This window comes from Natator depressus, chromosome 1 (genome assembly GCF_965152275.1).
Source record: "Natator depressus isolate rNatDep1 chromosome 1, rNatDep2.hap1, whole genome shotgun sequence".
Taxonomy (NCBI): Eukaryota; Metazoa; Chordata; order Testudines; family Cheloniidae; genus Natator; species Natator depressus.
Window position 1 is genome coordinate 212,562,462 of NC_134234.1, and position 144,179 is coordinate 212,706,640.

General features: G+C 47.0%; 2 protein-coding genes and 1 long non-coding RNA gene across 4 annotated transcripts; 1 reads left to right on the forward strand and 2 right to left on the reverse strand.

Annotated features, from left to right (window-relative positions):
• Positions 1-5,559: 5,559 nt before the first annotated feature.
• On the reverse strand, positions 5,560-74,983 carry LOC141974895 (antigen WC1.1-like). The gene is made up of 17 exons (XM_074934940.1): positions 74,885-74,983; positions 71,110-71,424; positions 51,365-51,679; positions 35,526-35,840; positions 34,761-35,072; positions 28,805-29,122; positions 24,000-24,314; positions 22,702-23,016; positions 20,454-20,516; positions 20,053-20,367; positions 19,624-19,659; positions 17,845-17,982; positions 10,244-10,339; positions 9,182-9,253; positions 8,024-8,113; positions 6,637-6,789; positions 5,560-5,684 (listed from the first exon to the last, which is right to left on the reverse strand). The coding sequence occupies exons 1-17, from the start codon at positions 74,943-74,945 to the stop codon at positions 5,560-5,562; spliced, it is 3,354 nt and encodes a 1,117-aa protein (XP_074791041.1). The 5' UTR covers positions 74,946-74,983.
• A 28,155-nt stretch (positions 74,984-103,138) lies between these two features.
• Positions 103,139-123,450, reverse strand: LOC141974971 (tapasin-related protein-like). Its single transcript, XM_074935059.1, has 7 exons — positions 120,916-123,450; positions 119,879-120,118; positions 108,670-108,945; positions 107,364-107,705; positions 106,820-107,149; positions 106,101-106,196; positions 103,139-105,042 (listed from the first exon to the last, which is right to left on the reverse strand). The coding sequence occupies exons 1-7, from the start codon at positions 120,962-120,964 to the stop codon at positions 105,002-105,004; spliced, it is 1,374 nt and encodes a 457-aa protein (XP_074791160.1). The 5' UTR covers positions 120,965-123,450; the 3' UTR covers positions 103,139-105,001.
• A 133-nt stretch (positions 123,451-123,583) lies between these two features.
• LOC141975091 (uncharacterized) lies at positions 123,584-137,810 on the forward strand. Of its 2 annotated transcripts, none has more exons than XR_012635854.1 (4): positions 123,584-123,769; positions 131,264-131,755; positions 135,408-135,526; positions 137,561-137,810. It is a non-coding gene; the product is annotated as an uncharacterized LOC141975091 (long non-coding RNA). The 2 variants fall into 2 exon arrangements; XR_012635852.1 differs by having other exon boundaries at positions 131,264-131,678; positions 137,561-137,805.
• The last annotated feature ends 6,369 nt before the right edge of the window (positions 137,811-144,179 follow it).

Here is a 144,179-nt window from a genome sequence, read left to right on the forward strand (position 1 = left end):
CAGGGGGATGGGAGCAACCCCATGACCCCAGCCCACCCTCCCAGCCCCCTGACCGCTGTCCTGACTCCTGCACCCCCCTCACACACCTTCAGCCCCCTTGCCCTGACTCCTACACCCTACTCACACCTCCCCAGCCTCCTTCCCTGACTCCTGCACCCCCCTCAAACCCCGCCAGCCCTGACTCCTGAACCCCCCTAACAAACCCTCTACTCTGACTCCTGCACCCCACACACATCCAGCCCTGACATCTGCACCCCACACACCTACCCAGCCCCCCCAACCCCCTGCCCTGTCTCCTGCACACACCCCCACAGATACTCTGCCCTGATTCCTGCACCCCCCACACATCCCCACCCCCACCCTGAGCACCAACCTGGAGATCCTGCACCCTCCCCGCCACATACCCACCTGCACCCCTCTCACCAAATGGAAGCTGCCCCAGGTAAGCGCTCCACACCCCAACCTCCTGCCCCAACCCTGAGCCCCCTCCCTTATTCTAGCTCCTGTTCAGAACCTGCACCCCAACCCCCAGCCTTCTCCTATACTCTATCTCCCAGATCCTGCACCCCCAGCCCTGTGCTCAGTGCACCCCCACCCTCAGCTTGGTGCAGAGCGAGATGAAGAGAATGGGCTAGAACCAGGGTGAAGGTAGGTACCCACTCTGTGCAGTTTACCCCTGGCCCTCTCTAGCTCCAAGGACCAACCCTAGCTCCCGTCCCACTGTGCTTTTACCCTCAGCCCCTGCTTTCCTCCAGTCAACAGGGACTAATCCTCCCCACATGCCCCGCTGTGCTCATCTTGCCCTGGCCCCTGCCTTGCTCCATCTGGGGACCAATCCTTCCCCCCGACACACCATGCCCAACTCTCAGGGTGGATAAAAATCAATGACTTTAAAAAAAAAATCAAATAATCAGATTTTTTAAATTTAAAGTGGATTTTTGAGGGAAAAATATCTAAAGATAGTTTTAATTAAGGTACATTACATCTCATCATGGAATAGGGATTATAAATTTTAATTAATAGAATCATAGACTATCAGGGTTGGAAAGGACCTCAGGAGGTCATCTAGTCCAACCCGCTCCTCAAAGCAGCACCAATCCCCAATTTTTGCCCAAGATCCCTGAATGGCCTTCTCAAGGACTGAACTCACAACCCTGGGTTTAGCAGGCTAATGCTCAAACCACTGAGCTATCTCCCCCCACCCCCATAATTCTATAGTATGAGACAATATATTCATGTAATGTTTAAGAAAAGTTTTGTAAATGAGTTCTAATAGTTCATGGATTAGGGACCCAATCTTATGGGGTTCCACAGGCTTCTGTATAGATTATTTAGGTTAATTTTTCTATCTACTCAATGGGACTCAGTGCTCAGCCTAGAAGATACCATCAGAGATGCTTAGTTTTGCACTTCTCAAACTGTGGATTTGTGTCTCCAGAGGTAACATGCTTGTTAACAGCAAAAATGTTTTAAATAAATAATATATAGAGGTGAGAAATAACAGACCTCAACTCTATTGTCTTTCTGCAAATTTGTGTACACAGGGTCAACCCCTTACCTCTCTCTAAAAGTGAAAAGTTTCAAAAAGTTCAATGAATAGAAGATTGTTGGGGGCGGAATAGATCTGGACAAGGAAAAGAAGTCTGAAGATAAAGATGAGAAGTGAGGGACATCTGCCTTTTTGTTAAACTATTATGTTTCTTGTTGAAGAAAAATATCCAGATTACTTAACAACGTTGTTGTTTTAGTTAAATGAAACAATTTAAATATCTGTCTGGTGATGTTCTCCTCCTAATAAAGCCTGGCAAGAAAATCCTCCAAATATTAATGATTCACCTGTTGAATTGGAGATAGTTCACCTCCCAATAACTTCATAAATATCTGCTTCAGTTACCTTTGGGAAATGAAATAACCAAACACTCATTCATTTTGTAATATAGCTGTAAAACTAATCTGAAAAGTTTTCAAAATAAATCACAGTTTAAAAATGTATAGTGTGTACCTTCTAAAAATGAAACCTACATCTATCTCTGAGTTGTGAAGAATATGTACTAAGGTTATAACAACCAACAAGAATGCACTTTTATGTAGAAAACCATGATTAAATTGAGTCTTGCTGACCAGTGATTTAAATCAAATCCACCCTCCCCGCTGTGCTCTTGCCCCTGGCCTCTTCATTCCCCAAGGGGGCCCACAAATATGTTTGGTGCCGGGCCCACAAAAAGTTAATCCGGTCCTGGGTCAGTTGCTAGATATTGTAGAACTCAGCCAGGATGCTTATTTACCTCTGTATGTTTTTGCTTCCAGTACATCCCCTTTCTGTTACCCTCAGGGAGTGGACATGATCATAATGTAACCAACACCCAGTAGGGCTGTTTTAATCTCCTGCAGACTTCTGCCATTTGCTTGCTCTTTCATGAGTGACACTGCTACAGTTGTCTGACTATTTTGGTGGAAGGGTGTTGTACGGTTCCCTGGATTGTTGGAAGTGGGTGGATCTGGCTATGTTATCTCACATCAGAGAGTCATATTTGACTTTCACAGCTTAGAAGGGACCATTATGATCATCTCATCTGACCTCCTGAATAACACAGATTTCACACAGGAATTCCTACATCAAGCCCATAGTTTTGGTTGACCTAAAGCGTATCTTTTCGAAAGAGAACCAGGACAGATAGTTGCATATTTTCCTATTGGAATATTTTTCCATCAGAAAATGCTGATTCCACAAAATCATAACATTCTGTAGGAAGTATAGATTTCCTGAACATTTCTGAGAGGAAATTATTAAAAAGTTTCATTTTGACTTTATCTTTTTGACTTTTAAATTGTACCATAGCACCCACACATCACATCCACAGTCACATCCACATGCCCAATACAATCCTTTACCACACATCATTCACACCCCACCCAGCACATATACAACATACAACTCCAACGCGTCACTCCCCCACATAATATACACACCATCACATGCAACACCCAACCACCACACACTCTGTACAAATCACATAACACACCACCACCACGTGGATACCATCACACACTGCCACCATGTGCCCCACCCACAATGCACCATGCAACATAAGAGTCAAAATGGTACAAAGATGCCTTCTTTAAACAAAGGTGAGCAAATCTAACCTTATCGAAACAAAGCATTTCAACCTTCTCTTAGAAAATCATGTTTCATGGAAAGTCTCAGTCCTTATCTTCAAGCCACTTAGGCCCAGATCTGTAGAGGTATTTAAGCTCCATTGAAATCAATGGACATTAGGGGGTTTAAATGCCTCTGAGGATCTGAGCCTTTAGCATTTGGGCCTTTGACAAATGAAAGATTCCTTCCCATTCCAGGACTGCATTGATCAGCACTGTCCCTCAGGCACGGTGGAGCTGTCGCCAGCCAGGGGAAGCTCATTTGTTCAGGAGACAGTTTTCCTGGTGGTTGATCTGAGACTCTGGACCCAACTCCCACAGGATCACAAAATCACCTGAACCCTCTTTCTGTTCCACTTGAAAGTGAGCTTCTGAAATCTGCCTTCAGTAGCATAAGCTCGTAGCATGTCATAAAATAAACCTCCATAAGAATCCACATGCACTTTTTCCCTAGGGGGAAGGATGGAGAACAACCCACATGGGATGAAAGAAAATCATGTCACTTCATGCATCTCTATACGATGCTCTGATGACACAGTGAAGGGCATAGTATCAGAATTTGTAGGGCAGAGAAGAGATTAGGGGCCTCTTGTCACTATTTAATCGTGTGTGTGTGTGCTCATTAAGACACCTGTAAATAACCTCCCATTTATCCTCCTGGATTTCAGAGGAAAGTCTGGAGTCTGGATTGGGGGTTAGGGCCCTCTCTGGAGTTAGGAATATTTTGTTGCTGGGTTTCTCACTGTTACCGCAAACCTGATAGAGCATTCACTTTCAGTGCAGTGCCCCATCCTGGAGCCTGCGATATCTGAGAAGTGATATTTTAGCATTACTACTTTTTGGTGATTCAGTTGTGAAGTTGCACTCCATAACGTTTTATGGAAATATGCTTATGAGTTTAAATATAATGTAACTGGAATATGCGTTATGCAAAAGGTCTCTTGTAAAGTATCATTACAAAGCTATATAAAATATATTCATCCAATTTGTATGCATGTATCATCATTGTATCTGAAACTAGAAATATGAAGTATAACTCTGAGGTCCTATTGTAACTAGGCAAAGTGTGGGCCATTAATGATGGCTTAGAATCTTGATGGCTCCCACTGACAAGGACAATTGGTTGTAAAAGGTTTATTTACCTGCAAGTGTTCCTGGGAGCCAGCCAAGGAAGAATGGAGGCTGGGGTCTCACAGGACATGTGAGCATGTCACCTGACACTCGAATCCATCTTAAATCTGGTATTTTTTCATTTAGAAGGAGGGGTGGGGACCCAGAGAGACAAAAGATTCCAGCCTTGTGCCAAAGCTATAAAAGGGGCTGGAACAAAACAAAGGAGGCTGCCAGTCATGAGAACACCCCTGCTTTCCACCTAAGATGTCTGCTGGAACTAACAAGTCTGTACCAAGGGAAAGGATTGGGCCCAGACTAGGAAGGCGTCTAGTTTGTGAAAGAAGCTTATTAGCATATCTGTGAGGGTGAGATTTTATCTGTAATCAGTTTCCTAATGTATTAGGCTTGGACTTGTGTGTTTTTGCTTTATTGTGCTTGGTAACTTACTTTGTTCTGTCTGTCATTACTTGAAACCACTGAAATCCTCTTTTTGTTCTTAATAAAATCCCTTTTCTTTATTATTGAACCCAGAGTAAGTGATTAATACCTGGAGGAACAAACAACTGTGCATATCTCTCTATTAATGATATAGAGGGTGAACAATTTATGAGTTTACCCTGTATAAGCTTTATACAGAGTAACATGGATTTATTTGGGGTTTGGATCCCATTGGAAGCTGGGTGTCTGGGTGCTGGAGATAGGTGACCTGCTGAGCAGTTTTTGGTTAAAGTCTGCAGCTTTGGGGGCGTGGACCAGACCTGAGTCTGTATTGTAGCAGGCTAGCATATCTGGCTCAACAAGGCAGGGTTCTGGAGTCCCAAACTGGCAGGGAAAACGGGCTCAGAGGTAGTCTCAGCACATCAGGTGACAGTCCCAAGCGGGTCTCTGTGACCGAACCCATCACTTCAGTCTCCATCTCTCTCCCTGCTGGTCCACATGGAGCCACCCAACACACCTCATGAGAGAAACATCAGCCCAGGAACAGATCTTCAAAAAGGTTTTAATAAGAAAAAGCAAAAATTCACAATGAAGAAGTGTTAGGGACAAAAAAGCAGGGAAGTTCCATACTGTCTGATCAATGGGAAATTAGAGGGGAAATCACAGCCCCTGTCTCAGTCAGACTTATTTCTTGCATTTAAATAAAACTGAAATCAAAAAGCTAATTGAAGTAGTTCCCAGGCAGGGATTGTCTCCAATACCCCGTTGGGTCAATGAGCATTTGGGACAGAAAGAGTCTAACCATACAGCGTTTACATCCTCACAGGATATTTGATCTGAACCCAGCCATTCTTATATTGATGTCCCAGAGATGCCATCATCAACATCATCATAACCTGGGTCATGAGGAGGTGGGGACAGGGCTTCCCTCTCAGCCCCAGAGGCCCCTTCACTTCTTAGCGAGTGCAGACTCCAGCCTGAAAATAGCAAGCAAGTCACATTACAGTCAACGTATTCATTCTCCACGCATGTGCACTCACATAATGGATGGGCAACATACAGCATGGGCCGTGAATCAGCCCCCACCCACAGTTCCTCTTAGTGGGGCTCTGACATGTTTAAACCATTATCTCTCTGTCTGTTCTTCAAAGAAAACATGTGGGGGAGGATTCTCTCTCTTCTGAGACCTCCCTGGTGCAGGAGAAATGTGGGGATGACAGTGAGCTGGTGACGACTCCCTGATAGGCCACTGGGAGCTGCTGTAACTCCTGACAGCTGATATAGTCCCTAAGGGACCACACACCAGCAGACACCTGGTGGCTGGAGCAGGGTAGGGACCATAGCCCATGGGACTTGCCTGGACATCACAGATCTCACCCACCCACACAATGCTCATTCACACGTTATTCCCATCAAGACCAAAGAAATGCACATTTCATCCCAACCCAGTCTCCCCTGAGATGCAAAGTGGGAGCTCAGTCCTGGGTCCCAGCTCTGATCCTGTGCTAATGGGGACATTTACATATTGAAGAGAGTGATTTCAAAGCCAGGCTGCTAACTAACCCCACCCCAGGGACCTGCTCTTCCCATTAGCATCCAGGGCACTGACACCTGGTTTGGGGAAGGGCACTTTGGCCCTGATCCTGCCAATGGACCCATGTAACTTTGATGATTTGGACAGTCCCACTGAAGTCAGAGAGAGTATTCATGTGAGTAGACTGACAGATGGGATCTAGTATTTGTAGGATCAGGGACCTTACCTAGGAAACCTTCTCTCTTTCTTGATTTCAATCCATTTAACTCTGTTTAGCAGAGGTCAGGGAGGGGACACAGCTGGGAGTTTACCAATAACTGTATTTCAGTGCAGTCACAGTGACCCCTAGTGGCCAGTAAAGGCTCTTCCAGGTGAGTTGTGTACACTCCACTCACCTGTCCGTGAATCTCTGTTCCTGACACTTTCCCCATGGGCCAGCGTGACTTCCTGGGCACTCGGTCCAGAACCAGGGTCATCTTCAGGGTCAGAAATTTCTCTGGCATCATCATAACCGTCCCCTGGGTCATCTCCAGGCAGGGCAGGGACCTCTGAAATAATGATGGGAATTAATGGTAATGAGAAGAGGCTTTCCACTGAATAGAGAAATAAGCTACATGCCAGGTGTGGCAAAGCAGGGACTTATGTGTATTATTTCTTATGAATGCCACATACACCTCAGTTTAGCTGTTTGATATTATCCTGCCAGATTGCACAGGGATAATCAAAGGAGGCCATTGGAGGGGAAGCAAACAGGAAACATAAAAATAACAAAGATGTGGCTCCTAAAGGCAACAATGAGGGGAGTTGTTAATTGTGGAATTCCCTTGTCATAAATTTAAAGGGAAGGGTAATCACCTTTCTGTATTCAGTGCTATAAAATCCCTCCCGGACAGAGGCAAAGTCCTTTTACCTGTAAAGGGTTAAGAAGCTCAGGTAACCTGGCTGGCACCTGACCGAAAATGACCTCTGAGGGGACAAGATACTTTCAAATCTGGAGTGGGGGAAAGGCTTTTGTCTGTCTGTGTCATACCTTTGCCGGGAACAGATCAAGGATGCAAGCCCTCCAACTCCTGTAAAGTTAGTAAGCAATCTAGCGAGAAAATGTGTTGGGTTTTCTTTGTTTTGGCTTGTGAAATTCGCTGTGCTGGAGGAAATGTGTATTCCTGTTTTTGTGTCTTTTTGTAACTTAAGGTTTTGCCAAGAGGGATTCTCTATGTTTTGAATCTGACTGCCTGTAAGATTATCTTCCACTCTGATCTTACAGAGTTGTTCTCTTATCTTTTTTTGTTCTTCTAATAAAGTTCTGGTTTTTGTTTTAAGAATCTGATTGGGGTTTTGGGGTCTTAAAAATCCAAGGCTGGTTTGTGCTCATCTTGTTTATTCTCAAGCCTCCCCAGGAAAGGGGGTGTAAGGGCTTGGAGGGATATTTTGGGAAAAAGGAACTCCAAGTGGTCCTTTCCCTGGTCTTTGTCTAAATCACTTGGTGGTGGCAGCATACTATTCAAGGACAAGATGGAATTGGTGCCTTGGGAAAGCTTTTAACCTAAGCTGGTAAAAATAAGCTTCGGGGGTCTTTCATGCGGGTCCCCATATCTGTACCCGTGAGTTCAGAGTGGGGAGGGAACCCTGACAGCCCTTCCCTGGGTCCAGCCAGGCTAGTTTGGGTTAATTCTTCCCAGCCCTGAGCTCAGGATCAAAGGGCAGACTAGGGAATGAAGGGGGTGGAGCAGCAGTAGCCAAGGGGTAATGTGGCTTCCAGGAGGCAGATTCATCATTGCTCACCTCGGCTGTCTGGAGTCTGGAGGACGTTCCTCAAGGCAGGCTCCTCCACATTATTGTAATCCAACTGAGACCCCCCTGGGGAAGCTCCCTCTGGAACAGCAAACGTCACGGTCAGCTTCCCCTGAACACACCCATTTCCCCAGCAGGTTTTAGTTCCCCATTAAAGGCCTGTTGTTTTCGAGTTTGGGCTTTTCATCATAGAGTCTGCAGGGGAAGTCACAGGGTGACCCAGGGGAAAAGGGAGAGTCATGGACATTCTGTTAAACAATAATTGTGCCACCTTTATTTCCTCAAAAATAACTAAGGTCCAGCCCTGCCCCACAGCATCCAATACCAACTTTGTCATGCCCTTCAATGAGATCAGGATCTATGCTGGTATTGAGCTAACCCTGGACCTGCTTCATAGATTCATTGATATAAAGGTCAGAAGGGACCATTATGATCATCTAGTCCGACCTCCTTCACAATGCAGGCCACAGAATCTCACCCACCCGCTCCTGCTATAAACCTCTCACCTATGTCTGAGCTACTGAAGTCCTCAAATCATGGTTTAAAGACTTCAAGGAGCACAGAATCCTCCAGCAAGTGACCAGTGCCCCATGCTACAGAGGAAGGCGAAAAACCTCCAGGGCCTCTTCCAATCTGCCCTGGAGGAAAATTCCTTCCCAACCCCAAATATGGCGATCAGCTGAACCCTGAGCATATGGACAAGATTCACCAGTCAGATACCCAGGAAAGAATTCTCTGTAGTAACTCAGATCCCACCCCATCTAACATCCCATCACAGGCTGCTGGGAGATAGTAGCTGCCACACCAGAGCTGATCATTGTGAATTCAACTGAACTCTATAAAGACATGGTTTAAAGTCCTTACATTATATGGGCTGGATCGTGAATTTGGTTATATGTTCCTGTCGAGGAGGCAAGGGGCTAAGATCATGGGGGACAGATCAGGGGTTGTACAGTGACACGTGTCAGCTGTGGAAGTCAGATTCTTTTTTACAGTGTGAATATTTCTCTGCCCGGTTCCCTGCAGCTCCTCCCCTGGGAGAGAGCACAGTCAACCACACACAGAAAGGGTCAGGATTTGTTCACATTTCCATCAAGAGCTGGACAGAAATCTTTTGTGTGTCTCTGTGTCCACCCCCATCCTTGTTACCTTGCTCTGATCCAGGATCATTTTCCCCCTCGCTGTCCCTGGTGTAATACTGCAGCTTTGTCACTGAGTCATCTGAATAGGAAATTGGAGAAAGGGTAAATGGGATGTTATCACAGTGAGAGCAGTGAAACTGGCTGATGGACAATGCATCTGGGTCCTGGAGCAAGATTTATGGTCTCACTATATTGCTTCTTCAAGAGAAGATGCTGAATTCACAGCGACTGAGTGGTGAGAGGCTGACACAGACTTTCTAAGCTAAATATCAGTTTTTTTGTAGTAAATGTGGCTTTGGGGTGGATAATTCCGACTGGGAAGATGCTGGGAACAGCCATATTGACCTCATGAGGTGAGGCAGGAACTGAGTGAGCCTTTTACCATGGCATCCCCTCCTGCAGGTTTCATTCAAATCCTTCTCATGAACTGGGGAGCCTGTTTTGAGTCACACTCAGGGTGTAAGAATCTCTTTAGAGAGGAATGTGTATCTTCTCCTCCTGAATGTTGCTGCTTCATGGCCTGATCCAGCAGAAAATTATGGCTGAGGCTGCTGGTCCAGATCTCCTCAGCCACGGACATGACTCCCATTTTGTTCTGGAAGATACTCCCCCTCCCCCGCCTTTTTGCCAGATAAGGCCACACCCCTCCCATGATCAGAGTCTGTGACCAACCCCCACCATTAGCAGAGAGGAGAATGTGCATCTCAGAAGTAGCCTCAGGGAGAAGCACTGACCATGCTCAGAGTGCCCCACAATGTGGTAAACTGAGAGCTGCATCTTCCCCCCTGATTGACATTCAGTCAAAATGACGAGAACAGTCACTTTCCTGACCCATAACTAATTACCCCCTACGGCTGCAGGATGTACTGATGGGCCCGACTATCTTCAGAATGGGGCTAGCAGAGTCTGCTAGGGAGGAAACTCATTCATCTCAGTCCAGTAACTGGCTGGTCTCTTCACAGACCCAGAATCTACAGCCATCCAGGACTCACAGGCTTGAAGGCTGCAGAGATTTAGCTCTAAGTCAGAGCTTTAGATTTTCTCCCTGTTAGGAATGACACACACAGACCTGAGGGATCAAACATTTCCTGCTTCTTTCTCATCAGGTTATAATCGATCTCCTCGTACACGGCCTCAGAGAAAGGGTCCAAGGGTCTTCTGGAGCCTGAAAACAAAGGGCAGGGTTGCACAGGGTCAGAGAAGCTAGGGATGGGAAACCCTATGAGATCATCCAGCCCCTGCCCCCGACTCCAGTGCAGGACTGGTTCCTACAGCACATTCCCACTGCTCTCTCCAGTTTAGATTTCAGCATCCCAGGTGACAGGGACCATGTCCCTGTCATGTTTGTTCTATTGGCTATTTCCCTGTCATTAAGTTTATCTTGATATTCAACCTTAATGGTCCCTTCATAAATGTATCCTATTACTCCTACTACCACCCAAAATCATTCCTCTCCTATCCTGGTGCTCACACCTAAGGGCAAAATAGTACTTGTATATGTATTGCCTAGAGATTGTGTGGGGAATAATTAGCTAATATTTGTGCAGTACTTTAAAAATGGAAAGTACTATCTACCTATCTTTTTAGGTGACGAATTTGAGGAACTGTCCCAGATTGAGGTGTCATGAGAGGAAGTTCTGGAACAAATTGATGAACTATACAGTAATAACAGGTTTCAGAGTAACAGCCGTGTTAGTCTGTATTCGCAAAAAGAAAAGGAGTACTTGTGGCACCTTAGAGACTAACCAATTTATTTGAAAATAAGCTTTCGTGAGCTACAGCTCACTTCATCGGATGCATACTGTGGAAAGTGTAGAAGATCTTTTTATACACACAAAGCATGAAAAAATACCTCCTCCCACCCCACTCTCCTGCTGGTAATAGCTTATCTAAAGTGATCACTCTCCTTACAATGTGTATGATAATCAAGTTGGGCCATTACCAGCAGGAGAGTGTGTTTGTGTATGTGTGGGGGTGGTGGTGAGAAAACCTGGATTTGTGCTGGAAATGGCCCAACTTGATTATCATACACATTGTAAGGAGAGTGATCACTTTAGATAAGCTATTACCAGCAGGAGAGTGGGGTGGGAGGAGGTATTTTTTCATGCTTTGTGTGTATAAAAAGATCTTCTACACTTTCCACAGTATGCATCTGATGAAGTGAGCTGTAGCTCACGAAAGCTTATGCTCAAATAAATTGGTTAGTCTCTAAGGTGCCACAAGTACTCCTTTTCTTTAAACAGTAATAAGTCACCAGAACCAGATGGTATTCACCCAAGAGCTCTGAAGGAACTCAAATGTGAAATTGCAGAACTACTAACTGTAGTCTGTAACCTATCATTTAAATCAATTTCTGTACCAGAAGACTGGAGGATAGCTAATGTGATGCAAATTTTTTAAAAAGGCTCAAGAAGCAATCCCAGCAATTACAGGCCAGTAACCCAAACTACAGAACCAGGCAAATTCGTTTAAACTACAGTAAAAAACAGAATGATCAGACACATAGATGAACATGATTTGTTGGGGAAGAGTCAACATGGTTGTTGTCAAGGGAAATCGTGCCTCACCAATCCTTTTGGATTCTCTGAGGGGGTCAACAAGCATGTGGACGAGGGGGATCCAGTCGATATAATGTACTTAGATTTTCAGAAAACCTTTGACAAGGTCCCTCACCAAAGGCTCTTAAGAAAAATAATCTGTCATGGGATAAGGGGGAAGGTCCTCTCATGGATCAGTGACTGAGTAAAAGATAGGGAAAAAAGGGGAAGAAATAAAGGGTCAGTTTTCAGAACAGAGAGAGGTAAATAGTCGTGACTCCCAGGGGTCTGTACTGGGACCAGTGCTGATCAACATATTCATAAATGCTCTGGAAAAAGGGGTAAACAGGGAGGTGGCAAAATTTGCCGATGATACAAAACTAGTCAAGATAGTTAAGTCCAAAGCAGACTGCGAAAAATACACAGGGGTCTCACAAAACTGCGTGACTGGGCAACACAGTGGCAGAAGAAATTCAATATTGATAAACGCAAAGTAATGCACGTCGGAAAACATAATCCCAACTATAGATATAAAATGATGGGGTCTAAATTGGCTGTTACCACTCAAGAAAGATCTTGGAGTCATTGTGGATAGTTCTCTGAAAACACCCACTCAATGTGCAGTGGCAGTCAAAAAAGCTAACAGAATTTTGTTAATCATTTGGAAAGGGATAAATAATAAGACAGAAAATATCATGTTGCCTGGATCTAAATCCATGGTACGCCTACATCTTGAGTACTGCGTGTAGATGTGGTCACCCCATCTCAAAAAATATATATTGAAATTGGAAAAGGTTCAGAAAAGGGCAACAAAAATGGTTAGGGGTATGGAACAGCTGCCATATGAGGAGAGATTAATAAAACTGGGACTTTTCAGCTTGGAAAAGAGATGATTAAGGGGTGATATGAAACTATAAAATCGTGACTGGTGTGGAGAAAGTAAATAAGGAAGTGTTATTTACTCCTTCTCATAACACAAGAACTCGGGGTCACCAAATGAAATTAATAGGCAGCAGGGTTAAAACAAACAAAAGGAAGTATTTCTTCACACAACACACAGTCAATGCCTGTGGAACTCTTTCCCAGAGGATGTTGTGAAGGACAAGAGTATAACAGGGTTCAAAAAAGAACTAGATAAATTCATGGAGGATAGGTCCATCAATGGCTATTAGCCAGGACGGGCAGGGATGGTGTCCTTAGCCTCTGTTTGCCAGAAGCTGGGAATGGGCAACAGTGGATGGATCACTTGATGATTACCTGTTCTGTTCATTCCTTCTGAAGCGCCTGGCATTGGCCACTGTCGGAAGACAGGATACTGGGCTAGATGGACTTTTGGTCTGACCCACTATGGCTGTTTTTATGTTCTTATATAAGGGTAAATCTACACGGCAATCTGGAGGAGTGATTGCAGCACGCATAAACACATCTGAGCTGGCTTTGATCGAGCTAGCCACGTGGCTGTGTCAGCACACACAGCAGCACAGGCTAACCTGCCGTGTACAGCCTCGCCTGGGAGCCTGGGTGCACGCTCCAGTGGCTAGCCCACGTCACAGCCACGCTGACGCAACTACACTGCTGTTGTTATGCCAGCGAGCTTCCACCGAGCTAGGTAAAAGCTGGCTTGGGTATTTCTACATGTGCTGCAATCACACCTCTCACTGCAGTGTAGATATGCCCTAAATGCCTAGTAGAACTGTCTGATCTCTTTGGCCATTATCACCCAAGCTCTTTTGCAGCATTTCTCCTTCCTCGTACCCTCCCTCCTGCTGTATCTCTCTATTCCGGATCTTTCCCACACATGGATTTTCTTGTACCTTTCTAAATGGAATCTCAACATGTTATTTTTCTAAGAATACTTGAAATCTCTTTGTATTATTTTCTCCAGTGAGGCGGAGTGGCCTCCCTCCCCACTTTAGAGTGAGGGACCACTACATTACCTCCGGTGGGCAGAGCCAAACCTGCCCTGCCCCCGTCGCCGGAATTACCAGGGCAGGACAGGAAGTATAAAGGGAGGGCCTTGCATCTCATTGGAGTGGGAGCTAGGGAAGGAGACAGAAGTCTCCAGCCTGCTGCAGAATTCTGGAGCTGGACCTGCACCAGGCAGCATCCTGTCCCCGACCCTGGAGAGAAATTGCCGGCACTGCCATCGGCCAAGTACCCCGACGAGACCAAGGACCCGGGCACTATGGAACCCCTCACCCAGACGCTGGTAGGAAGTAGACCAAGGAAACTGGACTTTGGTCCCATTACACTGTCAAAACCCGAGTCAACATGTTTTAGCTGGATCCCTGCTAACCCAGTGGCGGAACAGTCCGCCACTGTTAGGGCCCCGGGCTGGGACGCAGTGGAGTAGGGTGCGCCAAGGTCCCCTCATCCCCTGCTGCCAATCCCATCCCTGGGGTGGCAGCCTCCCCACATTAGGCCAAGAGGTCTGCTGTCGGCCAGAGCCAGGTCATCAAAACTGTCTGTTTGGTGCTCCCTGCTCTTCCCCACCCAAAGAGCCAGAGCCCCAGACTGTGTCTTTGCTGGCTGCCTTAGCCAAGAGGCTTAGGCAAAGCCTGCTTCCCACTCTGCGCTGCCCAGAGGGCCAGAGCTTCCCTTATCAACCATGAACTGCTGGCTGTCCCAGCCAGGATGCTGTGGACTAAAGACTGTTTTATACTCCACCCCGCCTAGAACGCCAGGGCTCTAGACTCTTGATTAGCGGCAGCTCTGACAGGAGGCTGCGAACTCTAGACTTCTTACAGATCGGCCCAGCAAGTGGGACCCGAGCCTGAGTGCTGCTGCCTGACACAGTGAGAGGCTGCGGCCTCCCTCTCCACTTGAGAGCAAGGGACCACTGCATTTCCCCTTTGTATTATTTCTCTGTCATCCCCACTAGTTCCAGCTCCTCCCAATGTAGTGTCATCTGCAAGTGTCACTGCTGTGCTGTTCATTTCCATGGCCAGATCATAGCTGAAGATATTAGATATGACAGGACTTAAGATGGTCCCTGGATCCCGCACAAAGCTCTCCCTGACATGTACACCTTGTGCAGGTTACAGGGCTGCTACTAGCAGGCCAGACTTCTGTACCAGACATGCACTGGCTACAGAGCTTCCGTGCAAGAGAGGTACACACCAGATGTGTTCACCATAAGATACCTTAATACTCCGACAGGTATGGCTGAAGTTAGTTTAAACAAGGTATGTTACACACAGTGTCACCTAGTGGCTGAATAGTATAATACAGTTTAACCTTCCATCACGTCTCCCCCTTTGCGTTCTACATTCCTACCATTTACAACATTTACTTTATCATGCTATCTTTATAGTTGAGCACAGATCAGTCTATTAAGTGTCTCTTGTTAGTATATAGGTCTGTCTCTTAGCCTAGGATAAAATTTTGGGTTTGACTTTTGATACTTTTATATCCTCCTTACGAATATGTATGAACAAAGAATGAAAACACTGTGTGTTGCTTCCAGATGGGGTTTATAGCACAATGAAAAGAAATAAGGAAAAGAGTTAAAGTGTTGCTGGGAATGGTGGGAGTTTAATATACAAGCGTATACTTGAAGACTGCCTGAACCCTTATCTCAAGGCAAGGTCAAGCAACCAGACGGGAGGGGCGGGCGGGAGGGTGGGCAAACATAAGAAACACTAAAAAGCCAGAGAAAAGGTGACCCTGGCTGAAATATAACCTTACTCCTTACCCCACCCGTAGGGTACAAAAGAGGTGGTACCAAAGTCCCCATACTACGATCCTCCAAAACGGAACATAACCATAAATTGTAAGGGGTGGGACCAAGGGATATAATTAAACCTGCTAAGAAAAAGAAGGTGGGAAAAAGGACAGGGAAAACTCTGTGGCATACAGAGCTATGGATATGCTTGCCTGATTAACCCCACTAAACATTGCATTGCCTGCACTTGGACTATGGTCTTCTGCTTTCTGATTGCATGATAAGAACCAAGAGAGGGGTGAGGGAAAAAGCCCTAACATCGCTCAGTGGTACTAGTTTTCTAATTACCCAACCCAAACACGTAACAACTTGGTCATCTGGCTTTCCATCAGTAGCAATGACTGCCTGAGGCCTGTTTGGAATCTCTGAGTTTTCTTCCTCTTGTTCTGCATCTGCCATCTGTAGAGTTTGCTCTGTTGATTGTTCTTTCTGAGGTACACTGCATGCTCCAGCATTTTATCTTGAGTTTATTTGTACTGGGTCTCCTTTCAAATATCCATCTTTCTAGTTCTTCCGCTATTCTCATGAGGCCCATCATGGCTGCCACACTGAGGTGGAGAACGCTGTTGGTCTTTGATCACATGCACTCTGAATGAGAAGTTTTTCTCTTTGAAAGAGATTTCTGTGGTGAACTGTCCCATGCAATTCAGAATGCCTCCAGTGTTAGTCAGAGCTGTGGCAGGTAACTTCATCTCTGGGAGGGGTTGAAGGTGATTGTTAGGCCCTTCTGAGATGACTGTTACATCTGCTCCTAAGTCCATTTTAAAGTCCATAGTGTTTCTCTGAATGATCAGTTTCACTCTCCAGGCAGGCTCTGTATCTTCACACAGGATAGACCCAAGAAACAATAGCTCTTGATTGTCTGTCTGGAATATGAATCAATTCCCTGACTGTGTTCATGTGGCAAACAACTGCAAAAAGTCCATGTTTCGTGCATTTAATATATCCTGAATGTTTGAGTGGAATTTGTTCCTCTTAGCCAGGGAGTTCTCCCTCTTTACCTCACCAGTTTTATGGTATTAACTTGTTTCATTCAGGCTGTGTTTGTTAACAGCTTCTAATCCATTTGAACAGCAGTGTGTAGGGTGAAGTCTGTTTTGAATTGTAGCTCCTGTGAAGGATTTTTATCTGTTAACCCAATAACCAGCCTCTCTCTGATGTTTTCATGTTTGCTGTTCCTGAATCACAGTTTTCAGCCAAGGCATGCAGAGCTCTTATAAACTATTCAACATTTTCCCCTAGTCCTTAAATTCTCTGGTGAAAACATGCCCTTTCATAAACCACATTTCTCTGAGGGTACAGTAGAACCTCAGAATTACAAACACCTTGGAATAGAGGTTGTTCATAACTCTGAAACATTCATAACTCGGAACAAAATGTTACGGTTGTTCTTTCAAAAGTTTACAACTGCACATTGACTTAATACAGCTTTGACACTTTACTATGCAGAAGAAAAATGTTGCTTTTAACCATCTTAGTTTAAATGAAACAAACACAGAAACAGTTTCTTTACCTTGTCAAATCTTTTTTTAACCTTTCCCTTTAATGTTTTTAGTCGTTTACATTTAAGACACTACTGTACTGTATTTCCTTTTTTTTTCTTTCTTTCTTTTTTTGGTGTCTGGTGCTGCCTGGTTGCATACTTCCAGTTCCAAATGAGGTGTGTGGTTCACTGGTCAGTTCTGTAACTTTGAGGTTCCAGTGTATAAAGTACGCATCAAACAAAGCCAGAACCCTTTCATAGTCATCTTTGTGCCTGTCTTCAGGAAAATCAAAGGTTGAAAGAAATGCTCTGCTTGCTTCCAAATAGCACAAAGTGAACACCATACCTGTAGAGCTTCAGTTTCCTTATGGAGTTTTGTAGCAATCTGAAATCTTGCAAAATGCTGCTTCTAGTCTGTCAGTTGTGAAGGTTTGTCAAAGCTGAAGTTCTCTGGTCAATGAAGAGGGAGATGTTGATGAAATCCTGCAACCTGTGTTGCTTTTTTTTCCTGTCTCCATCCTTCATTGCTCCTCCTTCTGTCTGCAACTTCTGTTGCTCTCTTCCTTCTGTTTTTCTTCTCCTCTGGCACTGCTTAACTTCGGACACCATGTCACATACACCTTGGACATGGTAGGTGGCAAGGCTGCTATAAGCAGGTCAGGCTTCTGTACCAGACATGGACTGGCTACAGAGCTTCCTTTCTGGAGAGATATTCAACAGATGTATTCACAATAAGACCCCTTAATACTCAGCCAGGCATGGCTGAGGTTAGCGAATGTAAGTTGTTACATGCAACACCACTTTGTGGCTGAACAGTATAATACAATTTAACCTTCCACTACACTGCCAACGCCCCACCCCCCTTAGGCACAGCTCCACCTGCTATTTCAGAGGCATTTCACACAGTGACACCAAGCAGGACCCACCTCTGCGCTCTGCCCTGGCACTTCGCACCTGCGCCCCCAGAATGATTAAGACCAGGCAGAGCAGGGCTCCCAGGATAATGCAGATGACCATGGGCACCGTGACTCTTCCACTGTCGGTCGGAGGGCGGCGCGGGGGAGCTGGATGGAAATGAACATGGAAGAGGGAGAGATTATCCTGTGGGAGTCCGGGGGGCCCAGGGATCTCCCCAGTCACTCATTGCACAGCCCAGGACAGCAGAGTAACGGGCTGGGACACAGTCTGTGTGCCATGGGGGCAGCTTACAGGCTGCTGTTTAAATCATGGGCTCTGCCCTGTCAGCTGGAGCCAGCAGGCAGGAATTCTCTGGCTCAGCACGGCCTGCAGCTCCCACCCAGGTGTCATTCGCCCCTAGATTTCACAGGCCATGTGTAAGGGGACTGTTGGCCCCTTACTAAAACTCGGTGAGGGTGTTTTGGTTGGCTAGCTCCCAGGACCAGAAGGAAGGGGAAGGGTTGATAGGAAAGCAGGACCCTGAGACTGACAGTCCCCAGGAACAATGGGGAGAGGCCAATGCCCATGCCCCAAGTCAGCCTGATTGACAGGGCGGACAGGCTAATCAGGGAGTCAGGAGGACAAGGTGGGTCCTGTCCTGCCTGTGAGCTGGATTGCCTGGGTCAGACAGAGTGGGGCCGAGCTACGGAGAGAGCAGGGGCCTGAGCTGAGCTGCGGAGCAGAGCCGCACCGGATCCAGAGAGAACAAGAGCAGCAGCCCGGGGGAGCAGGTCAGTGCTGGGAGCAGAGTCACAGGAGACCTGTGCTGGGAGCAGAGCTGCAGCAACCAGATCCGGAGGGGCCGGAAAAAGCAGCCCAGGGAGCTGGAGGCAGAGCAGCAGCAGCGCTGAGGCAGGGTGGAGCAGGAGCAGGAGCAGGAGCAGGAGCTGGGGCTGGGGCTGGGGCTGGAGCAGTCTGAAGCCAGGGGCGGTGAGGAGCTGAGGAGAGCGAGGGGGACCCTGGGCAGCGGGCCCAGAGCAGGGAGACGCCCCCAGCCAAGAGGCCTGGCAGGCCAGACTTGGAGGGGGATCATAATCCCGACTGGGCGGGGGCGATGCTGGGAAGAAGGGTCCTGCCACGTTCAGCCTGAAGGCCTGTGACCACCCCCAGAGCAAGTGTCCGACGCGCAGTATCCCTGCAGCACAGCCAGGGCCTGGGCAGGAGGCCTGGGACGTGTGAGGAACAGACTGAACTTCCCTTACAGTCCAGAGACGCTGGTTGTGACGTCCCCGTGCCACAGAGCAGGGTGACGTGTTTTCCTATAACCTTTCCCACTTTTTCCTTATTTTTTTAAATCAATTGCTGTTTAATACACTGTATTTCCTTTGAACTGCATATAACGATCAGTGGGTCAGGGAAGCATCCAGTGCAGAGAGCGCACCTGGGAGTGGGGACACCTTAGCCCCTGCCCTAAGTGACCACAGTAAGGTTGGGGGTCGACCCCCAGGAATCCTGGGCCCAGCCTTGTCGGGGTTACGAGGACTCTGCCAGACAGGAGCGTGGAAGGGGAGCCCTTGAGGTCAGGCAGGCCTCTGGGTAAAGGAAGGGGGAGCGAGGACTGAGATCCTTCGCTAGCCCATTTCACTGGGGTAGTGTATAAGCCAGGAAAGTTCCCCACAATAGCGGGACCATTCCCCTGCTTACTCATGGCAAGGAGCTCCTGTCCTTAGGCTACAGCTTGCAGCTCATCCTCTGTGACCCAGCACCAGGTAAATTTTAACTCTTGATGGGAGCGGGGGATGTTTTACCTGTTCTACTCAATGATGCTGTCGTCTCTGTCACACCTGCAAAGGGAAAGGGAGGAGAGTTGGAGTCTGGAGCGAGGGGGAGGTGAAGTGCTTGTCACTGGGTAGCGTCCCCCTCAGATCTACAGACATCACTTCTACAAACTCCCTCAGAGCAGCACAGGGTCTGTATGTTAGTGATTTAGGGCCCACGTCCCCCTATGCTGACTAGTAACAAACCAGCACACTGGGGTCTGTGATGGATGCAGGGGTTATGTGGGCTGATGTCTGAGCCAATATGGTCCCACAAAGCTTCCACCCCACAGCATCCATGATGCTTCTGCACACAGGAGATGGGAGGGCCTGGCCTGTGACCAAGGGAGGGCGGGTAATTGGACCCATCCTCATTCCAGAAAATTACAGCATGTAGCAGAAACATCTCCTGTCACTCACCTGAGCAATTCACTACAACATCTTCCTTGTGTCCACAGTTGCTCTCACCCCAGGGCTTGGCAGGACAGTCCCAGAGAGATGACTCTGTCCCTCTGCAATTCAACGTTTCTACCCAGATGGGACCAGTCCCCTCACCGAATGCAGCCTCGCCTGGGACTGGTACAGCAGATCCACAGCCCAGTTGTTTACACACAACGTTAGCATCCGCCATATCCCAGGATTCATCACAGACTGTTCCCCAGAAGCCACGGTACCAAACCTCCACTCTCCCCGAGCATCTGTCCTCTCCTCCCATGACACGTAACTTCTCCTGATCTGGAAATGCAGAAACCTCACATGTTAGTGGGACAGCTGGGAAACTCCTTCGGGACCAAAAGTGAGACAGTGAGAAGCAGAAATACCTGTGCAGCTTGTCGAGTTCGGGCATTCGGCAAACAGGGTCTGAGATGGTTTCTCTTTTTCTCCTGTGCAGAGAAAATGATTAAGTGAACGGACCGAGAAGAGTGTATGATGTAGGAGAGAGTAGGGCTTATCTGTATATTAAACCCGTAAATTTCAGCAATTTTATAAACTTAAATCTAAAATCTATTTTGTTTCATAGCTAATGGATTCGTTCCTCAGTGGATTCTCTGGATGTTGAAATCTTTATTCAGCTCGCTGCTGGTGTGTGCGCGTTTGAGGGTATCTGAGTCTGTTCCATCCACCCTGTGTACAGCTGCTCTTGACCCTGTTTGAAGGTAAACAGATCTGTCAGCTGAAACACACCCACATTGTTGTGAGGATCCAGAGACAAGAATTATTATAATTTGGTATTATAATGGTGGTATTATAATTGAGGACTGTATCTATTGGGTAGTGGGAAGTGGGCACCTGCTCCAGCCTTGAAGGGGTTGGAAAAGCCCTGCAGAGGGCTGGGGCTGGGGAAGGAAGTAAAACCCCAGCTGACTGGGGGAAGTGGTGGCAGCTGGGGGCCACGCCCCAATCAGGGCCCAGCTGGCTCTATAAAGGCTGTGAGCCAGAAGCCAAGAGAGACCACTCTCTAGGTTCCTCTAGCTCTGAGATGGAGGGACCTGGCTGCAAAGACCTGAATAGAGGACCTAGTTTAGAGCAGGATTGGGGAAAGGCCAAGGGAGCTGGGGAGCTCCAGCCAAGGAAAGCCCCAGGCAGCAGGCCTGGTAAGGTCTGTTAGGTATGGGGGTTGCAGGGGCAGCCACGGGTAGGCAGCAGGTCCAAACCCAACCTTGCCGGTGATGAGTGGCTCATACTGCAGTCTGCCCCAGGGTGCAGGGGCTAGCTGGTGAGTAGCAGGATCCTATGACTGAGGTGAGGTAGGGATAGTGGGTGAGGGGGCTCCCCTGGGCTGGGGAGACCCAGAACTGTGGGGTATGGCCAGGGGGCAGCACCCAGTGAAAGGGGCAGCAGGGTCCTGGAAGGGACACGGGAGCCAGCAGCAAGGCGAGACACTGGCCTGAAGAGGGCTCTCTGGCGGCTGGAACACTGAATCCCAAGGACAACCAGCAGCAGGCGCCGCTGGTGAGTCTGCGCCCCGGTTACAAGGACTAAATGAGACTTTAGATCTGAAACAAACTCTCACCTACATGCACAGACCCACTTTTTGGGAATTCTGATCCTGACCCAGATTTCACAGCCTGGGTGTCAGGAAGCAGGGGCTGCAGCAGAGCTAGTCTCCAGGCAACTTAACGAGCGCAGCTGGACTGTATTAGGCTGCCTGACTGGTCATACTGCCTGATTGGTCAGCAGTCCAGCAGCCACACCAGCATTCAGCAACTGCTCAGAGCATTTCCCACAGCTAAGATACCTCATTTTCCTGTCTTGTTCACAGTCTTGCTGTTGCCTTGACCCCAGACTTACCCCTTGCCTTGCTCCAGGTAACCTGGTCCTGACCCTAAGCTCCGATTTCTGCCTTTGGCTCTGGCCTCTGGCTCTGACCCTTGGCTCCAATTTCTGGCTACCAGCTCCTGCTCTAACCACTGGATATGACTCCTGCTCCAACCACTCAGCATGACCACTCACGTCCTGGTCACTGACCTTGGGCCCATCTCTGATTGTTCATCCCAAAAGTACAGCCACAGAGATTCCCAAATGATGCTCGCTAAGGGGAGGCATTTGCAGTGGTGCTGGAACAATTTTTACAGTTGGGGTGCTGAAAGTCAGTGGTTCCCAAACTTTTTACCTTGCCCCTTCTTACCCTGTCTGTGCTCCCTCTCCCCCGAGTTGAGGCCAGGACTGGGCTGTGGATCGGGGTAAGGTGACTCAGGCTGGGACCACACCTTGCGGGGCTAGTAGCGGGACCCCGTGTCTGGGACCAGCGGTGGAGCGCGGGGCCGGCAGCCGGGACCCCACGCAAACTGATTAACCCCTTGCACCCCAAGTTCCCGTGCCTACGGGCATTTCTGGGTTCTCACTAGGTGATTGCACCGTGTAACACACAGCTTGTATGAATAACTCCCATGTTTGTTTTCCAGGCGCTATATTGAGAATTGACAATGAAAATATGTCTGTCACTACTGTGACTGGAAAACAGTCTCTACTGAAAAGTAAATACATTCAAAATTTCTATCACACCCTTTCAATGAGTAAACGATGGAGTGGGTGTGTGCATGTCTGTGCACAGAGTTTCAGAATTACCACTGCAAGAAATATGGGTCTCTTCTGCTCGGTTATCACAGGACTGCTGTTTCCATATGCCTGATGGGCACTGCCAAAGGGACCTGTGCTGCTCACTGCATGCAACATGGTCCAGCCACATGGGACCAGAACCTGCTCCATATGCCAAGTCTCTTGCAACCTGCCCTCTATCCCCACAGTTCAGCTGTTTGCAGACAATTGCTGGGGTGACTCCAGACATCTGATTGGAGCAAACACTGCCCCATGTCCCATTGTAGAAAACCTCCAGCCGCCCAGCACAATCACGGTTGCTCACCAGCCTCAAATCCGTGAATTCTAGAAGGAAGTGCACAAAAAGGGAATTTAAGTCATCTGATTCTGAAATGAACTGGTGTGAAGAGTGAAATCCCAGCGATTGCTCATCCCAAAAGTATAGCCACATCATTCTGGAGGAGCAACTGTCAGAGAGAATCACTCTAAGACTGAGAGACTCTCCTGGACACCATGGGCCTATTAGAAGTACAATGGTCACCTCTGAAAAGTCACCAGTTCACAGCAGTTACACACACAGACACCTCCAATACAGCAGTGACTGCCCTGCCAACACTAGAGAAATGCTGCGATATCTCCAATACTCCTGGGTGGGAACCGATGGGAAATGGTGACTTTCTAATCACGACCCCAGTTGGTAGGTAGAAGAGTAGCGTGACCATATTTTCTCAAACGGAAAATAGAACACCCCACGGGGGGCCCAACCCCAAAACCTCCCTTCCTCTCCCCCCTGACACGTGGGGCCAGCCTGAACGCACCCTACCTCCCACCTACACAGGGACAGCCTGAGGTTCCCCTATCCCCTCAGCACGTGGGCCAGCCTGAGCCCCCCTGCCACCCACCCGTGCGGGGTCAGCGCGAGGCCCCGTTCTTCCATCCCACGCGCACAGCGGCCAAAGACCCCTGCTGTCCTCCCGCGTTGGGCTAGCGTTGCCACTGCCCCTCCTCCCCCCACATGTTCCTCAGCACTCCACTAGGGGGCGCATCCCACTTTTTTGGCAAAACTGTGCATGTTTCCAATTTGCTCTTCCCAACTCGTGATCCGTTGGCAAGAGGAAATGAGAGAAATGCCCAGTTTTGCCAAAACAGTCGGGATGGCCAGGGCAGGCTTAAAAAAGAGAGTGTCCTGGCCAAAACGCTCTATATGGGCACCCTATAGAAAAGACAGTGAGGGAGAGGCTTTATCCTTCTCAACTCTCTCCTCAAATGTCTGCCCCCTCCATTAAATCCCTGGTAACCAGGCTCACGTGAGCATTCCCGGACCAGACCTGAGCAGAGAACTCCTGCGTCCTCTTTGTGTCTGCAGTTGTGCTGGCCCCAGCCCCTGGAAATACAGTCCCAAAGATCGGATTCATTCCCAGAGCAGTTCACATCATCCAGCCAGATCTGCCCGGATCCTTCCCCGTAATGAGCAGAGACAGTTGCATTTATGGCGCGTCCACATCCCAGTTGTTTGCAAACCACATTGGAGTCTGACAGATCCCAGGAATCATCACAGACTGTCCCCCAGATGCCATTGTAATAAATCTCCACTCTCCCAGCACAGCGACCTGCCCCATTCACCAGTCTGATCCGCCTGCTTCCTGTAGGGATAGATCCCAGCTGTTAATATGCAATATGATGATTATTAAATAGCTTCCATGCAAATCAATGATGATGCTACAATGGCTGAGAGATTGAAATGCTTTTTAAAATCTGTCTTTAACAAGAAACACAGAAAAGGAGAAAAGCTGAGTAAGGAAATGAGGAATACTTTTTACAGAGCACTATTGATAAACAGCATGTGAGTGTAAGGGCCTAATTCTGAATTCCTTATTCATTGGAGTAATCCTTAAGGGACTTGTCATATGGGTCAGAGCTATTTGTGAGACTAAGGGTTAGCGGAAACAGCCCCTACTCAAAATCTTGAATATTCTCAAACAACTCTTAAATGATAAGCATCAAGATGTTCAAGGAATTATTAGGCAATTAATTTACCCAAAACCAAATATTCTTTTCAATTGTTACAGAATGGGGAGGGGGTGACACTGGCTGACCAGGTCATGCTAGAGTGTAGTTAGATCCGTTCACTTGTGTTCATTAAAGTAATGGTTAGATGTATGCGTGTGTATTCAGATGTTTAAACTTTATGAAAACTAGTGGAACGTTCTGGGTATTGTTTTTGCGTGTCTATTCCTGTCATAATGTAATGCCAAACATTTACATGGGAAATACACGTGTAGCTAAATAACACATCAAATAAATTTTGTGAAATGCGGAGGATTTAAGGACTTTAACAGAAAATGCTAATTTCAAAGGAAATAGCCATTATGAATAAGGTCTGAGGTCAAAAATCTAAGTGCATTTCTCACTCCCTGTCATCAAAGGAAAAGCCCACCTGGGTAGATTGTCAGCTTGTTTTCTGTGAGCTTGTTTTCTTATGTTCTTATGTGAGAAGAAGATATAAATATGGATTCAAAGAAAGATCCTGTATCTGTGGACTGTTTGGATTCTAACAGAGAAGAATAACTGAATGAGAAGACAGAGATCCCCAGAGTTATTCTGGGTAGCCCTGTGTGATGGGGTGAGCTCCCCACACTAGCCCTGTAAGAGCTGGGTTGGGCCAGGTGGGCCCAATCAGCTAATTATGTTGCAAACGGTGGAGGTTTAGGCCGGAATCAGCTGGTTAGAGAGAGTCTCACCTGTTCAGGAAGAGGTGGGACCTATAAAGCCAGGAAGGTGGCTCCGGTTGGGGCTGTTGGGAAAGACTGCAGTAAGGCAGACAGCAGTCATGCCCTGGGAAGAGGGAGGAGTGTTTGGGGGGCTGCAGGGAGATAATCTGTAGTTATTCTCTGGGAGGAGGATTCTTGGGGCTAGCACACCCAGAGTGAGGAGGGGAACCAGAGTATAGGAAGCAGTCATACAATCATAGAAGATTAGGGTTGGAGGCCATCTAGTCCAACACCCTGCTCAAAGCAGGACCAACCCCAACTAAATCAGTCCAGGGAAGGAGCAGTGTGGGCAGAGGGAGGAAGCCCAGAACTGCTGAGCTGTCCCTGGACTGGATCCCAGAAAAGAGGGCAGGCCTGGGTTCCCCTACTAGCCACTGAGAGAGTGACACCAGGGCAGTGAATGGGAAGACGGCCTAGGACTGTTGATGGACTGAATCCCGTCAGGGGGAACGCTGAGTGACCTAGCTGGAGGGCTAAGTGACAAAGAGGATGCTGCGGGTCCTGGAGCAAGAGGCGCTGCAGACCAGAGTGAGAGTGATGGTGTGCAAACTGTGGATGGGGCGTTGGCCTCGAGAGCTAATCCCCAGAGTGACCAGGAGGAGATGCCAGACCGGCAGTGAGTGGAGTACCTCATGACACCCTGTAAAAGACTTTGGGGAAACTGACAGTTTATTACATCACTGCCACCATTTGGAGTTACAAACTGATTTACCTGTTGTTATATTTTACCTGCTATAGCCTCTCAATAACCCTCATTCTTTCTTCTTAGCTAATAAACCTTTAGTTATTTACTATAGAACTGGCTGCCAGCGTTCTCTTTGGAGGAAGTTCTGGGTGACTGACTGGTCCCTTGGGACTGGGAGGAACCTGGTGTGGTGTGATGTTAGGATTAAGTGACATTTTATCACAACTTTCAGTTTGTCTGGGTGGCAGGTTAGGCGGTCTGTGACTCCACAGTGAGACTTGTATAGTGATCCAGGAGTTCACGTTTGTGACTGGCTTGGTGAAATCTAATGATAGAACACGCCACCAGTTTGGGGTGTCTGCCCTTGTTTTTTGAGTCTGCCCTGAGTTAGTCACTTACAGTGGTGAGCCACTCCAGACAGCATGACAGCAGGTACCACAACATTAGAGAAAAGTAGACTTGGTACCACTTTATTTTACCAATAAAGGGAAAGACAGGCAAATTGGATCTGTGTGTGTACAATCAAGTCCCAGACACTTAGGGCCTAATTCTACCCTGCTGAAATCAACTGTGAAGCTCCCACTGACACAATGGGAACAGAAATGGGCCCTTCATGTGCTGTAGTTACCCTGCAGTTGGAATGGGCATGAAAAATATCAGTGCAGTAACATACAGTGCATGCTATAGGGACATAGTTAAAATATCTGTTACTTGTTTACTTTGACTGTTGGACCTGAATGTAAATATATACCAGCAAAAAGAACAATAGAATTATCTTGTACAATAGTCATGTACAACCAAGAACAATGAAAAAAATCCCATCACAGATTTTTTTTTCGTTTTTGTTTTTTTTTAACCTTTAAATGAAGGAAAATTGCACAGTTATAGGATTAGGACTTAACAAGGTCACATTATAAAAGCAACTTTGATGTATTTCCTAAGTGACAGAGGGTTAGATCCACAAAGGTATGTAGCTACTTAACTGCCTCTTTATAAATACATAATATATAAATCATTATGTATTTATTGAAGCAGGGACTTGACTCTCCCATATCCCAGGTGAGTGCCCTGGCCACCAGTTGGAATCAATCTCTAGCTTTTTTTCGGATTTCAGTGACTGATTATTTGTACAAAGTGGAACATTTCCAGCAGGAGAGACCCACCCCAGCACAGTCTAGAGTGACTAGGGCACTCACCTGTGTTCACGTCCCTGCTCCAAATCAGGCACAGCAGGGATTGAATGTGGATTTCTCACCTCCCAGTTGAGTGCTTTAACCACTAGGTCCTGTGTAAAATGGGGAGATGAGAGAGCTGACCTGGCTTACGTGCCTAGCTCCAGGAGTGGGTTCATGGCTGAGGTCCCTGAGCAGAGATAGGTGCCTACCTCTACCTATGTGTCAGGGGGCTGAGGCTTCGATCAATGGCAGGTTGGCAACGAAATAACTTTGTGTATCTAGGCCCTACTCCCTTCCTTGGCATTTCACTGCTGGCAAATGTAGGTTTCACAGCTTTCTGGCTTCTGGTGCCTAACTCTCCCCATGCATTGTACAGGGAGCTGGGCGCGTGACTCATGGCTGAGGATCCCATTCGATGGCAAGGCACCTAGGAGTCAGGCCTTGCAACACCCAAGGCCCTTGGGGGATCTAGCCCAGAGCTACTATCCATGGCAGCCTTGGTCAAAACAGGTTGCATATGACTTCCTTTTCTTACTATTGTTTTCTGATTCAAGACAGCATGTTTTTTTAAGACTTTAACATAAAGAAGCCACTAGATACACTAGAGCTGCTTGGAAATTCATCCTTTTCCCCACAAAATATGAATGACCGTGAATATTTTTAATGTTCCACAAATAAATTTGGGATTTTCATAGATCTGTCAAGTGATTAAAAAAAAATTAACCGTGATTAATTGTGCTGTTAATAGTAGAATACCATTTATTTAAATATTTTGGATGTTTTCTACAGTTTCAAATATACTGATTTCAATTACAAAACACAATAGAAAGTGTACAGTGCTCACTTTATATTTTTTTATTCCAAATATTTGAAGTGTAAAAAATGAAAGAAATAGTATTTTTCAATTCAGCTAATACAAGTATTGTAGTGCAATCTCTTTACCATGGAAGCTGAACTTACAAATGTAGATTTATGTACAAAAAATAACTGCATTCAGAAATAAAACAATACATTTCAATTGGTATTCTGTTGTTTAACAGTGCAATTAAAACTGCGATTAATCATGATTTTTTTAAATATTAATTTTTTTAGTTAAATGCGTGAGTTAACTGTGGTTAACTGACAGCCCAAGTTTTTCAACAAAAATCTGAACATTTTCAATGAAAACAAACTATTTGAGAAAATTTGTAATCTTATTGTGAAGATTTTTCACAGGAAAAAAGTTTTGATGAATTTTTTTTGAACAGCTCTAATCCATAAAAATATGAGAGAGAGACACAGAGAGAGGTTGCTATAGTGCACTAACCCTATACCATGGCTATGCTTTGTTCTGTATATAATATATTTTTACTATAAATCGGTCCCAGTTTGAACATCAGATCCACATCATTTCAAGGACTGCTGTGATCACAGCACAAGGTGAGGTGGAGGCAGGCCCTGGGGTGGGTCATGTTCCCACTGAACAAGGACAGGATATTGATAAGATTTTCACACTAAGTCACCTGAGCAAACGACACCAACGTCCTCAGCAATTCCTGCCTGGGTTGTCTCAGGCGGGGAGATGTCACAGAGAGTCAGACGAGTCTCATTTCCTCCACATCGGACATTTTTCAGCCCCACGGGGCCCCTTCCTCGCTCAGACTTAGGGGGGTTATAAGCTTTCTCAGCGACTCCGCACTGGAGCTGCCTGCACACCACACTGGCATCGTCCATATCCCACTGGTCATCCAGGACTCTGCCCCACACACCACGGAGGGAAATCTCAACTCTCCCATCGCACCGGCTCTCTCCATTCAACAGTCTGAGCGCCTCAGAACGACCTGGGCTCACAGAGACAAAAAATACGCTCAATAACACTCCCTGCTGGTACTGCATTAGAAATAATACACAGGTGTGATGTGAAACATAGGTTTCTGTGCTGAGTGGAAGATAACTCTCACCGCTGTGCAGTGATACAGGGAACAGCCTCTTTCAAGGGTTTCATTTGTCTGTCTACTCAGAAATGCAGGAGGTGATGGAAGGAAAGAATTCCCCAGCTCTGAGATCAGATCTTGCACGATGTGGAGCGCTCTCACCTCCCTAAGGAGTCAATGTGAGTGGAGAGTGCTCAGGAACACCTGGCAGATCAGGCCCCTGGTTTCCAAAATGGTCTTTGCAAAAGTGCTCAGTGCTCACCCCGCACATTGATAGCGTCAGCACTGTGAGGTAGCTGTGATTTACAACAGGAGTCTAGGGATTGGCCTGCAATGAGCTCACCAAGTGCCCCACTTCCCTGCTGCAATTCCCAGATCCAGACTGCCAGGACACATGGCTCCTTTAAAGAAAACCCTGCCCTGTTTGTCCCCGTTCAATGTAAATTGGTGGCCTGCGATCACGGCGTCAGCTCCAAACCCATAAGGAGCTAACACAATAAAGGCTTTTCTGCACTCAGCAAGGATTTTCCAGGCCAGGTCTGCAACTGTGGACGCTTGAGTTCCCTTTCTCGCAAAGTCTAGCTATTGGCTTGGCTGGAGATGATGCTGGAGAAGAGAGTGACCTCTGGGCAATGGGGGAGAAGATCCCATTTTTTTCTAAACATATATATTTTTCATTTTAAAACTTTGTTCACTGTGAGCACATAAAGATGTTGAAGTTCCTTGTGGGAGAAGCGAAGACCCTTTCTGGTGATTAGGTCATTGGAGATTTATACAGTGTATGCGGCACCTTACATTTCAAAGGATCCAAAGTGCTCCCAAAATGTGATCTGTAAACCTGTCAAATCTTCCTAAATATATAAACAGTTATAAGAATATACATACAGAGGACAGTAGTGACTCCATATTTAAAGATGAGATTAGTATTACACTTAAGACAGGTATTTAAACTACTCTGTTTTTTATTAAAGTTGTGTATGGTCTGAATCTCACATTAAGACTCCTATACTCTGAGCAGGTGTAAATGAGCCCTTAGGGTTAGTAAGAATTAGGCCCAGTGTCATCTCCCCTTACTTCCCGCACAGAATCTCTGTGTCAGTGTGACCCACATTCCTTGTATTGCACCATTTGACTTCATTTCTCTGACAGGAAGCGAAAGATGCCGTGGGGAGGGGACATAGGTTTTATCTGGATACTCTGGGCCTCTGTTACGTTATGGGCAACCCCACACCCTAGTCACCCTCTGAGGGCAGAGCTAGAGTGCAGGGTCGGGGCGGGGGGTGCGGGGGAAGGTTATAAATACAGGAGTTGAAGGGCTTTTATACACTTGAAAGGCTACAAGGGCACAGCTGCAGCGCTGCAGCTGCACCTCTGTAGCCCTTTAGTGTAGACCCTACCTATGTCGACCGGAGGGGTTCTCCCATTCCTATAGTTCATCCACCTCCCTGAGAGGTGGTAGCGAGCTTGACAGAAGAATTCTTCTGTTTACCTAGTGCTGTCTATACTGCGGGGGTGGGGGGGGCGTGTAGATTGGCTTAATGTGTCACTCAGGGGTGAGGATTTTTCATATCCCTGAGTGATTTAGCTGGGTCAACCCAGCTTTTTAATGTATACCGTGGCGAAGACAGCCCTGTGGACTCAGTGGCTAAGAGATGTATCTGCTATGAGGGCTGATCCCAACCCCTGTACCACCGTGGATACAGGGCAGTGCTATGCCAGCTTTATTTTCTAAGGAAGCCCTCCATTGGGATAATGTTTGGTGCACCATGGTGTGGTCTATGGACGTAGAGGGAGAGCTGGGGCAGTATTTGTTGCTGTGGAGACCACAGAGACTATGGAATTTACATTTAGCTATCAGCTGACTGCTCTAAACTTGGATTCTGTCTCAGTTAAAGAGAGAGAACGGGGCAGCACTTGGTGAGGTGAGGATTTGTGAATTCTTGCCTGATTTAGCTGGGTTTATGGGGAGAAGACAGTGCTCTATGGAGTGAGAGCCTTACAGAGATCCAGAGACAGATATTGTAGAGGCTGCTTCCAATCCTGGTACCACATTGAATACAGGCTACAGATTTCTGTTTCACCAGCAACCGAGAGACCCAGTCAACTCTTAACCCAAGCCTAGGGCTGGAGCGCTGCTAGCTGCTAAGATCCCCAGACTGTTTTGTTGCTCACCGACTTCTGAAGTGTTTGAAACGGCTGAGATGCTGCCATTTCTCAAGCTCTGAAGACCCACTACATGTTACAACCACACTGCAAAGCCTGAGAAATCATCTCTAAGAGAAGATCAGTGGGGAATGTGTTTGGATATTTGTGCTGAAGTATAGAACACGTTAAGTTGTAAGAGAAACAAATGGAGGAAGGTCTGTATAAGGAGAACCCATAGATTTACTTTCTTATAGCTTTTCTTTAAGTGGCAAAGAGTCCTGTGGCACCTTATAGACTAACAGACATTTTGGAGCATAAGCTTTCATGGGTGAATACCCACTTTGTCGGATGCATGTAGTGGAAATTTCCAGAGGGAGGCATAAATATGCAAGCAAGAATCAGGCTAGGGATAACGAGGTTAGTTCAATCAGGGAGGATGAGGCCCTCTTCTTGCAGCTGAGGTGTGAACACCAAGGGAGGAGAAACTGCTTTTGTAGTTGGCTAGCCATTCACAGTCTTTGTTTAATCGCCAGCTGATGGTTTCAAATTTGCAAATGAACTGAAGCTCAACAGTTTCTCTTTGAAGTCTGGGCCTGAAGTTTTTTTGCTGCAGGATGGCTACCTTTAAATCTGCTATTGTGTGTCCAGCGAGGTTGAAGTGTTCTCCTACAGGTTTTTGTATATAGCCATTCCTAATATCCGATTTGTGTCCATTTATCCTTTTACTTAGGGACTGTCCAGTTTGGCCGATGTACATAGCAGAGGGGCATTGCTGGCACATGATGGCGTATATTATCATAGAATCATAGAATATCAGGATTGGAAGGGACCTCAGGAGGTCATCTAGTCCAACCCCCTGCTCAAAGCAGGAGCAATCCCCAACTAAATCATCCCAGCCAGGGCTTTGTCAAGCCTGACCTTAAAAACTTCTAAGGAAGGAGATTCCACCACCTCTCCAGGTAACCCATTCCAGTGCTTCACCACCCTCCCAGTGAAAAAGTTTTTCCTAATATCCAACCTAAACCTCCCCCACTGCAACTTGATGACATTGGTGGATGTGCAGGTGAATGAACCGGTGTTGGTGTGGCTGATCTGGTTCGGTCCTGTGATGGTGTCGCTGGTGTAGATATGTGGGCAGAGTTGGCACTGAGGTTTGTTGCACGGATTGGTTCCTGAATTAGAGTTACTATGGTGCAGTGTGTAGTTGCTGGTGAGAATATGCTTCAGGTTGGCAGGTTGTCTGTGGGTGAGGCCTGGCCTGCCTCCCAAGGCCTGTAAAATTGAGGGATTGTTGTCCAGGATGGGTTGTAGATCACTGATGATGCGTTGGAGAGATTTTAGCTGAGGACTGTATGTGATGGCCAGTGGAATTCTGTTGGTTTCTTTCTTGGGCTTGTCTTGCAGCAGAAGGCTTCTGGGTACACGTCTGGCTCTGTTGATCTGTTTCCTTATTTCCTCGTGTGGGTATCGTAGTTTTGAGAATGCTTGGTGAAGATCTTGTAGGTGTTGGTCTCTGTCTGGGGGGTTGGAGCAAATGCGATTGTACCTCAGCACTTGGCTGTAGACAATGTAGTAAAGTTCGGGATGGAAGCTGGAGGCATGAAGGTAGGCATAACGGTCGGTGGGTTTTCAGTATAGCGTGGTGTTAATGTGACCGTCACTTATTTGCACCGTGGTGTCTAGGAAGTGGACCTCCCGTGTACATTGGTCCAGGCTGAGATTGATGGTGGGGTGGATGCTGTTGAAATCGTGGTGGAATTCTTCCAGAGTTTCCTTCCCATGGGTCCAGAGGATGAAGATGTCATCAATGTAATGTAGGTAGAGAAGGGGCGTGAGTGGACGAGAGCTGAGGAAGCGTTGTTCGAGGTCAGCCATAAAAATGTTGGCATATTGTGGGGCCATGCGGGTGCCCATAGCGGTGCCACTGGTCTGGAGGTGTATATTGTCACCAAATTTGAACTAATTGTGCATGAGGGTAAAGTTACAGAGCTCAGCAACCAGTTGTTCTGTGGCATCATCAGGGATACTGTTCCTGACAGCTTGTGTTCCATCTATGTGTGGGATGTTTGTGTAGAGAGCCTCTACATCCATGGTGGTTGGATGGTGTTTTCTGGAAGATCACCAATGCACTGTAGTTTTCTCAGGAAATCAGTGGTGTCACGGAGATACCTGGGAGTGCTTATTCATAGTTATTACAATGTTTTCTGTGTGCTTTAAATGTTTGGTTTACTAAGGCCATGTCTACACTGTGGGTGCTACAGTGACACGGAACTTCACTACAGCTATGCCGCTGTAGTGTGGATGCTTCCTTCAGTGACAGAAGGGGTTTTACTATTGCTGTGGGTAATCCATCTTTCCAAGTGGTGGTAGCTAGATCAATGGAAGAATTCTTCTATTGTTGTCTACAGTGGGGGTGAGGCTGGCATAGTTATGTCACTCAGGGATGTGACTCCTATTGATCTCATTGATGAAGGCTGCGAAGTGCCTAAATCCTTACTGAAAATGAAACGTAGGCTCTTAAACCAGTTAGGCATTGCCATGCTGAATGGAGCAACAGCGAAACAGCTGTAAAAATCTGGGCCTAGCCACTATGGATAGCCATCAGACGACTTGCCATCAGTCAGCTATGGCAGTTCTTTGGTGTGGCATGGGGAAGCTGATGAAGATCTTTGGAGAAGCCTGCAGGAAAAAGGACCCCTGCAGTATTTGTGTTGCATTGTAGAGGAGGATCTTCATCAAAGCGCCAGCTGCTCTCACTAAGAGCAGGATCTTTGTGAAAGTTCCCAGATGGCTCAGAAGCCAAGCTCTGAAGCCATTTGAATGCTTTCCTGAAAACTGGGATCTTTGGCAAAGAAATGACTATTTCTATGAAGTGCTGTGGGGAATTAATGATCTACAAACCTACACACCCACTGAGCAAGTTCTGTAGGTGAGGGCTGCAGCCCACCAGCACACAACCCAGGATGGGCAACGGGGGAAGCATTTTGGCCAGGAACACCAGGGCAAACACCTACTTTTCCAGAGAGTGAAATGGGATTGTAATGGCCCCACAGCATGGATGAGATCTCTGCGTATAGGTTGCTTCTGCAACACCAACTTCAACCTGATGAAGGGCTGAGTCAGCCCTGCTGGGACTGAGGGAATCTGTGAATCACAAACCCCAGGTTTATAGCACAGAGCCATTCTCTCCGGTTCACTCTAGCGTAGTGCTAGGATCCACCTCGCCACCCCTCCCTGCACCTGGAGGTGTCTCTGATCTGGGGAACCTAAACAAAGAGAGCAACACTCTGATACCCCTACTTACCTTGAGTACTGTAGTCAATGGGACTACTCATGATGATCCTAAGCTGGCCTATAAACTGCACTATAACTAATACACACACATATATGTTAAACTTACCTGAGCAAATAACAGTGGCCGTGTCTCTGGGGGAGCAGGCTGGGTTGCCCAGGGCCATGCGAAAACAATCCCACAGACAGGGTTCAGTCCCTTCACAATGAAAAGTGTCGCTCCATACGGTTCCGCTCCCTTCCCCAAAATGGGCTCCTCCCAGGATCGACTCGGCGTATCCACAGTTCAGCTGATGGCAGAGGACGTTGGCATCTTGCAAATCCCAGTGGGAGGCACAGAGGCTTCCCCATGTGTCTCCATGTCGGATCTCCACTCTCCCGGAGCACTCGGTGCCGTTCACTAACCTGCCGCCCAGGCACCCTGAGCACAAGGGAAAGTGAGTGTCGAGGTGGCTCAGTGATCAGTGTTAATGGCCACGGCAGGGAGGGGAGTGGGGAACAGGAAGGGATTGTTGCTCATGATCAATGCTGGCAGTTACCCTGTGGGGGCTGTGGGACTATTCCACACCTGCACATTCACAAACTGATACTCGATCCACGTCAGTTAGTGCGAAGGGAGGACCAGGGACCAGAATTTGGTTTCTTTGATACATTCCATACTCAAGGCACCATAAGCATTTCACTGAGGGATCAGTTCCAGCAGAGTTGGCTGGTGCAGGGACAGGGGGCCAAATTATGGGCCAGTCCCCACCTGGTGTAAATCGGCATAGCCTCCCTGAGCCCAGTGGAGCTTGGCTGATTGACACACTGTGAAGATCTGGCTGAGGATGTTTCCCAATCCCCAATCCTTTTCTTTCCCCCTGCAGCTGCTCACCTGAACACACCACGCTGGCTTCACTCCCAGGGGGACACTCAGTTGTGCCCAGCGCAGTAACAGGACAGTCCCTCAGGCGGGATTCATTCCTCTCACAGCCAAACTTGCCGTTCCAGACAGGCCCATCTCCTGTGCCAAAGAGCTGCCCTGCTGGAATCGACAGGGCGAATCCACAGTCAAACTGCTGGCACAGGCTGTGGGCAGCCTGTAAATCCCACTGGGAGTCACAGAGGGTTCCCCAGGAGCCTCCGTGGCGAAGCTCCACTCTCCCCGAACACCCTGTGCTGCCATTTGCCAGCCTGTACCCGCCGTACCCTGAGAAGAAGGAGAACGGAGATCAGAAGGACATTTCTCTTGAACAATTGTATCCAAAGATGTGACGAAGGAGCCCCAGTGACCTGGGATAATTAACTAAGAATTATTTCCCAGTTTACTGGGCACTTTGTAAATGAGGATGTTCAGATGTGATTATCAGGTTCTTTCAGTGCAGGCGTTATTGCTCATATCTGCCCTTTGTGGGAAGTCACACAGCACCCACCAAACTTCGCCCTGGCATGTACTGCTCTGGGGTCAGGGTCATGCCTGGGACAGATTGTCTTTGGCTGAGGCCAGTCTCTGCTTTGGTGGTTCCAGAGTGCTGGTCAGGAGTCTGGAGCGGCTGCCCCTAAGTTATCACACAAATGCCATGTGAAGAAACTGGGGTTCTCAAGGGTGCTGAGTCCTAGGTTATTGGAAGCTTATTGAATCAGAACAGTTGCACTCAGGGGTCTGACTGGGAATAAAATACACAGTGGTGATATTCTAGCTCAGTGACAGCTCTGCAACAGTTAAGATTGAGACCAGCTTTCCTTCAAAGCTAATTTTTTCGAAGTGCTCTAATATCTGCCTGATTGATTGGATTGGATTAAAATACAGTATTTCACATAGGAGCACAGGGTTGTATTAGTAATCCAAATGTGGGGCCATTTCACCAAGGGGTTTCCGAGATACAGCTCCCAGGAGGAAAAAAAAACAGCTTATATTAAAGTTGACAGATTCTGGCATTTTATTTTTGCACACACGTAGAGATCAAACCAAGGCTCAGATCATTGCACCAGGGTCTCAGACACTTGAAGGTTACCCCCAACAGAGGATATGGCATCCACCAGCCTTTGGGGGAAATCAAATTCAAATGTTATTTCAAAACGAGCCTGCTTCTCCAGTTAGGTGCTTGCCAAGGCTTGTGCGCCTACACACACATCTAATGGACTACACTGAGCATGTGCAGTGAGAGAGGATAGCTATCTGGAAACCTGACAATCCAGCATGAGATGTGGGTGGCTTTGAGGGTAAATTGTGGCCTTTACAGCTAGACACCCCCACCCCTGGCAGTGTGATCGCAACTCCAGCCCAGAAAAGAAACATGATGTTAAAAAAGCAGGTTTATTGCTCCAATTGGTCTCTCTCATGGGGGGTTTTGTTTGGTGTAAATATAATCTGAGTGCAGCAACATATTCAGAATGTGCTGAAATTGCTTTTGAAAAGAAAACAACTTCCAAATGTGAATGCTGACTGGGAAGGGGAGGGGTGATCAGGGGTGCAAGAGTAGGTGGTAACAGGGGGAAATGTTTGGGTTTTCAGCCAGGGATGTGTTTATTATGGGGAGAGAGACAAATGGGAATCGGTGGTAGGGGAGAGAAGAAGTTGCGGGGTGGGCTCAGGGAAGGGGGAGAGTGTGAGGATTGGGAGAGGAGGAAGGGAAAACACAGGAGGGGTTGCAAACTAGGAAGGGTAGCAGAAAAAGCTGGGGGGTTGAAGTAAGGCACATCAGCCATGAATTCTCCCCTTCCGTGTGTGTGCTGCAATCTACGGGAGCCCTACCCCTTTGCAGGCCCCGGGAGCAACTATACAACCACCATTATCCCCATTCCATTCTAACAAAATGTACAGGACAGGGAGGAGCACTGAGGAATCACACAGCAACCTTGTGGCCGAGTGGAAAAACCACTGGACTGGGACTATCCCCAGCTTTGCCACTGGCTTGCTGGCTGACCTTGGGCAAGTCTGAGGTTCTGAACCCCAGAAGGTGGTGAGAGGCAGACCAGCTGAAAGTCTCTGGGCAAAGATAAAAGCCGGGGAAAAAAGTGGTGATGTAATGGTAGGGGTCTACTATAGACCACCCAATCAGGAGAAGGAATGGATGAGGCATTTCTACAACAAACATAAATATTCAAAACACAAGACCTGACAGTAATAGGGGAGTTTATCTACCCAGACATCTGTTGGAAAAGTAATAAGGCAAAACACTAAATGTTCAATCAGTTCTTGGAATGTGTTGGGGAAAACTTTTTGTTCCATAAAAGTAGAGGAAGTAACCAGGAGGACCGACATTTGAGACTAGATTCTGACCCAGAGGGAGGAATTGTTAGTGAATCTGAAGGTGGAAGGCAACTTGGGTGAAAGTGACCATGAAACGATAGTTGTCATGATTCTAAGGAAAGGAAGGAGTGAAAGAAGCAGAATAAGGAAAAAGGACTTCAAAAACTCCAGACTTTAACAAACATAGTGAACTGATAGCTAAGTTCCCATGGGAAGAAAATCTTAGGGAAAAAGGGGGTCAGGAGACCTGACAATTTCTCAATATTAAAGACACAACTGCAAAGTATCCTGATGTGAAGGAAAAACAGAAAGAATCGTAAGAGAACATTATGGCTCCACAGGAGCTCTTTAAGGACTGAAAATCAAAAAGGAATCGTACAGAAAGTGGAAATGTGAAGCACTTGCTAAGGATGAGCACAAAACCACAGCACCAGCATGTTGGGACTAAATCAGAGAGGCTAAAGCACAATACGAGTTACACCCAGCAAGGGACATAAAAAGATAATACTAATAAGAAGTTCTCTAAATACATTAGGGGGTAAGAGAAAGATGAAGTAAAGTCAGGTCCTCTACTTAGTTAAAAGAAGAGCTAATAAGGGATGATATCAAGAAGGCCTCAGCCTTTTTGTTTAATTTCTATTTCTATTTTTAATTTCTATTTTGCTTTAATCTTTATTAAATAGGTTAATGGTGAGCAGATACTCAACACAATTAATATTAGCAATGAGGGGGAAGGAATGCAAACCTCACAGAAATTAAGTCGACTGTCCCCAAAGATACACTACACACACACTAGCCTGTTAGCCTGTAGCCCTGTATTTGACATTCCTGCATGTACCCCACAATTGGACAGCACTGGAGTCAGTCATTTTGTATGTTCAACCACTGCCAGCTGAAACCCAAACATCACAGAGCTAACAATAGTTTAATGACCCTGAGAGGCAAGGCCAAATAGCTCCATGCTTGCAGTTTTTCTAATCAAAATGGGAGAATAAAATAAAAAATAAACGTACTGTAAAAATAGAAAAAAATGTTTGGGCAACCGACCTTGGTTTTAGGTTCCTCTAAGATGTAAGCTTTATCATTGTTATAACCAGGAATATTTTGCTAATAAAAATAATGAATTGTTATTGGCTGTTGCTGGGGAAATTATTAGCCCATTAGAGGCTATTATGAGCTGTGTGCTTTATCCAAAGAAAATTTACAAAAAAATTATTTAGAAAATGTGCTTTGGAGCAGTCTGGGGAAGCTTTCCTTTTGGCAAGGATTTTACACCTAAGTTCCCCAATAGTCAGATGGAAGAAGGGGGCCCCTGGTAGCCTGGCCGTTAATTTCTTGACACTGTTTCAGACTTTTTAGGTAACTGTAAATATTTGGAATGCTCTGCATCCTACTGCTACAGCATACATAGTGTGCACACGCTTGAAACCTAATAAAGTAGTTTTAGGTAAAGCACCCTGGTTTGTATCAATCCTTTATCAGACAGAGGAGTTATGGCCATATTAATTTTTTCTTGAAGAAAACCAGTTAAATTACCACTGATTTGGGTTCTAAAACCGCTGGGTAACAAGCCCAGCTGAGGACACACTCTTTACCTTAACACACAGCATGGAGCTGATTTATGGTAAAACCACAAATAAGTTTATTAATAAAGAACATAGATTTAAATGATACTAAGCAGAGATAACAGAAGCAGAAAATGCTTACAAAGAAAACAAAATACAACACTTTCTAGTGTCTAAGACTTTACTTTAGCAAACTATGATCTTTGCCTCAACAGCTTTCTCACATCAAACTGCTAGCATCTCCAAGCCTTCCGGCAGGAGGATCCAACATTCACGGAATTGGAGGGTGCTGTCCTCTTTGCCCACTAAAGGATGGGTAACTAACGAGTTTTCTCCCCTTCTTTGTATACTCTAGTAACCTTTTGAAATGTGTTTGTCTAAAGTGCCTCCCCAGATAAATTTCTTCTCCTTTGCTATTTGACTCTTCCTAGTGACTTCCCATCATCCTCTTGGCTCATATGTAACATAATTTCCACTGTCTCTGGCCTCATCTTGCTCAGTTTACATTGGAGACACAGGCAAACAGGCAAAACAACATCCCTTTGTCTAGGACAAACTTGTTTCTCAAGTCTGTCCCCAAAACATATTTTAGGAACATCTTTCCATCACACAGACATAACTCTACTCGCCATCTGTACATACGTCACACAATGATATCCATAACCAGCATGTCTCCAGTTTTTATATGATATCTTACCCAAGTGAGCTGTAGCTCACGAAAGCTTATGCTCAAATAAATTTGTTAGTCTCTAAGGTGCCACAAGTCCTCCTTTTCTTTTTACCCAGTACACTGTTATAGTACAATAATACTGTATACAAGCAGTTGTTTCAACTGCTTATTCTTTGGGTTTCAGGCCCCTTGTTCTCCCCTTGGGTGTCTGGACCCTGATTGTCACACAAAGATACTTAAGGATCTAGCTGAAGCACTGGTGGAACCGTCAGCCATGATACACAGACAGCTGCCGCGGCACAGGAGCCAGCAAACAGAGGGGTAAACAGGGGAGTGTGAAAGGGGAGTTTGTCTTGTGGTGCTTGTTCGGGGTTTGTTTTTGCTGTGGGGGGTGGTGTTTTGGTGTGGTTTGTGTTTCCCAGATTAACAGGACTTAGGTGGGAAGGCTATGACCGATACAGAGGCAGGAGTGGGAGTGACCCATGTCGTGGAAGACACAATGAAGATGACTGGATGTGGAAGCTGCGGTATGTACATGATCCTGGAGGGGGTACCTGGTAAGAGTTTTGTCAGCATGAAACGCCCTCTGATAGAGCTGATGGAGGAAAAGATCCGAGGTTTGGAGATGCAGGTGGAAAGTCTGGTTGAGTTTAGGAAGGGGTTTGAGCAGATTATGGGGCCAAGACATGAGGTATCTGAAGGGAAAAGCTCAGACTTGCAGATGGAAGCAGGACTGAGGAATTCTGAGGGGAGACTGCTGGGTGAGGAAAGTGGTCAGTGGAAGCATGTGACTAAAAGAACCAGGCAGAGGAAAAGACGGGCTAGTGAAGGAGAAATAGAGCTCAAGAATAGGTTTGTGGAGTTGGAAAATGAAGAAGGGGCTCAGCAGGTGGTCACTGAAGGTGAGAGGGCAAGGAAAAAGAGAAGAGTGGCTAGTCCTATAGGAAACGGGGAAGAGTCAATGGAGACTACACCAACTATGAGCCCCAGGAGGATACGGGATAGATTGCAGAGGATTGCAAGGGAGAATAGGAATGGAAAGAACTTGCAGCCACAGGGAACAGGGGATAGACTGGAGAATAGCACTGTCACCAGGAAAAGGCAGCTCTATGTGATCGGGGACTTTTTACTGAGAAGAATAGACAGGCCTGTAAACAGACCTGATCCAGAGAATAGAAGGGTGTGCTGTCTTCCAGGTGCTAAGATACGGCATGTAGACCTGAGGCTGAAAAGGATCCTAAAGGGAGTGGGAAAGAATCCCCTAATTATCCTTCATTTGGGAACAAATGATACGGCTACATTCTCGCTGGAAAGTATTAAGGGAGACTATGCTAGGCTGGGGAAGACGCTGAAGGAAATTGAGGCTCAGGTGATCTTTAGTGGGATTCTGCCTGTTCCTACAGAAGGGCAACAAAGGTGTGACAAGATTGTGACTATCAACAGATGGCTTAGGCAGTGGTGCTATAAGGAGGGCTTTGGGATGTGTGGCCAGTGGGAGGCATTCATGGACAGAGGAGAGTTCTCTCGGGATGGACTTCATCTGAGTAGGGAAGGAAATAGAATTCTAGGATGGAGGCTGGCACAACTGATTAAGAGAGCTTTAAACTAGGAATTTGGGGGAGATGGTTGGGAGATGTCCAGGTAATCTCCAAACTGGATTTTAGCATTGAGAGGGAAGAAAACGAAGTAAGAAAGGATACAGCCATGGGTAGGAGAATGGATATAAGGAGGAAGGGCAGTGTAGATACCAGTCTAATAGGTTATACTGGCTGTAGAATGACCGTGCCTAATCAGGTATAGAATGTGAGCGAGGCCAAACAGCAAAAATTAAGATGTTTGTACACAAATGAGAGGAGCCTAGGTAACAAAATGGAGGAACTAGAGCTACTGGTGCAGGAAGTGAAACCAGATATTATAGGGTAACAGAAACATGGTGAAACAGTAGTCATGACTGGACTACGGGTATTGAAGGGTATGTGCTGTTTAGGAAAGACAGAAATAAAGGCAAAGGTGGTGGAGTAGCATTGTATATCAATGATGAGGTAGAATGTAAAGAAATAAGAAGCGATGGAATGGAGAAGACAGAGTCCATCTGGGCAAAAATTACATTGGGGAAGAAAACTACTGGAGCCTCCCCTGTGATAGTGCTTGGGGTGTGCTATAGACCGCCGGGATCTAATTTGGATATGGATAGAGCCCTCTTTAATGTTTTTAATGAAGTAAATACTGATGGAAACTGCGTGATCATGGAAGACTTTAACTTCCCAGATATAGACTGGAGGACAAGTGCTAGTAATAATAATAGGGCTCAGATTTTCCTTGATGCGATAGCTGATGGATTCCTTCATCACGTAGTTGCTGCACCGACTAGAGGTGATGCCATTTTAGATTTGGTTTTGGTGAGTTGTGAGGACCTCATAGAAGAAATGGTTGTAGGGGACAATCTTGGTTCAAGTGATCATGAGCTAATTCAGTTCAAACTGAATGGAAGGATTAACAAAAATAAATCTGCAACCAGGGTTTTTGATTTCAAAAGGGATGACTTTCAAAAATTAAGGAAATTAGTTAGGGAAGTGGATTGGACTGAAGAACGTATGGATCTAAAGGCGGAGGATGCCTGGAATTACTTCAAGTCAAGGTTGCAGAAACTATCAGAAGCCTGCATCCCAACAAAGGGGAAAAAATTCACAGGCAGGACTTGTAGACCAAGCTGGATGAGCAAGCATCTCAGAGACGTGATTAAGAAAAAGCAGAAAGCATACAAGGAGTGGAAGATGGGAGGGATCAGCAAGGAAAGCTACCTTATTGAGGTCAGAACATGTCGGGATAAAGTGAGAAAGGCGAAAAGTCAAGTAGAGTTGGACCTTGCAAAGGGAATTAAAACCAACAGTAAAAGGTTCTATAGCCATATAAATAAGAAGACAACAAAGAAAGAAGAAGTGGGCCTGCTAAACACTGAGGATGGAGTGGAGGTTAAGGATAATCTAGGCACGGGCCAATAACTAAACAAATACTTTGCCTCAGTCTTTAATAAGGCTAAAGAGGATCTTTGGGATAATGGTAGCATGACAAATGGGAATGAGGACATGGAGGTAGATATTACCATATCTGAGGTCGAAGCAAAACTCGAACAGCTTAATAGGACTAAATCGGAGGGCCCAGATAATCTGCATCCAAGAATATTAAAGGATCTGGCACATGAAATTGCAAGCCCATTAGCAAGAATGTTTAATGAATCTGTAAACTCAGGGGTTGTACCGCATGACTGGAGAATTGCTAACATAGTTTCTATTTTTAACAAAGGGAAAAAAGGTGATCCAGGTAACTACAGGCTTGTTATATTGACATCTGTAGTATGCAAGGTCTTGGAAAAAAATTTGAAGGAGAAAGTAGTTAAGGACATTGAGGTCAATGGTAAATGGGACAAAATACAACATGGTTTTACAAAAGGTAGATCATGCCAAACCAACCTGATCTCCTTCTTTGAGAAAGTAACAGATTTTTTAGACAAAGGAAACACAGTGGATCTAATTTACTTACATTTCAGTAAGGCGTTTGATACCGTGCCACGTGGGGAATTATTAGTTAAATTGTGGATCAATATGACAATTGAAAGGTGGGTAAGGAAATGGTTAACAGGGGGACTACAGCAGGTCCTACTGAAAGGTGAACTGTCAGGCTGGAGGGAGGTTACCAGTGGAGTTCCTCAGGGATCAGTTTTGGGACCAATCTTATTTAATCTTTTTATTACTGACCTCGGCACAAAAAGTGTGTACAAAAAGAGTGTACTAATAAAGTTTACGGATGATACAAAGCTGAGAGGTATTATCAATTTAGAGAGAGACTGGGATATCATACAGGAAGATTTGGATGACCTTGTAAATTGGAGTAATAGTAATAGGATGAAATTTAACAGTGAGAAGTGTAAGGTTATGCATTTAGGGATTAATAACAAGAATTTTAGTTATAAGCTGGGGACGCATCAATTAGAAGTAATGGAGGAGGAGAAGGACCTTGGAGTGTTGGTTTACCACAGGATGACTATGAGCCGCCAATGTGATACGGCCATGAAAAAAGCTAATGCGGTCTTGGGATGCATCAGGCGAGGTATTTCCAGTAGAGATAAGGAGGTGTTAGTACCGTTATACAAGGCAGTGGTGAGACCTCACCTGGAATACTGTGTGCAGTTCTGGTCTCCCATGTTTAAGAAGGATGAATTCAAACTGGAACAGGTACAGAGAAGGGCTACTAGGATGATCCGAGGAATGGAAAACCTGTCCTGTGAAAGGAGACTCAAGGAGCTTGGCTTTTTTAGCCTAACTAAAAGAAGGTTGAGGGGAGATATGATTGCTGTCTATAAATATATCAGAGGGATAAATACCGGAGAGAGAGATGAATTATTTAAGCTCAGTAGCAATGTGGACACAAGAACAAATGGATATAAACTGGTCATCGGGAAGTTTATATTTGAAATTAGATGAAAGTTTCTAACCATCAGAGGAGTGAAGTTTTGGAATAGCCTTCCAAGGGAAGCAGTGGGGAGAAAAGACCTATCTGGCTTTAAGATTAAACTCGATAAGTTTGTGCAGGAGATGGTATGATGGAATAACATGATTTTGGCAATTAATTGACCTTTAAATATTCATGGTAAATAGGCCCATTGGCCTGTGATGGGATGTTAGATGGGGTGGGATCTGAGTTACTACAGAGAATTCTTTCCTGGGTATCTGGCTGGTGAATCTTCCCCATATGCTCAGGGTTCAGCTGATCGCCATATTTGGGGTCAGGAAGGAATTTTCCTCCAGAGCAGATTGGAAGAGGCCCTGGAGGTTTTTCGCCTTCCTCTCTAGCATGGGGCATGGGTCACTTGCTGGAAGATTCTCTGCTCCTTGAAGTCTTTAAACCACAATTTGAGGACTTGAATAGCTCAGACATAGGTGAGAGGTTTATTGCAGGAGTGGGTGGGTGAGATTCTGTGGCCTGCGTTGTGCAGGAGGTCAGACTAGATGATCATAATGGTCCCTTCTGACCTTAATATCTATGAATCTATGAATCTTTGAGAACTCATCGAGGACAGGTGATGTCCCAGAGGACTGGAGATTGGCAAGTACCTATCTATAAAGACTGGAATAAAGAGGACCCTGTCAGTTTAACTTCAATACCCAAAAGATACTGGAACAAATTATTAAACAATCAATTTATAAGCACCTACAGTATAATAGAGTTGTAAGGAAGAGCCAGCATGGATTTGTCTAAAACAAATCATGCCATACCAACCTAATTTCCTTCTTTCACGGGATTACTGGCCTCCTGGGTAGGGCTGAAGTAGTAGACGGGAGATATCTTGATTTTAGTTAGGCTTCTGATATAGTGGCACACAGCATTCTCATAAATTCGAGAAATGTGGTCTAGATGAAATTACTATAAGGTGGGTGCACAACTGGTTGAATAACTGTACTCAAACAGTAGTCATCAGTGGTTTGCTGTCAAACTGGGAATGTGTATCTAGTGGGGTGCCATGGGGTAAGTCCTGGGTCTGGTACTATTCAATATTTTTATTAATGACTTGGATAATGGAATGGAAAGAATGCTTATAAAATGTGCAGGTGACCCAAGCTGGGAGGGATCAAAAGCACTTGGAGGACAGGATTAGAATTCAATATGACCTTGACAAGTTGCAGAGCAGGTTTGAAAACAAGATGAAATTCAATAAAGAAACGGGCAAAGTACTACACTTAGGAATGGAAAGTCAAATGCACAACTTCAAAAGGGGGAATAACTGTACTTGGTGGTAGTACTGCTGAAAAAGATCTGGGGTAACTGTAGATCACAAATTGAATACGATTTAACAATTGGATGCAATTTTGGAAATGCTAATATCATTCTGGTGTGTATTAACAGGAATGTCATATGTAAGACAGAGGATGTAACTGTCCTGATCTAGGGGGCACTGGTGAGGCCTCAGCTGGAGTACTGTGTCCAATTCTGCGTGCCACACTCTAGAAACGATATTGAAAAAAATTGGAGATGGTCCAGAGGAGAGCAACAAAAATGATAAAAGGTTTAGAAAACCTGACCTATGAGGAGAAGTTAAAAAAACTTGGCATGTTTAGTCTTCAGAAAAGAAGACTTGGGGGGACATGATATCAGTCTTCAAATATACTAAGTGCTGTTATACAGAGAACCAGGCTGACTTTTTCTTCCTGTCCACTGAAGGTAGGACAAAAAGTAATGGTCTCAACCTGCAGCAAGGGAGATTTATGTTAGATATTAGGAGAAACATCCTAACTAGAAGGGTAGTTTACGTTCGTTCTAGAATAGGCTGCCAAGGGAGGTTGTAGAATCCACATCACTGGAGGTTTTTAAGAACAGGATGGATAAACTTCTGTCTAGATTTAACTTGTCCTGGCACAGTGCAGGGGGCTGAACTTGATAACCTCTGAAGGTTTCTTCCAGCCCCACATTTCTATGATTCTTTGAAGATACTTCACTCTTCTCTGCCTCAGTTTCCCATCTGTGAAATGTGGATTATGATGTAAGTACTTTGAGAGCTACTCAAAAACTCAAACTCAAAAACTCTATAGAAAAACTAGGTCTTTAGATTATTAGTCATAGCTGCAAACCTAGGTGAGAACTACAACTGTTTAGAAAAACCATTGACTCCTACCAACAAACATTTCTCTTTCAGTTTAAAAACCTAGGAAATTAAATGGCAAAAATCTTTGTTAATGCAGAGTTAATGCACACACACTCCCACTCTGACTGTTCACTGTAATAGCCAGGCACTATCTGCACTTTCCCTATGCTCAAACACTGAGCCTGTCCCTGAGAGCATACCACGCTTGCAAAATATAACAACCACCCTTTTACCGCCCATTTACACATCAACACAAGATATCACCTAAACATATACTTTCTCCCACCCATCATTAAATCCACACACAGCTCTCATGTCCCAACTCACTACTGACAGTACCCATGGCAAGATGAACCCAGTGCCCTGCTCCTGACACAGCCTACACAAATGATGCCGACTGCAACCTCAAGGTCCATATACACATCTTTCTTTTGATAACACACAAGCGATCACTCAAGCCCAGATCTCCTCGTATCACATTCACAGCTCTCTGATGCTCCTCAAACTAATCCCCAGATCTCCTCATATTGCACCCACAGCTCTCCAAGCTGCTCCAGTGTATTCCTCCACCATTCAGTACAGCCACACCTAATGCAGTGACTGCAGCTGGAGAGCAGATACGCTCCGTGGTTATTGCCAGCTCCAGGAGGATCCCTTGGTGAAGAGCTGCTTGGGGCTTCAATTGGTGGCACTGAAACAGAAACTCTAAGAATTGTGAACTGCCTCAGTCAACTCAACAGTGCTCTATCTGGGGCTTTCTGATGACAATTAAAAAAGCAAACATTGGTGACTATCTCCCTGCCCAAAGTTGTAGAGCTGTTCTGAGATCGTGGGTAAAATTGGGGATTCAGAGCAGACTTTGAGTAGAATAAAATGGTAAAAAACCATCATTAATGCAGAGTTAAGGTTGCCCAATGATACCCTGGGTGCCTTCAGAATGTTGATCTCAGCAGGGGAGGGTCCCCCAAGTACAGGACACAATGTCACAAGGTGTTGAGGGGATCCTGTGAGAGGCTGAGCACCCTCAGCTGCCACTCCTGGATCAGACCCAAAGTGAGTCAAACACACCAATGAAGGGATAAAGGAGGGAAGGGGCATGGAGAGGTGAAAGCTCTATTATCACTAGAAGCTCACACCAAGAAATTTGTAGGAATGAGCACCATGGGGCTGAGGTCTCCCTCTCTCCCCACCACCAGCCATATACTACCTGGCTGGTTCTTGAGTAGCCTGACTAGTTTTTCTTTAGGCTTGCCAGTAGCTGGTCCAACGGTGTTATTGGCTGGGGGATGGGGAGGGGTTGGTGTTGCCAGGATTTCTAAGCTGTGCACAAATGCGCCTGGGCATGCAGCGATCTCGGAACTCCAGCTATGCGTGTCACAACTGGTAACACACAATGGCCTCCCGGCTGGCACACTCATCCTGAGCTGCATGTGTGCAGTGTGCCAAGGCAGACACCAGTCAATGGGAGAGCAGTACCACACTCCCAACCACAAATCCCACCAAACCTGTCTTAACTTTCTGAGCAATGAGCCCCTCCCCATGTTTGCCCCCAACCCTGGGACTCGGTCCTGCCCACAGACCAGCCTCACCTCCGCTGGGACCTGGCCCTGTCCACAGACCAGCCACACCTCCCCTGGGATGTGGGCCTGCCCACAGACAGGCCAGTTTTTCTGTGCCTTAGAGGTGGCAACCCCACCCTATACAAAAAGGCAGCCCCTCTCCAATCCTGGCTTCTCTTCTCCAGGACTTCAAATTTAAGGAAAAAGACCTCTCTGTTTTCCATTTCCCCCAGCCCATCCTAACACCCAACCTGGCAGTATGACCACGGCCGGCGAGCCAGCCAGATCTCCTCATGGACACATGTACAGGCTATCCAGCTGGCTGCCGTGGACTGGGCTTTCGGCCAGTGGTGTGTTCCACAGGCACGCTAGCGGGCAGTGCAGATCCTTTCCAGACTCTGCTGTTAGCGGTGATGTTGGGAAAGGCACCTCGCTAGCTGGCCCTGCCCTGATTTTATCTCCTCCATTTAGGTTTGTGTCCTGACAAGACCCTGGCCCTGACAAGAAGGCGACCTTTGTTACCCATATAAGAAGACCCCAGGAATGTCACTCTGTCTGTTAGTCACTCTGAAGCCTAGGATGTGTGCTGAGTCAGCATGAAATGTTGGAACAAGCTACAAGCGTGGCTGAGAGCTCCTCTGCTTCAGAATATCACCAGGTTCAGTCATCACTGAGATTCATGGTCACTTACCATCCAACTTTTAAGTTATAAGATATTTTTAACTCTCAGAGTTTCCCTAATTCCAAATGGTGCCATCTCCTGTTGCTGTCACTGGGCCTGAAGCCAACGAGATGCCTCCATCTGCCTACAGTCGGTTGGCATGTGGGAGTGAGCCCACCCTGAGTAAAGTTGGCTGCCACCTTCCACTGTTTTCAATTAGACTGAAGCCCACAGGAAACATGGCTGCCCTTGTATGGTTGAGGGGGATGGACAGGGCCCAGGGGCAGTAGAGACCCTGTGAAAGGAGGGTGGGGAGAATGCGGGGAGCAGGGAACAGGGAGGGGAGGGGCAGGAGGCAGATTTAGGGGTTTCAACAGAATGGCATGGAGAAGGATGTGGGGCAGGAGAAAGGCTGGGGGGCAGAGGGACATGGGGTCGGGTCAGCTGGAGGTGGAGGTGGAAGGGAGGTTGAGAGGGACGTAGGGGGATGCAAAGTTCAGGGAGGCTGAGGGGGCTGCAGAAGACAGCAATGGGGTGAGAGATGAAGGGGATTAGGTGGCAGATCCCCAGCCTCGAGTTGGTGGTGGAGGTGGAGTGTCCCCTCCAAGCAGTCGGGGAAGGCAGTCTTGCCGTGTTTCCAGATCTCGCAAACTGATTGGGAGTCATGGGATTTTGCTGCCTACAAAAAATCAGAGGAGCTGCTGTGATGACACAAGAATCTCCTCTAATACGCCAGTTTTCAGGGCTGGACCAAGCTCTGTGCTTCAGGGCTGAGGACACAGACCTGCCATGCCACTTAGCCCTGCCTTCATGTATATCACTAGAGCAGAGAGAGGGTCCCGGGGCAGCAAGAGGCAAGGGAGGGTGAAGTTGGGAAACTGTTCCGGCTGGGAACCAGGCAGAAGACAAATCTGCTTGGCTCTGGAGGCGGGGGAGTGGGGAGTCAGGGAAGTGATGTAGCTGGGTCCCAGGTGATGTCCCAGGGCAGCAGGAGGTAGGGAAGTCTTGTGATGAGTGAAGAGGGAATGAAGGGCAGTTCCCCCATCTCAGGGGTGAGAAGAGGGCAAGTGCAGTCTCCAGCTGAGCAGCCAGGGAGAGGGGTGTTTTGCGTGTGCATTACAAGGTTGACTTTCCAACCTGAAATTATCACACACACACTGGCAGGGGAATAGAGGGCAGTTAAAAAGTCCAAAGACAGACCAAGGTGACAACTTACTTTAGCAATAAATACAGTATTGGTACAGTGATAGACTCAGCTTGGTGAAAGGCACCTTGGTAATAAGTAAGTCTCATTTTCAAATCAGAGAGAACTGTCAGGCGCTCAAGTTGTCAAGCATTTGTCTTTCAATTAATGTCTGCCTCAGAAAGAAAATTGCTGCATGCTTTCAACAAAAATGAAATGGGTGGTTCAAAATTCTGTGAAAACATTAACTGTCCTAAGTAATTTAAAAAACAACTGGGAGGGAGGTGGGTATATCTGAGACAGATGATAAGAGAAAAAGGAGTGACATGTGCGTACATTGCAATTTGACAATGTACATGTTTTGCATTCATATTCTTTCTCTGTTTTTTGCTTAATATTTTCTTCCAGCAGCCACTCTTGCTTCACAGGACTTTACGAATTACACCCATGCAATAGCGTGGGCTTCCAGCTAGTCTCTAATAATCAGATCTGCATGAATGGGTGGCACAAAGCCAACCCCTGTTGCAGGGCAATAACATAAAAGTGGCCACAACTGCTCCAATTCCATCAAGAAAGTTTTAAAATAATAACACCTGGCCCCTACATAGCACTATGTATTCAAGTGCCTGAAAGCACTTTGCAAACACAAATGAAGTTAAGCCTCACAGCCACTTGCTGAGGTAGGAAATTACCTGTTGTTTCACAAATGGGGAAACTGAGACACAAGGCATTATTGAATACAAAACCAGAACTGGAAATAAAACCCCTGTTTTCTGGTTTCTGGTTCTGTGCTCTGACCACTAGACCCTTCCCCTTACAGTTGTATCTGAGTCGGGAGGAGAGTGCTCAGCAGTGGAGAACATGCATCCCTAGTGGAGGATAAGGGAAATCAGAGCTCTTCTGGGACCCTATCCTTATATCAGGAGAAAGGTAAATAGAACTGTCCCCATTTACTGGAGACACTTGAAATAGAGAGGAATATGAGAGAGATAATGGGGTTTCCCACAATGTCTTCTTGGCTCCCCCTGGGTGGTGGGAAAGTGGAGCCATCCTTTGTAGCAGACAGGAATCCTTTGGAGCGACTTGGAAACACGCAAAGTTTTCTGGGATGTGGGTTCACGTGAGGCATATTGGATGTGGGAGAAAAGAGACTGAGTGGCTCAGCTGTAGGGTCCGTGTTAGTGGTTCACCAGTTTGAATTCTTACCTGAGCACAATACGCCGACATCATTTGTGTGGGAGCATGTGTGGTTGGGACGGGACATCCTGGGACATTTCTGAAGGAGAGACTCATTCCCCACACACTGAAACTCTTCCTTCCAGATCAGATCATGTCCTTCTCCGAAGTGAGCTGCTCCCAAGGTGGCTACAGCCTGTCCACACCCTAATTCATTGCAGATAACAGAAGCGGTGTTGAAATCCAAGTGTGAATCACAGACTGTCTCCCACATTTTTCCATGTTTGACTTCAACACGTCCTGAGCAGGCAGTGTCCCCTCCAATCAGACGGACCTCGATGAGACCTAGAGAGTCAATGCATCCATCAATCAGTGTTGGTTATTTTGACATCCCATAACCTTCCCCAGGCCTTCCTGGGGATGAAATGAAGGGAACCTTCTTCTCTCAACAGCAAAGACATTGTTAAATAAGTGGGAGCCCTTTACTCCATATGCCAGTTCCTGTTGTTACCAGTCAGCTCTGTGTTCTTGGGGAACCAGGGCGCAGTACCCAGCCTGTCTGACTCATGAAAGACCTTCCCCCGCAGCCTCTGCTTGAACCAAAACCAATCAGAAGAAAGACTTACAAAAAGCAATGAAAAGGCAGTGGGAGGCACACCTAAACCCCTGGGACAAGAGTGACAGGATTAAGGAAACTCCCCTAGCCTCATTTGCATGGAAGATGGGACAGGGAGGCATCTCTATTAGCATACAGAATGGAGAACAGAGATTCCAACGCAAGAGCCACACGGAACTCTGGGACCTGAAAAGCAGGGAAGCACGGCATGATGGGGGATCTCTGCTCCAGATGTTAATGAACCCACGCCTGCACACACCCAGCTCAGTAGTTATCAGACCTATTCTAATAATAAATCCGTTCTTGGTATCCAAAATACTGAAGTTCCCTAATTGCATTGTGAGCTCCCTCCAAGGAACACCGCCCACAGCCAGGAAAGAGCAGTTCCTACTGCCTAGCCTGAACACAACAACTTTGGTATATTCCCTTGAGCCATCAGTTTACCCATAAACAAATCTAGTGTTCTCCCTTGAACCATTGTTGTTTCCCTACAAAAACCCCTACCCATGCTCAAGTAAGTGTTCTGATGCCCGTATCCAACATCTGCATCAGTTCCTTTGGGACTTCATCTTCTCCTGACTGATCGTGCTGGGGGCTCTGCCTGTCTCCAGCAATCTGGACCCTCAGCTACTACCATCACTTGGGAACCCTGATCAATTCAAGCTTCATGGAATGGTGAGAACCCAGCTCTCTCTCTCTCGGGATAGCCTTCTGACCCTGACTTGTGTGATAAGTTATAGTTTTCTAAACCTGACTTTTATAATCAAATCTAAGTTAGATTTCATATGATCACTGGCTTGTTTGGCTCCCCTATGGTTATTACCAGGTGTGATACAGCATGGCCAGAGGGCAGCAGGAGAGTGGGGTTTTTTTTTGAAGCAAAAAAGGTATTTTTATTTGCATAACACACTTACAAAACAAAAACAACAGCATATGCAATGTGTAACACAGCAACCAGTCACAATTGTTTTCTCATTAGCTTCAGGGGAGGGAAGTGTTCAAGCTTGCCTGGGTCCAGAACGGGGGGCTTCCTCAACTCACATGGTCTTCCACCCTTCCGAGTTACCTGGTGGCCCAGAGCGAGGGGGCTTCATCGACTCTCAAGGTCTGCCACTCCCTTGAGTTACCTGGCGCCACGCCCAGTATCACCAACAATTCCCTCCTTTGAAAGCACCCAACAAGAGGGGCAGGCTGTGGGGTGGACAATCTGGGGGAGGGGGCACGTGCACCCACGTGTGAAAGGACCCCTCTAAGGTGGTGGTGTCCACAGCAGCAATGGCTGGGGCTGGGGTCCCTTACCCTCTCCCCTAATCAAAGGGTCAAACAAAGGGAACCAGATGGGGACACTGAGCAGAGAACCTCGGACAGTTCCCACCGCTCCTCAAAAGCATCAAGGGAGTCAGTGGACGCCGCCCAGAGGAACTCCGCCCGGATATGTGAACAGACCGAGGATCGGAAAATGGCCCCACAGTCACAGGAAACTCCATCAGCCAACCTCCTCTCTCTGGTTTTATAGACGGCCGTTTTAGCCAGGGCCAGGAGGAGGTTAACTAGGAGATTCCGCGACTTTGTGAGGCCACGGATGGGGAGTGCATAAATAAAAAGCTGAGGGGAAAAATGCAACCAAAAACATAATAGAAGATTTGTGAGGAGCCAGAACAGGGGCTGCAGCCTGGCGCACTCCAAATATACATGCGCCAGGGTTTCCCTCACACCGCAAAAGGGACAAGTATCTGGGATGGGGGTGAACCACGCCAAGTACGTGCCCGTGCTCACAACTCCATGAAGGAGCCGCCAACTGATGTCCCCGATGGGCCTTGGAACCAAGGTGGAATATAGGCTGGCCCACCGGGACTGCTCACCCTTTAAAGGTGGCAGAAGGTCTCGCCACGTTGTGTCGGGGCAGGACACTAGGGTGAGTGCGTGAAGGGTGTGGAGCACAGGCGTGTATAGATGTTTCCTTGGCGCGGTTTGGAAGCATAGCAGCTGAAGTTCATGCAGCCGGCTCGCAGTAAAGGGGTGAGGGGGTCGATTGGGTCTACGGGGCAGGGGTCCAATTAAAAGGTCCGGCGGGCCTGGGGTACAGGGTGGGCGGGGCGTGCTCTCGAGCAGGACCCGGTCGAGGTAAGCTCGAGCAGCGGGCGGCAAAGCAGCCTTCACCTCCTGAAGTACGCACCAGAAGGTATGAGGTCTGGAGAGCTCCATGCGCCGAGCAAGCGTCAGGTGATCCAGCCAGTCTCCCCGGTCGTAGTCCAGGAGGTCTCCGACTCTCGTGACTTCTGCCAGGATCAAGCTCTGGCGCATGGAGCGGGACTCCGCCACCTGCACACGGAGCTGGGGGTTGTGTAGCAGGGGCTCCGCGAGGAGATCTGCCCCCTCGGTGGCCGCCACGGACCTGGTCATTAAAAACAGTTTCCAAGTCCGGAGGAGGTCTTGGTAGAAGACCGGCAGCCCGGAGAGATCTCGCAGAAGACCTCCCGGACGGAGATAAAAGAGCTGCCGGTCATATCGGAGCCCTCGGATGCGGCGCAGGATGGCGTGCGCCAGTATGCTCCACGCCGAACTGCCTGCACCATAGAGGAGCTTCTGTAGGGCCTGGAAGCAAAAGACGCGGACCTGAGTGTGTAGACACTTCAGGCCCTGTCCTCCTTCCTTCAGGGGTAGATGAAGAACCCCTACAGGGGCCCAGTGCATTCCTGACCAAAAGAACCCCAGAATCGATGTCTGGAGGTTGGTCAGGAAACCCGGGGCCGGGACCAGGGTGTTGAGCCGGTACCAGAGCATGGACAGGACTAGTTGATTAAGCACCAGTGCTCTCCCTCGGAGGGAGAGACATCGGAGTAGTCCTGTCCATTTCTGGAGCCGCTCTATCACCCCACCCTCTAAATTTTCCCAGTTTTCCGGCGGAGAGGGATGCGTGGCAGAAAGGTAAATGCCGAGGTAGAGCAGCGGACCCGCGTTCCACCGGATGGTCTGAAGCGCAGGTGGGAGGGAGCTCGCCTGCCGCCAGTCTCCTACCGCCAAGCCAGAGCTCTTGACCCAGTTGACCCGGGCAGAGGAGGCTGCCGAATAGATGGCCTGGCAAGCCTCCACCCGCGCCAAGTCGCCCGGGTCCTGGACCACGAGGAGCACGTCATCAGCGTACGCTGACAGGACCAGCCGCAGCTCCGGCTCCTGCAGCACCAACCCTGTCAACCTCCTGAAGAGGAGACAGAGGAAGGGCTCGATCGCCAGAGCGTACAGCTGGCCCGAGAGGGGGCACCCCTGCTGTACTCCTTGCCGGTTCGGTCAGGGTCCAGTTGAGCTTAACCAGACACTCTGCGGAAGCGTACAGCACCCGGAGAAAACCCACAAACTGGGGTCCGAAGACAAACGCCTGCAGAGTGCTCAGGAGGTACCCGTAGTCCACCCTATCGAAAGCCTTCTCCTGAGCTAGGGACAGGAGGGCAAACGACAGACCATCTCTACGCCCGAGTTCCAAAAGGTCCCGAACCAGAAATAGGTTATCAAAGATACTCCGGTCCGGGACGGTGTAGGTCTGGTCTGGGTGGATCACGTCCGCCAGCACAGACCCTAGCCGCAGCGAGATTGCTTTCGCTACGATTTTGTAGTCCGTGCTGAGGAGCGAGACGGGACGCCAATTTCATAAATCGCGGAGGTCCCCCTTCTTTGGCAATAAAGTGAACACAGCTCGCCTGCACGAAAGAGGGAGGACCCCGCTCTGCAGAGACTCGGCCCAGACGGTGACTAGGTCTGGGCTGAGGACGTCCCAAAACACGCGGTAGAACTCCACGGTCAGCCTGTCCATGCCTGCAGACTTATTAGTGGGCATACAATGGAGGGCTTCCAAGAACTCGGCCAGAGTGAGAGGCAACTCTAGCCGGTCTCGGTCGCTCGCTCTGACCGTAGGGAGCTCCTCCCAAAGCACTCTGCAAGCGCTAGGGTCGATCGGATCCGGGGAGAAAAGACTTGCATAGAAGGCTCGGGCCCTCCCGCACATCTCCACCGGTTCCGTGAGGGGGGTGCCGTCTTCCGCCAGGAGGCATGTGGCGTGTTTCTTGGCCCCCCTCATTTTCTCCAGGGCATAGAAGAAGCGGGAGCCGCGATCCATCTCCCGAAGGAGGCGGATATGGGATCGAACAAAGGTGCCCCGGGCCCGATGGTCCTCGAGGGCCTGGAGCTCCTCCCGCTTCTCCCAGCACGCTCCGCAGAGGAGCGGGTCCTCGGGGCTGGCAGCCAGACGCCTCTCCAGCTCTAAGACCTCCCATTCCAACTGCTCTATCGCCGCATTTCTCCATCGGCTGGTGCCCCGCATGTAGTCACGGCAGAAAAGCCGGGCGCGCACCTTCCCTAGGTCCCACCATCGCCATGCCGAGGGAAAGGCATGCCGCTGCCTTCGCCAGGCCAGCCAGAATTCCCGGAAGGACGTCACGAAGCCCTCATCCTCCAACAGGCTGTTGTTAAAATGCCAATAGGCCGGCCCCGGCCTCTCCGCACAGAGGGAGGCTGTCACGGTGGCTAGGTGATGGTCAGAAAATGGGGCCAGCCGAATGCTGGAGGAGTGGGCTTGTGAGAGATGGAAGCGTGATAAATAAATGCGGTCCAACTGGGAGTGGCGCAACCTATGGGCCTCCACCCGGACAAAGGTGAACGTGGAAGTGTCATCTGGGTGGTGGTCACGCCAGATGTCCACTAGGGAGTGATGTTCGACTACCTCCCGGAGGGTGTTCGCGGCGGCCGGGCTCTGCTTAGTCCCCGAGTGGTCCCGCTCCTCGAGGGTGGTATTAAAATCCCCTCCCAGGACCAGGCACTCGTGAGAATCTAAGGTGCAGAGGAAGGCAGACATCCTCAGCTGGAATATTGTATTTCTGTCCCTTCATTATAGGAAGGCTATTGAAAAACTGGCAAAAGTTCAAAGAAAGGAAACTATTCAATGATGAAGCCTGGAGGCTTGAGAGACGCTCAATCTGTGAGACTGGGGAGTAAAGGAGAATAAGGGGCAAGGAATAGCAAGTGTCTCCGCAGGGCTGAGAACAAGTAGGGGAGGAGCTTCATAATTCATATTATCTGAAAATACTAAAATAATGGCTGAGAGTTCAGAAGGGAAAAGCAAAGGGCAGAGAGGAGGAATAATTCCCCAGCAGTGGAAGGAGTAGAGTGGGATAGACACAAAGGGGAAGTGACCGAGTCACTGTGGTTGAAGATAGTCTCGAACAGACTAGTGGGAAGAAAGCAGGGGAATGTTCTGCATGATGCCAGAGAACAGAGCTGCTCCAACTGCTTGGAATTAGGATCTCGTGTGTCGGCCTCACGCCAACAGAGCCTGACACATGGAAGGCCGGTTCCAGTGTGAAGCCCTTCTCAATTACCCTTATGGCTTGTCTACAGGGGATGTTACCTCATATTAACTTTAATTAGCTCACCTTAAATACCTTGTGTCCACATGAACCCTGTTCTCAGAGCAATTTATTTGGCATCTTAGGTTGCTGTAACTAATCCTCATGGGAGAAGAAGTGGCTCCACTTCACAATCAGTTTGTTCATTGTAAGATTCCTGTGAAATAATTCCTAATGCTAATGCTGCTGACTGTCCCTCAGCTAGTGTCCCATACTGCATTGCTTCATACCTGCATCAACCTGCTTTGCGCCTGTTTGCACTCCACAGCTCTGGGGTCATCTTGACCAGATTTACCCTCTCTGGTTAAATGCTGGCAGGCAGCCAGGAGCGCCTCTTTTCACTACCAGGTGAGTTCATATTCCCATAGCAACCAAGCCCTCCCCCCCCCCCCGCCCCTGCTTCCACATAGACCTCTGTAGAGGCCCAGGACTAGATTGGTCTGTCTGGAGACAAGCATGTCCAGTTCCCTCTGGATAAGAGTCACCAGAATGCAGACATCTACAGGGCACTGTCAGAGAAAATGAAAGTGAGGTGGCTCTGAATCTAGTACCGAGTCAGTGAACGAGCTCCAGCAGTTTAGTAACTGCACGTGAATCTCTGCAAGCTGTCCTGAGTACAGCTGAATGAATAACTGAAATTTCTCCCCGTCCCACCCAAAATGTGTTCCTTTTTTAATGTCTTTTCAAAATCATATTTCAAATCTTTCATTAGATCAGAAAGAATGTTTTTATGTTTTGTTTCTGCAAGAAAAAAACAAAAACATTCAGTTTTGGCTCTAAATGAATCAGTTCTTTTTTCAGATTTTTTGGTTTGGCCACTGAACTGAAAAAATCAAATTATTCACTCAGCTGTAGTCAGTAAAATCTGCAGAAGGGCACAAGGAGTCACTAACCTGCTCCTGCCACTCCTCCACCCACCCTAGAAAAGAAAATAGTCATCCATCCACCCCCCAATTGCTCCAAACCATACACATTTTAAAAATCTCGCCTACTTAAAGCCTGCCCCATCCTCCCCACACACGCATGTGCACCACTCAAATAAAGTACAGAAGGTCTGTAGAATGGGAAATAAATGGGGGCATATCTTACTATCACAAGGGAAAACATGGAGTTGAAAGAGAAGATGGGAATGTCATTCCGACATTATGGGAACAAGAACTTTTTATCATTGTTGGCATGGAGACTATGAGGAATGGGACCATAAAGGACTGTTTTTTCTTATTTCCCTGTGCACGTGTAACTGTGTGACGAGGGGAGTTGTAGTGTGCAGAGAGGCTGTCAGATCTCAGGAAAAAATAAGAAAAAGCTGTACATGATTTGTTCCATGGAGCATACAGTTAATCCCAATAGACAGCTCTGAAAGCAGCTGGAAAGGCTTCCTGGAGCACGCACAAAAGGTCAGAATGAAGCGCAAAACCCTTGGGAGGGACATGATGCAGAAAATGCAGAAGCAAACAACTGCGATAAAGCAGCTTTTACTGGAAAAGCCAAGCACTGTGCCCCAATGCTCCAATGTCCTGAAAACTATGGAGAATGCACCATACTGAGAGCACAATTCCAAACAACCTTAGCACAGATCCTTCCCACTGCATTCAATCCCACAGGAGATGGAGAAGGAGAATGCTTTCTGACGCATCACCATCAGGGGTGAATACTCCTTGGTGGGGCTCTCCCTCAATAGCCAAGTTTTTCAGTTTGCACCACATTCTATGGACTGGTCTACTCCTAAAACTTAGGTCGCCCTAGCTACATGGATCATGGCTCTGAAAAATTCACACCTCTAAGAGACACAGTTCCTTTTTTTGATAAATTCAAAAAATTCATTTCCATAGAATGATCCAAGTGTAGGACTGGAATGGACCTTGATAGGTCATCTAATCCATTCCTCTGCACCAAGGCAGGATTAAACCTATGTCTTCATTGGCATTTTTGTCAGTGAAACTTCTGTCGGACAGAGGTGTAAAAAAAACTACCCCCCGACTGACAAAAGCGCCGGTATGGACAGAGCTGTGCCGGCAGGAGACGCTCTCCCACTGACATAGCTAATGGTGCTTGTTAGGGCTCATTTAATTATGCTGGCAGGAGAGATCTCTCCCATCGGCATAGAGTGGCTACATGGGATGCCTTACAGCTGTGCCACTGTAAGGTCTGCAGTGAAAACATAGCATAAGTATTATCTAGACCACCCCTGACAGATGTTTGTTTGACCCTTTCTTAAAAATGTCCAATGACAGAGATTTCACAACCTCCCTAAGTAATTGGTTCCACTGCTTAACAAGTCTTACAGTTAGGAAGTTTTCCCCTATGTCTAATCTAAATCTCTCTTGCTTCAATTTAATCCTTTTACTTCTAGCCCCATCCTCAGTTGTTAAGGAGAAAAATTTAGTGCCCTCCTATTTATAGCAGCCTTTTATGTATTTGAAGAATGTCAGGATGTCCCCCCATCAGCCTTCTCTTCTCCAGACTAAACCAGCCCACTTTTTCCATCTTTCCTCGTAGTTGATGTTTTTCTAGGCCTTTAATCATTTTTGTTGCTCTCCTCTGTTAGCTACCATTTTGTCTGAAAAACTCAGAGCTCAGCCCATAAATGGCATAATACCTCCCATCCCATGCTATTAATTCAGAATGTAATCAAACCAAAACTCCTTTACTTGCTCACAATGTTCATTAACCACAAATTCCTGTGGCATCCTAGCAGAAGCACAAGACATCCTCACTCTCTTCCCTTAACCACTTGGACCATTTTGCAAGGGGCCCTCTCTGGCTGCCCATAATTTTGAGAAGTTTTATCCAGTTCCTGCCCCCATCCATCCTCCAGGATTTCAACCTGGGTCTCACAGATGTTGTGTAACATCCAATAGGCACTTATCACACCAGGCACATTAGTAGTAGTATCATAGCATCAGGGCTCCGTTGTACTAGGCGCTGTACAAACACAGAAGAGAAAGACAGTCTCTGCCCCAAAGAACTTAAAATCTAAGTAGAAGGCAAGAAACAACAGAGGGATACAAACAGACGGACGGGGAGTACATGGTCAGCATGACAGATTGTGCTCTCAGCACACCAACAGCTTAACCATTGTCTAGTTTTCACCTGGGTCAATTTTCAACTGTTGTCTTGTGTTTGTCTAGTGATGGATGGCAACTATGGTTTCTGTTCTTGCATATATCTTCCAAAGTTCAATGATCTTGTTTCCAGAGGCAGGATGACCTTAAGCTGTTTTTTCTTTCCTGTGGACTTCCCATTCCCCTGCTGATTTCTATGCAAATAGAGCTTCCCTTGTTTGGGGGGACCCTTTGCTTAATTTCACTGAGGGCAGGTAGATAGTTGCCTTCCATCCTGCCTGTGAGAAACCCTTTGTTTGGACACACACTTTAAACCCCAATATCACTGAGAATCCATAATTCTTAATATAGTTGTAATACAGAGATTTCATGATGATATTATGTGTGTCATAGGCTTTCATTGAGCATCTCACTCAGTAATATTGTACATAATATTGTATACAATCAGATGATTCAATTGCTTATTGCTTGAGGTTCAGCTCCCCTGTCTTTATAGCCCAGTAAACCTTTGCAATGTACTCTTTGAGAAGTAAAACTCAGACCAAGCTTCTCTCGCCTGCTGCATTTGATGCCAGGATGTCTCCTCCCCAACTTGGAGCTTCATAGTTTTACCTAATATGTAAATGGACCTTTTTCATCTCTACCTGTTGACCGGGCTGGTCAGAGAAGCAAACACATTCCTTTGGCAGACCTGTTTGCCAACTCCCCCTGACATGCCTGGTTTAAACACACTTTAGTCATTATTCCAGCCTGTACTCATAACTCCTTGTATACACTTCATACATACGATATGTAAGAATATCAATATCAGTGACTTATTAGTTTTCCAATATTATACATGCCACCTATCAGACACAGATTATGACATCAGTGAATTGGGGACACTGAATTGGCCCGGACATCTCAAACTCTTTACCTGATACCAGTGAGCCCCTCTGGCATTGAGACGTTGTGAGTGTCACACCCACCAACTCTGTCCACCTCCACACCCATACTAACTGTTAGGATATAGATATTCAGGCCTGTCTGCAAAAGCCTGTACTTTAAGAATTTAGGGGTATTCTTATCACTTGGCTAGTTCTAGAGGTATAAAAGAAAGAATCAAAATCACTGTCTGCTGGTGTAAGGGCCCTCTCTTACTGTGACTGTTTGAGGCCCTGTTCTTAGGCTAAGGCCTTTGGCTAAGCAGCAGAGGCAGCCATAAGCCAGGAAGCGAACAGTCACATCCTCACATTCCAAACTAGTCACATTGAAAGAAGGTGCTATTGGGCTGTTAGGAATACAATCCTGTCCTGAATACAATCCTGTCCTGATAATTCCTATCACCTCTAGAGAAAGGGAAGTGCCTAGAAAATGTAAAAGGAAACTTAGTTTGATAGCATCCTGTCTGGCAAGAACTCACTTATCAATAGCTGGGATGTGAAATCCTCACTTCTGTATTGTTTTGTCATTAGAGTTCCCACTTTGCTATTGTCTGTCTGCATAATCTCTGTCTGGTTCTGTGATTGTTTCTGTCTGCTGTATAATTAATTTTGCTGGGTGTAATCTAATTAAGGTGGTGGGATATAATTGGTTAGCTAATCATGTTACAATATGTTAGGATTGGTTAGTTAAATTTCAGTAGAATGATTGGTTAAGGTATAGCTAAGAATATTACTATATAAATTAGGGGCAAACAGGAAGTAAATTGGGATTCGAAAATAAGGAAAAAGGAACTTGTATTTAAGCTTGCTGGAAGTTCACCCCAATAAACATCGAATTGTTTGCACCTTCGGACTTCGGGTATTGTTGCTCTCTGTTCATGCGAGAAGGACCAGGGAAGTGGCAGAGTGAAGGAATAAGCTCTCTAACACTAACCACTGCTTCCAGTCCTCTCATGTCACCAGTCCTAGCTACAGCCAGGCCAGTAATTGTTGTTTTGGTTCAGACAGCAAACCGAAAAATCAGAAATAATATTTGATTCAGCCCTGAAACTGTTTGGAACTTGTCACAAATCAGAACAGTCCATTGTGGGTCATACAGAAACTGTGTGTGCTCCCTCTTATAACCTTTAGACAGTGATTAGGGCACTTGTCTGGGAGACACTGGTTTGAATCCCTACTCAGGAGCAGGAGCTTGAATTCAGGTACTCTATCCCTGATCCACAGGTGAGTGTGCTACTCACCAGGCCGTGAACTATTCCAGGCTGGAACGCTCTCAATGTCTCCTGTTGAAGCTGTTCCACTTTAAATGTTCCACCTCTGAAATTTAGGAAATGATTAGTGAAGGTACAGGTCACCAGTGGGTGTGTGCAGGGGGAGGCAGTTTGGAAGGGGTTGGACTGGATTGGCCTGGGGCATGGCTGGGGAAGGAGTCCCAGGTCGGTCAGGGGAATGGGGGCCCCAGCTCAATGTGCGGCTCAGGCTCCATAACCAAGGTAGGGTGCAGCCCTCCAGTGATCTGCTGCTGTGATATGTTTATGCAGCAGCATAGGGCAGGAGACAGCAAGGAACAACTTCTTACATGTTAATGGCTTCTAGAGTGCCAACTAATGGCTTACTGGGATAGGAAGGGGAGGGGGAGCTGGAAACATTGAAGAGGGCTAAATTTTACAGAGACTGGTGGGGCAGGGGGTGGAGAAGGAGAGAAAAATGGCAGTCTCCTCTCACACACTTAAAGTTACTGTAACAACCATGTGATAAAAGACTTTCAAGATTTTGGGACAGATGGATGGAATTTTTCTTACTGACCCTCTTAGCAAATACCCATTGCAAACATTTCAAAGCACAACCAGTATTCCCATTCCATTGTGACAACAGGTACAAAGGCAGGTAGCAGCACTAAGGAATCACCAAGCAACCATGTGGCCTAGTATAGAGACCCCTGGACTACGACTATTCCTAGCTCTGCCTCTGGACTTCTGAGTGTCCTTGAGCAAATCACTTCACCACTCTGTGCCTCAGTTTCCCATCTGTATAATGGGGATAGGGAGGTAAAGCTGTTTGTGATCTACTGATGAAAAGCGCTATATAAAATTTAGGCCTTTTTGTCATTACCTAGCTACAGTTTGTGTCAACTGCAAACCTAGGTGAGAACTACAACTGTCTAAATGATCACCAACTCTGACAACAAACACTTCTCTTTCTTTTAAAAAAAAACCTAGGAAATTCACTGACGGAAACCTTCATTAGTGCAGGGGTAAGGTTGCCCGGAGGTATCTTGTGCTCTTCCAGAATGCTGAGTTCAGGAAACTCAAACCCCTGAAAACATGTGTTAAGGTGCACACCCATGCAACATTAATTCTCCCCTCTTTGAGCCGTGATCCAATATAGTCATAGGACAAACATGCACACTTTGCCTTTGAAAATATCACTCAGGGAATAGGGCACATGACAAGAGTATCACTGAAGCAAATGCATATTCTTTGTTAAGATACAACTTGTTTTTAGGTGAACTGTACTGAACAGCCTATACTCGCAACCCTACATCTGTCCAACACTCAAATACTCAGTGTACCCCCAGAACGAACCACAAACCTGTTAAATTTGACAACCCTTTTTCACCCTTGTCACCCAATCATGCTTCCCCCCCAGCTCCAAAGAATGCACTGCCACACCCAGTCTTTTGGGAGAATGTTTATTTTCTTAACAGAAGTTAGAACATAAGAATGGCCATACTGGGTCAGACCAAAGGTCCATCAAGCCCAGTATCCTGTCCTCTGACAGTGGCCAATGGCAGGTGCCCCAAAGGGAATGAACAGACAGGTTATCATCAAGTGATCCATCCCCTGTCACCCAGTCCCAGCTTTTGGCAAACAGAAGCTAGGGACACCATACCTGCCCATACTGGCTAATAGCCATTGATGGACCTATCTTCCATGAATCTATCTAGCTCCTTTTTGAACCCCGTTATAGTATTGGCCTTCACAACACACTCTGGAAAGGAGTTCCAGAGGTTGACAGTGCACTGCATGAAAAAATACTTTCTTGTGTTTGTTTTAAACCTTCTACCAATTAATTTCATTTGGTGGCCCCTTGTTCTTGTATTATGAGAAGGGGTAAATAACACTTCCTTATTTACCTTCTCTATACCACTCATGATTTTATAGACCTCTATCATATCCCCCCTTAGTCGCCTCTTTTCCAAGCTGAAAAGTCCCAGTCTTATTAATCTCTCCCCATACAGAAGCCGTTCTATATCCCTAATCATTTTTGTTGCCCTTTTCTGAACCTTTTCCAATTCCAATATATCTTTTTTGAGATGGGAAGACCACATCTGCATGCAGTATTCAAGAAGGTGTGGGCGTATCATAGATTTATATAGAGGCAATATGATATTTTCTGTCTTATTATCTATCCCTTTCTTGATGATTCCCAACATTCTGTTCATTTTTTTGACTGCCGCTGCACATTGAGTGGGTGTTTTCAGAGAACTATCCACAATGACTCCAAGATCTCTTTCTTGCATAGTAACAGCTAATTTAGACCCCATCACGGCATGTGTAAAGTTAGGATTATGTTTTCCAATGTGCATTACTTTGCATTTATCAACATTAAATTTCATCTGCCATTTTGTTGCCCAGTCACCCAGTTTTGTGAGATTCTTCTATAGCTCTTCACAGTCTGCCTGGGACTTAACTATCTTGAGTAGTTTTGTGTCATTTGCCAATTTTGCCACCTCACTGTTTACCCCTTTTTCCAGATCATTTATGAATATGTTAAATAGAACTGGGCCCAGTACAGATCCCTGAGGGACACCATTTACCTCTCTCCATTCTGAAAACTGACCATTTATTCCTACCCTTTGTTTCATATCTTTTAACCAGTTACCAATCCCTGAGAGAACCTTCCCTCTTATCCCATGACTGCTTATTTTGCTTAAGAACCTTTGGTGAGGGACCTTGGCAAAAGCTTTCTGAAAATCTAAATACACTATATCCACTGGATCTCCTTTGTCCGCATGCTTGTTGACCCCCTCAAAGAATTCTAGTAGATTGGTGAGGCATGATTTCCCTTTACAAAAAACATGTTGACTCTTCCCCAACAAAATATATTCATCTATGTGTCTGACAATTTTGTCCTTTACGATAGTTTCAACTAATTTCCCTGGTACTGAAGTGAGGCTTACTGGCCTGTAGTTGCCAGGGTCACCTCTGAAGCCCCTTTTTAAAAATTGGCATCATATCCAGTCATTTGGTACAGAAGCTGATTTAAATGATAGGTTACAGATGGACAGTTAGTAGTCCTGCAATTTCACATTTGAGTTCCTTCAGAACTCTTGAGTGCATACCATCAGGTCCTGGAGACTTATTACTGTTTAGTTTATCAATTTATTCCAAAACCTCCTCTAATGACACCTCAATTTGGGACCGTTCCTCAGATCTGTCACCCAAAAAGAATGGCTCAGGTTTGGGAATCTCCCTCACATCTTCAACAGTGAAGACAGATGCAAAGGATTAATTTCGTTTCTCTGCAATGGCCTTATTGTCTTTGGGTGCTCTTTGAGCATCTCGATCGTCCAGTTAGCAAACCAACAGGAAATTTTTTTTTTCCTTCCTTGGTCTCAGGGCCACCCCATCCAGGGGTCTCTGGCACTGCTGCTCCTGGCAGTTTCCCAGTTTCAGTCACCTCTGCTCCCTTCTCAGACCCTAGCTGCTTCCACAAGCCCCTGGCCCCTTGTTGGCGGGATACACCACAGGAGCTAACTCCCCTCTGGTGTGTCTTCCCCTCCCCAGGCTGCAGCCTGTCTCAGTCTATCTTCCCAAACTGCCCACGAACAGCCCTTTACAGGCCCAGGTGTAGCTCAGCCCTCTTCAATTGGCTGGATTGGACTCACCTACTCTGGTCCAGGGAGCTGGCTTAGCCAATCCACAGGGACCAGCTACCCTGTGAAAATCCTCTTACAACCCATTCACCCTTATGTAGGACCCCCTGTCCACTCAATTACCTTTAGCACCAATCTCCTTATAGGTTTTGATGGATAGGCCTGGGCTCTTTTGAATCTCACCTCCAGCTCAGCAGGGTTCAACTTCCTTATATTCTTCCCATATGAATTTATTTGGCAGTGCCTCCACTCTCTTCGCTCCTTCCTAGTAGGGTTGTATGGAAGCTGAAAGGAAAATTCTAACCAGAGGGTAACCCCCACTTACTTGCCAGACAGCTGGAGACTCCCAAGAAATAACACAAACACATACAACATATTCAACACAGTAATTACATTTTACAGGAAGTAAATATAGCACAACATGGTAAAACACTGCTCTCAGGGCCACTGGTGCCCATGCTGATAGTACCCATTAGTTTCCCATGAATCTAAACTCCTCAGTCACTGCACAGGGGCTGATGATCGCTGCTCTCAGGCATCCTCTTCATGCAGGAGTCAGGCTGCTTCTGCTCCTGGGATTTCCCCTCATCACAAAGGGGTGCAGGGCTCAAGGTGCACATTGCAATAACATTACTAAAAATCCTAACTTTAGTCTCCTTCCCTAGTGCTCAGACACACTCATAGCAGTCAGGCAGCTTTGACTTGCAGTCAGAGCAAAGTTTGCCATGTGGTGGTGGATTTTACCTTAGTAGCTGAAGCACTAATTCAGCCTGGCTGGGTGGGGAATATTCCCAATAAAACTCTTTAACCGGGGAGTCACCTTGAAAACGGAAAGGCCCAGGCTGAGGGATGTTGCTGCCCAGGGGCCAGTTCTCAGGGGGACCCTGCATGAAGACCTGGGACTCACCACACAGCCAGTCCTGACCTTTCCATAGCTGGCTCCAGACTGCTCGAAATTGGCTTCTTGTCTCTCCAGTGCTGGGCATCTCATATCCTATTGGTCAGACTTGCTCGTGTTCCCAGGCTTTCTCTTGTCAGTCAGTTGATTCTGCCCCCCTCCTTTCTCTCAGACATGGCCCCTCCTCTGAGCAGCGGGCTGGTGGCCACCCAGACACAAATGCTATCCTCCCCTGACCTGACACGGCACCTATCACTGACACGGCACCTATCTCTCCGCTCTCTCTCTTGGTAGCCTCACACACTCTGGGTCTGCCCCCTGACTCCCAGGTACAGTGCTTCTCCCTGAGGTACTAGCATACAGAGCCCCAGGAACCTAGGTAAACCCATCATTAAACACACAGACTGCCTTCATCTCCCACCAGGTGCATTAATGAGGATTTTTGTTAGTGAATTTTAACTTAATTCCACAGTTACTGACATGCAAAGTTGTCTGTCCACAGGCAGTAAGGAGAGTCTGGCCTTCATCACAATGAATGAACAATGGCCTCCTGTCCCTGAGAGCACCACTGACAATAAATAGTGTGAGAAATGTTCAACTCTAGCAGTGACTGCAGGGCTATGTGCACACAGAGGTCTCTGTCCTCCATAGTGCTTTGTGTAGGCAGCTGCACCGGTATAACAGTGGTGTAAAGTGGGCCTTACACATCACCACTAGTCAACTGCACCCACTCGCCACCTCTAAGCTGATTGTTGCCTGTGAAAAGTAGATGTAGTTGAAGCAAGACCAGCTGGCTCTGTGAGACGAGAGGCATGCTCCAAAAGGGAGCTGTTAGCAAAATCCATACTGTGCTTATTTCCAGATGAGAGCCTGGATGTAAGTGGATGGTGTAAACTGGAGAAGCCACGAGGCTGCTCAAAAAAGAAGTGCAAAGCTGGTGGACAGGGATCCTATTCAATAGCAATATCTAACAATGCCATGCTGTGTGTTGGCCTCTCTGCTCGCCTCCTGTACTCCTGGTGTGTACAGGGTTGCTGCCTGGTGTGTAGATGAAGGGAAATGTGATGCATTTCCCTTGGTGCAATACAGGTAATTGGCCAGATAGGTTTTGTGTGGGTGCAGGGTGTGAAAGCCAGGGAGGGGCCATGCAGACATCAGAGGTGGGAGAGAGGGAAAGTGGCAAAGCCACTGAGCTGATTACTGACTGGTAAAATGGGGCCTTTCAACATCCAGCCAGTGCTCGTCAGGTGTGGGGAGGGTCATTGTGCAGACTAGTACATGTGAGCATTGCCCTAGCACAGACTCAGGGCAACTTTACAGCAGCTGTGTCTGGGGAGCAGAGCTCTCAATCTACCAAGGGCCAAATGTGGTGCCAATGTGTGATACAGACCCAAAATGAAGGACACACACTGAGCATTCATGCAGGGAACTTAAAATGCCAAAGAATCTTTTCCTTTAGTGTAGATGTCTCTTTCTGTAACCTCAGAGCAATGATTCTTTATTTCTGAGGTAAATTATTGTCAGTAATAACTGTGAGGGGACACTCAGTTCATTGGTCGCTTTGGTACCAAGATGAGTTACAGGAGGTACACTGGAGCAGGATGGATGGAGTTAGGGTTTCTCAGACAAGTAGGTTTCCATTTCATGTTTATTCAGCATCTACCTTGTAAATGCTTGTGCCTAATTCCCAGATAGCTGGTCGAGTTCCTTTGTACCCTCTGCATCCTCCCCAAATCCTCCAAGCAGCACCAATAGGCCCAGAAGGTCAGGGTTTACAAGCCCAGAGCTGCGGCTGCAGAGACAAGAACAGGCCCAGCAGGGAATGGGGGTGTGGCTGCCAGGCTCCCACTTTTGGCTCCTCCCATTAAGCAAAGGAGCTGCTCTCTGCACTTGTGCATTTCTGGTATAGAAACAGTGGAAATATGGGTGGTGCAGCTCAGGCAGGTACACCTCAGCTGAGACACTGCAGCTGCAGAGCTCACTGCACATGGGAAACCCAGAATGAAGCCCAGAGAGAGACTCTTCACCTCGGCCCCAGTAGATCCATGCACCTGTGCTGAGCCTGGCACAGAGACTGAGAGGGGAGCCAGTGCATCTCCATGTGCTGAGGGTTACTCCACTTTAGGCCCTGTTGAGAAGGCCCCCACTGTGCCCAGCATATTTCTGAAGGAAAGTTGGGGGGGCTTATGGTGACTGTGGCCCCTGTGTTCTGACACAGGGCCAAGAGGGCACAGGGGAGGGGTGACCTCCCCCATAGTTTCTGGGGATACTGTCACTGAGGATGTGTGGTGTTTAGATGCTGCTTGTAATTATTAGAACTGGGAGCACTGGCTGTTGGGAGTCTGAAAGGACAGGAAACAGGAAGGGGGGGGAGTTGAGGAGGCGGAGTGAGAGCTACCGAGGGTGCAGCAGCAGCTTGGTAAAGAGGTTTCCACTTTAAAAATAAAGTCCTGTTGAAGTTTTTAGTACCCTGCCTAGTTGCTACAACAGGATGGTAAGTGAGTGGCAGGGTGTGAGGGGGAGACACACAAAGCACTGACCCCAGTGATCAGACGTGACCTCACCATTAGCAGTGATCAGGGATTTGCAGAGAGATGCAAACTGAGCTAATCAGAACAAAGAGGTGTTGTCGCTGTTCAGCCAGCTGCAGCGACCAATGTCCTACACTGAGGGCAAGTCTACAGTACAAAATGTAGTTGACCAAAGTTATGTGAATGTATAGCTGCCACAGTAATTAAATCGCTTTTGCGTGTCCACACTACACTCCTTGTGTTGGTGGTGCGCATCCTAACCAGGGGCGCTTGCACCCATGGGCGGCACATGAGCCGCCCATTCGGGGAGCCGAGCCCCTAGCCCTGCCCCTTCTGCCTGAGGCCCTGCCCCTCCTCCGCCCTTTCTGCCCCCCATCCCCTGCCAGAACCTTGAGCCCCCGACCGTGGCCACTGCCCCCTGCCCCCGCCGCAGTGCCGGGCCACCCTGACCAGCCCACCCGAGCGCCCCCAGCCCCAGAGCACTGGGGGCCCCAACTATCCCAAGTCCCGGGGCCCCAGGCTGGCACGTGCTAGCCCCAGCCCCCTTGGGGAAGAGGAGCAGCCTGCCTGGGCTGAGACCAGGGGGAAGCAGCAGGAAGCCGGAAGGGGTTTGCGGTGGAGCGTGGGTGGGGCCATGCCTGGCTGTTTTGGGAGACAGCCTCCCCTGGCCTGCCATACCCACTGCCTATGCTTGCATCGATTTAACTGTCAGTGTGGAGCATTTTGAGATGACTTCAGAAAGGCAGCAACGGTCAATGTAAGCAATGCAGCATCTACACTGACACTGTGTTGACCGAACTACATCGACCTAAGTGCTACGCCTTTCATGAAGGTGGAGTTATTATGTCGGTGTAGTGGGCATGTTACATTGGCAGGAGCCAGGTGGGCTGCAGAACAAAGAGCTACGCACCATGTGGGAGTTTTCTGCCAGACCCTGCGGGGGGATTCGGGGAAGGAGGGCAGCCATGTGGAGAAGCGTAGCCAGTTTTTGCCCCCTGCACCTACCCCCAGCTGTTTTGGCCCCTCCCCTTTTCCACTGTCAAGCTCAGGGCTCCTCTCCTGCTGCCTCAGGGAACTCTGGGGAAATCTACACAGCAGTCGTCCCCCCCCCCCCCGCCCCGGCTCCCATCCCAGCTCCAGCAGCCACAGGCAGGGTCACATCTGCTGCTGCTGCCCTTGGGAGACACTGAGCTTCTATACATAGGCACCTACCAGCACAGACCTGCTAATGGAGCCGCCCCCTGCCCCACCCTTACTCCATGACAGCTGCCTGACCTGCCCAGAGGATGAAACAGCCTGCTCATCCCCAGTCTACCCAGGACAGCTCAGGGAGAGACTGGTCAGCTCCACACAGACCTCAGTGCAGGGCACCCTCCAGCTCTGAGTCACCAGGAATGTCACACATGGATTCAGTCCCTTCTCCCTCATGGGGAGTTTCCTACAGGGACAGGTTGGCAGAGTTCTTACCTGAGCAGATCACTCCGGTATCAGCAATATGAGAACAGTTGACTGCACCCCATCCCATATGTCTGCAGTCCCAGAGAGCTGACTCGTCACCATCACAATCAACTAGAATCAGCCAAGTTGGTCCAGATCCTTCTCCAAAATGAGCCCAGCCAGGGGCACTGACAGCAGATCCACATCCCAGCTGCTTACAAACCACCTCAGCATCTTCCATGTCCCAGGGATCATCACACACTGTCCCCCACAGATCGTGGTGTTTAACCTCCACTCTCCCGGCACAGGGGCTGCTTCCATTCACCAGCCTCAGCTCATCAGCACCTTCAAAGAGACACAGAGCAGGGTTGCAGACAGCGCAGAGCCCATCCCCTCTGGCTTGGACAGTATCACACAAGGGCCCTGGGCTTTACTCCCTGATCCCCCAGTCAGGCTTGTCACTGGGGAGGCAGCATGAGGTATCTCCTCCCCTCTGAGCTCTCTGGGCTGGTGAATGCTGAGCACCATCACTGCTGTGTGATTCACCACCCTCCCTCACCACCCCATCTCCTTCCTTCGACCCTCCTCCCCCATCACTCACTTGAAAACATGTTTCCCCGCCCCACCTCTCCCTGGCGCCAGCTCCTCCAACCATCTCCAACAACCTCTCCTGCCTGGAAAGGAGTGTTGTGCTGCCACTTTAAGAGTAAGAGGCTTCCTGGTCCTGTTTGCAGGCTCGGGACCAAGAGCTTTGTAAGGAAGTGGCAATCTGGGCCTTCAGCAGACAGACTGCAGAGAGCCCACCTAAACCTAGGTGGGGTAAGTTGTGCCTCTCTGACTTGTGAAGCACTCTGCTTTGTCTCTCTCTGTTTTGGGGTTCTTGTGTGTGAGGGTTCTGCATTCTAAGTAATAGAGTCACATTACGTTGCAACCTTCCAGAAATAGTATTTCATATGTTTATCTAACTTCTCTGTGTTTCTGCTGTGAACATAACATGGAGAGCCAGACATATCCCACTATCCTGCTCCCCCTCCCCTCAGACTTGCTGCTGCTCGGCCCATTCAGTGCCATGCCTCCACATGCAGCCCCCTGCCACTCACTGCTACTGGCCTTCCTCCACTGTCCGAGTCACTGCTCCTCTCAGAACTGTCCTCCTACACCCGCTTCAAATCTTTCTCATAAGGAATTAGAGAAAATGTTTTTCCACATCTGCATTTACCTGCTGGTTACAAAGTGTAACTGCAGATTTGTGTTATGCATATGTTATCCTCCGTTTTTATAAAGCACATTTCCTCTCCAGTAACAGGGGCTGTAACTCCATCCTGGGGGTGAGGGGACATCAGAAGCCTCAGAGCAGAGAGCTCCCCCTAGCTGCAATTACAGCTGTATAGTGATGGGGAGCCGTGTGTGTGTGGTGGGGGGGCACTGTTCCATATAATCTCATGGTGAAAACAAACCCCTTCCCCAGAGCACAGTGACTATTATGGGAAGTCCAGGAGCTCTGGACCCACCTCCATGTCCCCTCTTGTTGAGGGGATTCATTCTATGTCACTGAGTCCGATTAAGAAACTTGATGTCTCTTCCAACCCTTCCCAGCTCTGTGGGAACCCACATGTTGGGCTTGGGACAAAAGAGTTTACTTTGTTCATTTCAATTTATTTAAAGGTATTTTTCTGTCTGGTGAATTTTATCCCCACGTTATCTCTCCACCCTCAATCACACAGGTAGGTATTGTTCCCTTTTTCACAAAAAGGGAACCTGAGGCAGTGAGAAATGAAGTGAGATGCCCCAAGGTCACACACTAAATCTGTGGCAGAGACAAGAACAGACCCTAATCGCCAGATTCCCAGTGCAGGGTTTTCACCATAGAACCATCTGTAAGTTACACAGGGGGCAGAGACTGTGGACTCATGTATTCCATGGTGTCCTCGCCACAGCAGTGACTGGGGGTTAATTATTATTATTTCCTTTTAGTGCCGTTCCCAGAAGGGCATATCCACTGCAGCATGTTTGTGCTCTGGTTTGAGAAGCCACCATCATGTTACACCTGCCTCTTGATCTTTGTGGCCCTGAACCAGCAAAGGCTTTTAGTCACAGGGGACTAACTCATGTGCTTAATGTTAAGCTCGTATTTAAGTGTTTTGTTGGAAGGGAGCTTATAATGTACATTAGCTCCTATAGAGTGATGGGTTGATTTTAAGATGTCCCTGTTGTTTTTAAATCCCTTTGTGCTGTAGTCCCTGGCTGTATTTGAGTCCCCTCCTTCCTTGAGACTCTTTTTTATTTCAGTCCAGATTGTGGAACTCCCAGGAGTCGTCCCACTGACTACACTGGCCTCCCTGGGACTGCTCCTGTCACAGAGGGCTCAGCAATGGCAGGAAGAAAGATGGGCAACAATGTCACAAAACCATTTCTGTTCTGCTGCAATTTGTTTTGTTTTTCTAAAGTTTTGACAATCAAAGATGAAAACGTTAACCTGCTAGATTGTCGGTTTCACCACTGTGAAACTTTTGGGTGGAACCAGAATCCAGCCGTTTGGTAGGTGTCCATTTGTAGATTTGTAAAGTGCCCCGTTATTGAGGGAGGGTGGCAGGGAGTTCAGCACCTCTTCTAAGCTGCATTTAAATCCAGCTGATAAACATTCTCATGGACTGTTGGGTAATGAGCTTTTAACTAGACACAGGTGTGAGGGGGACATTCCTGTTCCACATGGAGTCAAATTTAAAGACAAGAAAAGGAAGGTTGAAACCAGCCTCTATTATTACTCTGACCAGACTGTTGATCAGTGGAGTCCAGGGCCACCTTCTCTCCCTGCAGGGTACGAGTTCCACCCATTGTAGGTAATGGGAGTCGCTCCACCCTGCTGGGAGAATAGGGCCTTCTGGTTTAACATGGCGCATACCATGGCAATTTGGTTACCCAGGAATCCCAGTGGAATTCTCTGCGTTTTCACTCTGGTAAAGGTCAGTTTTATCATGAGATCAATCTCAGCATCTTCTGTGGGAATTTCTTGGGAAGTTCAGGTAAAATCCCCCACTTCAGAAAATGTCCTTGCTCTGGAATCCTCAGCACCTACCCTCCGAGGCACAGAGACGTTGCAGAGCTATCTGTGATCTCTACATAGCAGCTGTGGTACCGCAGTTTGTCTCTAGCTAAATATTTGAGGTTTCTAAAATCTGACTTTCATCTTCAGCTTCACCTGTTCACACTGCAGCTACAGAACAGCAGCGTCTCAGACTGCAGCAACTCACAGAAACAGGCTGCTACTGAACAGTTCAGTATCCTGACAAGTGCATCATTCAAACCCTGCTGAAGTTGCCCAGCATGTTGGATGCACACAGGACAGCAGTGTTATTTTAAATGGTATGGAGTGTATATCAGGAATTATTCACAGGTTCCATACACAGGTAAAGAGCTGGACGGGAGATGAGGCTGGAGGTCACAATACAGAAGCTCACTTTCCTTTTCTTGTGGTTCGTTTGTTTAGCAGGAATTTCTAAGCACTGAAGCCATTAGTTCACTGAAACCAACTCTGGGCTCAGAGTGCTACAAGACTGGGGTATTTTATAAAGTACACACAGTCTGGGACTGGGTCAAATCTATGATTATTGCAAATATATAAACCTCCTCTCTCAGAATAACCAACAGGGAGATAATTACACATACACATTTACTTAAACCCAATTGCCTGCTTTCCCTTTGTTTCATTGATTTCTGGAATAAAACTCCATTTCTAGTGGATTCAAAACTCTCTTTCTAGTTCTTGTCTGCCCAACTCATCCAGTGAAATAAAGCAGGCACTTACCCATGGTGTCCTGAAGAAAGAGGAGAAACCAAAGCAGCTGAGTGGAGAGATGTCCCTTCATTGCCAGATGGACTTGCTGTCCCCTCCTGACACTGCACTGGCTGCACCTAAACACCTGCCAGGGCTCCTCTGTGTCTGACAAGTGACAACAAAGCAGTGGAAGGGAAATATATAGATTCAGAGGCTGGCATCAGCTGCCAGAAGGAACCAATAGAAACAATATTCACCTTTTTAGACATTATCAGAGGGTTTATCTAAATCTTTGTGCAGCTAAAACATCCAATACAATTCTAAAACTCTGGCTGTGACCATATATGAGTGACGAGTCCGCTTCTGATGTCATGTTCGCTTCAGTCTCAGATCATCATGTAACCACCCTCCTTGGCATAGGGCAGAACAGTGTGAAAAATGATTCTGTCTTTTTAGGCGAATAAAAGTGAGCCTTGAATGCTGTTCCTCTGATAAATTAATTAAGAAAACAAATGTAGGGAAAAAAGAAACCTCTAAAATTGAACCCCTCAGAGCTGTGCGTGTCCAATTGTAGCCAGGCCACTAAAACCACAGAGCTGGGATGTTACCACTGGGGTCAGCTGTATCCAAAGGAGAGGGGAACAACCCCTGCTACCTTTGTGGAACACAGACTGCTCGGGGCTTCCTGAATGGCAGTGGTATATTAGTGGTAGGAGTGTGTCATGGAGCTTCCTTTTTCAGATGTAACCATCAGTGGCAGCAGAGTCTCAGAGGGCTTCCTGTTCACCGTGTTAGAGCTTGTTCTTAACACTGACTGACTAGGTTCTGAGTGACCATCTCGCATACCGTAGTGTAGGTAGCAACCCGCTCCAGGACTCTCTGCCCAGGCCAGTGCTAGGACTGCCCTGTGTGGTAACTCTAGGCAGCACAGGCTGCGTTAGTCAGTCTGGGAGCTGGAGAGAATTGCAGAGTCCTGGCCATTTCCGTCCATCTGAATAGAGAATCTCCTTTATACTCAGTGTTGCTGAATCCCATCTCTTCTGTACAGTGAAGAGCAGCACATTGGCCATAAGACACAAGCTTCCCAGGAGACAGCAGCAAGTTAACCAGGAAAACAACATAGATGAAGTCCAGTGGAAAGTGGGTGGGAGAGGTCAATCAAAGGTAAAAACCAGCCTGAAGGAGCCGTGTGTAGGTGTGTGTTAGAACAGGCCTAACAGAGCCATTTAGAATGGAATTTGAAATCAGCCCATCGCAGCAATTGTGGTACCAAACAGAAAGGTGACCTTGTAGGAAACAGCTCTAACGCAGGCATCTCTGGCACTTTGCCACCCCTACCTCATGAAGGCCAAACTGCCACAGTGTGAGCTCCTTGGTAATGAACAACAGGGTGTTTGCCCAGCTAGACGCCATCTTATTGAGTGGCAAGAACTCTGACTCAGCACAGGAAGTTCTCTCTCACCCATCCAGAGAGCGGCAAAGACCAGGAACTATGCAGTAGCTACACCAGCTCTGTCTTAAATACAGTCCTTGTCAGTGGCTCACCATGCAAGGGCCAGTACAGCACAGTGCAGCCACTGACCCTGTATAAACAGAACAAAGATCAGAGAATTCGAGAACTGACTGATAATCAAAGATGTGTGCTGGCACAGACACAGTTCGTTAGAAAGTTCAGGTCTTATATGCATGAGGCCCTGGCACTGACAGTGGCATTCACACAGATAGGACGTGTTGAAGAACCACAGTTACTAGAAGTTAAATGACTGTTCTTTCTTGTGTGTGAGGCTGCTGCTTGTCCCTACCTCTGCTGTGTGAGGGCTCTGGCTTCATTAGAGTCTGTTGGGGTTTTAGACAAATATTGTCTCTCTGCATTCATTCAGATCCCCTGATGTCACAGTATTTATTGTTATTATTTTGGCTGTTCTTGTTGTTCACGCCAATGTCTGATCCTTTGTAGAATCCTCAGGATCCTTTACATCAAAGAGACACTCACAACTAGGAGCTGGATATTGCAATTCTTACTTGGAACACGGAAATCTGTCCCCTTAGTGGGAGCTGTGGTCCAAGGTCAGCCAGTCCTGTTCCAGTATGGCCAACCTCTGGAGATCAGAAATCATGAGTCAATCCCCGCAAAAGCACGAGCTTGATCCAAAAAATCATAAGATTAAAAAAAAAGACTATATTGTGTTATCTGTTTTTGACTGTTGAACTCCCTCTGCCCATCCCCAGTGTGGGTGAGAGACAATTACTGTTACCCACCTCCCAAATTTCTTAGGTAAGGTGATTTTGGCTCCTGCTCCAGGAGCTCTCACCCCCACATCTGCCCATCTCTGCCCCACCAACTAATTCTTCCTCCAACCTCCAAGTCAATCCTGTCCCTCCAGTCCCTGCATCAGTTCTGTTTCCCCACCCTACCCTGTCAGTTCTGCCTATTCTCTGTCTCCACATCTGCTCAACCCCTGGGGTTCTTCACCCTCTCTCTCAGGCCTGGGGGCTGCACTAGGGTCCACCCCTCCACTTTCCAGGATGCTGGGGCAGCTTCATGGGCTCTTCAACCCCTCCTCATCCCTAGGCTTGTGCTGTGGGGTGAGGAGAGGAGCAAGTGACCCATGTTCTGCTTGTTGCTCACAGGATACTCCTGAGGGAAATCTGCACCAAAAAATTAACAATTCTGTGCAAAATATTTTAAAATTCTGCATATTTTATTTGTCAAAATAACACAATAACAATATAATCATACCATTTTCAATTGTTTGCTGACAAGTATTTTGAAATAAATTACCAAAATAATTGAAAATGGTGTGATTATATTGTTATTGTGTTATTTTGACAAATAAAATATGCAGAACTTTGCACAATTTTTTTTTTAAATTTGACACAGAATTACCTCAACAGTACCAGGGTTCTGTGTGGTGCAATCTGGGTGTGGGCAGCTCGGTGGGAGGGTCCTGCTGTGGGGGGGAATCTGGATGCATATGGGCTTGGTGCGGAGTTCTGGGTGCAGGGGCAATGGGTCTCCGCAGGGGAGTCCAGGTGAAGGTGGTTAGGGCTCAGTGGCTGGGGGAGTGGGGCGGGGTGGGGTGGGGAGTCAGGGTGCATCTGGTTGGGGCTGTCCTAAATATAAAGGGAAGGGTAAACCCCTTTAAAATCCCTCCTGGCCAGAGGAAAAATCCTCTCACCTGTAAAGGGTTAAGAAGCTAAAGGTAACCTCGCTGGCACCTGACCAAAATGACCAATGAGGAGACAAGATACTTTCAAAAGCTGGGAGGAGGGAGAGAAACAAAGGGTCTGTGTCTGTCTGTCTGTTGCTGCTGCTGGGGACAGAACAGGAATGGAGTCTTAGAACTTTTAGTAAGTAATCTAGCTAGGTATGTGTTATGATTTCTTTAAATGGCTGAGAAAATAGCTGTGCTGAATAGAATGACTATCCCTGTCTGTGTGTCTTTTTTGTAACTTAAGGTTTTGCCTAGAGGGATTTTCTATGTTTTGAATCTAATTCAAGGTATCTACCATCCTGATTTTACAGAGGTGATTCCTTTATTTCTATTAAAAGTCTTCTTGTAAGAAAACTGAATGCTCTTTCATTGCCCTAAGATCCAAGGGTTTGGGTCTGTGGTCACCTATGCAAATTGGTGAGGATTTTTACCAAACCTTCCCCAGGAAGTGGGGTGCAAGGGTTGGGAGGATTTTTGGGGGAAAGACGTGTCCAAACTATGTTTCCCAGTAAACCCAGTTAAAGTTTGGTGGTGGCAGTGGAAATCCAGGGGCAAAGGATAAAATTAATTTGTATCTTGGGGAAGTTTTAACCTAAGCTGGTGAAAGTAAACTTAGGAGGTTTTCATGCAGGTCCCCACATCTGTACCCTAGAGTTCAGAGTGGGGAAGGAACCTTGACAGTGGCTCAGTGGGGTGGGGGTCCAGGTGTGGGGGGCTCCCGATGCAGCAGGTGATGCTCAGCAGGGTGGGAGTTCAGTGGGCTTGGTGGGGGGTTCTGCGTGAGGGGGGCTCCTGATGTGGGGGGCTTGGTGGGGAGGGTTCCAGGTGTGGGAGGCTCCCAATGCAGGGGAGGGTTTGAGGGGTGGGGGTTTGGGTGTGGGGAGCTCAGTGGGGGGTTCTGGGTGCAGGAAGGTCTGTGTGCGGGGGGGCTCCTGATGCAGGGGGTGAGGCTCGGGGGGTGGAGGTCTGGAGGGCTTAGTGGGGGGGGGTCTGTATGCGGGGCACTCCTGATGCAGGGAGGGGCTCAGGGGGTGTGTGTGGGGGGGGTTCTGGGTGTGCAGTGGGGGGAGGGGTCACTGTATAGGGAGCTGTTCCTCCATCTGCCCGAACCCCCACCTCACTGAGCCACCCCCTGAACTCTGTCTCCTTACTCTTTCCCCCTTGCACTCAGCCCAGCTGGGACTAACATCCCTGGGCAGCCGGGGCATCCCCAGGCCCCCTTCAGTGATTTACCTCTCCCCTGGCTGCCAGAACAGACGCGTCTGAGCTGCCTGGGAGGGCTGAGTGAGCACTGGTGCAGCTTCTCTTTGCAAAAAAAACATTTTTGGCAGAAAGTAAAGAGAATCTGCAGGGGGGCATTTTTCTGCTGAGCTGCAGTGATGGAGAATTCCCCCAGGACTAACAGAAAGGAAGGAGGGAATGGAGCTGCCCTGAGCTGCTGGGCTCTTTAGCTCCACTCCCTGCTCCCTTCCCATAAGAATGGCTTCAGGTTACTTCAGGGAGGAACTCTCCTTGCAGCAGGTCTGATTGGTTCCTTTGTCCCAGGAGGGGGGCAAGTGGGGCAGGCAGCCAATCAGAGGGCCCAAATTTGCTAGCAGGCAGGAGCGTCTCACTCACCTTATTGCCAGATTGGGTCCTACCTCACTGAAATCCCGTCACTGGGAGCAGATCACCAGAGCTGGCAGCGCTGTGACGGCTGCTCCCAGGCCATCCCATTCAGAACAGGTGTCCTGGGTCCTGCAGCTTCCCCATCAGGAGCAGAGGAATCGGGTGACCATGTCATTTGGCTGATCCCAGGAGCAAGACAAACAGCCAGGCAGTGTCTGTTGCCCAGTCAGTGGAGATCCGGGTCTGGGAAAAACCTGGAGCAGGTCTGTGCTCAGAGCCTAGCATCTGGAATGTGGCCGGCAGAGCTCCCTGCCTGAGGAAAGCTGGGGCAGGAACCAAAGGCAGGACTGGCAGGTGAGCCAGTGGCTGGGAGATGAGAAGACAGGATCTGAAACCTGGACATGAAGGGTAGCTATGGAACCTTAGGAAAGGGGCCACACGGGCTGGTGAAGTCCTGCCCCAAGTATAGCAGGACAGGGCTAAAGAGAGTGGGTGGGGAAGCCCTGCTGTGAGGGTGAAGAAGGGAATATGTTTCTGTGCTGTAGCTGCCCCAAGACAGGGGAACTTAACTGCCCCCTATCAGGTGTGGGGACTTTACGGAACTGTCAGAGTAAACTGAGGCAGTGTGACAGCATGGGCCTGTGCCAGACTGCACCTTAGGACATTGCTGATCTGGGGTCGGAAGTGTGGGAGAAGTCCTGAAACCTTCTAAATCCCACTCCCAGAACACACAAAATATGTATAGGGTCCTGCTACTGGGCTCTCATAACTCTCATGAGTCTAGGGTATGCCTTAAGCCAGAAAGCGTACTGGGCTTTGTTCTATATTGACAATGTGTGTGTGCTTACATAGGGGGAGGGTTGATAATATTTTTGCCTCTGTCTCTATGTGGCTAGTTACCTTAATCATTTCCTGCTGTTTGAATTTCCCATTTACTCCTGTACAATGATGTATTTTTGTATTTGCCTTGGTTTGCTTCCCCCAGATAGAGAAGAACCTTTTCCAAAGGCCCTGTCAGTCTCGGTTTATTTCACAGCCAGAAAAACACCAGAGAAGAGATCAGTATAATTTCCCCATGAAGAGAGAGCACAGTGTGGGGTCCATGCTGTGTTCCAGGCCTGGCCCATCCAGGAGGAAGGCAGGAAGACTCCTCACATTTAAAGGTGCAGACCACAGGAAATATAATTGTAACATTTCCTCAACATTCACTGCAGAGGAGGCTCGGGGAGGCTCAGGCAATGCAGCATCATCCCCCTCATTGTGACATCTCAGGCATTCCTGTGATTGAGCGCCTCTTGTTTGGATCTCTGGTGCTCTGGGGACTGTAGCTGAGGCTGCAGGGGGTGGATCCTCTCCCTGTGTCACCATTGCCCCATAATACTGTGGGGATTTCACTGCATAAGAAACTCCCACCAGGCAAAAAGCTCAGTACAAGACCTGAGCTGGATATTCTGGGTCCATTTCTTCTTTGGTGGTTCCAAACTCCTGGCAGGAATCTGTGGGGTGGAGGAATCTGGAAGGGGATGTCCCAAGGACATTGCAGCTGTCAGCAGGGAGGCAATCCCATTTCTCTCTTAGCCAGATCTTGATGCCCAGGCTCTGTTGAGCCAGGTAAGCTCTTCTTTGGACCAGCTGATGGTTCCGGGGGTACGGGAAGGTCCCCATCCTTCCCTTCTTCCTTCAAGCTGGGAGAAGTGGTAATATGACTAGATGGGAGCTTCTTGCCCCTCCAGACCTGCAATGATAATAACAAGACATCTCTCCTGCCCCACATCAGACCTCACCAGCCCAAAACCTTTAATGCTCTTTTCTGATCCCCATTATTCTTGTTGTCCCCCAGCCCCTATTTCTGCTCTCTGTTTGTTAATGAATCAAGGTATGATGGTGGAGAGGGGCACATATTGACAGTAGCTGTCCATTTGCTATTGACTGAGGCCTGAGTGACGTGTTTCCAAACCCAGCTGGGAGTCTGAACCAACAGGGCCTTTACTGAGGCTGATGGTCCCATTCCTTCAGGAAAGTACAACTGAGAAGTTGAATATGGTCAAGGAACAGCCTCCCTCTCTCCACAAGAACAGGGGGCCACCACTAGAGGGTGATGTGGGAGAAGTGCCCTCAGTGCCTTCCCAGAGCATGTACTCTCATTGGTGCACTCCCTCTGCTCCTCCCTAGACCCCCTCTCAGCCTGACCTGGCTGTCAGCATCAAGTGTTATCATGAGAGCCCTGGGGGCCCATTGCTGGCTGTCTAATGCCAGAGCCCCACCCCAAGCTCTCACTACCTGATGCAGCAATGATCTCACTGGCCTGGAATGGTCCTAACAAGGGGGCTGCCGGCACTTCACAAATATCACTTGCCTGTGAGCATCTGGAGCATAAACTTGGGGTTCCTACAACAGGCCTGGATGAGAACTGGGTGTCACAGTTCAGGGGCACCTGTATTCTCCCTCCACCAATCTCAGACATCCAGCTGTCACCTGAGTGGAAACCCATGTGTCTCTCCCTTCTGACCAGGGCATTTATAGGTTGCCCAGTTTCCTGACTACACTGTGAATTCCTCAGCGAAACAGACTGCCTAAGCCTGCCTGTTTTGCCTTCTCTTCAGAGACTGTAAACAGCATAATTACCTCCAGTTAAGCTACCTTACAGCCCTTTCTAAGCAAGCACATTTATTCTTAAAGTAAAAGCATTACAGAAAAAAACATATTAAAACAATAACAAATTAACATGCATGTTAATAAGCTTACCAGAGACCACCCCAACTCTAACATGAGCTCTGGCAGGTGAGCAGTCTTTCAAACACCACCAAGGTGTTTTCTGTGGTTATTAGTTCATAACCACTTAGACTCAGAAGAGGCACCCCCATGAATCTGTGAGTATCTCCTTTATCCAGTTTGGGTCTTTGAAGAGACCGTGAATAGTAATCAGCCATGTGTTGCATTAGTTTTTTTGGGTTTTTTGGGTGTGTTTTTTTTTTTTTGCAGCAGCAGCAGCAGCATCACATTGCTGACTCATTTTGAGGTTGTGATACCTCACAACTCCCAGATCCTTCTCAGCAGTGCTGCTGCCAAGACAGTTTTCCCCATTCTGTTTGGTTTTTCTTCCCTAAGTGTAGCACCTTACACCTGTCTTTGTTGAATTTCATTTTGTTGACTATAGCCCAGATCTCCAATTTATCATGGGTATGGAACAGCTAAGGTATTATGTATGTTAGCTGGGCTTCTGGGTAGTGTCCAGGCCCAAAGCACAGAATATGGAAGGGAGAGAGGGAAGGATTCCCATGATGGAGTAACAATTTCCCCTGAAGAGAAGGGTTACTCCCTGCCCTTATGCCAAGCTCCTGGCTTGTTCCCATATCTGCCCACCCCACCCCTAACCTCAGCTGCTCCAGCAAACTAAGGCAGCAAAGACCAGAGGCCACTCTTGCTCCTAGGACTGAGGAGTAGGCTGATAATCTACCTGGATGTGGGTGGTGTCCTTCCCCATGCCCATGATCAACACACTATGCAAGGCAGCCTGCAGGAGGCAAGTTTCCAGCTCCTGATCCAGGGTCAGCCAGAGTTTGTTGGCAGGAGAGAGGTGCCTGCTTTAGACTTCCGAGTATGGGGGTAGGACAGGCACTAACAGGAGCAGGAAACTGTCAACTTGTTGAATGCGGTGGATGAGACTTAAGTATATATGACACAAACACACATGTAGAGTCATAGATGTGCTTTATTTGTATAGCAAAGAGACATCTATGTAGAGCAGTTAATGAGATTAATGTGCATAACATAGGGACGAACATGACCTATTGTGTCTGATTTCCAAATGCATAAAAAATAGTGTTCATGGCTTCCAAAATAATAGATCAGTTGACACTTTCAAAGATACTTTTTGTTTTCACAGCAGACAAGCACTGGCAAGGAACAGAATAAACCACTGCCCACATCCCAAGCTGGACCCATAGAGCTGCATGTCTTAGGTACCCACGTGCCATGATCCTTGTAAAGAAACATTTTCCCTTTGCCTTGAGGTTTTTCTTGACAAAATTAAGTTACCATAATTTTCACTCCCCAAGGCAGGGTTCCTCTGGGATTTGAGCCCAGGACCTGTGCCTTTGTAATGAAGCCATACTTTTAGGCCATCTGACCACTTTGTGCTTTGGCTTTCTCACTCACGAGTAGGTCTTTGCCAATTAGGTGTGAACTATTATTTCAAAACTCCCAGCCTGGGAACTCGCCTAGAACACGTTCAGTCTATGAAGAGCTGGACCAGGTGCTCAGCCCTGCCTCGAGCATGGAGTCTGCTTTCTTGCTGGACCAGCTTCTGCATACGGATGTGTTAATACTGGACTGGGGCAGAGGGGCTGGAGGAGACACCAGAAGCCACCCCATCCCGATGCTGCAGCACTGCACTCTGGATGCTATACTTCCAAGGTGATATTAAACTGAGCTACCTTCTGCTTGGCTGGGCAGACCAGCGGGAAATTAACCCCATTGCCAGGCTGCTGCAGTGGACACCTGAGGTCTGGCTCCATCCCCAAAAATGACATTTTAGCCAGGCTGCTCTATAGCCCTTCGGGGAGGGGCAATCTGCTGCTGCTGGGGAGATCTGAGGCCTAGCTCTATCCCCCAGATTAATACCATTGCCCAGCTGCAGTACACACTGCTAGGAGGGCTGCTTGGCAACATCTGTTACTTGGGACCTGCTCCATCCCAGAATTAGTACCTGGCCAGGCTGTTCTATTGCCTGCAGGCAGGGACAATCAGCTGCTGCTGGGGACACGAGTCCTGGCTGAATCCCCCAACCGATGCTCGTTCTGGGTTGCTCTATAACCCTGCAGGGAGAGGAGTCCTTCTAGCTCTGCCAGAGAAACACCAAGACCTGGTTCCACCCACTACTGACATCACTGCTGACCCAAAACACAGCTCTGGATTTCTGTTGTTAATTTGCTTGAGCCATCAGGTGATCAGGCTGAGGCCGCAGGATCGTTTGGGGAGGAGATGACAGAACACACCAAGTGTCTAATTATAAAACTTTATTAATAAAATAATGAAATAACAGCGGAGAGTGATGGGTGCTCCCCATGTCACTCAGAGGAAGGAAGAAAGCGTTAGTGCCCCAAGCCCTAACCCACTTTCATACTCACACACTTACTACCCGAGGGTGGCCGGGCCTGGGTGTAACGTAAGAAGAAGGGTGGACAGGAGTTCTGCCCTGTGCGCACCCAGGTCATCCAGGGTCCACTGTTGATTCCGATTTGCCTCAGCTCCTGGGAGGGTTTTAAGGCCTGGGGTCTCTTGGGGGCATCTTCTTCAGAGATCTTTGTTCCCCATACTCTGTGTACCAGTCCAAACCGGCCTTCCGTGGCTTCTTTAGCTTTTTTAAAACACACTGGTTTCAGAGCTGTGAGACAGTTCTATTTGTTCCTGGCTGGCCTTTGCCGTCTCGCTTTTTTTCGCGGCCCCTGCATTTTGTTTAATAATTTTTTTTTTTTTATGGCTGGTTGTGGGGGTTGGAGTGGTTTTTTTTTTTTTTTTTTTTGGTCTTGACAGGTAGTAGCTGGCCTTGGGCTGTAGTCAGTTTTTTATTTTCAGACTGAGCTTGCTAGCTGCAGTGCTGAGTTAACCCGTTCTCTGCTCTCTTCCTCCTTCCCCCTTTGGCCTCTCGCAGCCTGCAAAGGAATCTTCCATTCCACACTTACACCTTTGACCCTCCCCAAAATGCCCTGCAATGCTTGCAACAGTATTAGCAATATACAATGCTGATCTGCATCCCGCAGGGGACCTCCTGTGGGAGGAGGCCATTGGGGTGTGACGGTTGCCTCCTACTTCTGCAGAGTGACCATGAGGCCTAGCTCCAAACTCAGCATTAATCTCATTGTTGGGCTGCGAGATAGTACACCTGAGACCAGGCTCCAACCCCCAAATTAATGTAATTGCTGGGTGGCTCCATAGCTCTGCACTGTATTACCACTGCTTCTCGGGAGACCCTAAGGTCAGGATCCAACCCTAAAATTATGCATGTACCATGACTGTCAGTTGACTGTGAGTTGTAACATTTGTTCTCAGTATCTCCAGCTTAGGTTGTGATCATCACTGGTAGGGGTAATGGTACATCACAGAGCATCCTTCTAAAGCACTGGGGCTCAATGGTAGCAGAGTTTCTTAGGGCTTCCTGCTAAAAACTAGATGATTAGTGTTAGAGGAGATTCTAAAGGGCCACGGTCATCATCATTATCAGATGTCCTTAAGACTTCTGCTTCGTTTCCTTCTCCCTTTCAGCTTTGTGTCATGCTGCCCCTGATGCCTTGAACCTTCTCCCTGTTCTCATACACTAATAGCCCTTCATCTCCAGCTTCAAATCCCTGCTGAAAACCCACTGCACCTTACCAATAACCCCCAACCTCTCTTATCTTGTTGCCCAATATCATCTTTTTGTTTCACTTGTCCTGCTTAGATCCTCAGCTCTTCAAGGCAGGGAACTCACCTTATCTGTGTTTGTAAACACAGTATAAATTTAGGGCATTGTAGAAAGCATATTTAATAATAACTCATTCTACGCAGCACAACATTTATTCATGTCCCTACAAATCCCAAATGTATGCATGTTCTGTATGAACCTAATTCCAAATGACTCCAGCACAGGTTGGTAGGAGTTAAACCCACATCTACGAAAGTTGAGATTCTCCTGCAACCACATGGACCCAGGAAACACCAAATATTGCAAGACTTGCAATAACGTAATGCAAGCTGGCACTGCTAACTCCCTTGTGCCCCTTTGGAAATTCCAGCTGAAGCGTAAAATTTTCATTCCAGGTTGAGAGAGAGACAGAGAGAGAGTACAGTGCAGTGATTTGCTAGGTAACATTCTGCATCTGAACTGAAACACAAAATGGCTGCTGCCTCACAACTCCCGCTGTATTAGAGAGAGGGTTTGTCTACACTGCAGTCTTAGGTGTGATTGCAGCTCTGGTAGGCAGGCCCACACTAGCTTTAATCTAGCTAGCACAGCTAAAAAGAGCATGAAGACATGGCGGCATAGACCCCAGCACAGGCTAGTGAAGTGAGGACATACCCAGGATCCCAGGCAGGCTGGTACAGCCCATGCTTATGCCTGTGCTGCCAGCCCTTTACTAGATCCCTCCAAACGCCAGACTCTCTTCCTCCAGTTCCACTCATCACAGTGCACCTCCCCACACATCTCTGCCTGGTAACACACACCAATCAGATTCCTTCAAGTCGGGGGTTGTGTTCATCTCCTGGATGGTCTTGTGGTACGTGCCCTGGGCTGGGGCTCAACAGAGATGGATTCAGTTGCTTGCTCTGTCACAGGTTCCTGTGTGACCACCTTGAGCAAGTTAGTTTATTTCTCTCTATCTCTGTTCCCTCTCTGTAAAATTGAGATAATACTTTTCCCCTCTTTTCCTGTGAGTACAATGGGTTTCTACTCCTTGATTGTGGCTCCCAGGCACTCCTGTTAAATAAATAATAAGGAACTCTGCATTTTGGAACAGCAAGGGGGTACTGACTGGAACTTGTTCCCTAAAAGAAGACTATATTTCCCCCCTTGTCTGAACACACATATTCTTTGGCCTAGTGTCACCACAACACTTTTCTCCAATAAAAAATGGAGCTCTATTAGCTGCGTTATCATTGCTCTTGTCTTACCAGCAGGTGGCACTGTGAAATATTAAAGAGTCCAGTTGGGCAGTGATAGTGTCATTGAGTGCTTGGAGTTTAGACAGCCACTTGCGGTGTTGCACACACCAGGGGTGTAAGTGTGGGGCTTGTATGGAAGGGGAGAAATAGGCAGATAAACCTGGACATGTTGCTTTTGCTGACTAGAATGAGAGGAGGTGACATACCTGATTTTTCTTTTGCAAGGATGCGGGACTAAAGATTTTTATCAATTCTCGGCTACAGAAGCCAGTCATGTGCCAGAGTCATAATGTCCAAACACCCCTCTCTCTTTCTGTGGTGATGATGTCTGTGGAGGATCAGAGCCCCAGAGTAATGCAGGAAGGAGGGATGGGTGGGAGACATATAATTGATTGATTACTAATCAATCTGTCTCTATTATTGTATGGGATGTGGATGTGATTTGGGCTATCAACTAGTGGGGAGTTGGGGGAGGGTTTATGCAGATATCATGACTTAGTTTAAGTCAAAACACAGGAAATGTTATAGGGCAGGTAACATTGAATGCCAAACAGAATACCGGGTGTTAACCTGCTGGCTGGGCCCTTGCTGCTCCTTAACATTTAACCCCGACGTCCCTAACCAACAGAAATTGTCCCTGGAGATAACCCCCAACCACTCTGTGTGACTTTTATCCTGTATATACCCAGCTAATCAGTAGCATCTGAAGCTATAAATAGTTCACAAAATGTCCCTGTATAATATCTATAGCTATCTATCTATCTTATCCTGCAATCCGTGTCTTGGTTTGGTCACATACTTAGTTGAGGCAGAAGTAATGATCATGTATTCCTCATGGATATTAATACTCAGCACTCCCATCTCTGTTAAGTCTCCAGTCACTACCTAGCACTTGCTCCTATAAATACCTTACCCTGATCCTTAAAGGTGCCTAAACACCTTTAGGATTTAGGCCGTTGCTATTTCATAACATTTAACGCTAACATCGCTACTGTGTAATTTTTATCCTGTAAATAGCCAGCTAGTGCCTCCCGGTGTGCGGTACTGCCTTGCCATGGCAGTGCTGGGAACCTGCTGGACATGGGTGAGAGGGAGCTCAGTTTGTCTTCTCTCAAGAACTTTACTTCGAACCCTCCCTTTCTCCTCCTCCCCTCCCCCGCCCTGACATTACTGTCCTGTAGGGTGACTACTGAGTTCCAGCAGAGATGGGGGTGACGGGAGCTCCTCCAATGCTCACCCCTTGAGCAGAGCAGCAGCACCTGTGTCACATGCAGCTTGCACCACACCAATATGTCTCTCCTGCTCTCACGTCAGATCTGTTCTTTTGAATAGTGAATTGTGGAATATAAACACTGGGATTTGTTTGTGGTCTTTTTCCCCCAAAAAACAGCTTTAAAAATGTTTTGAATTTTCAGATTGTATGTATTTGATTGGGTTTTGATTTGACTGGAATGCAAATATGGGCTTGATCGACTAGGGAAAAAAGGGATACTTACTTAGATTTGGTCAGTTGTTTATTTTGCTTTAAATAGTGTGTGTGTTTAATTTCTTTTGTGTGTGCAAATGGCTAATTTTAAAATGTAATACAGTACACTCTCTGATTTAAAGTAATTAGCGATTAGTATTATTTAACCAGTATTTTTCCCAAAGTTTGCATGTGTTTATTGTTATTCTTGTGATTTTTAGCATTATTAATTTATATATTTGTTGACTTAGATTTTTTCTATTGATTTTCTGTGAATAAATGTTGCACCAGTGAGCTGCCATATGCGTAGTTGAAAACTGATCTGTCTGTATATATTTTTATTCTTCTTTTCAGAATACCATAGATAAAACACGTATTTAAGTGCATATTGTTAAAAAAAAAAAATAAGTATGTATGGTAGGGCTCTACAGACCACCAAATCAGGAGGAGGCATTTCTAGAGAAAAATGGAAAAAATATCCAAAACACAAGACTTGGCAGGAATGGGAGACTTTAGCTACGCAGGCATCTGTTGGAAAAGTAATACAGAAAAAACACAAAATGTCTAATAAGTTCTTGCAATCTGTTGGGGATAACTTCTTGTTTTGGAATGTGGAGAAATTAACTTGGAAGATGGGTGGCCATCTTACACTTGATTCTGATTTACAGAGAGGAATAGATTGCCAATGTGAAGGGGGGTGCAACATGGGTAAAAGTGATTATTAAATGATAACTTTCATGATTCTAAGGAACAGAAGGAGTGAGAGCAGCAGTCAATGGACTTCAAAAAAACAGATTCAGTGATCAGGTAGATAAGGCCCCCTGAGAAGAAAATATAAGGGAAAAAGGAGTTGAGGAGATCTGAAAGTTTTTTTAAACAGATCATGCCAACGGCAAAACTGCAAACTATCCCAATGAAAAAGAAAGGTAGAAAAAATAGAAAGAGGCCAATATGGCTGCATCAAAAGCTCTTTAATGATCTGAAAATCCAAAAGGAATCCTACAAAAAGTGGAAACATGAACACATTGTGTGGCAAGGCACCTTCTTGGTCTCACCAGCCTCAGCTGTTTTTAGCCTCGGCGAGACGGCTTGGGTAAAACAGTCCCTCTTGGCTGCACAGGGTCAGTCCATTCCTTCTCTCCGCTAGTCTTTTGGGCTTGTTTTTCTCCCTTATGGGCAGGATTGCAGCCTCCCGTCCTGGTGAGGCTCACTGTCTTGCTGCTGCTAACCTACTAGCAGCTTGACTCCTTCCCTCCCCCTCTCTCTCTCTCAACAGGGGAGGGTTTAAAAAGGTCTCAGGCAGCCCTTAGTTGGAATCAGCTGATCCCAGTTGATGCGGGAGGGCCTTTTAACCTTCTGGGACTGTTTTCTACCCCCTCCTTGCAGCTGTCTGTCCTGAGTTTATCACAATTGCTAAAGGTGAATAAAAAAACAAAAACAAAATACAAATAACCACAAGCATGTAGGGAAAAAATCATAAAGGCTAAGGCAAAAATGAGTTACACCTAGTAAGGGACAAAAGGGCAATAAAAGAGGTTTCATTAATACATTAGGAGCAAGAGAAAGACGAGGGGAAGTGTAGCTCCACAAAGGAGAGATATTAATGGATGACACCAAGAAGGCTGAAGTATTTAATGTCCATTTTTGCTTCAGTCTTCACTGAAGAAGTTAATTGTGGCCTGATGCTTAGCACAATTAATATTAACAAAAAGGGGAAAGGAACACTCACCAGAAGAAGGAAAGAACAGAATATTTAGATAAGTTAGATGTATTCAAGTCAGCAAAGGTTGACAAATTCACCTTAGGGTACTTAAGGAACTAGCTGAAGCAATCTTGGAACCATTAGCAATTATCTTCAAGAACTCATGGAGGATGGGTGAGGTCATAGAGAAGTGGAGAAGGGCAAACATAGTACCTAACTTTATAAAGGGGAACAAAGAAGATCCAGGGAATTACAGACCAGTCAGCCTAATTTCAACACCTGGAAAGATGGTGAAACAAATTATTAAACAACCAATTTGTAAGCACCTAGAGGACAATATGGTGATAAGTAATAGCCGACATGGATTTGTCAAGAACAAATCATGTGAAACCAACCACAATGTTAGCAAACTAAGGAAATATGGTCAAGATGAAATTACAATGAAGACAGTGTCACGGAGTTACAGGGTCTGGTCTATGCCCCAGCCTGTCATCAGGCTCCTGGGAGTGACCCCTTTAGGACCCACACAGTTCCACAGAGCAGGCCCCTGGCCTCCAAGACTGGGCCTTCAGCACCAGTGTTCCCTGCCTCTGTGGGTCCCTGCAATGAATCCAGCCAAGCCAAACTCCTCTGGGAGGCTTGTACTGTGCCCCTTCAGAGCGTGCAATGCTCTCAGTGAGTATTTACAGCGACGCAGGCAGCCTTTTCAAAACAAGGTAATCATTTATTAGTCATCTAGCACGCAGAATTTTAAAGACCTTCGATTAACACAGAGAAGCCAAAGTTAATCCATAGTCCACCTTGGTCCAACTAGTGCCCTGATGGGCCAGCCACGCTGTGATGAACTCCATCTCTGTCTCTCTCTGTTTACCCCTTTGTCTCCCCAGGTCTGGCTCCTGAGTCCCTTTCTTCCAGTCACCTGACACCTTCTCCAGCTCAGTTCCCAAATCCTAGCTGCTGGAGTGTTCTGCTGTTAGGTGTTGATTGTTCAGTTGTTGGAGCATCTCTTTGTCTTGCTGGACTCTGTTGATTTGGATCAGTTTGAGCCAGTTCTTTAGTGACTGTATTCATTCCCCCCAGTGAGGTGAAACACACAAACCTCCTGTCTATTGCACTGTTCCAGGAGCAGTGATAACCCTTTTTACCCTCTGGCTAGCAATGACATGAACAGAAGGAAACTGAGGCATGCCTAGGATTCATAAAAATAGTACAGAAAATCTCCACTTTGTCACAAAGGGTACACAACAGGTTGAAAGACCATACACAAAGTGTAGTTATCAATGGTTTGCTGTTAAACTGGGAGGGCGTATCTAGTGGGGTCCTATAAAAGTTTGTCATTTTCATTAATGAATTGGATATGGAGTGGAGAGTATGCTTATAAAATCTGCAGATGACACCAAGCTAGGAGGGGTTGCAAGCACTTTGGAGAACAGTGTTAGAATTCAAAATGACCTTGATAAATTGGAGTAGTGGTCTGAAGTCAACAAGATGAAATTCAACTAAGACAAGTGCACAGTCCTACACTTAGTAAGGAAAATTTAAATACACAGGTACTAAATAGGGAATAATTGGCTAGGTGGTAGTACTGCTGAATTGAAATATGAGTCAACAATGTGGTGAAGTTGGAAAAAAAGGCTAATACCATCCTGGAGTGTCATGTGTGGTAAGGCATGGAAGCTAACAGTTCTGCCCTACTTGCCACAGGTGAGGCCATAGCTGAAGCACTGTGTCCCGTTTTGGGTGCCACATTTTAAGAAACATATGGACAATTTGGAGAGATTCCACAGGAGAGCAATAAAAAATGATAAAAGGTTTAGAAAACCTGACCTGTGAGGAAAGGTTAAAGAAACTGGGCATGTTTATTCTTGAGAAAAAAAGGTTGAGGGGAGACCTGATAACCATCTTCAAATATGTTAAGGGCTGTTAGAAAGCAGGGGTGGGCAAACTTTTTGGCCTGAGGGCCACATCTGGGTATGGAACTTGTATGGCAGGCCATGAACGCTCACAAAATTAACAACGGAAAATTAACACAACTAAAACATCATAGTCACCTAAGACAACAAGTAGCAGGCACATGGGCTTGCACGTTCCAGGCTCTGATGGCATGTGAGGCGCATTTGGGGTGTGCAGCTGGAGTAATATGCAGGCCCTCACGCCTGTCATGCAGGTCCTGAACTTGCAGGAGTGCCGGGTGGGCAGAGCAGGGCAAGCCCCTGCCCCGCTCCCCAGCTGGAGCGCCGGAGCAGGGCAATGGAGCTTGAGGGCTGGATTAAAAGGTCTGATGGGCTGGACGCGGCCTGTGGGCCATAGTTTGCCCACCCCTGTTATAAAGAGTATGGTGATCAATTTTTCTCCATGTCCACTGAAGGTAGGACAAGAAGCAATGGGCATAATCTGCAGCAAGTGAGATTGAGGTTAGATCTTAGGGGAAACTTTCTAACTATAAGGATAATAAAGTACTGAAATAGGTTATTAAGGGAGATGGAATCTCTGTCATTGCAGGTTTTTAAGAACAGGTTGGACCGTTACCCCGGAATTTGGCATCCCTGCATGTACCCCAGGATTTAGTAGTACTGCCATCAGCAATTCTGCATGTTCAGCCACTGCCAGCTGCAAAGCAAACATCACACACTGTAACGATGCTGCCTCCGGCGGGACACGACTGAGAGTGTCAATTCTGGACAAATTGCGTAGAGCAGGGCAGTTACAGCCCAAGGCTGGGGTTTCTCCACTCTAAGGCAAACCAAAGCAGCCACACAGGGAGGACTTTGGTTTTACCCCACTGGCTAACTACAAGTCACATAAGCAATTCCCTCAGACACTCCAGTTCCCCAGTATCACCACCAGCAGCCACTTCTTATGGGGACGAATGGTTATGAAAACTAATGCCCCTGTAAAAGAAAAAAGGTTTTCTCAATCCCAAAGGACCAAGCCCCAGACCCAGGTCAATATACAAGTTAGATCTTACCCACAAATCACGCTGTTGCCAATCCTTTAGAATCTAAAATCTAAAGGTTTATTCATAAAAGAAAGAAATACAGATGAGAGTTAAAATTGATTAAATGGAATCAGTTACATACAGTAATGGCAAAGTTCTTGGTTCAGGCTTGTAGCAGTGATGGAATAAACTGCAGGCTCAAATCAAGTCTCTGGAGTACATCCACAGCTGAGATGGGTCATTCAGTCCTTTGTTCAGAGCTTCAGTTTGTAGCAAAGTTCCTCCAGAAGTAAGAAGCAGGATTGAAGGGGTTTCCAGGGCCTTTTATATTCTTTGCCCTGTGGAAGGACCCCCCTTTGTTCTTACTGTGGAAAATCCCAGCGGCAAGATGGAGTTTGGAGTCACATGGGCAAGTCACATGTCCATGCATGACTCAGTTCTTTGCAGGCCAACGCCATTGTTTACATGTTAGTTTGAATGTTCCCAGGAAAGCTCAGATGTGGATTGGCGTCTACCAAAGTTCATTGTCAGTTAAGTGTTTCTTGACTGGGCACTTACTGAGAATAGTCCCTTCTCAAGAAGCTGACCAAATGCTTCAGTGAGGCTACTTAGAATAAAAACACATTGATATACAAGTACATAGCCAATATTCATAACTTCAACTACAAAAATGATACACCTATACAGATAGCATAATCATAATCAGCACATCATAACCTTTCCGTAGACACTTTACATGACAACTTTTGTACAATATTTGCTGCAAATATATAACAGTGGTTGCAACAGTGATCTATACGGTTATAGGTTATGTGAGTAACATCACAAAGCTGCCTTACATTGACCTAATAATGTATGTGTCTACACTACCAGGTCCCTTCTACTGACCTAACTCGCCTGTAATGTTGACTTAATTACTCTGCCCCTGCGAGAGACTTAATTCAGTGTTGATGAGTTGACAGAGAGGCAGTGAAGACGCAGTCTTATGTAAGTTGACTGAATTGGCCTCCAGGAGGTGTCCCACAATGCTCCACTGTGACTTCTCTGGACATCATTATCAACTCCACTGCACAGAATCCAGGTACCCAGGAAACAGCACCTCCCCTGTTAAAGCCCCAGAAACTTTGAATTCCCATTTCCTATTTGATCAGCATGGAGAGCTCGCCAGCCCAGGTGATCATGGTGACTCAACGCCTCAAATGTGCTCCAGTCTGTAGTACACAGGAGATGGTGGGACTTATTGGTCTGTGAGGAGAAGAGTCTGTGCAGGCACAGCTCCAATGCAGCACAATAAACTAGACATTTATGAAAAGATCACATGGGGCATGGGAGAGAAGGGCTACAGCAGGGATACGCAGCAGTGCCACGTGAAAATCAAAGAACTTCGGCAGGCATACCAGAAGACAAGGAAGGCAAACAGTCATTCTGGTTCTGCATCACAAACATGCTGCTCTACAATGAGCTGCATGTGATTCTTGGCGGCGACCCCACCACTACCCCCAAACACAGCATGGATACATCCCAGGAGTCTGAGTCTCGGGCTACCTCAGGCAACAATGAGGAGAACATTCTAGACGAGGAAGAGGAGGAGAATGGCAGACAAGCGAGCTGTGGGTCCATTCTCCCCAAGAGCCAGGAGCTATTTAGAGTCCAGCTGTTTGCAGGACAGCATGGTGGCTGAGCATGATGCTGGGGAAGGCACCTCTGATAAGTATGCAATTCCAATCAAACTGTAGGGGTTACATGCTCTTATATTTTATGTTTAATGTAAAGAAAAAGTGAAGTGTAGTGAGTATCTGCTTTCCAATGGCAGCTCCAGCTACGCAGAGGGTGGCCCCCTGGAAAAGACTGTTTATGTGCACAGGGATGCCCAGGAATCCTCCATGGGGACTTCTAGGAAACTTTCATGGAGGCGCTCTGCAATCCTTTACAGAAGATTTCTGAGGAGGGCTGCCTTATTTCTTCCACCACGGTAGGACACTTTCCCATGCCACTCCAGTATTAACTCTCCTGGTATCATTGTGGTACACAGCATAGCAGCATAAGGACCAGGTCTGTACCCAGACGCTTGCAGCATCCACTCCCTTGCCACCCCTGTTACCCTCAGGAGACTGATATCACATAGGGTCACCTAGGGGAAACGGGGGAAGTTTTCATTACAAGTGCTCGTACTGCAAACAACAGACCATGTGATCCACCACCCATAGTGATTTCAGGGTCCCTCAACCATGTTTTCCCTAACATGTGGGTGGTTTGGTTGGCAGGGATTGGCATTGACCTCAGATTCTGCACGTCTAGGGCAACTACTACCTCCGGCGTGGCTGTACTGCCCCAGCCCCACCCCTGTCCCTTCCATGCAGCTGTCTGCATGACTGCATCTCCTGTCTGGGGTCTGTACAGCCCCACCAGAGGACAGGGCTGGGGGGCAGTACAGTGGCACCGGCGGAGCTGCCGGTGTGGGGCGCTGGCTCCTGAGAGTGGCGGCTCCATGTTTTGCTCCTTTCGCCACTGCAGTTCCCAGGAGAGCCCTGTGGGTTCTGTGGATACTGATTTATATCTGTGTATATCCACATCTGCAGGTATAAATTTGTATCCGCACAGGGCTCTAATTAGAAGGGGGGGAAAGAGGATGTGTGTGTGACACTCTACACCCCAGGGAAATGCCCTGTAACCCCCATATTCATCATTTGTATATAAATTGTGATATTTTATGCAGAGCATGCCATATGAGGTATCGTGGGAAAGATTATGATCTGCTCAAAGCCACTGTTCCATCTAAATATGCATATCATTAATGCATTTGAAGTTATGAGAATTGTGTTGTATGATTGTCACAAATATATGGTGTGGGTTTGGGAAGTGCCAGGATACTAGCTCCCCAAAGACAATGACCAGGGGATAACCAACACCCAGGTGGGTGTCGAACAACCATCAAAAGCCATTGTCCAGCGAAAGAGCTACAATGCAATGACTCAGCTGCACAAGACCACACCAGGGGAATTGCTCAACCTTGCCTGGTGACTCAGCAATGTACTCAGACATGCCCGGACTTGTGTTCTCCAACCACATGGTGGGACTAAGGATATAAAACAGAACACAGTGACCCTATACTTTGCCTTTTCTCCTCCCCCCACAAATGCTACAAGCAACAAGGACACTGAGAAGACTGAAGACTCCAACAGAGGAGACTGGCCCAGGTTTCACGGGTGAAACCTGTGTACCATGAACTGCAATATCTAGTGGGGTGAGAAAAACTGCTTAATCTAGATGTTGCCAGTCTAATTGGGTTGAGAGTTTAGACTGCATACTTATATTTTATTTTATTTTGGTAACCACTCTGATGTTTTGCCTATCACTTATAATCACTTAAAATCTATCTTTTGTAGTCAATAAACTTGTTTTACTGTTTATCTTTACCAGTGAGTTTGCCTGAAGTGTTTGGTAAATCTGCACAGGTTTACAGAGGCTGGTGTATATCCACTTTCCATTGATGAAGCGGTGAACCAATTAATAAACTTGCACTGCTCATCAGACAGTATATTCCTGAGGTACAAGGCTGGGAGGATTTGTCTGGTGCCTTTCTCTGTGTGATTCATGAGTGGGTCTGGGAGCATTCATGCAATCTACCTGGGTGTGGGGCTCCACATGCTGTTGTGCTGAGTGATAACAGCACCTGGAGGGGTTTGCTGCTTGTCACTAGCAAAGCATTGTAAGAGATAGCCCAGTCTGGAGAGTTCAGGGGGCACAGTGGTCCCACAGTCCCAGGCTGCATGCCAGGGATCCCATCACAGCATGATGACATGTTTAGAAAGACAATAAGGCCTCTGAGACAGCTGAGACAGGGCTAAGAGTCTGGAGGATTTCATCGTCTGAAAAACTGGACATGGACATGGAGAGCAGGAGAGATGCTGTGGATTATGAAGGACCAATCAGACATGTTGAGGCATCTGGTTGAGCTTCAGGAAAAGCAGCTTGAGGCTAAACTCCTTCTGCAGCGAATGCAGAACTGCCTGCAAGCATTGCCCTGTTCCCAATCCCTCTCCCACAAACATTCCAGGAGCTGGGAGTGGGATGTGCAGTATCCCTTCCACTCAACACTGCGGAGGGTACTAAGAACAAAAGGCAGCCATTCGAAGATCTTTGATGGGCAAGACTTCTGTGCTTTCACAGACAAACTGATTTGGTTTCTCCCCTCCCAATATTATCCCACCATTTGCCCAAGGTTAAAGAAACAGAAAGAACAGGAAAATAATGTATGTGTGTGCAATAAAGGTAATTGTTTCGAGAATTAAATGCTCTTTATTTATTCCAATCATTGGGGTTGGGGGGTGGGGTGGGGTGGGGTGGGGTGGAGGGTACAGAGAAATTGATGCCATGGAGGGGATGGTAGGGGAAGGCACAACACAGACAAGCGGTGCACATTACTGAAACAAGTTTTCAATGCATCCAGGAGATGCAGAGCTCCTTGGTGAGCTCTTCTTATTGCCCTGGTATCTGGCTGCTCAAAATTAGCTGCCAATCTATCTGCCTCCATACCCCACCTCTGCAGAAACTTCTCTCCCTTTGCCTAACATATTATGGAGCACACGGCAGACAGTGATAACAATGGGCATATTGCTTTCACTGAAATCCAACCTAGTAAGCAAATTGTGCCAGCAACCCTTTAAACGTCCAAAGGCACATTCCACCACCATTCTGCACTTGCTCAACCTTTTGTTGAAATGCTCCTTACTGCTGTCCAGGTGGCCGATGTTCAGCTTCATGAGCCATAGGAGCAAGGGGTAGGCTGGGTCTCCCAGGATCACGACTGGCATGTCAACATTGTCAGTGCTTATTTTGCGATCTGGAAAAAAGTCCCTGATTGCAGCTTTCTGAACAGACCTGTGTTCCGAAAGATGCGCGCATCATGCACCTTTCCTGACCCTCCCACATTGATGTCGATGAAACGCCCCTTATGATCCACCCATGCTTGCAACATCATTGAAAATTATGCCTTACGGTTTATGTACTCTTTGGCAAGGTGGTCTGCTGCCAAGATAGGCATGTGTGCGCCATCTATCACCCCACCGCCGTTAGGGAACCCCATCGTGGCAAAACCATGCACTATGTCCTGCACGTTGCCCAGAGTCACTACCCTTCTTAGCAGAAGTCGATTAACGCCCTGCGTGCTTGGATCACAATGGATCCCATGGTGGATTTACCAACTCTGAATTGATTCCCCACTGACCGGTAGCAGTCTGGCATTGCAAGCTTCCACAGAGCGATCACCACTTGCTTCCCCATAGTCAGAGCAGGTCTCATGTTAGTGTTGCTGTGCTTCAGGGCTGGGGAAAACTCTGCACGAAGTTCCTGGAAAGTGGACTTATGCATTCAAAAGTTCTGTAGCCACTGCTCGTCATCCCATAGCTGCCTAACAGTGCAATCCCATCACTCAGTGCTTGTTTCCCAGGACCAGAAATGGCACTCCACCCTGTTCAGCTGCTGCACGACTGCCAGCAGCAACCAGGAATTTTTTCATCCTATGGCTTGCGGCAGGGCTGCTTGCATGACATTGCAATGTTCCACACGGCGGTGCCTTTCTCAGCTCTGGAAATACTGCAGGATAAGGTGCAAGGTGTTTGTAATGCTCACAACAGGAGTGCACAGCTGAGTGGGGTCCATGCTTCTTGGGCTACGGCATACGCACGGCTAAGCCAGGCTTTCGAAAAAAGGCATGAGAAAGTATGGGTTGTTTGCCATTGATATCAAGGTAAGGAGGGAGGGAGGAAACTGCATCACGGGAAGCCAAAGCCATGTTCCCATTCCCCCCTGCATCGATGTTTTGGTCCCATGAGGTGTTGTAAGCTCTTCCCCAAACCCCCTATGGCTAGTTGTGCTGTGGGATAGCTACCCACAGTGCACTGCTCTGTGCACTGATGCAAGCACTGCTAGTGAGGACGCACTCCACCAACACAATGAGCATGGCGTGGACTGGCACAACCAACTTAATTACTGCAGCGGCCGGATGTCAACTTACCTTAAGTTGACTTAACTTTGTAGTGTAGACATGCCCTCACAGTTACTTTTTAGCCTGCAGTTCACCAACCACCAAACCCACGGAGATAACTTTCATAAAATTAATACAGATATCTCCCAGTTTCTTCACAGCAGTATTTTAGTAGCGGTTTTACCAATGAAGTCTACCAGTATATACTTCCCTAGTACTACTCATTACTCCCCTTCTAGGAACTTTTTGCCACAACATTGCTTTGGGATCTCATGATCCCTACATCCTTTTTCCAGGAGATCGCATTTGGTTGCATTGTTTCTTCTTAGATATATGACCTAAACTTTTGCTGTATTAAAATGCATTTGGTTTGAATGAGCTCAATTTACTGAGAAATCCAAACCATCTGGATGACTGCCTTGTCCTCATTTACCACTCTGCTAATTTCTGTGTCATCTGCCAATTTCATCAGCAGTGATTTCATATTTACTTCCAGATCGTTGGTGTCATAAAAATAAAGGGAAGGGTAAACCCCTTTAAAATCCCTCCTGGCCAGAGGAAATCTCCTCTCACCTGTAAAGGGTTAAGAAGCTAAAGGTAACCTCGCTGGCACCTGACCAAAATGAGCAATGAGGAGACAAGATACTTTCAAAAGCTGGGAGGAGGGAGAGAAACAAAGGGTTTGTGTGTCTGTCTATATTTTGTCTTTGCCAGAGATAGACCAGGAATGAAGCCTTAGAACTTTTAGTAAGTAATCTAGCTAGGTACGTGTTAGATTATGATTTCTTTAAATGGCTGAGAAAAGAATTGTGCTGAATAGAATAACTATTTCTGTTTGTGTATCTTTTTGTAACTTAAGGTTTTTGCCTAGAGGGGTTCTCTATGTTTTGAATCTAATTACCCTGTAAGGTATCTACCATCCTGATTTTACGGGGGGGGGGGGGGGATTTCTTTATTTCTAATTCCTTCTATTTTTATTAAAAGTCTTTTTGTAAGAAAACTGAATGCTTTTTCATTGTTCTCAGATCCAAGGGTTTGGGTCTGTGGTCACCTATGCAAATTGGTGAGGCTTTTTATCCAACATTTCCCTGGAAAGGGGGGGGGGTGCAAGTGTTGGGAGGATTGTTCATTGTTCTTAAGATCCAAGGGTCTGGGTCTGTAGTCACCTAGGCAAATTGGTGAGGCTTTTTACCAAACCTTGTCCAGGAAGTGGGGTGCAAGGTTTTGGGAAGTATTTTGGGGGGAAAGACGTGTCCAAACAGCTCTTCCCCAGTAACCAGTATTTGTTTGGTGGTGGTAGCGGCCAATCCAAGGACAAAAGGGTGGAATATTTTGTACCTTGGGGAAGTTTTGACCTAAGCTGGTAAAGATAAGCTTAGGAGGTTTTTCATGCAGGTCCCCACATCTGTACCCTAGAGTTCAGAGTGGGGGGGGGGGAACCTTGACAGTTGGTAAAAATATTAAATATCATCAGCCTTGAAGAACCCCACTAGAAACACCTCCATTCAAAGATTATTCCCACTGATTATTCCTTTTTGAAATCTGTCAGTTATGTCTGTCCATATAGCATGAGTTTTATTGATATTGTCTACATTTCACCAGCCAGCTCTTTCAGAGCTCTTGTTATCTGGTCCTGATGCTTTTAGAACACTTATCCCTAGTAGATGCTGTTTTAACATCCCCCTTAGTTACTAAAAGGCGGGGAAGCAGTTCATCATCCTCATGTAATCCAAATACATCAGTTGGCTTCTTTCCAAATACAGAACAGAAATATTTATTAAACACTTCTGCCTTTTCTGTATCATTTTATTAATAATTTTACCATTTTCACCTAGTAATGGGCCTGTCCCATTATTGGGATTTCTTTTGTTCCTGATATACTTTAAAACCACTCCTTATTGTCCTTAGTTCTGCCAGCCATGGATTTTTTCTGGATGGCTTTAACTTTCCTTATCAATCTTCTACACTTCATAACCTCTAATGTATATCGTTTGCCATCCGCCTCACTTTTTTCCATAGATATATCTGCCAGATGGAATTGGCAGCAACAAGGGCTGGGGCTCAATGTGTAGGGATTCCTCTTACCAGTACAAAACAGAACCATCTCAAGCCTCTACCCAGTAATCTGATAAAACTAATTAGCACCCTTGGGCACCTCTAAGAGTCAATACTTACCCACTCAGAAACATTGAGTCTGTGTATAACACAAGAAAACTTTTGTTAAAAGGGAAATAGAACCCAGCATTACCTTGGGAAAACACCACAACCATGATTCAAAAGCATGTAACCATAAGCAACACTCACCTCACAGTCCCTTCGGGCAGTGTCCTTTGTCTCAGTTTCCCAGCTTGAAGCATGAAAATCTGACAAATGTCCCTTTAACATACCACTCCCCTCTCCCTGCACTGCACCCTACTCACAGTTGGCTGTTCTTAGTCAGTGAAGACCCTTAGTTCAGAGGTGCACTCCCCTGGATTCACCTCCCACCCCTGAAAAGGGAGGGGGAGTGTCAAGCAGTGTCTCTGCTGCTGCTTCCACTGTACTCTGCCGCCGTTAGCTATGTGCTACTACCTCTGTTGCTGTTACCTCTGCCGCTGTTCAGCAATGCTGCTGTCATCAGTGCTGCTTGCCACTCACTACCACTTCTGCAATGCCCATTTTGAGGTTCCACCACTTAGCCCAGCTCTTAGCCCTGGTCTACACTGGGAGTGGGATCGATCTAAGCTACGCAACTTCAGCTGTGTGAATAACGTAGCTTAAGTTGACGTACTTAGATCGACTTACCGTGGTGTCTTCACCGCGGTGAGTCGACTGCTGCCGCTCCCCCGCCGACTCCGCCTGCGCCTCTCGTGGCGGTGGAGTACAGCAGTCAATGGGAGAGCGCTTGGGGGTCGATTTATCGCGTCTAGACTAGATGCGATAAATCGATCCCCGCTGGATCAATCGCCATTCGGTGAGTAGTGTAGACATACCCTTAGTGATTTCCCTGGACAGCGAGGAACCTCTCTACTGTTGCTTCTTGTCTTTCATTACAACACTGTCCTCACACCAGGTTGAAGGCTTAGAGCTGCTCATCAGTGATTTCAGCTCTAGTAACCACCCAACAGAAACAAGAACTTTTAATTGAGTTTACTCAACTCTCCCTTTGAACACTAAAGAGAAGAGAATCAACTAGTATCTAGAACCCTTTAAAGCAGAGCCCCCCCACTAGATAAAAACATCTATCCCTAACCCCTCTAACTTTCACTGGGATGTGACATCCCTACGCCCTGCTCAGCAAGTGGGTTTGAGGTTAGGGTGACCCCTTCAATCAGGGCATGCTAAGCACAGTTCTGCTGCCCTTTATTCATACAGTAAGGATAACAACATTTCATTATCCCTGCATTCAAAGTGTTCTGTATCCCAAAACCAGCCAAAAGTGATCACTTTGGCAATGCAGCTCTGTCTGCTGAACACCTAGGTGTGTGTATGCACATATAGTCCGGTCCTGAAGTCTTCCTCCCCTCCCCCCATTTCTTTTTGCTGAGTTTTCTTTCTGCTGCCGTGGTTGAAACTCCTGCATGGGGATGGGGATCATTACTGAGACAGCCCTTCACCCCAGTTTGTTTCCTATCAGTTACACTTCATATTGCCCTTTACAGAATGAGGCTGGGAATTAAATACTTCTTTTTTACCTTATTACTTCTGAAGAAAAGGACAAAGAAGAGAATTGTATAATAACCAGTAAACCTCTACTGTGATCTGTCACTGCAATTTCACCCTTCCACCCCTCCTGAGAAGTGGTGGCATGATGCTTCTCCCTCCCCAGACTTTCCAATTCAGATGAGTTTGGAGTTAAAGTGGAAATGTGTTAGAAAAATAACAACAGGGTTTTATTCAGAGGTCAAATTCAAACTAGCACAAAGTGCAGTGAATACCGTATCTCGTTTGAGCCAGTTACAGAGTGAGCCCCACTTCTCGCCCACTCCCTCTCCACCCTGAGCTTCCCAACACAGCTTTTCATCAAGATACTAACAAGGGATGTAACTGGCTCTCAATCTCTCCTGCTGAAGAACCTCTTCATTATAAATAATTAAATATTTATTTAAGAAAGAGGAGTCAAAGCAGGAGTTTGACTCTGTAGCTCAGTGGTCAGGGCAATCCCCTGAGATGTGGGAGAGGCCCGGCTCCAAAAATATTTCATTTATATCAAGTGGAACAGCTGCAGCAGGGGAGACTGAGACATAACCACCCCAGAATACTCAACGACTCAGTGGTTAGAGCACTCACCTGGGATGTGGGAGAACTGACTTCAAGTCCCTGCTCCAACTCAGGCAGAACAGGGATATAGACTGGGTCTCTCACATTATAGGGGAGTGCTCTGTCCACTAAGCTAATAAGGTTATTAGTTGCATTATTGTAGCACATAGGATCCCTAGTTGTGGACCAGGACCCCATTGTGCTAGGCACTGTACAAACAGAATAAGAAGACAATTCCTGCCCCAAAGAGCTTACAATCTTGAGCGTAAAGCAAGAGACTTGTAGGGGAATAAAAGGAAGCAATGAGACAATAATGGTCAGGACGATTGGCATTCTAACCATTGTCAATATATTACAGGCATCGCGGCAAAGGAGAGTTTTGTGGATGTATTTGACGGTGGATGCTTTATGGATGTTTTCAGGAAGCCCCTCCCAAGTGTGCTGAACAGCGTGGGAGAAAGTAAAAAGATGCTTGTCTGAAAATGTAACCTGTGGCCAATGGAGGCTGGCATGATGGGCCCATCAGAGATGAGCATCAACAGTTCAATAGCAAATGAGAGATGATAGGTAGGGTGGGAAATGGCCAAGAAAGTACTAGAAGGTGAATATAAGCAGCTTATATTTGATGCGATAGAGAAGGGAGAGCCAGTGGAGGGATTAAAAGCTAGGGATGACATAGGCAAAGTGACAGTAAACACGTACACACATATGTGTATACACACACCCACCAAATTTCTGACCTTCTTGCTCCTAGCTGTCTCTGTTCAAGGCCTGCTCTGATAGGTATGCTCTGAGCATGCCTCTGGGATCAGGCCCTGCAGGTGACAAAGGCAGGGTATTGCCTAGGCTGACAATCCTACCAGGGGTTATGCATGAGCTAGGGAACCAAGCAGCTCAATAGCATCAGGAATTAGGTGATTTTGTGTATGTCCACAGGCAGAAACTTAGGTGCTTAAGGAATTTAGGTAGCTAAAGGGTTAGGCACCAGCTGACCAGAGGTTTGAGGATCTCAGTGGTGCCTAAATGTTGGTCTTAGGCACCTAAAATGTCTACATCCCTTTGTGTATCTAGCTCTGTGTACCTGAAAGTGTGAGAAGAACAGTGTTCCAGTGAGGTTAATGGTATTACCCCCACTCACATGATGGAGACACCCCCTTTTCTCTGACTCCACCTTTCCAGGGTCACAAGGGTCCTCCAATCCCTTCCTATAGAGCTGCAAGAGGGTCCCTGGAAATGGTGATAGCTCCATTAATGTAAAATGGGAGGTTAATTTCTGAGTGGCTGGGTCTTCATCTGGTATGGGGTCTGTCAGAGGGGGCGCAGGAATAAGGGTAACTGAGTTAACTGTCCCTTTTACCCTGAAGTCTCCAGAGATTCCTCAGATTTTGGATCAACTGAAAAGAAAGAAAAATAATTGATTCAGGAAGACAAAAACAATCAGTAAAATGTCATTCTCTTCCATGATCTGCAGCTACCAGGGCGATGGTAGGCTACTATTAAGAGCTTTCCCTTCGCCCTGCCCTGGTTCTTGTCATGCAGAAAGAAAGTAAAGTAGTGCACCTCTGATCCTACCCCTTATAATGTATGGTCATTTTGGAGGGTTTTCGGTCTGGGGGCTTCAGTACCACCTCTTTCATATCCCATGGGAGGAGTAAGGAGTGAGGTTGTGCTCCAGTCAGGGACAGGGATTTCTTTGGCTTTTAGTGTTTCTTATACCTTCCCCTCCCATCCCCCTTGCCCTCCCGACTGGCTGCTTGACCTTATCTCGGGAGAGGAGTTGAGGCAGGACTGTCCTTCAAGTGACTGCTTTTATATTACATACCCATTCTGCCCAACAACACTTTAGCACTATCTCTTATCTCTTTTCACCTGATCTGCTTGTGGGCAGATGTAACACCCAGTATCTTTGTTCTTTGTTCACACATATTAGTAAGAATATAAAAATATCAAAAGTCCAATGAGCAAACAAGACCCAAAATTCTATCTCAGGCAAATATACAGGTCTGAGTACTACATTATCATCACTAACACTCCTAAGAGCTACCCCCTCTCCTACCCAGCAAGAGACACTGTAAGAAGAGAAGCTGGAGAACTAGCTATGGAATCATCTCCCAGTTACTCCATTTCCAGCTTCTCCCTCAAGGAGGCAAAATGGAAAGGAAGTAGGCGCACGAAGTAGGAGGGGAGCTCCCAAATACTCCGGTCCAGGCTTCTCCCAGCAAGGCTGCTGTAGGGAAGGAGGCAGGACAGCTGGTTGTGACGGAGCTTCCCGCTATGCTACTCCCTGCAGGAAGCACTGTAATTAGAGTGGCAGGAGTGCTGGCTGCAGCAGGTGCTCCAGGCTACTCCAGTCTCTGCGTCTCACAGCCAGCGGCACCATGGGGAGCAGGAGATGAGCTCTGACTGTGGAACCTCAGTCTAGGGAGAGGGCTGAAGTGCTTTACACTCTGACCTGCTTTTCTTCTCCTGAGCATGAGGCCAACGAGAGCAGCAAGGAAGATGGAAGTAGCAATGAAGGCTCCCACAAGCCCATTAGATGTTTTTTGCTCTGTTGGAGAAAGAGGGGGAGTCAGTGATGTGAAGCTCATCTGAGTCTGTTTCAGAGAGCTAAAATTCTTCACACAGATCACACACAGGGCAGGGCTGGGATCCTACTGGAGGAGAGATGCGCAAGGTTTCTGGGGAAAGATTAGGATCTCATTAGAACAGTGCCACAGGGAGCAGGGACTAAGCTGAGTTCCTGGTGGGGAAGGAAGGGGGTGGGGGCAAAGAAGGTCCTGGTTCCCTTGGAGACAACAGTGTATAGGGGTCCTTGGGGCATGGTTGGGTTCCCAATAAGGAGTCCGTGTGCTGCCTTTTTGCTCCCTTGAAACCACCGCCCCCTTAACAGTGTAAGGTGCTGCATGATGCAGAGAACATGCTTTACAAAGAGCTGTAGAGGGTGCAATGAGAGCTGAGGAAGTGCGACTGCCAGGAGAAGCCAGGAGAGGAAAGAACGGATGGGGAATGAGGGCAGGCAGTGGAAATGGGAGGGTGCTCCAAATGGGATGGGGCTTCACTACCCCAGAATTGAGAGGTGAGGGAAAAGCTGGAGCTAGGAGATCAGAGGGTTGAAGCAAAAGCTGAGAGGCAGGGGCAATAAGGAGAACTCGCCCTCCTTTCCCCGTTTACCTGGTGTCCTGAGCTGGGCACTAGCTGTAATTGGCTCTTCAAGGGCCAGATGCGAGACATGGCAGCTGTAGGTGACAGGTCCCAGCTCTATGGCTGTGTTGATACTCAGGTATGAATTGATGCCGTAGGTGCCATCCTGGGCTTGCCTATGGCTGGAGAAGTATGTGCTTGAGCCTGAGATAGGGATCTTGTCTTTGTCGTCAGGGGCCTCCCGTGTCCACTTCACCGACACATCCAGGGGGTAATAGCCAGAGATCTCACAGGTCAGGGTAGTGGCTCCATCCCCCTCACGTGACACCAACTCTGGGAACAAACGGACTCTCGGGGGCTCTGGAGGGGGGCAAACAGGCAATTAAATCCAGCTGGTGATAAACTGTGTTTGAGGGAATGGAGTAGTACAGAGGAGCCCCTCATCCCCACTGGATGGGGCTGGGGAAGCAAGGAGGGGAGCAGAGAGACATGGGGAATGGTCAGGTTCCAGTGAATGGGGCCTGTCTCCCCCATTGCCCCCTGACTAGGTATCCTTAAAGCATCATTGCCTCACCGACCAACTGCAGCTGGATGATGTTCTGGGCCTGGTGCTGGGGGGTGGACACTAAACAGATGTATGTCCCTTCATTCCCCACCCCCACTCCATGCAAGCTAAGTGATGCATCTCCAGTCTCCAGCAGCTGCACCACATCCACGTGGGCCGTTGACTGTTCTGCTTGTGCCACGTCCCCCGCCTGGTAGTGGAAAACTCTACGCCCGCTGCCTCGGTGCTGCAGCCTCCACTCCAGCGAGGCCAGCGGAGAGCTGGAAGCCAAGGCAAAGCTGCAGTCCAGGGTGACGGAGGTGCCAAGTCGGGTACGCAAAGTAGGGGTGCGAGATGACAACTGGAATTCAACTAGGAACAAAGAGAAGGAGAAAGACAAATAGACTGAGAGAGTGTTAAATATATGTGGTTATGGAAGACTCCCCCTGGCAGGACATCAGGGACTGGGTCACAGCTCCACCCACCTGGAGGAAGCATGCTGTGGACTGACTGGCCATGCTGGGTTGAAAGGTTGGACATGTGTCTCCCCACAAGAAGATCCCATCCTGCAGGCTGCAGAACTATTAGCAGGATACGGGGAGTAAGTGCATATTGCTCTCCTTGCTACACCGAACTCTTGGAGAGCAGACATAGCACTTGCCAAGGGTCACAGTGGTGTGGCAAATAATGAACATAAGAATGGCCATACTGGGTCAGACCAAAGGTCCATCTAACCCAGTATCCTGTCTTCTGACAGTGGCCAATGCCAGGTGCCCCAGAGGCAATGAACAGAACAGGTAATCAGCAAGTGATCCATCCCCTGTCGCCCATTCCCAGCTTCTGGCAAACAGAGGCTAGAGACACCATCCCTGCCCATTCTGGCTAATAGCCATTGATGAACCTATCCTCTATGAACTTATCTCGCTCTTTTTCAAACCCTGTTATAGTCTTATAGTGACAGTGGTGGGGAGAACAGCGGGGCCAGAACTGGGGAGTCAAGGGGCACAGAAGTGCAAGGGCAGAGTGATCAAGGGGTCACACTGGTGGCCCAGCGGTTACATCCCGCAGATAGCAGGAGGGCCCCGTACATTTGAGCTTCCCTCAAGAAGGGAAGGATTATCTATCCTGCTGACTCACAGCATGTGTAGTCCTTTTCTCTAGTTCCCTTAAGTCCCAGACTACAGAGTGGGGTGGTATTCCTGGGGTCTCTAGTTCCCCTAGCACTCCTTAATGTGGAGTCTTCAGCCCTGGAGTGTCTGGCTCCCCTAGTGCTCCCTGGTGCAGTAGGTGCATTCCAGCACTAAAGTCTTTTCCCCTCATTTGCCACTTTCTTTACCTGTGGTCAGCACTGTGCCCTCCTTGCTTATAGGAACCTTCAGCCTTGGGTGCAGTACGGCCATTCTCTCATCTTCTTCCCTGACACTGCTGACCTTCAGCACCAGGGCTATGCTGATCCCACTGGATAACTTCAGGGTCCCCATGAACCAGGAGGCCTGGCTGGGCCCCTCATCTGCCAGGTGTAAGCTGTATGGAGAGATCTCACAGGTCACTTTCTCCCCAGCACAATCTGCATGCAGCAGGGATTCCGCATATGGGATGGGTACCAAAGTTTCTGTAATGAGAAAGAGAAGACATGTAGTTTGATGAATGGAACAGGAAAAACAGGATCAAGTTTCAGTAGGGACCTAATCTGGTGAGACACCAAGGGCTGTGTCTACACCTAGTGTAAAATGGGGTCAGGCTGCTGCTATGCAAACACAAGAGCCTTAGCATGTAACATTGGTCTCCCAGCTTGTTTAAAGAAGTTCTTGTGGTGAATGAGGAAGTCATATGTATTATTTTTATGAATATCATATATTCCTCAGTTTACCTGTTTGCTTTAACTTTGCAGCCAGACTGGATAAGCTCAAAGGCTGTTGGGGAAGAACAACAGGGAACAAAACAATAACAGACAGACGATACCTTAAGGGAACAATAGGGAGAGCTATAAATTGGGAAATACCTACCTGCCTACATACCAACCATGCTAGCAAGGTTTATTCTTCCCAAGCCTAAACCTAGGAGCAAAGGGGATGCTGAAACATTAAAGGTCCCAGCCTAAAAAAGGAAGAGGTATTGAGGGTGCAGCAACAGCTAGAGATGAGTGTCTGTCAAAGAGAAAATCTATCTGCCAAATCCATTATTGTTACTGAAGCACATGCCACTCTTACTTGTTGCCCTGCACTCTCTTCAGCTATACTCCCCATGACAAAATATGGGAGCACTTTAAATAATTTGTTAATACTGTATATTGGCCTGGCTCTGGTGAGGTGGTTTTTGTGAGAATGTCTTCGATTAAGGGCTTCCCAGCAGGTAACCATCTCGGATGGTCCAGGCAGAAAGGAGAAGATGGCTCAAGATGATCCTGTAACAGCTTTGCCAACTTTTTCTTATAGCCCCCGCTGAAATCAAACAATTGCATGAGAATTTCAGCTTCGATTAAAAAAGTAAGTTTCTAACTGTCATGATTGAGGAGAAAAACTTTGTTTCAACTGCTAAGTAAATATTCTTTGAGCAGGGGGTTGGACTAGATGACCTCCTGAGGTCCCTTCCAACCCTTATATTCTATGATTCTATGATTTTGTTTTAGAATATTTGATTATTTTGTTGGTCATTATCACTGGTCACAGGTTCCCATGGGAAGGAAACACAGGTGCCCCAAACCTAGCTGGACGTGCACGGTGATAAGCAGTTGTCACACATGGGGCAGTGGTCCCAGACCTGATCCAAGTATGGAAGAGTCACAAGATTCCATCCCAAAACAGACAAGGGCAAGAGGCCCAAGACCTGATTTAGGTTCTCTGAGAGAGACTAGAAAGAGGACTGAAGTGCAGCTAGTCCTGTAGCTGTGATACTCCCTTTCTTGCACCCTCTCCTCTCCTTGTATCCCTCCCTTATATCCCTGGCAAGTTGCAGATCCAGGGTGAAGTGTACATTCTTCCACGAAGGAACTCTGTCCTCAGTTGAAGGCAACAGGTTCTGCTGCTTGGTGTCTAGGTGGGACATGAGGGCAAGGAAATGTATAGTACAGAGCATGAGCATACCGAGATGTTTCACAGATAGTCCAAATGTATAACATGCAGCCAGTTTGAAAGGTGCACAGTGAGGAAGGTGCTTGCAGAGTCCGGGGAACAGGGTACCTGTAATTCTGCTGCTGGGTTTGATGCATATTCATTACGATGATATGATTACATTTTTAAATTATATCATCACCCATGATTTTTCTCTGCATATATCATCAACTGGTTTGAACTCAGGACTTTCAGATCAACAACACAGACTTCTACCACTTGATCTCACTGGGTATGTCTACACTGCAAGTAGACACCCCCAGCTGGCCTGTGCCAGCTGACTCAGGCTCATGGGGATCAGGCTACAGGGCTATTTAACTGCAGTGTAGACATCCGGGCTTGGGCTGGAGCCCAGACTCCAGGACCCTGCGAGGTGGGAGGGTCACAGAGTCTGGGCTCCAGCCCATGCCCAGAAGCCTACACTGCAATTAAACAGCCCTGCTGCTTGAGTCCCTGAGGCCCAGTCAGCTGGCACGGGCCAGCCACGGGTTTTTAATTGCAGTGTAGACAAACCCAAGGAAGCAGTAAGTGGAAGCAGAAGTATCCAGTCGAGCCTATGGACCAGGCACGAGAGGGTAGCGTGACATACTTTGCTAGCAGGTTACACAGCTGCTTGCTTGACAGCACAGAACTGTGGGTATCAGGATTCTCAGGCTCTCTCCTCCTACATTCTCTCTAACCAAACAGCACTTCTGCACTCTCATTGCAGACCATCCTCAAATCCCCACCACTTCTTTGCCACTCTCACGTCCATCCTTAAACTCTCCCCTCTCCTGTCATTTCCACTTTTCCATTCAAAATCTTGCTGATTTTTTTGGCGAGATTAGAAAAGGCCACCCTTTCCTTTCCTTTTGCTATCTTCTCCTCCCTTTTCACTATCACTGAAGCCGGGATCTCTCACCTGTAGCTTTCCTCCACTAACCATTTCAGCAGCCCCACATCCCATCCAAGTGTGTCATAGAATCATGGAAGATTAGGGTTGGAAGAGACCTCTGGAGGTCATCTAGTCCAACCCCCTGCTCAAAGCAGGACCAACCCCCACTAAATCATCTCAGCCAGGGCTTTGTCAAGCTGGGCGTTAAAAACCTCTAAGGATGGAGATTCCACCACCTCCCTAGGTAACCCATTCCAGTGCTTCACCACCCTCCTAGTGAAATAGTTTCCTGATATCCAACCTAAACCTCCCCCACTGCAACTTGAGACCATTGCTTCTTGTTCTGTCATCTGCCACCACTGAGAACAACCTAGCTCCATCCTTTTTGGAACCCTCCTTCAGGTATTTGAAGGCTGCTATCAAATCTCCCCTCACTCTTCTCTTCTGCAGACTAAATAACCCCAGTTCCCTGAGCCTCTCCTCATAAGTTATGTGTCCCCCTTCATCATGTTGTTGGGGACACTGGGGCATGGCCACTAGGTAACTCGAGGGGATGGAAGACCACGAGTGTCGATGAAGCTCCCTCGCACTAGGCCCAAGTCTCCTTGGCCCCACCGCCTGGAGGCACTCGCAGCAGTTATGCTGAGGATCTGCAACAATATGTTGCAGAGTCAGACCGCCTGAAACTAAACAAGGCCAAACAGGGCAGATATGGAAGAAAAATGCTGAATAAAGCAGCTTTATGTTTCGTTTAACAAATGATACAGAGAACAAGGGAACTAGCTGGGAACTGGATTGGCTGGCTATATGGATACTTAGGGCAGCTTGCTATTGGATAAGTATGCTGGGAAAAAAGGATGTATAAAAGCCTGTGTAACTTCCTGCTCTGTGTGCAGGATTTGAGATTCTATTCTCCCTGTACCTTTTTGCAGCTGCAAATAAACTTTTCTGCTTCTCCACCCTGTTGTGATTATTGGGTGTAGCACACCGGGTAGCGAACCAACCCGAGCTGTTGTTTAGCCTCTCGGCACTGGGTGCCGGCAACAATGTTCTCCTTTGCCCCACTCTCCCCCTTCCTATCCTCCCTCATTCCCACCTTCTTCCTTACCTTCATCCCACACCTTCCCTCTTGCTCTTACTTATCCCTGCTCTCTACCATCAACTCCACCATGCAACTTTGCACTCTCTCTCTCTCTCTCTGAGTGTGCCTCTGTCTTTATCTATGTGGTTATGTGATTATGGCAGTGGTGGACTAGAGTTCAGGAGCCCAGGGTTGCACACTGCAAAATTGCCACGCAGTAGCAGCTCCTGGGGTCCAGGAGTGTAAGTACACCTACAGAAATCACGCCTGGATATGCACTGACTTGCATGGGCAGGACCACCTGGGGCAGAGTGTGCAAAAACATCCATCCCAAGATACCCCACACTTGGCCCCCATTTTTTAAGTTCTCCCGCGATCCTGTATTACCCTTGCAAAGTCCCAGCGCCGGCTACTCCGCCTAGCAACAGGTCTCACCCACCAATAAAAAATTCAGGCGGGGAGGGCAGCAGCCAATCGAAATATGATTTTGCCCTGGCCAATCATTAGGCTCCAAGCTCAGCCTCCTCTGCCAATTACAGTGCCAGAGAAAGAGTGTTTTTTTTCTACCCAGCAACATGGAACATGTGGCAATCACAAAACCACACCAATGGAAATATCAGGTGGGCAGAGCCAGCCCTCACTGCTATCCTGCCTAGCAATGTCTCACAAAGGGCCTAAGGCGGTAACATCAGGACAGATTTAGCCAATCAGGAAAGGAAGCAAGGTGATTGACAGACCAATATTAACCCCTTGAGGAAGCCAGTGCTGCAGGCTGCTGGTTTGCTGTCCTTGCCCTAAGTAATGGAATTTGGGTGAAAACAGCTCTCCCACTGCATTGAGAGGGTGTGAGGCTAGGAGTATTCAGCAGATCTTGGCTGCCCTCACTGATCAGGAGGGCAATTCTTGCAGGTGCTGAGGCTGCTGAATACCTTGTGTACGTTTTCCTGGACCACAGTGTCCTGTATCCACTGTCCTCGAGAGTATCTCCTGGGATGCCCAGCTGAAGTCATCAACAGCTGGTATCAGAGCCACTGTTAACTGTCTTGTCCAGGGACAAAGAAGATTCTTCTGGTGGTGAAGGCAGCTGGAGCATTTCCCTCACTGCTTCTATCACATCTTCAGAGACTCCCTCCAGTTCTGACGGGGGTGCTCTGGCCAGCAACACCAGAGGCAACTGAAATCTTCTCCTCTTTGCTGAGACATGGGAGGGGACCCTGCTCCAAGATCTATGGGAGGGCTGGCCAATGAGGCCATGGTGGCAGGTTGTACTGATACTGGCATAACTGGGTATGCCCCGTCCAATGCTAGTTCTGCACCAGGACTCAGTGCTGCATGCCTCAGAGTACCCTTGGCGGTATCGACCTCACTCCTCAGGTGAGGGTCCCTGCTCAGTGTGGTAGAGAAGGAGTATATTGGTGACAGGGATGAAAAGTAGCTCTCAGGAAATGGCAATACTGATAGTTGTGACAATGGCTCCAATGCTAGGGCCGATGGTGCCAATATCAATGTTGATGCCTCTACCAGCATTGGGTTTGGTGCCAGTCAAGGGCATATTTTGAAACTCAGAGGGGCTCCAGTTTTGAAGTTATGAAGTGTAGAAAATTGATAAAGAAAGTTACAGACATCAAGAAAAAACGCATGGCTGGCAGGGGCAAGGACAATAAGGAGTTTTGTAAGTATATGAAGAACAAAAGAAATCCTAGCAATGGTATAGGCCCATTACTAGATGGAGATGGTAACATTGTTAATAATGATGCTGAAAAGGCAGAAGTGTTCAATAAATATTTCTGTTCTGTATTTTAAAAGAAGCAGGATGACATACTCATATCACATGAGGATGACGAAGTATTTTCAAGAACTTAGTAACTAGGAAGTATGTTAACCAATATCTATAAAGCACAAAATAATTTAAATCACCAGGTCCCAGCACCCAAGAGTCATAAAAAAGTGTTGGCTCAGGATATCTCTGGCCCACTGATGTTCATTTTTAATAAAGCTTGGAATATTGGGGTGCGATGGGGTACTCATCTCCCGAATGCCTCCTATTGGCTGGGTGTGGTACTGCAATCCTCTTTTCCCCACTCGTGGTACCCTCTATAGGTTGTCAGCCACACTAGGCAGGTCTTCAGTGGCTCAGCCCTCTGGCCAACTCACTGTGCTCAACAGATGAACCCCTTCCGGGGTAGCAAATGTCCAACAAACTATCTGCCCACATGAGGGTCTTCAGACCCACCTCTGGGACCTTTAAATCCAGTCTCTTCGCTCAGGCTTCTAAAGGAAACTTGTCCCCTTCTTGGGGCTTAGGCCACTTTGCTAGTGGCCAGTGGGGGAACACAGGCCCACCCACTACTCCAGGTCCCAACCCAGGAATCCTATAAACCGCAGCCACATACTGCTGCCTCCGGTGTGCTGCTGCTGTTCCCTGGGCCTTTTCCCACATAGCCCCCTTCTCTTCACCCTTCCCTTAGGGCTGAAGTTCTCAGATCTTCTTCCTCCTCACAGAACACAAGTAGCACCAGAACCCTCCCTCTAGTTCTCCCTCAAGCTCCTGTGACCAGCAAGGCGCACCCTGCCTTGCTCCTCTGGGCCCAGCTAGGAACTGACCTGCTCAGGCCCAGCAGCGGCTTTTATTTGATCCTGCGGGGCTCTGACTGGCTGCTTCTATGCAACCCCTCGAAGCAGGCCTGGAGGACCCACCTTCACTGCTCCTTTCCTGGGGCAGGGTGCGGTAGGACCACAAGGCCTCCAGCAAGGGGCCTCGAAGGGCCAGGTACATCCTGTCACATGGGAAATTCCAGAAGACTGGAAGAGTGCTAATGTTGTGCCACGTTTCCAGAACAGCAAGCAGGATGACACAGGCAACTGTAGGGCAGTTAGCTTGATATTAGTCCCCGGCAAAATAACCGAATAGCTGATACAATTACTTCAATTAATTCAATTAACAAAAAAATTAAAGGACAGAAATATAATTAATGCCTCTCCAGAGGCTTTTATTTTAAATAGATTTTGTCAAACAAACCTGAATTCATTCTTTGATGTGATTGCAAGTTTGGTTGACAAAAGCAGACGTAAGACATTTAGACTTTTGTAAGGTGTTTGGCTCAGTACTGCATGCCAATGTGATTCTAAAAATTAGCATGAACACAATACCAATACAGCACATGTTACATGGATTAAGAACGTTTTTGTCGATGATATGGAATTAAATACAAAATCACTGCTGATAAAATTTTCAGATGACACAAAGACTGGCAGAGTGCTAAATAGCAATGAGGATAGGGCAATCATACAGAAGGAACTGGACCAGTTGGTAACCTGATGTGACATTATCTGATTAAAATATGACCATGTAGATCAGGGGTGGGTAAACTACGGCCCGTGGGCCGAATTCGGCCCTTGGGATTGCCACCCCATATGCGGCCCTTGGGCCAAAAAGTTTGTCCACCTCTGATATAGATCATTGTTGCTATCACTGTTATATAACTGCAACAAATACTGTACGAAGGTTGTCAATTAAGGTGTCTCTAGAAAGTCTATGATTTGCTGAATATGATTATGCTATTTGTATGCATGTAACACTTTGTATTTGAAGTTATGAGCATTGGTTCTATACCTGGATTTCAAATGTTTGTGCCTGGGGTAGTGCCCACAAGGTAGTTAGCCAGCACATCTTGGAGGAACTATTGAAATTGAGTGGCCCATCAAAAGAACATTTAACTTACAGTGGAAGACGCCCACCTACCCTGAATGGACTTTCCTGTGAACATGCTGTTTGAAGTATAGGTAATGGCTTCTACTGTGTCTAATCATGCATGGACATGTGACTTGCCCATGTGACTCCAAACATTATCTTGTCACCTGTGATTTTCCACTAGCTGTGCTGAGTTCTTTGTTTGAAACAATGAGTTTCCCTCCACATGGCAGAAGCTATAAAAGGCCCTGGAAACACCTCCATGTTGCCTCTTTCCTGCTCAAACCTCTGGACTATGTATGGACTTATACTAATGGGAGCATTCTAACCAAGGGATCGAGGACCTTCCATTGATTTGGAAGCAACCAGAGACTTGACTTAAGCCAGCAGTTTATTCCATCACCGCCACAAGCCTAAACGAAGAACTCTGCAATTATTTTATGTACTTGATTCCTTTAACCAATTTTAACTTTCACCGTTCTTTCTTTTCATTTATAAATAAACCTTTATATTGTGCATATTAAAGGATTGGCAACAGCGTGATTTTTGGGTAAGATCTGAGTAATATATTATTGACCTGGGTGTGTAGCTGGTCCTTTGGGATCAGAAGAAGCTTTTGTTTGATTAAATTGGTTTTAAAAAACCACTCATCTCTAAGTCTAGTGTTTACAGTGGTGATACAAGGACTGGAATGCCTAAGGAAACTGCTTTTATGACTTCTTGTTACCCAGTGTGGTGAAACAGAAGTTTACTTTTGTTGCTGGTTTGGTATATCTCATGGGAGAATAACCACTAGTCTGGGGTATGTCTGCCCTATTTCTCAGCAGTTTGTCCTGAATTTGGTATTCTCAGTCGTGACCCACAAAGGCACTGTTACACCCGGGTGCATGCAAACAATTTGCATTTGAATACAGCCAAATGCAAAAGTGTACATCTAGGAACAGGAGATGCAGGCCCTAGTTATAAACTTGAGGCTGTATCCTGAAACTAATGACCATCCAACAGATTTAGGGGCTATAGTTGACAAACATTCAATATGAGTTCCCAGTGTGATGCTGTGGCAAAAAGGGTTAATGTGATCCTTGAACATATAAACAGGAGTGTAGTGTGTATGCCCCTGGTGAAACTGATAATGGAATACTTATACAAATGTGGTGTCCACATTTTAAACAAAACATTGAAAATTTTACAGAGGGTTCAGAGACAAGCCACAAAAATTATTTGAGGGCTGGAAAAAATGTTTACAATGAGAGGCTTAAAGAGCTCCACCTGCTTAGTTTATCAAAAAGACTGAGAGGTTACTTGATTCCTGTGTATAAGGGCCTCCACGGGGAGAAAATATCAGGTGTGAAAGAGCTCTTTAATCTAGTGAGAAAGGCCTAACAAAGAACTAATGGCTGGAAGTTGAAGCCAACCAAATTCAAATTAAAAATAAGACAGATTTTCTAACAGAGAGGGTGATTAACTCTTGGAACAATTGCCATCTCTTTAAGTCTTCAGATCAAGATTGGATGCCTTTCTGGACAAACACCAGTGACTGGGCTCAATACAGGGATAAAGGGGAGAAATTTTATGGCCTGTACTATATAGGATGTTAAACTAGATCAGCCGTTCTCAAACTGTGGACTAGGACCCCAAAGTGGGTCACAACCCCATTTTAATGGGGTCGCCAGAGCTGGCTTCGACTTGCTGGGGCTTGGGGCTGAAGCCTGAGCCCCACTGCCCGGGGCCAAAGCTGAAGCTGAAGCCCGAGGGATTCAGCCCTGGGCGGTGAGGCTCAGGTTACAGATCCTCTGGCTGGGGCTGAAGCCCTTGTGTTGGGTCGCCCACAAAGTTATATAAGTATGATAGAATTATAATTATTTAGTAGTAGAAATAAAGATAGACAAAAGAGTATATAGGTATTGTAAAAAGGTATGAACATCAGTTCCATGCTGCTGAATTTCACTCTGTAACAAATGCAAGGCCAAAGTGCTAATTATTTCAGGCCAGTACAGGACAAAGAGTCTGTGCTGGAAAGTGATAAGAACTTTGAGGAAACAATGCTGTTCTTTAAAACAACACCCTGATGCTCTTCCCCCACGGGGGCCCCTTGTCATGCCTATGTAAATCTTGGTATCCAAAGAGGGAAAAATAGATAGTGGGATAAAACTTGTTAAATGAATCAAGAGTCACAGATTGTGGTGTTAAGTAAAAGAATGAAGGATGAGTGCATGGAATTGAGAGCCTGAAGCAGGGAAATAATTGGTTAGTAAATGGTGCCAGCCTAATCCTAAGAATTTCAAGCTTGATATCGATGGGCTGAAGAATATGCAAAGTGGAGATAACCGGATGACCCCCGGAGGGAGAACCGGAATCCACCCAAAACGCATCAAGGAAGAACAAGAAGATAACACCTAGCCATCATGGAGCCGTCATGGATGTATCACCTGCTGATTGATGGTCATCTCAATTGTAAATTCAGCATGATGAAGCAACTTCCATAGACTTGTACTGAACCAGAGACCTATAAAAATTGGGTCCAGGGACTGTGTTCTTTGAGTCTGGTTCTACGACCACCCTCCAGGAGCATCGGATGCGCATCTGACAATGACTTGGCTCCACTCTCGTGTCCAGGCCACCTGGCCAGTGACTTGGCACGAGCAACATCTAGGCTGGTAACTATAACAACCTTTATGTAGAACCTGCGTGTGAATGTCTGTGTGTGTGAATGGATCTATATAGAAATTGCATATAGGAATATTTTGTTGTATTTACAATAAACGTGGCAATTTGCCTTGTCCCTCTTACAAGATCCTGTTGGTATCATTTTTATTAGTGTAACACTTGGGCTTCGGCTTTGACCCCTACCCTTTCCAGGGAATTGTGGCTCAGGCTTTGGCTTTGGCTCCCCACTTGGGACAGTGGGAATCATACAGACTCAGGCTTCGGTCCCCCCTCCTGGGGTCATGTAGTAATTTTTGTTGTCAGAAAGAGGTTGCGGTGCATTGAAGTTTGAGAACCCCTGAACTAGATTATCTAATGGTCCCTTCTCGCCTTAAATAGATGAATATATTAACTAAAATCTATGAATATTCTGGTCTATGGCTTTGTCTATCTTGAGACTTTAGCTACTGATATAACTGGGATTTTAGCCAGAGTGCAAACTCCCTTCTGTATGATACAATTTATACAGGTGAAGCCTGATTATCACCAGGGCAGTTTATTCGGGTTTCAATCTCTATCAGTGAAAATAATGGCTTTGCCTTTTTTCACTAGGAGTACCAATGCAATTATCTCAGAAGGGCATTGTGATAGTAATTCATTAATAAGTATGTGGTGCTCAGATATTGTGGTGGTGGGGTCATGTGGGTAAGCAGTGTTCGTGTAGCCATGCTGGTCCCAGGATTTTAGAGAGACAAAGTGGTTGAAGTAATATCTTTTATTGGAGCAACTTCTGTTGGTGAGAGAGACAAGCTTTCAAGCTACACAGAGCTCTTCTTCGGATCTCAAGGAGGGCTGAAGAAGAGCTCTGTGTAGGTCAAAAGCTTGTCTCTCTCACCAACAGAAGTTGCTCCAATAAAAGATTTTACCTCACTCACCTTGTCCCTCTAATGTAAGTAAGTTGATAGATAGTGACTCTGTCTCTATTTACACAGTGCCCTTCATCCTGCTATCCCTTTGTCCATCACATGTCCTATGTGAGCCCCTGGGGCAGGGCTCTGTGTTTTGAGTCTGTGCAGATTTCAATTCACTCATGGCTTACTGTGGCTGGCATGGCAATTCTCCTATCCCCAGCTCCTCACTCACCTGAGACTTCAAAGATGATGGGAGAAGCGGAGTCAGTATTTGTGCCTGGCGCCTCATAATTGGTGACACTGTCCAAGCTTCCATCATCGGCAATGCTGACACCTCTCAGCACTAGGGTGGCAGGGTCTGAGGAGAATGATCCGGCAAAGGCACCCGGAAATCCACCCACAGCTTCCTCTATATAATGACAGTCCAAGACCACATCCACAGAGCGTAATTGGGACCCCGGGGCCAGCTCCGCTGAGAAGGAAAAGAACCAGCTGAGAGGTGGGGTGCACACACATACATACACATACCTGCTGCCCCATCGGGACAAGACATTTGGCACTGACATCTTGCCCTTTGCTGGGGCAGCCCTATAGAAACGGGGATGATCCAGGTGAGCCCTGGGGCACGCTACCACCACACAATTCCCCTCCTTTCCTGAAACACCTCCCCTGAAGTACCTCTTCCCAGTTTGGTATTACTTCCCTGTCCCCCACTGCCATCATCCTTTTGGAAGACCCCAAGCACCCCCCCATGATTATCAGCTTATACTATCACACCTCCCTCTGGTCCATCCATCTTGGGCGGGGGGGGGGGCACGGGGGCTCACTTGTCTAATCCCTTCTGGGACACAAGCTGCTAATCAAACTGTTCCCCCTCTTGCTCCCTGAGCCTATAATGCAGGGGTGGCCAAACTGTGGCTCATGAGCCACATGCGGCCCTTTTACCGTTAAAGTGCGGCTCACGGAGCCCCCCCTCCCTTCCCCCCATTCTCCACTTAACAGACTGGGGGGTGGGGAGGAGCTCAGGCCCTCTGCCTTGCAGCAGGGTGGTGAGGTAGGGGCTTCTGCCCAGAGGGGAGGCGGGTCTCAGGGCTTCAGCGGAAGCAGGGCTGAAGGACTAAGGGGAGCCCTGGCAGGTGCGCCCTGGCTCTGGAACTTCTGAAGATTGTGCTATGCGGCTGGGAGTGTTTGGCCACCCCTGCTATAATGGGCCTTCTGAAGAGGCATCCCTGTAGACCAGCCAGAATCCCTGACACCTCCTAAACTCACCAGCCTTCAGAGCCAGCACTCCACAGATGAGGATGAGCCCTAGATTCATTCTGTGCCCCCAAACAAGGGGTTCCAGACACCCTAAAACATCAGGAGTCTGTGCTAGAATCAAACTCTGAATGAGTCTTCAGACTGCCAGTGCCTTTCCTTTCACTTTCACTCTGACAACCAAAAACAGACTGGAGAATATTAACTCCTTCCTTACCTAAGAGAGGAGCCGGATAGCCTGAAACACTTGAGAACTAGATAATGGGAGACCGCAGGTTAGGATTGAGGGGCATCAGAAAAGCTGGGTGTGGGAGGCTGTTTTACTCTCTGAATTGTTTTTTTAGATAAAACTCTCCTGTGTCAGTCTCTTCCAAAACCCCTTTTGTGCCACGTTTCCTTTTTTTGAGAACCCCAAGCTTCTGTGAAGCCTTTTGAATCTGGGTTCAGATGCATTTTTAAAAGATTTGTGCTCACAAAAAAGTTTTTGCTGATCATTCTTCAGCTGAATAGAAGTGTTTGAAAGTTGTCTCCTCTATGAGTTACGTGTGACAAACTATCTGAGTTCAGAGCGTGTGACATGAATTCCAGAAACAAGGAGAGTTTGTTCTCAGAATGGGGAAAAAAAATAATCTAGATTTAGAAAGTGAAGGAAAAATCCAGCAACTCAACGGAGATGAGTGAGCAAGAGGCTGAGCATTTCTGATATACCAAAGGTTGACTAAGTTTCTCTGTGTCTCTCACATATACTGCCAGAAAATGGTTTTTTAAAAAAAACAAAATTAGGGAGGAGCATACTGTTATCTTCCCACAGATTTATAGTTGTAGAGCTATGCTGTGAAAAAAAGATCTTCTATATTTTCCACAGTATGCATCCGATGAAGTGAGCTGTAGCTCACGAAAGCTCATGCTCAAATAAATTGGTTAGTCTCTAAGGTGCCACAAGTACTCCTTTTCTTTTTGTGTTGGAAGTGTCACTTTAACTTTGCTTTTCCTTGCTTTATGTTTGTTGTTTGTTTGAGTTTGAGGGTTTTTGTTTGTTTGTTTGGTTAGTTAGTTTTTGTTTTTCTGTTCTTCTTTTGAGGCTGTAAAGAGTTTTACATGTGAATTTCACTTGTTTTGGGAAGAACTGGGGGTAGTTAAGGGGGTGCGATTGAGGTGCATCTGTAGGAGGGCTTCCTGTATACAGTAAGCTGCTCCACAGGTAGCCCCTCAGTCATGGCCCCCTTCATGCTGGAGCTGTGACTCTCATGAGGATCGGAATGGGTTTAAGGTTTTACAGTGTTCCCTTTTCCCCAGAAAACTATCCAGTGGAATGGCCTTCCATCCCAACATTACCGCAAACCCATCCACACCTTGGGAGTGTTCGAATGAACCCTTTGAATCCCAAGGTTCCTGCATCTTTTTCTGAATCTGCCATGTTTCCTTCTCTCTAACTCCTCTCCACAAGCAGAACCTCCCTACATCCATTCCCCACCCTAAGCAGACCCTTACACACCATCATCAGTCATGACACATGGCTTCAGAGGCAGATTGGTAGATGTTACAGTCTTCTGTAGCAAGCTGAGTTGAAAGAGAGAGGTTAGCATGTGAAATTCACCAGGCTTTGCCAGAGAAGCAAAATGGTGCAGAGCTTTCGTTCCTTAGTGGAACTCTGGATTGCTAGAAAAAGCCTCAGAATTAAACCTCCCACCTTACTGTGAACCCGTTTTCTCTCCAAAAGCACTGGGAGTCATGCTGAAACTATACTTTGTGTCCCAGAATCTGCTGCACCTCCATGCCTCCTCCCAAAATGATGTCGGCTGTCCTTTAACACACAGCTTCTGAATGCTCTGTCCCTCCTCCCACCCAGGTGCAACGCGTTCCTTCCTTCCTGAACCCAGCCCCCAGCCCTGCTCCAAGTCTCTCCACATTGCCCTCACTTCTGCAACATACCCTGGTCTCCCTGGCCTGACACACTGTCCTCAAGTACCAGGAAAAACAGAACAGAGCTCAGAAAATGTACACTGTTATTTCTCCTCTGTCGTGAGTGGAGCTGTCATTCCAGCCAGTTGGAAAAACAAGGAGGCGTCCTTGTGGCCATTAGAGACTAACACATTTATTTGGGCACAAGCTTTCGCGGGCTAGCCCCCACTTCCTCACTAGCACGGCTACCACTCGGAAACCAACTGGAAAAGACACCCCAGCCACCTCCTTGAGTCCCACCATACCCTTATCTCTGGTGTCTCTGAAGCAGAAACATCAGAGCTCCTCGCGCCCACCTCCCAGCCGGGTACAGCTACGAGCGGCTGGGAGGAGACGCGGCCACGTCCCAGCATCCAGGCCCCGGGGCTCGGCGCGATCTCCCTTGGCCGGGGGGGTGCAGTGTCCGCGGTGAAATCCTTCCTCTCTTGGGCGCGTTCAGCCTCTTTCCCTACGTGCCGCGCGGCGGCTGCGCTGTGGTCTGTGCCCACAGCTGTGTGTGAGCGAGACCCGGGCGGGGGCGGGCCGCGCCGCTGTCTCTTTACAATGGGCCCCGCGGCCGCGTCCTGCCGGCGCCCGGGCGCTCCCACGCGGGGCAGAGACACCCGGCGGCGGCCCCGCCCCGCTCCGCCTGCGGGCGCCACCTGGCCGGGCCCGGGGTCGAAGCGCTGCGGCGGGCGCGCCTCGGCCCCCCGCTGGCCGCACCCCCGGGCCGCGGCGCCGGCCGCTGCGTGGCTCTGCGAGCGGCGCTGCCGGGCGGGCGCCGGGGGCTCGGGCTGCGGGAAGTGGCCGCTCCTGCCAGGACACAGCGTATCCGCAAGTGGTGCGAACTGCGCCACAGACAAGAAGAAGCTGCCGTGCACAGACCAGCAGAAACCACACAGAAGGCGCGGAGAATAAAGACACAGTGAGTACACACGAGTGGAGGCCAAATTAAAGCCGTTAAACTAGAAAAGGCTGTTTTCAAAAAAAAAAAAAAAAAAAAAAAAAGAGGGAGGACTGTAAGCCAACCCCACCTGTATCTTTCTGTTGTAATCCTGCTGGAGATGGGAACAAACCTTCCAGATCTATATGAAAACTTCGGGAGCAGATACAAAAGAGCCGGGGATAAGAGTAGCCATTTTACCGGAAGCTCTGGAAGTTGATAACATTCTTACAGCAGCCAGCTGAAAATGCTTCTCTTTTGGATGAGATCTTCACAAGGCTTAGGAACTATGGTAACCGTAAGAAAAATGTTGTTGTGTTTGAACGGCACCAGTTCTGTCGTGGCCTCACCTGCACTTAGGGGAAGAGCAGATAGACAAATATGTCACAGAGCTGAGGCAAAAAGCAAGCATTTGAGTTTGGAAATACTGAAAAGGATATTCTCAGCTACAGTACTGTGCTTAGGTTTCAGAGTAGCAGCCGTGTTAGTCTGTATTCGCAAAAAGAAAAGGAGGACTTGTGGCACCTTAGAGACTAACCAATTTATTTGAGCATAAGCTTTCGGGAGCTACAGCTCACTTCATCGGGAGCTGTAGCTCAGGAAAGCTTATGGTCAAATAAATTGGTTAGTCGCTAAGGTGCCACAAGTACTCCTTTTCTTTTTGTGAGTACTGTGCTTAGTGTCACTGATAAAGGGCTAAAGGAAAGGTTGTTGAGGAAAGTGGAAACCTGATTTGGGTTTGCAGAAAGGAATAGGCATTCACAGAGCCTCACAAGCTGCAAAGACACAACTAGAGATCCCATCTGGGCCACATACTGACAAGTTTGTAGAGGCTGTTACACAAAAGAATACTCATGGGGAGGGCCCAGCGGCTGGTGAGTCAGAGCAAAGCAGGCACACCAACCACTCGCACAAAAACTCTGTACACACTGTGGTACAACACACCTAGCCTATGGAAAAATATGCCACAAATGTGGAAAATTAAATCACTATTCTATTTGCAGAGCAACACACTTACCCAAAAGGCAAAGCCACAAATCTCTGACTGAACTAGAATGCGAACAGTCTCTTTTTGTGTATACAGTGTCACAGGGAAACAGAAATCCTATAGCTCTGTCAGAAATCATATAGCTCGCTCACAGAACCTTGGTGTCCTACACTGCATGTAAGGAAGGTACCTATGAAGTTTTAATCTTGATATTGGGGTGGAAGCTAAATGTTTTCCAATTCAGTGTTCGAGAAAGACAGCCGGTCCCATCTAGATAAAGCAGTCTGATGTTGTGCTTATAGCATATGGTGATTCCAGAATATACTCTGAAGGGGAAGTCACTTTAACAACAGCAACTGTTAAAGCTAAGGTCAGTCTTCAATTGAAGACTTCACCTTAGTGATGAAGACTTAATCCCTAAGGCATTTACAACACTACTGATAGGCAGAGAAGCCTGCATACGGGTACACCTAGTATGTATGAATGAGTATGCTGCACACCAAAGCACACAGCACTAAGAAGAATTGCTTGCACAATACCTGGAATTCTTCAGGGGACTAGGAGAGTTCTGTGGGAAGCATCGCATATATACAGACCCATCAGTCACCCTTGTCATACGGTGCATGGCTGCAGAACTACACCTTTTGCAGTGACAGACTCAGAAATTCACTCAGACAGTTAGAAAAGGAAAGAGTCTTAGCCAAAGTGAACTCACCCACTCCATGGGTTAGCAGTTTAATCATAACTGGGACAAAATATGGCAAGATTAGGATTTGTTTGGATCCCAGATGCCTTAATAAGACTATACTGATACAGCATTATTCTATCCCCACACCAGCAGATGTCCTGACTAGCTGGTAAAAAAGCATATTTATTATGCTAGATAAGAAAGATGGATATTGATAAGTCACATTAGGTAATGAGTCATTTGATCTTTGCACTTTTACTACACTCTGGGACAGATACAAGTTTCTCTCTTTACCTTTTGGAATAAGAGATAAGGTGGTTCAGTAAAGATAATGCCATAATAAATAGACATGAGGAATGACTAAGAGAACATGCCACTGTGTTCTGTTGTGTTCCAATGGTTTGAGCTGCACCGTTTATCTGCATGCACACCAGCTGCCTTAGGTGTAACTGTATTGAATGGTGGAGCAGTTGGAGCAAATTGGCTGCTCTGTCACTGTGGTATGAGGAGAGTTGCATCTGTACTTTGAGGGATCAAGTATTCCTCATTTCAGCATTGAGTTTATAGGCTTTGTCAGTAGGGGGTGCCGGGAGTGTGTCTTGCTATGGGGATTGTCAGCTATCTGGTGGTCTACATGACTAGTCTCCAGTCCTTAGTGAGGAGTCAGTGAAGGCAATGTCTCAGAAGGAATCCTCAGGGCAAGGGTGAAGAGGTAGTAACATTTAGCAAATCTGGGATGGTTAGTATCTGTGTGTAGGTAGCTGCTGTTTGCTATGCCTGATCTAAACTTGAGTTTTGCCTTAGCAAAGAGTAGATGCTAGACTTCGTCCTACAGTGCTTATGTGCTCTGTTCTCAGAGTGTCTGTAGTATCTGTAAGGGCAGTGTGGTGTTGGCATGTTGGAGTATCACTCAGAGGGCAGAGTAAAGCTTCCATTGCACAAATGGTTTGTACCTTAACTTTTTATTTCCTTGTTTTCAGAGGTTTAAGGTTACCCATTGTCCACATTCTGGAAGGGCATTAGGCCGCACTGAGTAAACCTAACTCTGTATTAATGAAGGTTTGGGGCAGTTAATTTCCTTGGTATTTTAAGGGGAAAAATTCTTACTACCCCATAGAGTGGTTGCCCTTGCTGAACCCCTGAGGGGAGGTGCAGTTGCCCTGAATTGTGACACCTGCTACTAGAGGGAGCTGTGGAGACTGTTCTGTTATTTGAATCCATAAAGAAAAATGCACCAAAATTTGAAAATAAACTCTCCCCATCATGCCAGGCCTGGAAAGAAGGGACTCAGCAGGGGAGGAAGAAGATGACAACACTGGTCAGCACCTCTCACAGGTTCAGATAAAACAGAGGGAGCCATGTTTCCATGGTTTAGGGATATCACACCAGCAGGAGCACTATTTCTCTGCACCGCAAGAAGTGCGGTAAGCGGGAAAACATCACCTGATCTTTCCACAGTGCCCCACAGAACAGCAAAGAATACACTGAGCGGAAGCCATCAATGACTGCAGATAGGAGCCACGGAACTAGTTATGTGACTAGGAGGAGTCGGGCCCGGAGGCAGGTTGTCTCCAGGTGAAAGGATATGTGAGCTGTACCATTTCACAGAACTGTATATGGTGGAGACTAAACAGATGTCATCACCTGTATTATGTTAATGTAAAGGTTAATGATGTGATATTGACAATGGAGAGAGATACAGGAATGGCAATGACCATGATCTCTGAGGGGGCTTGCAAAAAAAATGTTATCTGAGGTAAGAAACTATTGTGCTTTTACAGAATTGCAATAAGGGCAGAGAGGGGTATTAAGCTGTCTCCCTGTCACTGTAACTTATAAAGGTGTCTGTTCACCGTTAGAATTAATTGTAATGGAAGGAAATGGCCCCCTAGTAATCGGCAGAGACTGGCTATACAAGATTAAATTGGATTGTGGTACATCATTTGTCAGACAGAGTGGGGGCACTAAAAGACCAATGTAATTAGTACAGATATGGGTTTGGTTAAAGACATACACCAGCAAAGCAAAGGCCAGTCCTAAATTTCTGAAGGCTACACCTGTTCCATATGCTCTGTAAGAGCCCATGGAAAAGCAACTGGATGACTTGCAAAAGCAGGGTATAATTTCTCTATGGAGTCCAGTGAAAGAACTGTACTAATTGTGTGTATCCCAAAAGGTGATGGTAGTGTAAGAATTTGTAGGGATTATAAAGTCACTATAAACCCCGGGCTGGAGATGGACAAATATCTGTTTCCTAAACCACAAGATTTATTTGCAAAAGCTGACAGAGGGAATGAAGTTGAGCAAACTCGACTTGCCCCAAGCTTACCAGCAGATGGCAATGTAGCCAGATGCAAAAACATTTCTGTCCACAACACACACAAGGGTATTTAGGTATGAAAGATTACCCTATGGGGAGCTAGCACACCTGTTCTGTTTCAATGAATAACAGATCAGGCACTGCAGGAGGTAAATGGTGGTGTCTGTTATTTAGAAGATCTATTAATAACTGGGAGGACTTCAGAGGAACATTTAAAATATCTAGAGGGGACTTTAAAGAGATTGCAGAAAAATTGTAACGTTAACAGAGATAAGTGTGCTCTTTTTCAAAATCAGGTTACTTGTTTGAGGCATTGTGTAGATGCGGAAGAGGTTTACCTATTAAAAGAGAATACAAAATCCATTGAGAACGCTCCAGTGCTATACGCTGTCTCAGAGCTTAGATTGTTTCTGACCATGTTAAATTATTATGGAAGATTCATTCCGAATTTAGCAACATTAATTTCAGAAACTATAAAGTGGGTTTGGATGGAAAAGGAACATAAAACTTTTGAGGTAGTGAAAAAGAAACTAGTTCCAGTTTATTGCTAGATTGTAAAACTGAGCTTTCCATAATTAGGGCCCTGAGAAAATTGTGACTGCCCAGAAATTGTGGAATTAGCCCAGTACTGCAGTTTTTCCTACAGTAGGGAAGTAAAAGTGGGCACCTGTACGTTCTCATGCTTGGGGAAATCTGTAGCCTCACCTGAACTTCTGCTTCAACGTAAAACTGCCCATGGATGCCTGCTTCTGTTGCTCCGTTGTAGGGGAAATCGCAGCAGTTTGGGGTGATTCAGTGTCTGTTTTTATACAAAGGAATGCAGCAGTGACCTTTTACTGATGGCATTCTGTGAACATCCTGTGAAATTTGCTATTTTACCTGTGACTGCTGTAATTAAAAAACAAACAAAAACAAAAAAACCCAAGATTTTCTCAGGGCCATAACTTAGCCTCTCCTGTAGGAATTGGGCCTGTCATTTCACACATTTGTAAAGATGGGAGTGAAAAATCCATAGCATTTGCTGGCAGAACATTATCAAAGGCTGAGAGAAGAGACTCTCAAATTAAAAAAGAAGCTTTAGCATCATTTGGGAGGTTATTAAATTCCATGAATACCTGTTTGGGAAACAATTGATCTTAATCACTGATATAGAAGCATAGGGTTGGAAGGGACCGCAAGGGTCATCTAGTCTAACCCCCTGCTAAGATGCAGGATTTGTTGTGTCTAAACCATCCAAGACAGATGTTATCCAGCCTCCTTTTGAAAACCTCCAGTGAAGAAGCTTCCACAACGTCCCGAGGCAGTCTGTTCCATTGTCCTACTGTTATTAGTGTTGGGAAGTTTAATCCACTGGTAAAAATACTGGGTCCAAAGGCGTTGCACCATTAGTGGCAGCAAGGCTGAAGCGATGGGATTTGATCTTAGCAGCGTACCCGTATGCCATTTATTATAGACCATCAGAAAAACATGCTACTGCAGAAGCACTGTCCTGTTTGCCCCTTTACACAGGGAAACAGAAAGGAAAACTCTGTATATCGAGTCTCTTTCCTAGATGACCTTCCTATTACAGCTAATGAAATTGCTCTGGAAATAAGAACCAAAATGGGATCTTTTAAGGTGATGCACTATGCACTATCAGGGTGGCCAAATCACATAACAGAAGAACAACTTAGCCCATCCTATTTCAGGAAGCTGGAGTTATCCCTGTAGGATGGTTGTTTACTATGGGGACTAGGGTTGCCTGGTGTCCAGGTTTTGACCGGAATGCCCTGTTGAAAAGGGACCCTGGCGGCTCTCGTCAGCACTGCTGACCAGATCTTTAAAATTCCACTTGGCCGCCCACAGCAGGGCAGGCAGGGTGCCTGCCCGGATCCATGCAGCTCCTGGGAAGCTGCCAGCATATCCGTCTGGCTCCAAGGCATAGGGGTGGCCACAGGGGCTCTGCATGCTGCCCCCACCCCGAGTGCCAGTTCTGCAGCTCCTGTTGGCCAGGAACCCCAGCCAATGGGAGCTGTGGGGATGGCGCCTGCAGGCAGGGGCAGTGCGTGGAGCTGCCTTGCCGCACCTCCACCTAGGAGCCAGAGGGAGATGTTGCTGCTCCTGAGAGCTGCCTGAGGTGAGTGCCACCCGAAGTCCACATCCCGAACCTCCTCTCGTGCCCCAACTTCTTGCCCCATCCCTGAGCCCCCTCCTGCACCCAAACTCCCTCCCGAACCTCCCCTTCCCAAACCCCTGCCCCAGCCTGGAGCTCCGTGCACCCCAAACCTCTCATTTCTGTGGAGCCCACACCACCAGCCCAGAGCCTGTACCCCCTCCCACACCCTGCCCCAGTCTGGAGCCCCCTTCCACACTCCAAACCCCTCTGCCCCAGCCCAGAGCCTCCTCCTGCACCCCAAACCCATCATCTTCAGCCCAACCCCAGAGCCCGCACCCCCAGCTAGAGCCCCCACCCCCTCTCACACCCTAACCTCCTGCCCTAGCATGGTAAAAACGAGTGAGTGAGCGAGGGTGGGGGAGAGCAAGCGACGGAGGGAGGGGGAAATGGAGTGCGGGGTGGGACCTCAGAGAAGGGGCAGGGGTAGGGCCTCAGAGAAGGGATGGGGTAAGGGCGTTCGGTATTGTGTGATTAGAAAGTTGGCAACCCTAGTCCTGTGTAAGGTAGTAATGACATTTCCATGAGAAGCAGGGAATGAAGAGGGAAAGATGTCTGAAGCCTGAGTCCAGCAGAATGAGCCTTACCTGGATTCTAGCTTTTTGACCATATTGTGTTACAGCCTATACTGGTTTCCTGACAGCCCCTCCCCCAGGTTTTTCTGTCTAGGGTAGAGAGTATTGGTACGAAATTACAAGGGGCGGATGAAGTAGGAAGGAGGTGTGGTAAAGCAGATATTGGGATCAGTGACACATCTGGTAGAGGTAAAAGGGGGCGGGGGGGGGGTAATGAAGAGGCATTCATTGTTACCAGATAAAGGCTGAGTACAATTATAGGATGTGGCTCCTGAAGTTGATTTAAGCAGGGTTTGAATGAGCTCTTCACTGACATCTAGTGATCAGCTGGGGGGGAAAGACTTCAGGAACCAGCCTTGTTTGCATAGGCACGCCTGTTGTGCCAAGATGTGCAGCGTGATGGAGCAGCTTTGCCCAAATGACCACTTTTGGCTGGTGTAGGACTGCAGGTTACTGTGGTGTTGGGTGCAGGGGTGAGGAAAGGTTGTTGTCCTTGTTGTATGAGTGGGGGCAGCAGAACTGTGCTTGGCCTGCCCGGATTGAGCATGGTCACCCTCAGCTTTACTGCCCTCACTAAGCAGGGGTAGGGTGCCAAAGGCTAGCGGAGAGGTGAGTTGGGGGTGGCTGGCTGAGGTGGTATAATAGGTATAGGCTTTGCCCAGAGAGTCCTAGACGTTGTTCTGACCCTTTGCTCTCTACTGTTTAATAACGAAGTGGATTATACTCATTTGGGAGTCTCTTGTTTTGTTACAGATCACTAGCGCTGAAGTGGCTGATGCCCAGGTGTGTGTGACCTGCTGTGGGGCAGTATCTCCCGTGCAAGAGACTGACCAGTCTGCTTTAGGAGCAAGGCTGCTCTTCTAACGGCTGAAATTACCGAGAGCTGTGTTCGGGGGCGGGACGTCAAGGCATCGCAGAGGTGGCAGTAGAGCGGCACAGTGGTGGCGTGAACAACGAGGCGGCCAGCGGCCGAGGGACTGGCAGCGACGCGGCCAGCGGCAGGGTGAACGATGAAGCAGTGGCAGCAGCAGGCAGCAACACAGGGTGAAGGGTGGAGCAAGCCGCTGAGGCATTGTTCAGCCCCTCCCTCATACCCACTGTGGTGGGAGGTGAACTCACCCGAACGCACCTCTGAATTCTGCATCTTTGCTGACCAAGCACAACAACTGTGAGTGCAATGTGGTGGAGGGAGAGGGGAGTGGCAAGTTAAAGGAACATTTGTTTGTCAGACTTTCACACTGCAAGGTGAGAACCTGAGGCAAAGAACACTGCCCAGTGTATTGTGGGGTGGGGGTTTTGCTCATGGTCACATGCTTGTGGTGGTTCCCCAAATTAATGCTGGCTTCCTTTCCCCTTTTTATTGAAAGTTTTCTTTTCTACACTCAGACTCGGTACTTGCCAGAGGGGAAGTATTGACTCTTAGAGGTGCCCAAGGGCGGTGTAATTTTTCCCAGATTACCGGTGGGGACTCAGGCCAGTTCTGTATTCTGTTGTTAAGAGGGATCCCTAGATATTGAACCCAATCTCACCTGGCAGAAGGGTTACATTGTAAAAACAGTTACTTCTACTCTAAAGAGCTAATAGAGAGGATAGAGGTAGATCTGTCAGAAAGGTGTTTGAGAACTGCCATAGTGTTAAATGCAGGATGGGAGCGATTGGGGTTTTATTGTCAGGATTATTTTCCCTTTGTTATAGACAGTCCTGAGATACAACATCCTCATGCCCAAAAAGATATCTGGGTTCAATCTCTCTCTGCAGACAGTGAATGCTTCCTGCACAGCAGCCTTGCAGCAAAGTTTGATCTGCTCCTTTCAGCCAGGTCACTTCCCACCATTGCCCCAGCTCCCTGAGTGATAAGAACCAGCCAACTGGGAAACAGGGGAGGGGAGGGTTTAAAACAGGACTATCGATTAGAAATATTGTTACAAATCTGGAGCACCCAAGGACTTCCCTGTTGTCACTCTGCTGAACTGCATGGCCTCTGAGGGCTGCACTGTGACTGTGTGCATAGGACTTGGCTTCTCCTGCCCCAAAAATCTGGGCCTCAATGACTGGAGCAAAAGGAGATTCTCCACTAGATGTTAGCAGTATAGAGTCTATGGTACACAACTAAGCATTTCTGATTCTGTCCAGCAATGCCCTAGAGTGCACATATACACTAAATAGTTGAGTACAGTGTTAGTGCTGTTTTATAATGGGGATGATTCCTCCCTGGGCTCAATTGTTAAATAGTCCCAGCCCTGGTATGGGGCCATATCCCCAGGGCTTCCTCCCTGGAGACACTATCTTCCTAGAGCTGGGCTCAGTCCTTTCTCAGTCCCAGCAGCCAGCCGGGAGCTCCTTCATTGCTCCCCCAGTCCCTGCTAGCAAATTGTCTTTGGCTCAGTCCTAGCAGCCAGGCAGGAGCCTCTTACTCCCCTGGTCCCTGCCCCTGCTTAGCTGCCTGTGCTCCTGCCGCTTTTCCAGCCAGGCACACAGTCCTTTCTTCTCCAGCTCCAAACAGCAACTAACTGATGATCTGTTCTGCAGCTCCTTTTATATGGCCCTCCTGGCCCCTGATTGGCCATTCCAGCAGCCCCTCTGATTGGTTGCTTCCTCGCAACCACTCTAGGCCTCTTGGAGGATCTCTCCACAGCTCCTTTCCTGGGATGGGTGTGGCAAACCCTGAGGCCTCCAGCCGGGGCCTTTGGGCCTACTCCACCCCATCACAGGCCCCCAGATAACAAAGTCCAATAATTTTGGATCGTGTCCCTGTACTATGGTCCTAGTCAAACACTCGGAACATTAGTTCCCTCACCCTGCATGGAACTTAGGGTGTTTCCATAAAGCACAGTTTCTGTCTCTAGGTATTTATAGAGCACCAGCACCATAGAAGCCAGGCACTGTATTAATAGGCCTCCTCTCATGCCCTGTCCCTCCAGGGGGCCCTTCGCTACCCTCTCTCTCCTCCATGGCATTAAGTAGCCACAGTGCAACAGGTAAATCAGAAAGGTCTTCACAGGCTATTCGTGCTCTGGAGCAGAACGTTTCCTCCTCATTCATGATCTAGACTGATCCAGTCTCCCTGGTTTCAGTAATGCCGGATATGCAATAGCTCCAGCATGGCCACTGTTGATGGCAAGATGCTCTCAGGCTTCATCTCTCTCAGATCATCCCTGCGGAAGGTAAACGATGGAAGCGACATGAATAAACCACCCCAGGGGCAGAGGGGGTTACAGGCTGTTGTACCCTGGGCTGGATAGAAGGAGAGGACCGGGCCAACTAACCAGTGTTCTGAGCATTGTGGGCATTCACTGGAGCCCACTTGGCTCAGGACACATTGCCATCCCCTTCATTACATACAACCAGTAACCCACTTAATGAAACAAACATGATACTCAAGTTGTGTGTAGATTTCCTGTCAAACTGCTGCAGACTAGCTTAGGCCACACACATACAACCTAGAGACCGATTTTATAGGTATCTAGGTATTTAAATACCTTTGAAAATTTGCCCCCAGTGATTATTTTGCAGTTCCCACTTTGACCACTAGATGCCATTGTTCTTTCGCAGGAATAGAACTGTCACTACTCCCAGTAGCTAAGGAAGTGGTGGGTCATAATATCATCACATGGGCATTTCTGCAGTATCTGGGACGCCTCTTATGTTTAATGCTTGTTAATAATGGATCCTCTTTCCCATTTCTTTGTTTAAAGCTTCAGGATGATTGTGTGATGATGCAGATGGAAAACCAAGAACAACTGTGTCCCCTTTTACATGGAGAACATACATTCAAAGAGAGATTTTCCCCCTGGTGTTATATATGTCTACAAGCTTTAAACAGATGCCTTTTGAAAATTTTTAGTCTCAGGGCCAAAAATCTTAACAAGACAACTGTAAAGAAACTGATTGGATGAACAGGGACTCTCTGGGGTGATGGTGCCATGCAAGGTGGGAGCCCCGTGTATTTGGAATCCACCTCAGTAGGTCTTTGGTGGAGAGAAATTGATATTAAAAGAAAACATATAATGCCCTCCTCTGTCCTCCCATTCCCAGGTCTCACAAAAGAATATCAGTTTCTCTTTCTCAGCTGAGCAAGAACTTTCTTTGTCCAACATCAAACCAGCTTCAGTGCTGATATGTAATTACTATAAAAGAGGTAGGAGGCCTGGCTGAGATCCTTGTCTATTTCCACTAAACTGGGTGATGTTTATTTGCACTTTGCTGCTGGTACCTTACCACAATTGACAAAAGGCCACAACCAGCCTGTGTGTTGCATGTTAGCCCCATGCCCCTCCCAGGTGCGACTAATAGACTCACTGGAACTCACCAGACACTGCCTGTTTTTTGTAGCTCTGCCTTAGGAATGGATCAATCCAAAATGGGGAGATTTCAAGAGAGTGTCATCAAATATTTAGTGACTTTCTGAACATGTCAGATTCTGCCCAAGAGTTTATAGATCAGCTGTGAAGACAGGTCATTCTGAAACAAGGGAGGCTGTGAAGCAGGGGGAACTCTTGGTGCCAACTGGTGGAAGACACAGGGATGCATAAATGTTACAGGGATCCCCCTGGGTCTGGTATTTACATACTACTTTGTCAGAGTCTGATGCAAGGTCTCTGCTGAAATCTTGTCACACTGGCCATCATAATCATTGCAAAATATATGTGTGGTTAATATGTAAAGAGTTACGCGTATATAATGAAAATTATGTTTTAAGTTCTGTGAGTTGAATGCACCCACCAGCAGTGGATAAACAAGTTTATTTCAGCCAGAAAATATTTATCTATTGGTCTGTCTACAATTAAATTGGGTATTGTATACTTCAGAATGAACACCTATTTACAGTCTGAGCAAAATGCTAATCGAGTGATTGCAAAGTCTCCAGTGAAGACAATGGATTTCTTTTTTACTACAGCTGTAGGGATAGAAACAAACTCTGCATTTTTCCACTGAGGAGGCAAGAGGTCAGCATACTTGTATCATGAATGGAAGATCACAGCCTAGCTTGGCTGTAATACGCTGGAAGGATTTTGGGTGAGTTTTTGCTCTGTCTGATATGACAAGTAAAGTATAGGCTCTAGAATGCATGTTACGATTTTATTTTATATGTAACACTTTGTTTCCAAAATGTCTGCTTATTATCACTTGAATCTCTGCTCTTTGTTTAAAAAACAAAACAAAAAACTTTCTCTATAGACAAATCTAAGTGCTGTGTGTAAAGCAGAGCTGTGCTGTACTGCTCTTTGGGAATGTCAGATCTGGAGAAGCTGAGAGCGTCCAGTGGATCGGGGGCTTCGCACTGCAGGTGGATGCTTGGAGGGCTCAGGGGTTGGAGCGTATCTATCATTAACCAATACAGAGAGTGGGGCCTGGAAGGTAGTGCTTGTCTTGCCCCAGGCTGGTGGTGGTGGAGAATCGCCCCACAGCAGGTACAGACAAGGCTTCCTCATGCTCAGGGTGAGTGGTAGCTAGGTCCCTTATATCCATGGATACCCCCGGGAAGCATCACACAGGCTTCAACTTCTCAAAGGTTTTTGTGAGTTGGGAATACTCTGTAAGGGGGGCAGGGGACATTCGTATGGAGGTTACAGCAGTGGTTTGATAGAATGTGACATTTGGGTTTTTCCCTTTCCAAGCAAACACGTCTTGCTGAGTGCAGCACAGCCTGTGGTCAGACATCTCACCCGGAAAGCAGCTGCAAGTCTGCAGCGATTAGAGTAACGTGTGAGTGATACTTACATAGAGAGCGATAAGAATAGGGAGAGGGGAAGGTGGGGGGAGGAGAGAGTGGGTGGCATGCAGAGATGTAGTTAAAAGAAAGGAAGAGTTGTTCCAAATCCAAAATGCTCTGACGTATTTGAAAATGAGCCCATGTCACTGGAAAAATATACAAGATTTTGCAGATGTTGGGCTTGGAAGTGAATCCCTTTTTACAATGAAAATAAACCTATTCCTGAGGAGAAAATGGGCCCATCAGGAGGGATTTTCCAAAGCAACTAAATGACTTAGGAGCACACGTGCTATTGAAAGTCAGTGGGCCATGTACTCCTGAGGCACTTTTGAAAATCCCGCACATCAGCTGAAAGTGACTCTGGAATCGGAACTCTTGCATATTCAGGATTTGAAACGTCTCACAATGCTGATGCTGTAACAGCCACTTCAGGGAACTTCATGGAAAAGTGAAACGTGGGGCATGAAATTGCCTAAAACACGGTGAAAATCTCTGTGCTGACTTCTACAGCTGCAGTTTCATGCAGCTGCAGTGATTTGTAGAGCAGGAGACGAAAGGAAGTGGGATTAAGAGTGGATTTTTCCCTCCTGGCACAACCAGAATTCCCATTAAAGCCCATGGGGCAGATTCTGATTTCTCTTGCTCCAGCATAGATCAAGAGTAACTTCCATGAAGTCCACAGAGTTACAGCAATGAAGGAGAGAGCATGGGTGGGGATGTAGGATTGCTCTGCATGGGCCCAAACAGACTGTTTCATGTAATTAATAGAACCCCCCTTTCAGGACTGGCCTGTTTAGCTGTACAGAATGACATCATTTTCTGGGGAGAAAATTGGGCTTTTTTTTTTTTTTTTTTTTTTTGGTGCAGACTCCCCCTTTTCATTGTGGTGACAGAGTGCTGAGGCTGAACAGCACCCTCATGGCTTTAGCCTCCATTAGTTCCCCCGGGGACAGCTGCTAGAGCAATTAGCTAATCAGAAGGGGAGGCTGGGGAGGTAAGGAACACATTAAGCCTTAGCTGGCTAACCTGATAGAAGCCAGGAAGGAAGTGCTACAAGGGAAGGAGGACTTGGCTAGCTGAGTCCAGGCTGAAAGTTCCCAAGAGAGGGAAATCTCCTTTCTTCCTAGGACCCTGGTAAAGATGGAGTGAAACATGTAGGATTAAAAACTGTGATGTTGCCCTGTACTGGTGTTGGTGGAAGGGTTTGGAATAAAATACAGACTGAACACTAAAAGAAAGTGGGTCTGAGCAGTTTCTGGAGCATCAGAGGATGGACAGAGCATCACCCTGTTATAATCACTCATGGTTTTTTACTCTGTGTTTTCTCTTCTTCACAGGACAAGTGTGGAATGTGAACTAAGGAAAGAAGCCGGACAGCTTATTTCCCTCTGACTGTAACATTTACTAACAGTCTATACTTACAGTCTGACAGACCGCACGCTGTGACTATGCAGTAGGTGACTTGGCTAGATTCAGCTCTAGTGTGTAGGTCCCCTCCACGAACTCCCCCCAGATCTAGAAGACCACACGCTACCCTGGTTCCACGGTCAGACTGAGAACAGTAATTGGTCAAAGCATGTAACATTTCCCATAATAAACTTCTCAAATTCCACATGCCTGGGTCCTGGTTATCTTGTTCTCTCCACACACTTTAGTGGCATGAAACTGAAGAACATTTTTCGCTAGTAAACTCAATGGCATTTCTCTTTTGTAGTGCAATAATAACTTATAAACACCCCAGCTGACCAATTCCAAAATTTCAGGCAATGTTCTAGGCATCAGTGGGCAGAACCCTGCAGATTTTGAAGAAACATGGACAAGCCTGATTTTCCACTGGTGCATGTGTGATTTAAAGTTAGGCATACAGGATGCCCATTTGGTGCTGCGGGCAGAGAAATCTCTGGTGCCCCCTGCTGCTGCATACACAAATCACAGGCAGCTGTTTAATATGCTGCTGTCTCTCCCTTAGGTGGATTGCTGGGCCTATGTAAGCAATGATGTGTGCAATTTCTAGTTAGAGCTAGAGGCAATCCCAGAAAGAACGTAACAAAAGGGCAATGGAGTTATGCATGACTCTTGGATGAATCGTCAGGAATATTGTGGGCAAGGCAAAGTATCTGCTTCACAGCTCTGCCAATGCCCCTCAGTCCTGCCCTGCAACCCCCTGCTATTCCAGTCCTGGGCTCCCTACACAGCTCTGCCAGTGCCGCTCAGTCCTGCCCTGCAGCCCCCCTGCTAGTCCAGTCCTAGTCATCTCTTAAGAGCACTATTCACTAGGTCTTCCACAAATTTCAGTACTACGTATAACCTGATTACTGTGGAATTAAAAAACCCCACACACCCCTCCTTTGTAAGTAAGGGAAGGGTAAGTAAGAAGGGGACTGTGCCATTTAAAGGACAGAGCATCCCTCTGCCTTGTCCACCTCACAGCGCCTTCCCAATTACTCAGCCCATTACAGGAAAAACAAAAGGGAAAGTTGGCACCATTCCATTTGGCCTCATTCCGTGCTGAATCAGTCACTCCTCCCCCCCACCCCCCTTCCCTTGATCCTTGTCCCTAGGATGTACCAGCTTTAGGTCAGTACTCAGTTCAGAGAATACCACAATTACCCTAATGCAGGATAGGACCCACACAATCAGTGTGTTGCTTGTGTCTATGATACAGCTAGAGCCAACGATTATGGGGCCCCTGTCATGTGACTGTCCCCTTGTCAGTCTGACCCACATCATATTTCTGGGACCAACACGTACCGTCTAGTTTGTTCCCAGTACCCCTTCACATCAGAGCATTAAAACAAGGAGGGAGGTCCTGACTGACCACTAGATAGTGTGGCAAGGCATCTCCTTCACGCCAGCAGGCTCACTGCTTCCCCCTCTGGCAGTGGGGGCCTGGAGTAAGTCAGCCCTGCTCCAGATGGTGTTTATTCTCCTGCTTGCGATTTATTTCTCAATATTTTCCAAGTAGGTCTCAGAGCAGGCCCAAGGAGTGCCCCTCCACCAAACAAAAAGAAATATGTTCATAACACAAAGCAAAAGGGAATACCTTTTCCTATCCTTCTCTGGAGGCGTGTTGCCTCTTATTGGCCCTGGAGTACCAGTTCTTCCCCTAAACAGGCAGGCAGGTAGCTTCCACTGTAAAGAGAAGAGCAACCATACAACCTGGCAAAGCCTTTCTCCCTGCTGCCACTAGCCCTGCAGCAGCTTGTCTCTCACCTGAGGAGGCGTTTTTAAAAGTCTCAGGTAGTCCTTAATTGGACTCAGGTGTCCCTAGTTGACCTGAAGTAACCCCTTTTCAGCTTCTCGCCTTTCTCGTTCTGGGGCTAATATACCCGCCCACTTCCCAGAACCCAACAGGACCCCAGCCTGACTTTGTCATAATAGTAACAAGCTAGCAAGGCTGACTCTAGGGTTAAATGCTGTGGGCATGCCTACATGGCCCTGCAGTTGGAAGTACAGGGGTGTAACAGTGCATACTAATGTGCTACACTATAACTGCCCTGTGTAGACCCTGTGAGCGCAAACTAAAAGTTACATAGTTTACATTAATGTAGTCCTGTTTCAGGAGTATGGCAGTGTAAATTATGTACCTTTTATTTGCACCTGTAGGGTTTATATGGGGCAGTTACAGGAAAGAATACTAGTGCACAGTGCAGTTTGCAACCCTCCAGTTCAAATTGCAGGGCCATGTAGACAAGTCCTTAGAGAAAAAATAATGAAAATACAGTAATGATTAGTGTAGACAGTATTTCCACCAATAGATGGTGCTGTATCTTTATCTTAGTGTTAAGTTGTTGTCTTGTGTGTTGTTATGTTGTTGTATCCGATGTGGGGAATTTAGCTGGGAATTCAGTCCTGCCTGTGGTGCTGGAGTTATTACTTGCCATGTCCCAATAAATACTTTGGGTTCTACAAGCAAGTATTACAACTGGTGGCACCAGCTTCAAGATGGCAAAATCAGTTTTGCCTGAGAAGAAATGTGCTGATCGTGCAGATGAGACTGGAGTCTGTGAATAGTTGGCAGACTTTCAGCTGTTGCTCTCTGTTAATGAGTGGTCTGGTGAAAAAGCAGCACGTACCTAGCAGTGTGTTTGGATGGTGACTCCAACTAATTTTACCAGCACCTTCCCAGTGTGGATCATGGTTTTTATAGACAGTAACAGGAACATTTGTATGACCACCATGGTGGGGGGGGAGAGATTCATCATTTTGAAATACTGGAAGGAATGGTAAGCCAGGAAGTGGCAGGGAGGGAAACATCTGTGTAGGTATTTGAGTGCATTGCAGACACTGTTCGAAAGGACTTTCCCTGCACCACCCTGCCTGGGAGATGGCTCAAATGAAGCAGAATCTGTTGCACTGAATCTGGAACTGGCAATGCAGAGAGGGGGCCTATGCCTAGTGGCGAGCTGTGAGAGAATCCCATGTGAAAAGTAGTTTATAAACTGTTCAACAGAGGATCTTCATAAGCTGATGGTGAAGAAAGATCACATACTGGACAAACCTAAGGGCCAGATTATACACAGAGTTGCAAATGTGGAAGCAGAAAGTGATGTTTCCTTAAAGGTATCAGCTGTTAATTCCCAGCCCCGGTGTGACTCCTGTGCAGCAACTCTGGAAAAAGTTGCAAGGGAAATGGCTAAAAAAGTGGAGGCCCAGGTGCAAGCTGTGCACGGACATCTGGTGGGTCAGAGAGAGACTATTTCTCGAGTGGGTCCCAGGCCAGATGACATTTGTGGGTGATATAGAGGCAAAGGCCTTGGGAGATTAATGACAGGTTTCAGAGTAACAGCCGTGTTAGTCTGTATTCGCAAAAAGAAAAGGAGTATTTGTGGCACCTTAGAGACTAACCAATTTATTTGAGCATGAGCTTTCGTGAGCTACAGCTCACTTCATCCGATGCATATTGTGGAAACTGCAGAAGACATTATATACACAGAGACCATGAAACAATACCTCCTCCCACCAGCAGGAGAGTGGGGTGGGAGGAGGTATTGTTTCATGGTCTCTGTGTATATAATGTCTTCTGCAGTTTCCACAATATGCATCCGATGAAGTGAGCTGTAGCTCACGAAAGCTCATGCTCAAATAAATTGGTTAGTCTCTAAGGTGCCACAAGTACTCCTTTTCTTTTTGGGAGATTAAATTGCCCAAACAGGGGGAAGCCATACCTAGGGAAACTAAAAGTTGCTGCTACAGTAAGGCCACCCTACTAAATGGGCTCTTCTTCTGGTGACCAACATTTCCAGTGATGATGTACTGGGAGTAGATTTCATCTAGGGAATTACAAAATCCTGGGGTGGATGCTGGGGGGCAACTCTTGAACCTTCGAGATGCCTCTACCGTGCCTACAGGGTGATACCCTGTGGTAGCTCAGAATAAAGCAGCCGTAGAAGGCAGTGAAAGGACAGGATTAGAACAGCTACTTTCATGGCATGCTCATGTGTTTCCCAAGTTCTTCATTATTCCTGGAAGATAGGATTGGGTGCAATATCAGACTGTTCTTAAGCCTGGGATTGTTCCAGTGGGACAACATCATACTGGAGCTGAAGGGGGAGCAAAGGTGAGGTGGGAGGGCAGAACTGACGTGGGAGCAGGGTTGAAAAGCAGAATGAATTGCTGGGCAGGGGACAGGCTGATGTGGGGGTGAGTCCATGTAGCAGGGGCCAAAAATCACCTTAATAAATTCAGGTGAGGGTGCTACACTAAATTGTCACATGACACACACAAACACACAGATGGACAGACAGACCCACTGGGTATAAGCAGGGTCGTTCAACAATCAAAAGTTAGGCAAAAATGCAATACAATCTTTTTTAAAAAAACTTGGTTTTGGGCCAATGATTGGGCCCTGACTCATGATTTTTGAACTTCTGGGTTGGCAATACTGAAAATGTCACAGCTATAACCCCTATGGAGTGTGAAAGGGTGGAAAGAGGGCACGAGGGTGGGAGAGAAGGAAGAGGAGGGGGAGGCTGATGTGAAAGGATGGGGAAAGGGCACGGCTCAGCAGCCCAGCAGAGAACCCTGCCAGCAGATGCCCAGCTCCGCAACGTTTAAGGCCTGTCTAGAATCCAGGCCTGTGTAATGAAAACCCTGGGCCAAGCAGCTGCAAAGAGTGAGGCAATCACCAGCCCCCAAACTTTTCCTTTGCTCCAAAGATTGGAGGGAGTGTGACTCAGCTGCCCTATAGGGAACCCCACAAGCAGATGGTCAGTCATTTACTGTGTGTTGGCCGAGCCCCAGTGCTCATCACAGCCAGAGCAGCAGCAGTTCACCCTCTGTGACCTGCAGGTCAGCTGAGCTGATCCCACACTCTCCCAGTATGTGGGGGCACACTCACCGCTCAAGGAACACCAGCGGGCAGCATGGGACAAAGATCAGTCACCAAACAGAAGGAACAAGGAGACAAAAAAAAAAAATTAGAAAGTGTGAATTTGAAAATAATTAAACAAAAATTCTAATTGATTTTTTTTTCACAAAAAGGAAATTTCTTTGGCATCTGTAGTCTTCAAAACAGCAATTGTGATGAATAATTTTTCATTAGAAAAAATATTTCATCAGCTCTCCCCTGACATGTTTGGCTCTTGCAGGAGTTAGTACATTTCTGACTAGCAGAGGAAGCTTTTGAAGCAGACTGGTGCATACAGGAAAGCATGCACACACACCCTGATCCAGAGAGATTTGTCTCAGGTGTGTGTTTAAAAAAGGGTCCCAACATTCTCTCATTTGAGATACAGAGATTAATCCTTATAAACTCAGACTGAACTGCAGAAACCACAGTACCTCCTCTATATAAGTCTCAAACTCCCTCAAGGCCTGAGTGAGGAAGAAAGTGGTTTCTTTCCCACCACTCATTTCCCCTCAAGCAATGTTGCTCCTTCCTCCCTGCTATTAGTTCCATCTCTTACATAAACATCCTTATAAGAGATAACAGCTGCTGAAAATCAAACCTGCACTCATAAAAACATACAGTTGTAAATAGAACTATGAAACCCCGGTAATTTGGCTCTTGGGGAGTGTGTGCTCTCTCTCTCTCTCTCTCATATATATTTTTAGACTGTAAGAGTTTGCAGGGCAGGGGATATCTTTTAACATATATGTCTGTATAGTCCTCAATGTACAGTGGGACCCTAATCCTGATGGGGGCGTCTGAACACTAAAATTATCTGTAATTATTTGTATTACTGTATTAATAGGTCATTAGCAAAGTCTATTTTTTAAATTCTTAGCACTAGACCAATTCTCTAAAAGATTTTCTGTGCTAAAAGCGTATCTGCAACCATTCTGAGAAATTTCTAGTTTCTACACCAAACCCCAGAGATGCTATTGCTGTTCAATTGAAGGTGGTGGTGTTTTTTTTCCTAAACAATGGTAAAATTGTATTTTTTTCTTTTTCTTCAAATGTCTGGCCTGTTTTGGCTGATTTTGTTCTTTAATCACCTTAAGGAGAGTCTAGGTTAGAAAATTTCCGCCTTAAAGATAAAAAGTTATAAGGAGGTGGAAAGGATCCCTTTAAAATGGAAATGCCCAGGCAACTTAACTGTAGTCTGGAGCACAGGTGTTGCTCTGCACTCCACCTGCAATACACACAAGAAGACGACCATCCCCCACACAGCTGGATGTGGCTCTCAGTGGTCAGCTCTTGTTATGAATTCACTCGGTTTTGGCAATTCTCTTGCATAAACCTGATTCAATAAAACTGGTGACCTCATGTGACCTTAATTTCTCCAGAGTGCAGGCTTCATAGTAGAATTGGTTGAATAATAAAAAAGATGTAAAAAATAATCTCAAACTGCTCTACCCAGCTCATACCCAGCTCCATGAAGGAACTTAAGTTTTATAAATTGTTAGATTAAGCTAGTTCAGAACAGCACATGAATAGCTGAAAAACCATTAGTGGAGAATGAGTGGCTTTTAGGCCCGGATTTGTTCCTTGGTGAGGGTGTCCCCAAACAG

What these genes read in the sequence shown, in the direction of transcription:
- LOC141974895 (XM_074934940.1), bottom strand. Translation starts at nt 74,945, where the DNA reads ATGAAGGGACATCTCTCCACTCAGCTGCTTTGGTTTCTCCTCTTTCTT. An exon ending in TGTCGGCGTATTGTGCTCAG is followed by an intron (nt 35,841 to 51,364) that starts GTAAGAATTCAA and finishes CCTTCTTCTCAG; the next exon opens with GGTACGGCGGGTACAGGCTG. An exon ending in TGTTGTAGTGAATTGCTCAG is followed by an intron (nt 19,660 to 20,052) that starts GTGAGTGACAGG and finishes TTCCCTTTGCAG; the next exon opens with GTGTGACAGAGACGACAGCA.
- LOC141974971 (XM_074935059.1), bottom strand. Translation starts at nt 120,964, where the DNA reads ATGAATCTAGGGCTCATCCTCATCTGTGGAGTGCTGGCTCTGAAGGCT. An exon ending in AGTGCTGGCTCTGAAGGCTG is followed by an intron (nt 120,119 to 120,915) that starts GTGAGTTTAGGA and finishes TTTCCTTCTCAG; the next exon opens with CGGAGCTGGCCCCGGGGTCC. An exon ending in GCTCAGGAGAAGAAAAGCAG is followed by an intron (nt 105,043 to 106,100) that starts GTCAGAGTGTAA and finishes CTTTCTTTTCAG; the next exon opens with TTGATCCAAAATCTGAGGAA.